The sequence below is a fragment of the Saccopteryx leptura genome, chromosome 1, assembly GCF_036850995.1.
Source record: "Saccopteryx leptura isolate mSacLep1 chromosome 1, mSacLep1_pri_phased_curated, whole genome shotgun sequence".
In the NCBI taxonomy this organism is placed as follows: Eukaryota; Metazoa; Chordata; class Mammalia; order Chiroptera; family Emballonuridae; genus Saccopteryx; species Saccopteryx leptura.
Window position 1 is genome coordinate 246,068,640 of NC_089503.1, and position 126,232 is coordinate 246,194,871.

Genomic DNA, 126,232 nt, shown 5'->3' on the forward strand with positions numbered 1-126,232 from the left:
GGAATAATAAATGATAATCATTATTATTATAACAAAAAACAACACTCATGGACTGTTTACTGTGTACTATGCCTTGTTTTCAGTATTTTGCATAAGTTAAACCCTCTGAGAGAGGAAACTGTTACACAATCGCTCTGTTTTACAAAAGACGAAATGAAGACACATTGAATTACTGCCTCAAATTTACAGCTCAACGTCATGGAGTTGGGATTTGAACCCAGAAATTAGCCCCATAGTTGGGACTATTACTGACAGCCCACTTCTCACCATTCACACTCCCTCCACCCTCGTCCAGCACTGTCTGGACCAGCACAGTCCCCTCCGCCCTGGTCCTCCATCCAGCTCCCACCCTCGCCCCATCAAAACAGCATGTCCTTCCAGAGGTGGCCATCAGAGGGTGCCAGCGAGCACCTGATTCACAGGTCCTTGCTCTGTCCACTGCCCTACAGGGCTCCTATCTCCCTCAGGGTAAAAGTCCCAGGCCTCCCTGCTCCCTTCAAGGCCCTGCACCACTTGCCTGTTGTGGATCATAAATGACAGAAAACCACTGTAGATTCGAGGCTTAGCAAAAGGCTAAGTTCTCCCCCCTCCACCTCCATATTGGCTATGATGCTGAGTATTTGCACCCACTTCACTTGCTTCCTTAAGTTGCTGGAAGCAATTTACATGCCCTTCCTCTGACTCTATGTTTGTTTTTAGATGTTGGTAGATTTAACTAATGCATCTTGTTTATGCCTTGGATGTGTAACTTTTTATCAAGGACTTCCTTGATTTGCATATGGCTATATAATAAAGCAAACTGGGTCTATGGGGCACTCGGATACTGCCATCAGCATTTGAAGAGTCCTCCCAATCCCATTTTTTCTTGATGAGTATGTTTCCTTAATTCCGCACCGTTATTTGGAGCCGTGCTGGTCCGCAGCAAGCGGCGCCCACCCGAACAGAAGACTTGAGTATGAGTACGAGGAAACTAAAACTGAAGGAAGGTGACGGAATTCCCCAAAGTGAAGTGCGCACAGTGAGTAAAGAAAGTTTTTGGGGAAAGTGTAGTCGAGAGTAAAAGATTATAGGGTAAAAAATAAGGGACCTTTTTGTAGAGATGTTTTCGTATGAAGACAAATTGTTGTCTGAAGAGTATCAGGGTGAGCTGGAAACAGAGGGATGTGAATATGAGGATACCTTTTATCCCCCCTGAGGATGACAGGGGGGATAAAAAAATCCGCGCCTATGGCTGCCTTAGCCACGGGGCCTCCGCTGCCCTCGGCTCCTTCCTGCATTCAACCGTCTGCTTCTCCGTTCCCTTATCAGGCTGATTGCGGAGTCTATAGCTCAAAACCTGGGAAATCCTCTCTCCAACAATCTATCCTCTCTCCAACAATCTATAGACCAGGCTTGAAATGTAGGGGAAACAATAAATAGCTTTACCCATTTTCCTATTGTAGAAAGACAGGATGATACAAGGAGACTAGTGCGAGAACATGAACCTGTACCTTTTAGAACTCTGAAAAAGCTTAAACTTGTTTGTGTTCAGTATGGGCCTACTGCCCCTTTTTCACTTGGTTTATTAATACTATTAGTGCAAAGGCTTTTCTCCCAAATGACTGGAAGGCGATTGCTTGTACTTGTCCCTCCGGGGGTGATTATTTGCTGTGGAAGTTGGACTTTCTTGAGAATGGATAGGAGACTCAGGTATTAGGAAAATTACAGCTTTTCCTGTTATGGTCTGGTTTTCTTTAATGTTTTAACTACAATCTTCTGAACTATCATTTTGTTTCTTTCTTATTCTTTGCCTGGAAATTGAGGCAGGGGACCTGTGTTGGATCTGACTATAGAAAATATCCCAGCAGCTGCCGAGAGCAAATTTTCTTGGGGAGATTTTGTTTAGTCACATCCTTCAGTTACTCTGTCTGAAAATGCTCTGACTAGTATCAGGCAGGCATCTTTCTAATCTAATTGTGCTCTGAAATCCCAGGTTTCTCTCTAGTTTGTCTGGTTCATCTAATTCTTGTTTCTGTTTAGTCTTCGTTTAATGTTGTCTAAAATGTGTGTTTTTAAGGCCTGAATTAAGTTTTCTTTTTGCATGCAAAAATTGAAAATGCTGGCTCTAATATTTAGAAAAAATAAAATGTTTTTAGAATTTATAAGGAGCGCTCATTTAAATTTAAATAGAATAGAATGTATATCCTTAAGACTTACTGATTTGGTTAGTGCATTGTGAAGTGTGTTCAGAGTTAGGAGCCAAATAGCAATTTAAGTATTAGGATTAATCAAAGTTATATGTTATACTTGTGTTTTTTGTGCATAAATTGTCTTGTTTATGTGTAAGGTTATACTCAGGCAAAACAAAGGAATTAAGGAAAATTAAGCAGGGCCCTAATAAATCATTTCAAGAATTTGTCTCACAGCTAATTCAGGCAGTTAGAAGAATAGTATAAGGATGCTAATTCTGCTTCTCAGGCCACATCCTGCAAAAGGGGCCCCAAGGAAATTGGTGATTTGGCTCCACTGATGCTGCCTATTGGATTCAAAAAATAGGTCAGGAACGCCCTGAAATGGAACTAACAATACAAGGGTGTAAATTTAAAGGACTTTTAGATACTGGAGCTGCTGTTTCTGTTATTGCTAAGCCACATTGCCCTCTTCCTGGCCCACTCATGCAGCAGCCACAGAATTACAAGGTATAGGGCAGAGTAAATCCCCTCAACAAAGCTCTAGTTTTTTACAATGGGAAGATAAAGAAGGTCATTCTGGATTTTTTCAGCCTTATGTGCTCCCTGGATTGCCAGTTAATTTGTGGGGTAGAGATGTTTTGGAAAATATGGGAGCATTACTTGTCAGTCCTAATAATTTAGTCAGCACTCAAATGCTTGATCAGGAATTTTTGCCCACTAAGGGACTAGGGAAAAAACAGCGGGGGAATTCTCACCCCCATAAAAGTGGCACCCAATACCAGAAGGTGTGGATTAGGATATCAAAATTTAGCATAGGGGCCTTGGTAGTTCCTGCTACCCCCATAATGCATTGTGCAGACCCAGTTACTTGGAAATCAGATAATCCTGAATGGGTAGACCAATGGCCCCTTTTTCAGGAGAAACTTGAGGTGGCTGCTCAATTGGTGCAGGAGCAGTTACATCTTGGGCACACTGAACCTGTGGAATATGCCCATATTTGTCATTAAAAAGAAATCGGGAAACTGGAGGCTATTACAAGATTTGAGAGCAATAAATAAGACTATGGAAATTATGGGTCCTCTCCAGCTAGGACTCCCTTCTTCTACTGCCATTCCATGGAATTTTCACCTTATAATTATTGACTTGAAGGATTGCTTTTTTATTATTCCTTTAAGCCCTCAGGATTGCAAGCATTTTGCATTCAGTGTTCCTTCACTTAATTTCCAGGCTCCAATGGAGCGATACCAGTGGAGAGTTTTGCCTCAAGGTATGGCTAACAGTCCTACCTTGTGCCAAAAATATGTTGCTCAAGCTATCTCTCTAGTATGAAGGCAGCACCCTAAGGCATACATAATTCACTATATGGATGATATTCTTATTGCTTATCCAGATAAAGACACTGTGTTGACAATTTTGCAACAACTAGAATACTCTTTGAAAGAATCAAGACTTTATATAGCTCTTGAAAAAGTATAGCAATCTTTACCTTTTTCTTATTTAGGACAAATTATTGAGGGACAACAAATTTGTCCACAGAAATTAGACATACAGATCATTTGCAAACTTTAAACAATTTCCAGAAATTATTAGGAGATATTAATTGGCTTAGACCTTCTTTGAAATTAACTACTGGGGAACTGAAGCCACTTTTTGATATTCTTAGAGGCTTTGCTGAACCAGCTTCTCCTCAGCTACTTACAGCTTCAGGACAACAAGCTTTAAAGCTTGTAGAAAAAGCCTTGCAACAAGCACAACTAAAATGCATAAATCCTGGGCCCTGGCCGGTTTGCTCAGTGGTAGAGCATTGGCCTGACGTGCAGGAGTCCTGGGTTCGATTCCCGGCCAGGGCACACAGGAGAAGCGCCCATCTGCTTCTCCACCCCTCCCCCTCTCCTTCCTCTCTGTCTCTCTCTCCCCCTCCCGCAGCCAAGGCTCCATTGGAGCAGGGTTGGCCTGGGCGCTGGGGATGGCTCTATGGCCTCTGCCTCAGGTGCTAGAATGGCTCTGGATGCAACAGAGCAACGCCTCAGATGGGCGGAGCATCACCCCCTGGTGGGCATGCTGGGTGAATCCCGGTCGGGCACATGCGGGAGTCTGTCCAACTGCCTCCCCGTTTCCAGCTTCAGAAAAATACAAAAAATAAAATAAAATAAAATAAAATAAAATGCATAAATCCTGAAGAATCAATTGCCTTACTAATTTGCCCCTCGAGTTACACTCCAACGGGACTATTGTGGCAAGCTTCAGGTCCTATTGAATGGATTCATTTAGCTATTACTCCTAAAAAAGTTTTATCTCCGTATTTTGATCTTGTCGCCTCCTTGATTATCAAGGGGTGTAGGCGACTCTTACAGCTTATAGGTTTTGAGCCTCAAATTATTGTTGTTTCTTTTTTCAAAGGATCAACAACAATGGCTCTGGGAAACTTTCACTAAATGGCAAATTGCTTTTGCAAATTTTACAGGCAAAATTGAATCTCACTACCCAGTTGATAAAACAGTTCAATTTTCATTAATTACTACATTTGTATTTCCTAAAACAATTGTTAATGAGCCCATTTCTGAAGCACCTACAGTCTTTACTACTGGGTCCAGCTCAGGAATAGCAGGCTTAATAATCAATGGACAGCTTTATACTGAAACAGTCACCTTAAAATCAGCCCAAAGAGTAGAATTACGTGCCATTATCATGGCTTTTCAGCATTTGCCGTGTTCCTTCTTTAATCTGTATACAGACAGCAGATACTTACTTATGGTTGTTTCCACTATAGAGACTGCTGTCTTAGGGACAACTGCTGATGAACTATTTCAGCAGTTTCTCCTTCTTCAAAAGACTTGTACGTCAACATAGAGCTCCATGTTTTATAGGACATATTCGAGCTCACTCCATGCTCCCTGGAGCTTTAGCACAAGGGAATGCCCTTGTTGATCAAGCCACCCAAAAGAAAATCATTGGAGCAACCATGACAGATCGAGCAATTCAGTCTCATACTATTCATCACCAGAATGCTGCAGCCCTGCGTAAACAGTTTCAACTTTCTCAGAAAGCAGCACGGCAGATTGGGAAATCCTGTCCAAGGTGTCCTATACTACAATCTGTCCCTTCATTTGGAGTTAACCCTCGAGGACTCCTACCAGGACAACTTTGGCAAATGGATGTTTACTCATACACCTTCATTTGGCAAACAGTCCTTTGTCCACGTTACAGTGGATATTTATTCTGGATTTATAGTAGCTTCTGCCAGAACAGGAGAGGCTGCTAAGCATGTTATAGCTCATTGTCTGTATGCATTTTCTATTATTGGATTTCTTTTTTTTTTTTTTTTTTGTATTTTTCTGAAGCTGGAAACGGGGAGAGACAGTCAGACAGACTCCCGCATGCGCCCGATCGGGATCCACCCAGCACGCCCACCAGGGGCGACGTTCTGCCCACCAGGGGGCGATGCTCTGCCCCTCTGGGGCGTCGCTCTGCCACGACCAGAGCCACTCCAGCGCCTGGGGCAGAGGCCAAGGAGCCATCCCCAGCGCCTGGGCCATCTTTGCTCCAATGGAGCCTTGGCTGTGGGAGGGGAAGAGAGAGACAGAGAGGAAGGAGGGGGGGGGGTGGAGAAGCAAATGGGCGCTTCTCCTATGTGCCCTGGCCGGGAATCGAACCCGGGTCCCCTGCACGCCAGGCCGACGCTCTACCGCTGAGCCAACCGGCCAGGGCCTATTGGACTTCTTGATGTGATTAAAACTTACAATGCTCCTGTATATGTAGCAAAAGCATTTACTGTATTTTGTCAAACCTTTCAAATTATGGGTATTTCTTAAAATCTTTAAAGTCAAGGTATTATTAAAGTGTACCCAGCAAATATTTAAGGTCAATTTAAAAAATATAAAAGGGGGAGTCATATCTTGGAACTCCTGCAAATCTACCTTATCTTTAAAATTTTTCTGTTGAATGCTGATGAACAGGAGACGCCAAATCCTTTTCTCCTGCAAACTTCTACCCTCTTTTATGTGATCCAGCTAATAACTGTTGTGTCTTTTTCCAAATAGCTCCAGATATATGGAAAAGGTTTATATAGGCGGGTGGGGATCCTCAAACCCCTCAGCAAGATCTTCTGAGCATGGCTTTTAAGGTACCAAGATTCCTTTCCCACCACTGACCAGGCGATGGCGCAGTGGATAGAGCGTCAGACTGGGATGCAGAGGACCCAGGTTCGAGACCCCGAGGTCGCCAGCTTGAGCGTGGGCTCATCTGGTTTGAACAAAAAAGCCCACCAACTTGAATCCAAGGTCGCTGGCTCCAGCAAGGTGTTACTCGGTCTGCTGAAGACCCGCGGTCAAGGCACATATGAAAAAGTAATCAATGAACAACTAGGGTGTTGCAACGCGCAATGAAAAACTAATGATTGATGCTTCTCATCTCTCTCCGTTCCTGTCTGTCTGTCTGTCCCTATCTATCCCTCTCTCTGACTTACTCTCTGTCTCTGTAAAAAATAAATAAAATTAAACAATTCAACCTTTTAAAGTACCAAGAGGCAGAAAAAGCCCAATAGAGATCAGGTGAAATATCAGCTCTTGGGATACGCCCTTATAGGCTCCGGCACCCCAAAGGGGTCTCATAGGACTCCATCTGGGTCCTGCTTCAATAGTGGAAAGGAAGGTTATTGAGCCAAAGCCTGCCAGGCTTGCATGCCTTTGCTGTGAGGAAAAAGGGACACTGGAAGGTAGGCTTCCCCCTCGCTACTCTAAGGGAGGGTTCAGTCTCTTCCAGCCCTGCTCCAGCTATCTGTGACCTAACCTTGCCCAGCGTGCTGGGATTTGCCACTGAAGGCTAAAGGTGCCCAGGGCCGTTGGCCCCATCTACGTCACCGTGGACAAGGCTAGGGTATTTCTTCCAAGTAGCAGGTAAACTGATCTCATTTACACAAGGGCCACTTACTATGTCTTGCCTGAATATTCGGGTTTTTACTCGTCCCTTGAAGATCTCTGTTGTTGGTGTTGATAATCTTATTTTCTGCTGCTTTGTTTAATATATAGTGTTTCCTTTATTCCTCCTGTCTCAATGCCCCATTCATATTTTAGGCTGGGACCTACTCCTAATTTAGAGCTCCTTTTTTCCCCTTTTTTGCCAACTTACAAATTTACCTCTGCCACCCAGCTTAGTGTATCCCAAGGTTCTCCTCACCACCCCATGGCTGTAAAGCTCCAGTATAGGACCCCTGGGTTCATCTTTCCAGTTTAAAGAAAACAGAAGCTCCGTCTTCATGCATGCTGCGGATGGCTTTTCCAGTCTACCTGGGTCATTGCCAGCTGGGAGCAGCGGTCATTGGGACTTTGACGCTAGCTGCAGAGTGTGGAAGTGTGACAGCAATTCTAGTGCCATGTGGACTTTTCCTGGATGTGTTTCCTGGACTCCTGCTCCTGTGACAGCTTTTGATGGACTGAACTGGGGTTGGGTTGCATTTGCAGAGATTTGGAATGGTGTTGGTGCCAACTTGGACTTAGTGAACATGTTAAGGACACTACTCTTTTATAGATTCTTGTTATATTGGCTAAGAATTTGCTTAAAGGCTTTAATCACTGTAATGTATTAGAATGTTTGTTTGGGTATCTGTTTAGCATTGGTTATACTAATTTTGTGTTTGTTCTGTATTTTTTTAGTCTGCCTCCAAATTAGAATCTGGGAAACTAGGAAATCAGATGAGTGCAAATCTCAGCACACAAATTAAAAATAAAAAAGAAAAGGGGATATGTTGTGGACCATAAATGACAGAAAGCCATTGTAGATTCAAAGCTTAGCAAAAGGCTAAGTTCTCCCCCCTCCACCTCCATATTGGCTATGATGCTGAGTATTTGCACCCACTTCACTTGCTTCCTTAAGTTGCTGGAAGCAATTTACATGCCCTTCCTCTGACTCTTTGTTTGTTTTCAGATGTTGGTAGATTTCACAAATGCATCTTGTTTATGCCTTGGATGTGTAACTTTTTATCAAGGACTTTCTTGATTTGCATATGGCTGTATAATAAAGCACACTTGGGTCTATGGGGCACTCGGATATTGCCATCAGCATTTGAAGAGTCCTCCTGATCCCATTTTTTCTTGATGAGTATGTTTCTTTAATTCCGCACCGTTATTAGGAGCTGCGCTGGTCCGCAGCACTTGTCCCCACCCTTGTCCACTCCTGCCTTCACCTCCTCTCTCTCTTCCCTTCATTCAGTCTGCTCCAGCCTTACACATGTCCCTTCAATATACCAGACCCTGTCCTGCCCCAGTACCTTTGCGTGAGCTATGTGCTCTGGATTGTTCTTCTTGTAGATATACAGATGCCTCACTCACTTTCTAATGGAGTCCCTTCCTAATCCCTATTTCTAAAATTTCACCCCCTTTCCAAACCTCCTACTCTGCTATTTTCTTCTCTTTAGCTTATCGGGTATATCTAATACCCTGTGTATTTTAATTATTTATATTTATTTGTTATCTGTCTGCCCCCACTTAGAATGTTAGCTCCATGAATGCAGGAATTTTTTACTAATTTCTCATTGCTGTGTCCCCAGTGCCTAGAACCATGCCGGACACACAGAGGTGCTCAATAAGTGTTTGTTGAATAAAAAGCTGGCTCTATTATATCCATTCAGCTCATTATGATGATAATCCTGAGCATTTATTGAGTGCCTTATATATGCCAAGCTATATGGGATTTTTAAAAATCATTTGCTTATTTTTTGAGGTATATGCATTCCAGCATATTCCATCAACCCTAAAAAGAAACCCTGCCCTTGTTAGCAGCAAAATACTATCCCCTCCCCAAGTCCCTGGAAACCACTAACGCACTTTCTGTCTCTGTGGATTTACCTGTTCTGGACATTTTGCATAAATGAAATCACACATTGTATAGAATTTTGTATCTGGCTTCTCTCACTGAGCATCACATGTTCAAGGTTCATCCACAATGAATATGTGTCAGTGTTTTCCTACTTTTCATGGCTGTCTAATATTCCAGTGAATTCTGAGTTCATTGAGAATGCACACATTGTATTTATTTTATTAATCCATCAATAGACACTTGGGTTGTTCCCACTTTTTGGCTGTTATGAATAATGTTGCTGGGAACATTCATGTGCAAGCTTTTTGTTTGAATACCCGTGTTTCTTCATGTCCTTGCTTGTTATAGTCTGTCTTTTTTATTCTAGCCATTTTAGTGAATATTTAGTGGTATCTCATTGTGGTTCTGATTTGTATTTTCCTGATGACTAATAATGTTGGTCATCTTTTTTATTCACACAAACCAACATTTACTGGGTGTCTACTATGTTTAGAACATATTTTCACGTGCTTATTGGTACATGGAAATTTTTATCATCACCTCCATTTTAATGGATGAAGAAACAGGGGCTAAGAGAGGGGACAGCCACTTCCTGAAAGTCACACAGTGGGGGGAGGGCAAGTGTGTGTAGGATGAGAACCAGATAGTTTACTAGCTGTTCAAAATGAGACTGCCCTGAGTATCTGTGCAAATCTTGTGTGGACAAACATTTTCATTTTTTTGGATAAATGCTTAGGAATGAAATAGCTATATCTAATGGCAGGTAGGTGTTTAATCTTTTTTTTTTTTTTTTTTTCCTTTTTCTGAAGCTGGAAACGGGGAGAGACAGTCAGACAGACTCCCGCATGCGCCCGACCGGGATCCACCCGGCACGCCCACCAGGGGCGACGCTCTGCCCACCAGGGGGCGATGCTCTGCCCATCCTGGGCGTCGCCATATTGCGACCAGAGCCACTCTAGCGCCTGAGGCAGAGGCCACAGAGCCATCCCCAGCGCCCGGGCCATCTTTGCTCCAATGGAGCCTTGGCTGCGGGAGGGGAAGAGAGAGACAGAGAGGAAAGCGCGGCAGAGGGGTGGAGAAGCAAATGGGCGCTTCTCCTGTGTGCCCTGGCCGGGAATCGAACCCGGGTCCTCCGCACGCTAGGCCGACGCTCTACCGCTGAGCCAACCGGCCAGGGCAGGTAGGTGTTTAATCTTTTGAAAACCTGCCACACCATTTTCCAACGTGGTTGCACCATTTTCCATTCATACAGCTAGGGATAAGGATTCCAGTTGCCCCATTTTCATCAACACTTAGTATGATCAGACTTTTTCATGTTAGTCATTCTGGTCTAACCATATCTCACTGCATTTTTTTCTTTTTTCTTTTTTTTTTTTTTTTGCATTTTTCTGAAGCTGGAAACAGGGAGAGACAGTCAGACAGACTCCCTCATGCGCCCGACCGGGATCCACCCGGCACGCCCACCAGGGGCGACGCTCTGCCCACCAGGGGGCGATGCTCTGCCCATCCTGGGCGTCGCCATGTTGCGACCAGAGCCACTCTAGCGCCTGAGGCAGAGGCCACAGAGCCATCCCCAGCGCCCGGGCCATCTTTGCTCCAGTGGAGCCTTGGCTGCGAGAGGGAAAGAGAGAGACAGAGAGGAAGGCGCAGCGGAGGGGTGGAGAAGCAAATGGGCGCTTCTCCTGTGTGCCCTGGCCGGGAATCGAACCTGGGTCCTCCGCACGCTAGGCCGACGCTCTACCGCTGAGCCAACCGGCCAGGGCGCATTTTTTTCTTAGAGAGGCAGGGAGAGAGAGAGAGACGAGCTGGCAACCTCTGCGATCAGAACGATGCTCTAACCAACTGAGCTATCTGGCCAGAGCTCACTGTGCTTTTAATTCATTTATTCCTCAGTGCTTCTTGGCCATCTGCATGTGTTTTTTGGAAAGAGTAATAGCTCATATTTATGGAGCTGTGTGACAAACCTTCATGAGTGCCTACTCTAGTTCAAGCCCAGGGCTGGATGCTGAGAACACAACCATGACCCAGACAGACCCAGACCCTCTCAGTCTTCTTGGATCATAACTTCTTTGAGATACTAAAAATAAAAGGAAACAGATGAATATTCTCTCTGATTGCAGGTTGGGGACAGGGCTGAGGGCAAAGCAGGATCAGGGTATGAGCTCCCTTTCCAGTTTCCCTGATACTGTGTCCACTAGGTATCATCTTTTTTTCTTTACAGGGGAAGGCCCTGAGCTTTCCGTTTTCAGCCATGAGGCCTGAACTTGAGTGCTGTGCAATCTGCCACCTGACTCCAGGGCTGGCACTTTGACCCAGGTGCCCCTCTGCCCTGCCTGCCTCCAGGCCTAGGCCCCACTCACCTTTGCTCTCAGTTCTGTGCCAGAAAATGGCATTGTTCCCTGGCTCCTGGACCCTCTCATAAAATCAAACTCCTCAAGGCATGGAGGCCAGTGTCCTTGGGAGAAGGCAAGGAGATCCAGGGAGCTAGGAGGTAAGGCTTTCCAGAAATCAAGGTGTGGCCGGTGGGTGAACTTTGTCTCTCTGGGCCTTTGGGTGGGGAAGGCAGAGTCAGCATTTAGCAACTGGGCCCTGGGGCCAGTTCACCGTCTCTCTGTGGGCCTCAGTTTCCCTGTATTACTCACTAGGGAACTTCCCTGTGCCCACTCAGCTCTTGGCTCATAGTAGGCACTTAGTGAATGGTTGAGAATGACAAGACACCCCTGCTGCTCCCCTCACTTCCTTTCCCCAATGCCCAGTGCAGAGCTGCTGCTGAGAGGGGGTGTTACAAATGACATTTAATAAATAAATAAATACTTAGGGAAATAAGTGAACCCACCAACTCTTCTCCCATCTGATGTTTCCCTGCCCTTAAGTATAGTCCCTGTTTCAGTGTCCTTTTAAAGGCTTAAGTATATATGAAGGTATATATGTATGTATGTATTTATTTTTATTTCCCTAACTGGGGATCAAACCTGCCACCTTATCATTTCAGGACAATGCTCTTAACCGACTGAGCTAACTGGCCAGGGCCACCAAAGATATTTCATAACTGAATCTCTAAAGTCATAACTGCCATATCCTAATTGTTAGAAGTATAACACTAAATTCAACATATATTCTATACAGGAGGCAAATTACATAAGGGCATGAATGCCAGGCAGAGGACCTTACTGTGAGCCATCCTAGAGGTCATCTAATACTGTCCCCTAGTATTTAAATACATATTTAAGCAAACATTAAGCTTCTACTGCATACTTCACAAGAACTGTCTCCTGGGCTATTTACAACAGCTCTCTGCAAAAAAATAAAAAGAAGAAGAAGAAAAAGAAGAAAACCAAAAACAAAGACTAATATTATGTCTACTTTACAGATGGGAAAACAGTCTCAGGGAAGTTAAGTCACAGACTACTATTCACACCAGAATCAGCAGTCAAAACAAGATTCAATCCTGAGCTTTAAGTCCTGTGTGAGGTGAAGGCTGACCACAGCAAAGAGCAGGAGTAGAGAAGGGAAGAAGGGAATAAAGCACAATTATTATTATTTTTTACTCCAGAGAAAGAGAATAAGCACCCAGGAGAGCTGGTTCCTTCATTGATTTCATAAACTTTTATCAAGCACCTATTGTATGCCAGGTGCTGATTCAAGCCCAGGGGACTCCACAGAGAACAAGATAGACAAAGTTCCCTGGACACATGGAACTCACACACTTGGGTGACTGAGTCCATTCATCACTATCCAGTATAGCACCTGGCACACAGAAATGTTATTGGAGGAGGGAAAGGTCCCAAGGTTCTATACTGGATATAGTGGGCCTCATGGTGACCAAGGCACATGTGGTGACTGCCCACCTAGAGCTCACAGTCTGGTGGTGGATATGGGTAGCAAACCATGTTTGCAAACAATAAACAACTCATTCATTCTTTCCTTTAATATTTATTGGGCACCTATTGTGTACCCAGTGGGGCTCTAAATATAGCAGTGATCAAGATCAAGACAGACACAGATACTACATTATATTATGGGGGTTGGGATAAAGGAGTAAAGAGATAAATAAAAAGGATCTTTTAGGCCATGAAAGGGCTGGGGGGCAGATCCAACAGGGATAGGGTAGTATTAGGAAGACCTGCTTGACCCCCACCCATGGACATTTCTCTTGTTTCCCTGTTGTAGATTCCTTGTTCAAGTGCAGCTCTCATCTATTTGTGGGAGGAACCTGGCTGAGGTGGGGATGGAAGCCCCCAAGATAAGAATTTCAAGGAGCTAATCTTCCCACCCTCCCAATCAACTAATAAATGGAGACTTTGACCCTCCTCTCACCTCTTATCTCAAGACAGTAGAGTACAGTGTGTCAAGGTGCAGCTGGGAAGGAGTGTGATGGGATCCAGGCAGAGCCAGGTGGGGAGAGGAGATGAGAGGAGATGGGTGGGTCCAGCCAGGTCAGAGCTGGTAGAGAGGTACTGTAGCCAGGGAACTCAGCATAACGGCACCTTGGCTTTCTCATCTGTAAAATGGGTTTCCAGTACTAGGGACACTTCAGACTTATTTTTTCTATCATTCAGAAGGCATTGATTGAACACCTCCTGTGTGTTTGGGCCTTCTTCTAGGTCTCGTTCTGTGAGAGGCCAAATAGTAAATATTTTAGGACTGTTGCTGCTACTCAAGTCTGCTGGTGCAGGGTGAAACCAGCTGAGCTCCATATGCAAATGAAGGGGCTTCCCAAGAATATCAACGGGGTAGTAGTGTTGGTTTAAGGGGTTTAAAGCAACGTTTGGTATACAGTAGGCACTTCATTAAGTTTTGTTTGCTGCCTGTAATATAGCAGGCACTGCACTAATGTCTGGTTTACAGTGGTCTGTAATGCTTTTGCTCTTTCTGGTATATAGCAGGCATCACATTAATGCTTGGTTCATTCCTGGTTGGACATATCTGGCCCATACCTGGTATATGGAAAGTGCTACATTAATGCCTAGTGTGGCCTGACCTGTGGTGGTGCAGTGGATAAAGCGTCAACCTGGAAACATTGAGGTTGCCGGTTCAAAACCCTGGCTTGCCTGGTCAAGGCACATATGGGAGTTGATGCTTCCTGCTCCTCCCCCTTCTCTCTCTCTCTCTCTCTCTCTCTCTCTCTCTCTCTCTCCCTCCTCCTCACTAAAAAAAAAAAAAAGAATAAATGCCTAGTGTGTGCCTGGTAGGTAACAGGCAATGCATTAATGGCCTCCAACCCCCAGGCCCAGTATACAAGAGGCGTTCCATTAATGCCTCTTGATGAGTGGAAGGTTCTTCTCGGTTAGGCGATGCCAGGGCGCTTCACGAGAGACCGTGAAGGCTAGGACCCCTATGGCCTGCGTGATAGCATTGGCGGACTCCGTCCCTCCAGCTCTCCAACAGAGCGGGGCCGAGGCAGGCCGAGTTGAGCCGAGGGCAACCGAACCCGCCAGCGGAGTCCGCCACATTCCCATAATCCCGGGCGGCCCCGCCTGGCTCCCGCTAAGCGTCCCCCTTCCCATGTTGGCGCAACCAAACTCGAGGGCGCGCCCGCCTCGCCCCGCCCCACCGGCCCACCCCGGCCTGTATCCCTGAGCCCGCTGCAGGCGCGCGGGCCGTAACCCCTTCCATTGGCCGTGCCTCCCGCCAGTCGGCTCTCCGCGGGGGCTAGGTTGTGCGGCGCTGTTGCTCGGTCGCGGCAGCTGCAGTTGGCGGCGGCAGTAGCGGCAGCGGCGCGGGGGCAGGGCCTCCGGGCTGGAGTGCGCGGCCGAGGGGGACCGTCGTTCGCAGGCAGCGGAGCGGACCGGCCGGCCCGGGGTCCAGCGCCGAGGGCCAGGCGGGCGCGGCCAGGGCGGTTCCAGGCGAAGGCCGGGCCGGGCCGGGGGGCGGCGGCGGCGGCGGCGGGGGCGGCCGGCGGGCGGCCCGGGCCGGGACGATGACTCTGGAGTCCATGATGGCGTGTTGCCTCAGCGATGAGGTGAAGGAGTCCAAGCGGATCAACGCCGAGATCGAGAAGCAGCTGCGGCGGGATAAGCGCGACGCCCGCCGCGAGCTCAAGCTGCTGCTGCTCGGTGAGTGGGGCCGGGCCTGCCGGGGTCCGCAGCAGACCGTCGCGTTCTGTCGGGCGAGGCTGACGCTGCCGGTGCTGTCCACCGCGGGAGCCTGGGACCTCGGCGTCGGCCCCTGCCAGTGCCGTCCACGCGGGGGTTTGGGGCCTTGAGCTTAGCCCCTGCCGGTACAGCCCACGGTTAAAGCTTGGGCCTCGGAGTCAGTACCCGTGTTGTCCACAGCCGGATCCGTGGCTTTGGGGTCAACCTCTGCCTGTGTTGTGCATGGCGGAGATCCCGGTTTTCGAAGTCTGTCCCTATCTATCCTGTTCACTGTGGGGTCAGCCCCTGCCTGTGCTGTCCACATGAGATTCCAGGTTTCTTCAGAGCCAGCCTCTGTCTCTGCTGTCCATGTTGAATTTTTGAAACCCTAGGGGTCAGCCCCAGCCTTTGCTGTTTACATCCGTATCCTGGAGCCTCAGGGTCAGCCTGTGTTATCTACTAGAGGTCCCTGATTCCTGCTGGGTCAGCCCTACCTCTGTTGTTTAGGTGGAGGGTCTGCCCTCTGTCCTTTCTCACGAAATGAGCTCCTCCCCTGCATAGGGCTGGCTCTCTGTTTCTACCCCACTGAGTGTCCTCCATCGCCGCCCCCAGCAACTCTGTTCAGGCCCAGACCTTTGGGCTGTAATCCACAGAGGCGCCCCTCATCTCCCAGGATCCCGTCTCCACTCTTCCCACCAGGTGGAGCCCTGTTCCCTGCACTCAGGGCCTGTCCCCCACCCACCCTCCATTCCCTCAATCCGTTGGGTGTCTCTCTCCATCTCTGCGTGAAAACGGTTTCCCTCCCAAAAGGAGTTCACATAGGGGTACACACCATGGGGGAAAAACAGCCTTTCTTCTCTTCTGGGTGTTTCTGTTTTTGGCTGGAGGCTGGGAGCAATGGAGCCCTGAAGGAGCCTTTGCAGGTTTTCAGAATTGGCCAACTCATCAATGTTTCCCAAGTCTTTTCCTTTTGTTTTGGTGGGAGCTGGTTCTTCTGGGTCCTGCTCTTCCTCTGGGGAAGATTCCTGTTCTAGGCCCTATCTCTCCAGAGCACACCTGTTGCAGGGAGTGAGTTGGCCCAGCTGTCAGCAAAGTGTTGTTATCCCAAATAAGGGCTGTTGAAGGACTTACCTCTGCCATCAAAGGCAAGAAGGTCATTTACAAAACAGAAACCAGGGCCCTGCCCTTTATGAGCCCTGCTTCATTTTCATTTCTGGACTTTGGGGAAAGTTGGAAATGCTTGTAAGCTATGCAGAGGTAGCTTTGATGGGCCTGAGGCAGGAGGAGAGGGAAGGGTTTAGAAGTGGTGTGGAGCTCCTGATGGTGAATAATGGCGTTGGTGGCCCTTGAGAAGTAGTGGATCTTGGTTGGAATGAATTTCTTCTGCCTGCAGGGTCCTCCCTTTGATGAAATATCTTCCCTTTTCCCCCCAAGTATACCGGTTTATTTAAAGACTATAAAATGGGCCATCTTTACAGAAAACACAGGCAGAGAGTAACCTTAAAGTCTGGAGGAAACTTGTAGTGGTATTTGTTGAGCGACACTTGGGAGGACATTGTGGTAGGTGGCTTTTGAAGTAGTCAGAAGTTTATTATGAGAGGAGGGGTTAGAAATTAGAGATGTCTTAACATTACTATCAGCTGGCATTGATTGGGGGCTGTGTGAGCCTTCAGGCACTTTGCAGCCTGTCCTGAGCATGTCCAGGATTCAGATTGATGTGGGGGTCAAGGCCACAAGTCAGCAGCCTGTGCTCCTGCAGCCTTGGTGTGCCTCTGCATTCTCTCTGGGCCTGGAGGCCCCACAGGAGCCCTGCTGTGGATCTAGAGAGTCAGCTACAGGGGCACCTGTGTCTGCAGTCCCACCTCTCCCTTCCTGTGCGACCCTGGAGGGGCACTGAGCCTGTCACTGCCAGCCTGCATGATGGGGGATAGGGTACCTGTCTCTTAAGGTCCTAGGAATGGGGGGCAGATAAGATAGTGAGGGTGATGTGAGCTCACAGGTCCAAGGTGAAGTATTCTGCCATGAGGAGGATAGTCATCAGTGCCAGGCCGGGGGTCCAGGGGATGTGCAGGGTTGGGGGCTGATCCTGAGGTGCTCCTTGCTCAGTGATCCTGGCAAGCTTTGGGCTTGGGACATGTGGGGAACCCTGGGAACAGTTACCACAAGGCAGCCTGTTTTCCTAGATTGAGGACATCCTTACTTTGATGACCAGAGGACCGGGTGGGGTGTGAGGACGCTGGGAGGGCATCCTTACTGAGTCCCCTGTGCCTGCTGACCAATCTTATAGGACCCATTTTACCCCCACCCCCTAATTCCCAGTAAGCCAGCCACTAGTTGGGGACTATCCCCATTTTGCACGGAGAAAATGGAGGGGCAGACTGAGCTTCCCAGCTGCAGTCCGGGCTGAGGGCCTTCCACCCCTTAGTAGCTCAGAGTGGGGTGCCAGCTTTCACACCTTTGTGGCATCTCTTGTTTCTGTGAGGCTCTGGTGGTTCTTACCCTGGCACCTGGGTCTGGAACCAGGTGGAGCAAATTACGGTCACTGGAGAAGCCCTTGCCCACTTTACCATGTTGGTCCACTGTCTCCCTGGACCTGTATGCACATGACCTGTGGGGTCTCTCAGCCCGGCGGGAGTTTTAATGTTTCATTCTGGTGGTGAGAGTGACCGACCTTTGGAGCTCCTGGAGCTGGATTCTGGCCCTCAGACTTGGGGAACCTCATGTCCTCTGTTCTTGTTTACCTCCAAGGCTCCTTTTGAAAAACTTTTTAAATTTTATTTATTTATTTAAAAAATGTGTGGGTTTTTTTTTAATTGATTAATTTTAGTGAGAGAGAAAGAGAGAGGCAGGAACATCAATTTGCTCCTGTATGTGCCCTGACCGGGGACCGAACCAGCAACCTCTGTGCTACGGGATGATGCTCCAACCAACTGAGCCATTGGGCTAGGGCGAATTTTTTTATTTTTAAAATTGATTGATTTTAGACAGAGAGAGGAAGGGAGGGAGTGGGGGACATTCATTTGTTGTTCCACTTAGTAATATATTCATTGGTTGCTTCCTACATGTGTCCTGGCTGGGAATCAAATCTGCAACTTTTGTATTTCAGGACAACACTCTGGGTTAACTGGCTAGAACCTCATGGCTCCTTTTTTTTTTTTTTTTTTTTTAAGATTTTATTTATTGATTTTACAGAGAGAGGAGGGTGCATGGGGTTTGGAAGGGAATGAGAAGTATCAATTCATAGCTGCTTTACTTTAGTTGTTCATTGATTGCTTGTTGTATGTGTATGTACCTTGACCCGGCAAGCCCAAGGTTTTGAACCAGCGACCTCAGTGTTCCAGGTTGTTGCTCTGTCCACTGTACCACTACAGACCAGGACTCACGGCTCCTTTTTAAAATTGACTTTTAACTTCTCAAAGAGACATCTCTTTTCCATACATCAAGGTCTCTCCCTCAGCACTGGGGACATTGGGGCCAGGTCAGTCTCTGTGAGGGGGGCCATCCTAAGCATTGTGGGGAGTTGAGCAGCATCTGGCCCCACCCACTTGATGCCAGGAGTACCCCCAGTCTGAGAAGCATAACTATCCCCAGACATGGCCTAGTGTGTCCTGGAGGTGGGACCACTGCTGTTTGAGAGCCCTTGCTTCATAGTAGTACACATTATAAAATGCATATCTCAGAGCTGGTGTATTATCAGAGTAAATTCTTTTGTCAGATAGTTCTTGAGTGCTCAAATGGCATATTTTTGTTTATACGGTCCAAAGCTATGTGTGTATATGAGGGTGTACACTCAGCATGCAGTGTACATGTGAATATATGGATACAGGTCTTTGGTGCCATTGCTTTGGTGTTCCAGGCTGTGTCCTTGATGTTCGTTCTGTCAGTCTGTGGTTGGGAGCAGGTTGGCGAGTATATCTACGCTGCAAGTCCCAACTCTCCTGTCCTGTGGACCAGAACCCTGAGGCTTAGAGCTCTGGGGCAGGGGTCCCAGGTAGGTCCACTGGCTTCTAGCATAGTCCATTGCCTTGGTGTTTCTGTCATTCGGGGTTCCCTTATCTGTTCCTTCAGGCAGTTTTCCCATTTGAAACTTGAGGCCTTCTGTGAAAGCCCCGTACTGGAGGCTCAGAGGCCCAGAGTCCTGGCCAGGCTGAGCCTAGTGGCTCCAGGGATTTCTAAATAAAGCAGGGCGGTCAGTTCCGCAGGCTTCCTGTCGGCCAGCTTTGGGCCTCACAGGGCGGTGAAAAGGCTCGGAATCTGGTGTGGGGTGTGGTAGGTCCGGCGGGAAGGGCGCGCCTCCCAGTGCTTTGAGGTACAGAGTGGAGTGTGGCCACTGGCTCCTGGCAGAGAGGCCTGACATGTCCTTGCAGACCGAGAGAGCGGGAAGCACCATTGAGTGTCCTCTTGTTTGCCCCTTGATTCCCCTGGGGCTGTGGAAGGACCTCAACCCACCCTGGGAGTCTTAATGTACTTTAAATTAAAATTAAATGTATTTGGCTAAAAGGGTCTGTTTCCCTTGGTGCAGTCTCTGGAAGTGCCTCAGGAGTCCAGACTGCCCTGGAATGACTCCCTGCAAGGGACAGTTGGTGTTGCGGGCACTTGGAGCATGGCCTTACCAGGTGTGTCACCAGGCTCTGGGGCCAGATTGGCACAGAACTCCATCCATTTTCACAGACGCCCGTGCTTCCGGATGCGGCTGTGTGTGTGCCGGGCTGTGCTGGTCGCTGCGGTGAGACAGAGGAAGTGCTCAGCCTAGGCGTGTAACCACGGGTTTCACTCTCTGCTTCCTGTGGCAGAACCCCCCCCCCCCCCAGGTGCAGCTCCACAGCACCCTGCAGTCGTGGCTGCATGTGGCCCTGGCGTTCGGAGTGGTGTGCAGAAAACCAGACAGAGCTCAGATGAGGACACCTGGCAGAGGGTGTGCTTGTCTCTGTTAAGGCCCTGGGATGGGTGCATCTGGTATGGGACTCTGAGCCACGTGGGCTGGACAGACCTGGACAGCAGTGGGGAGGAGTGGTCCCATCTCTGGTACCAAAAGGGTGCTCCTTTTCCAGCTCACAGCTGCTACCCATTCAGTGGGGATAGTTAGTCTTGATGGCCTGCCCCCAGGTGTGTGTGCAGTGGGTGTGATTCAGGGCATCTTCATAGGCTTTGGGGGTGCCCAGGTGCAGGATTATTTTTTGGTGGAACTCAGGCTACTCACAGAATTAGGACCCCAGACCTCAGAAGGTTGGCTCATGACAGAGGGTGTTAATAATTTCTGTGCCCCTAGCCTGGTGGACTCCCTGTGCCTCTCGGCCTTAGGGTACTGGGCCGGTCATGGGCACAATCACCATGCTAGTGTGTGACTCCTCCTCATTCCCTTCATTGCCCTCCATATCCAGGTCCTCACTACCCCAAGGCCGTATAGCACAGAGCCCTGTAGGTCTCAGAAACATGTTCTGAGTGACTGATTTGTGATTGAATTCAGTGCCCCCGGGGGAGTGGAATGGGAGTCATCTGGTACCCCCTGATGCCCAAACTTTCCTTGACACGAGACTCCCTGTTCAGGAAGCCAAAGTGCTACCTGCCTGTGGACACACAGGAACTCCAGGTCAAAGGTCACAGCTGTCTGACTGAGGGCCCCCTTGAGCAGGCTGGGCTCATTCATCCCCCCCAACCCCCCCCCCCATGCCAGCCAGGCCAGGAAAGCAGGGTAGTGCTTGCTTTGGTGTGAGACCATAGTAACTCAGTCATATTTTCCAGGCTTGGTTTCCTCATCTGTTGGATGGGAATGGTGCCCCTGCAGCACTGTGATAGGATGAAATTGCACACAGTAGGTGCTCAGCAAACAGAAACAGCTTTGTCCTGTTGTCGCTATTGTTTCCACTTGATACTTTGTATAAGTTCCCTTTAAAAGCTTGGGGCCCTGTCCGGGTTGCTCAGTTGTTAGAGCATTGTCCCAACATGCTGAGGTTGCAGGTTTGGTCCCTGGTCACGGCACATACAAAATTGACCACTGATGTATGAATAAATGAAACAACAAATCAATGTTAAATGTTTCTCTCTTTCTGTCTCTATCTCTTCTTTTTTCTCTCTCTCTAAAAAAAAAAGAGATTAAAAAAAAAAGCTGTGGGAATAACTTTGAGAGGTGGTCTGTACTAGGACCATGCTGGGAAAGTGCTGGAGTGGGGTTTCTGGCCCTGTGTGACCTGAGTCTCAGTTTCCTCTTCTGTGAAATGGCAAAAATGTAGGATTATTGCAAGGATAAAGTGGGGTGATGGCTATTAAGCTAGGGAATGTCATTGATGTTATTTTTATTTGCGGTGTCCACACTGGTCAGCTGGTCTCCCTGCCACTGAGCAGGGCTTTCCTGTCTTAGAGCAGGGTCCCCGGCGCTTGGCTATCAGGAATTCGGCCATCTCAGTACCTTTTCTGATCCCCAGCACCTGGATGGTGCTGCACAAGGTGGTGCCCTGGAAGCACCTTCGAAGGAGCGGCTCCAGCTGAGACTGGTGGAAGCTGCCTTTCCTGTTGTCATGTCTGTTTGCTCATGGGCCTTGATTGGGGTGCAGAGTTAGAAGGGATAAGAGTTGACAGGTTGCCCTCGCCAGTTAGCTCAGCCAGTTAGCGCGTCATCTCAGAATACCAAATTTGTGGGTTCGATCCCTGGTCAGGGCACACATGGGAAGTGACCAATGAATGTACGACTAAGTGGAACAACAAATGAATGTTTCCCTCCCTCCCTCCCTCCCTTTCTCTGTCTCTCTAAAATCAATCAATAAATTTAAAAAAATGTTAATAGGTCAGACTCCTCAGGGAGACCCTAGGGGGTAGGAGGATGAACGGGAGGCAGGTTGTCCATCTCTACCCCATTGTTCCTCTCATCTAATCAATGGGGATGTCAGTGAACTCTAGGCTGGGTGGGTTGGTTCCATCCCGTCCCTGTCCCCCTGGCCCTGAGCCCTGCCTATGCACCCACATTTGGGCTAGACAGTGGGAATGAGGGACAGGTGTCCCAACTTTCAGGAGCTTCAGAAAGGGCTGCAATAAAACCCAGTATGTGGGGATAAAGTGGGGGCTCAGAAGACACCAACCGAAATGGTGGGGAGGACCAGTGCCACCCTTGGGCTACTCCACAGTGACCTCAGTTACAGCAGGCAGCGTGTCCTGACCAAAGGGTGTCTCACATTGGAGGCCCCCTGGGCAGGGGAAGTCAGCCCCACCATGTTTGCCTTGGTATAGAGATAAGATGTGATGAGTCCAGGGGTTCACTCTTTCTGTCCTACTTCCTGTCTTTTATCAGTACAGGTGCCCACTGGTGTGTTCTCTCTCTGGTGGCCCTGTGGCTGGCCACAGAGCACTTCCCCCAGTGTGCTTACGTTTTCTCACTTCCCTGTGGCAGCAGTGGTAGAACAGGAAAGATGGAAGTCCTGGGATGGGGGACATGCTGTGGTTGTGAAACGAGAAGACTTGATTTTTTTTTTAAGTGAGCGAGAGGAAGGGGGGGTGGTGGAGAGAGACAGGAACATCGATTTGTTCCTGTATGTACCACAACTGGGGATTGAACTGACAACCTCTGCACCTCGGGTTGATGCTCTAACCAACCAAGCCATCCGGCCAGGCCAGAAGACCTGAATTATTATTTTCTTAATTTTAGAAATTAAAATTAATGAGATGACATTGGTCCATAGAAACACATGGGTTTCAGGTAGATATCTCCATAGCATGTGGACTATTCATTGTGTTGTGCGCTTATAAGCCAAAGTCAAAACACTTTCTGTCACTGTATATTTGGCCCTTTACTACTCCCATCCCTCTCTACCCCCACTCCCTGGTAACCACTTCATTGTTTTTTAAGACTTTATTGATTTTTTTTTTTAAGAAAGAGGAGGGGGGGAACGAGAAGTATCAACTCATATTTGCTTCACTTAGTTGTTCATTGATTGCTTGTTGTATGTGCCTTGACTGGGCAAGGGCAGCGTTTCAAACCAGCGACTTCAGTGTTCCAGGTTGAGGCACTATCCACTGTGCCACCGTAGGCCAGGTACCACTTCACTTTTATCTATGTCCATGAGTCTCAGTTTTATATGCCACCTATGTGTGAAATCATACAGTTCTTAGCTTTTTCTGATTTACTTATTTCTCTTAGTGTGTTATTCTCAAGGTCCATCCATGTTGTTGCAAATGGCAGTATTTTATCATTTGTTATGGTTGAGTAGTATTCCATTGTTTATGTGTACCACATTTTCTTTATTCAGTTCTCTACTGAGGGACACTTTGGTTGTTTCCATGTCTTGGCCACCATGAATAATGCTGTGATGAACATCAGGGTGCACATGCAGAAGACCCGAGTCTTTTGAGGTCCCATAGTTATCAGCTCTGTGACCTCACTCAGCAAAGCTGCTTAACCTCTCTGTGCCTCAGTTCCTTTACCTGTCCAGTGGGAGGTGGAATGGTAGTTGCAAATGAATGAATGAACGAACATGTGAGTAGGGGTGCGAGGAGCGTGTAATAGCAATCTTCAGCTGCAAGAGGACTTTACAGTTTTCTGTGTTTCCCTGCATACAGTCGGCACCCTTTGATCTTGGACTTGTTGACACAGCTCGAGGTCCATGTTGCATTTCCAGGCTGCTTCCAGGAGCCCAGGTCCCCAGCAGTGCTATTGCCTGGGCCTCCCTGTGGCTCTGGGGGTTCCTGGCTTCACTACCCATGTCCCAGAGTGGTGGACAGCCAAGTGGCAGCCCTGAACCCCAGCTTCTGACTCCCAGCACTCAGGTTCTGCTGCCAGATTGTGGTTGCTTGCCCCTGGGGTTGTGGGTATATTTGCCTGTGTACCTGAGTCAATGATATCAAATAAGTACTCTTCTTCCTGCTGTGTAGGCTGTAGCCAGCAGGGGAGTTTAACCCCTTGTCTCTCCCACATTTGGGGGTGTTTGCCAGGTGTTGGGGCTCAGACTCACTTCCATCAACCCAATATGCCACCCTAGATGTCCACCAATTAGTGAAGGTGGGTTGGCAGCCTCCTCCCCTCACAGAGGTGCTTTTTTTCCTTTCCTCTTCAGTTAGTCTCAGCTGAGGCAGCACTCAGACTGTGCGCCTGGAGGTGGAAGGACTGAGTGTGCCTAGGGGGTGTCCTGCAGGTCTATGCTACAGGCTGGGGGCAGGAGGCCACAGGCAGACTCTCGCTCTTAGGGAGCTAGTCCCCAGAACACTGTAAATGGGGACCTGTAGAACTCACAGATACAGAGTAAACAGCAGGGATGGCCTCTGGAAAGAACAGCTGGGGTGTTGGGGTGCTGGACATTTCTTAGAAACCATGAATTTGGGTTTCTGTGCCAGGAGCTCAGTATGATTGGAGGGGAAAGGCCCTCGGGGGCAGTTTGTATTTAACAGGGGTGGGAACTCTGGCACACAACTGCAGGCGCACCCACAGATGTCCTTTCAAAACACTGGGCTTGTTGTGTTACCGAGAAACCGTGGGAAGGTGGGGTAAAAGGGACCCACAGACATGAAATTGAAGTCTAACCCAGTGGTTTTCAACTGTTGAGTCCATAACCTTAATACAATATTAGGGTGGCTAACTCTTTTGTGGACCGGTGTGAAATTGGACTGGCAGTTGGAAACCACTGCAGCGAGGACGTGGAGCTGCTTGTCTTCCTTATGGGGAGATGGTTCACGTGCATTACTTCCCCACAGTGTCATCACCTGTGCAAGTGCCTGAATCCACCACCACCACAGAGACCCTCGTGTTACCTTTTCCTCCCTCCCTCCCTCCCTCCCTCCTGCCCTCCTGCCCTCCTTCCCTTCCTCCATCCTTCCTTCTCCCCTTTAGGGGAGATAGTGAGGCAGACTCCTGCATGTGTCCCAACTGGGATCCACTTGGCAACCCCATCTGGGACCAATGCTTGAGTACCGAGCTATCCTCAGTGCCTGAGGCCACGCTCAAACCAATTGGAGCCATTGGTTGCAGCAGGAGAAGTGGGAGAGAAGGGAAAAAGGGAGGGGGAGAGAAGCAGATGGTTGCTTCTCCTGACCGCTTCTCCCGTTGCTTACCCTGACCAAGAATCAAACCTGGGATGTGCATATGCCGCCCCAACGCTCTATCCACTGAGCTACTGGCCAGGGCCTCATGTTACTTTTTTCTACCACCCCACCCCCATTCCTGAAAACCACCCATCCATCCTTCAGTTGTGTCATCTCAGAAATGTTCCATTAATAGAATCAGAAGACATAGCCTCCTGGGGTTGAGTTTTTCCCCACTTGGCATAATTCTGTGGAGCCCATCAGTCATTGGGTCTGTCCATGAGGCTTCCTTTTCTTTTCTTCCTCCTTCTTCTTTTCCTTCTTCTCCTCCTCTTCCTTCTTTTTTTGAAAGACAGAGACAGAAACAGTATGTGCCTTGACTGGGGATCGAACCAGCAACCTCTGTGCTTCTGGACGACAGTCCAATCAACTGAGCTATCCAACCAGGGCTTAAATATTATTTTTTTAATTGGTTTTTAGAGACAGGAGAAGGGAGAGAGAAGGGAGGGGAAAGGGAAGCATTCATTTGTTGTTCCACTCAATCGTGCATTCATTGGTTGCTTCCCATGTGTGCCCTGACCGAGATCAAACCTGCAACCTTGTCATTTCGGGATGATGCTCTTAATCGACTGAACTAACTGGCCAGGGTCAGGGCTTCCTTTTCAATGCTGAGTAGTGTCCATGGTATGGTAGACCACTGTTTGTGACCACCCGCCTGGTGAAGGATGTCAGGTCAATGCCACTTTTGGGCCATTATGAATAAAGCTGCCTGGAACGCTAGTGTGGGTTCAGAGCAGCCACTCTCTGCATGGTTGGGGGTGCAGTGGGTACTGTGGACCAGTCCACGTAGACAGAATGAGTCCTGATGATGGGTGACTTGCACAGTTTTGCCTGAGGAGGAGGCTTGCTTTTTTCCAAGGTGGGCAGCCGTTGAAGGTTTTTAAACTGGAAGGGTGTGTGTGACAAGATCTCCTAGAAGGAACATGACTGAGGGCTGGGCAGGATGATTGGAGGCCAGGAGAGTGGAGCTGGCCAGGACCTGGGGAGTCTGCAGTAGACTGGGTGAGCGACCATGAGGTCTAGGCGGGCTTCACACCCAGAGACTTCTCTGGGCAGGTAGACATTGGGTAAAGTGTGTGGGGGATCCTGGGGCCAGAGATTCTTTCACAGGTGACATGTGCTGACAAGATGTGGCAGTGGCTGAGTTGGCCAGGATACAGGGCAGCTCAAAACAAAGGTTGCAGCCAGAGCATCTGAAACAGGTTACTTTCCCAACATTCTGTGGCCCAGAGCCTACCCCTCCCTCCCCTCTGGGCATAGTGGTGGCTAAGCACCTCTCAGGCCAGCTGGGCCTGGCCCACGTTCCAGGGCTGAGTGCCCTGCTGGCGCCTGCTTCCCATGCTACTGCTCCTGGCTTGGAGGCACATGCTCAGAGCTGGTGCTGACGTCTCCTTACAGTTTCTGAACACAGGTGACATATGACATGTGGTACTCTCTTTAGTGGACTTCCCTCTTTACAGCTGCCACCTCCACGTACACCATTTTCTGTCCTTCCTTGAAAAGTGATGGCCAACCTGGCCAAGGTCACTGAAGGCCACATTTCAAGCCACATTGTCCTTGGGGTATCCCTTTTTCTCCCCCCCCCAGCTTTATCGAGACACAGTTGACATGTAACATGTAAGTTTAAGGTGTACACGGTTTGATGCAGGTATGAATGGCAAAATGTCACATCATTTTGAGTTAACACTTCTACCACCTCACATACTTGAGCTCTTTTTTTTTTTTTTTTTGTATTTTTCTGAAGCTAGAAACTGGGAGAGACAGTCAGACAGACTCCTGCATGCGCCCGACCGGGATCCACCCGGCACGCCCACCAGGGGGTGATGCTCTGCCCCTCCCGGGGGGTCGCTGTGCCGGGACCAGAGCCACTCTAGCGCCTGGGGCAGAGGCCAAGGAGCCATCCCCAGCGCCCGGGCCATCTTTGCTCCAATGGAGCCTGGGCTGCAGGAGGGGAAGAGAGAGACAGAGAGGAAGGAGAGGGGGGAGGGGTGGAGAAGCAAATGGGCGCTTCTCCTGTGTGCCCTGGCCGGGAATCGAACCCGGGACTTCTACACGCCAGGCCAACGCTCTGCCACTGAGCCAAGCAGCCAGGGCTATACTTGAGCTCTTTTTGTGCCTTTTGCCTGGAGGTCATTCATGACTGCTGTTTTTGCAGTATGAGGGGACTTACAGACTGGGTCTGGATGATAACAGGGTTTGGAGGGACCTACCTGACATCAGCCATGCCTCATCCAGGACCCCTGATGTCTCCAGGGTTTGGCCACCATTTGCCAATCGTAAAGTGGCATTCAGAGCCTCTCCACAGACATGCCCCCCCCAGTGGTCCCCAACCTTTTTTGGGGCACGGACCGGTTTAATGTCAGAAAATATTTTCATGGACCAGCCTTTAGGGTGGGACGGATAAATGTATCACGTGACCGAGACAACCGTCAAGAGTGAGTCTTAGACGGATGTAACAGAGGGAATCTGGTCATTTTTTAAAAATAAAACATCGTTCAGACTTAAATATAAATAAAATGGAAATAATGTAAGTTATTTATTCTTTCTCTGCGGACCGGTACCAAATGGCCCACGGACCGGTACCTGTTCGCGGCCCGGGGGTTGGGGACCACTGGCCCCCTGCACTTCCCATTCTCTCCTGGGGCCCGAGCAGCATTGCATGCTGATTGATGTGGGCTGCAGGCGTGTGTGCTTGCATGGGGGTGTGACACCCCTCCACCTGCAGTGTGCCTCCCCTGCCACTGCCTCTGCCTCTCAAGAGCTCCAGAGGTGGGGGTTCTCATTGTCATTTTTACCTCAATTTTAAAAAAGCCAGTGAGGCCAAATCCTGTCTCATCTGGGCAGTGATCTGGTTTTCAGATTCTTTTGTTGTTATTGAGACGGAGAGAGGGAGAGATAGAGAGAGAAGCACTAGCTCATTGTTTCACTTAGTTATTGCACTCATTGATTGCTTCTCATATGTGCCCTGCCCGGGGCTTGAACCAGCGACCTCAGAGCCAAGCTGTTGTCCTCGGGATCAAGCCAGCACCCCAGGATCAAGTCAGCGATCCTGGGATCGAACTGGTGACCTCCACACTCTGGGATGATGTTCTGTCCATTGCACCACTGTCCAGGGCTGGTTTTCAGACTTTTTTTTTTTTTAATTTTATTTATTCATTTTAGAGAGGAGAGAGAAAGGGAGAGAGAGAAACAGAGAGAGAAGGTGGGGAGGAGCTGGAAGCATCAACTCCCATATGTGCCTTGACCAGACAAGCCCAGGGTTTTGAACCGGCAACCTCAGCATTTCCAGGTCGACACTTTACTGCGCCACCACAGGTCAGGCCTGTTTTCAGACTCTTTTTTTTTTTTTTTTTTTTTTCATTTTTCTGAAGCTGGAAACAGGGAGAGACAGTCAGACAGACTCCCGCATGCGCCCGACCGGGATCCACCCGGCACGCCCACCATGGGGCGGCGCTCTGCCCACTAGGGGGCGATGCTCCGCCCATCCTGGGCGTCGCCATATTGCGACCAGAGCCACTCTAGCGCCTGGGGCAGAGGCCAAGGAGCCATCCCCAGCGCCCGGGCCATCCCTGCTCCAATGGAGCCTTGGCTGCGGGAGGGGAAGAGAGAGACAGAGAGGAAAGCGCGGCGGAGGGGTGGAGAAGCAAATGGGCGCTTCTCCTGTGTGCCCTGGCTGGGAATCGAACCCGGGTCCTCCGCACGCTAGGCCGACGCTCTACCGCTGAGCCAACCGGCCAGGGCTGTTTTCAGACTCTTGACTTATCCTCCCAGCATCCTCACGTGAAAGCCAAGGCTGCTTTTCCTTCTGTATTTGAGGCATTGGCAGTCCGAGGGACCTTGTGGACTGATCATGGGCTCCACCTAGCTCAGCTTCAGATTGACCTTTGTGGCTGCATCTGGGTGTTTGGCTTTGATTCTTGGACCTGTTTGTTTCCTGTAATAGACCCTTCCAGATAGACCAGCAGGGAAGTTACCTTTGTATAATAGCATTTTGTCAAAAATGGGGCTGATTCTGTTCCCACAGGACACTGGATGGTATCTGGGGTCATTTGTGGTTGTCACGACTTGGGGTGCTCCTGGCATTGAGTGGGTGGGAGCCAAGGATGCTGCTTAACACCCTACAATGCCCAGGATGCCCCCCCAAAGAGAATGACTTGTCAGCAGTTCCGAGGGGGGTCCCTGGTCAAAGAAAATGCATTAGAAATCACATTCCTAGCATACCACCCCTCCCCTCCTTGCAGTGTGTGGTGAGGGAGGGACAGCGTAGATCCCTCTGGGGAGATATGGCATCACCTACATGGAACCCTCTCCACCCCTTCCTGCCCCTGGAACTCAAGTGGGTTTGTGGCAGGTGGGTATTTGGTCTCTTATACATTTTGTGGCTGAGGTGATTGTCTGACGTAGAATGGGTACAGGATGGTGTGAGGGTAATTATGACTTGATGACAGAGCCAAAGTCATTTATTTATTCCAGAAAGTTTCTGAGGTGGTTGATAAAAGTACCAGGGAGAGGCAACTACAGCCAAGGTCCCTGCTTTGTGATGTGCCTCATTTATGACTTGGGTCTCACCGAGTGAGCTCAGGCACCTGTGGTCAGTTACTTGGATGCTGGTTGAGGGCCTCCTGGCTGCAGGGCAGTGTGGTCACTGTGTGACCCATAGGATCTGTCACTTCTCCACGAGCTCCTGGTCACAGAGGCTGGTGATAGACCCTGCAGAGACTCCCCACTGCAGTGGTGGTAATTGAGGGGGGAGCTGCCTGCCTGGGGCACAGGTGAGCAGATGGCACCATGGACAGAGGCACAGCTCTTGCAAATGCAAGGAGGTGGGCAAATGCAAGGCAGATTCCAGAGAGTGCTGAAGATGAGCCTAGAAATGTGGATTCAGACAGTTTTGGGATATTTAGAGTCCACAGAAGGGGCTATGGGGGTTTAGTCCTTGAGAGGGGACCTGTGTTACTAAAGTAGGGGTCTGAGAAGGTGCATTCTTAGAATTTAGAAGTTCTCTTTTGCTATGTAATAAAATCACCCCAAAACTTAGTAATTGAAAACCACAAACATTTATTATCTCTGAAGATTCTGAGGGTCAGGAATCTGAGTGGTTCTGGCTAAGAGTCTCTCATGAAGCTGCAGTCAAGCCATTGGTGGGGCTGCCTCATCTGACCAGGGCTAGAGAAGTCCCTTCCGGGATGGCTTCCTCACCTTAGCTCCTCGGAGATTTGTGGACACGCTGAAACCACTGCAGTTGCTGTCCCTGTGTGTGTTGGGGGTACACCAAAGTGAGGTGACCAGGGCGGTAAGAGGCTGAAGCAGGAGAGGGACCCAGAGTTGCGTTGGTGCTGGGGTGGAGCTGGAGGGATTGGAGGCATGGAGGACTCCTGGTTGAATGGCATGTAGTGAGACTGGGGCCTCATCTTGAGGCTGGAGTGAAGACACAGCTGGCTTAGGAGCCCCCTTTCAGATGGTTTTCCTGACTTTTTGATCCTCGTAGGCAGCAGAGCCTCAGTGTGCCCTTCTCTGAGATAGAAGCATGGGGTCAGAAGGCTCAACCTGGAAGAGCCCGGTAAGGTGGCCATATCCCCTCATACTTACTGAGAAGAAATGAGACACAAAGGGGCTTGGTGACACGCTGATGAACGCGATGGAACAGAGATAAGAGAGTGGATGTGGTGGTAGGAGGGCAGAGGGGTGACACCCAGCCCTCGGGTGGACATGAGACACAGTGCTGTGGTCACACGGGGTAGAGCAGGGTAGCACTCTGAAATGGCTTGATGTTGGCTTGAGTTACATATTTGGGGCTAATGAAAAAGGAGTTTCTGGCCTGGCCTGTGGTGGCGCAGTGGATAAAGCATCAACCTCGAATGCTGAGGTCACCGGTTCAAAACCCCACTTGCCTGGTCAAGGCACATATGGGAGTTAATGCTTACTGCTCCTCCCCCCTTCTCTCTCCCTTCTCTCTCCCTCCTCTCTTTCCCCCCTCCCTCTCTAAAATGAATAAATAAATTTTTTAAAAATAAAAATGGAGTTTCTGGGGACCTTGGGGTGATGATCCTATACCCTGTGACTTGATTTGGCCGTCACTGCTGTGGCTTTGGATGCAGATACCAAACTTCTGCCCAAAAGAGGACTGTTCTGGGGGTGCTCATGGAAGAGGAGTGGGAGGAGGTGGACAGATACTGTCAGGTTAGAATGGGGTCCAAGGTGGGGCTTGGGAAAGGGCTTAGTGAACTCCAAGGGAGAGAGAGGGCCCTAGGTCAGCCTGACTAGGAAAGGAGGTGGCGGCACCTAGTGAAGAGACATGGAACTTCCATGGCCTCTGTGTCCTTGTCTGCAACCATGTTAAATTCGGATGCTGCCCTGACTCATACCGTCTGGTGATCACTCACTGCTGGTCACTGTGATTGGACAGGGCGCCTGGGGGGACCGACTTGCCTGTTGTATACCTGGGTGCTAAACACCCTGCAGACGTCCTTTTTCTGAGCCTCAGTTTCCTCTCATGTAGGATGGGTGCAGCTGGGAGGATGACCAAGGTAAGTCTTAGGGATGTGCATCAAGGAGTGGTCACCTGTTGGTCAGGTGTGTCCCCTGTGCCCTCTGAGGGCCGACGAGCCACCTGGGGCCAGAAGTATGTGTCCCAGAGGCTCAGTTCCTGGTGTGCCAGGCCGGGGGGGACACACGATGGGATCGTTGTGAGCGTACAGACTTTTAGCGTGTGGGTCTTGGTCTTGGTCCTGTGCTGTCTCACTGGGCTGTGTTGCACATGGCAGGCACGGGTGAGAGCGGGAAGAGCACGTTCATCAAGCAGATGCGCATCATCCACGGGGCTGGCTACTCGGAGGAGGACAAGCGGGGCTTCACCAAGCTGGTCTACCAGAACATCTTCACTGCCATGCAGGCCATGATTCGGGCCATGGAGACTCTGAAGATCCTGTACAAGTATGAGCAGAACAAGGTGAGGCCATAGGCTGTGGGAGGTGCCACTGGGCAGCACATGGGCTGCAGGGTATGGTGGGGGCCACTGCTCAGCTGATACATCCTGGTGGAGCCCCAGGTTCTCCTAGCAGGTAGCTGTTAGCACACCCGTTCTTTGGACTGGGAAGCCAGCTGGCAGGTATGCTGCCCTGGGATGGGCTATGTGAATTGTTTCCTGGCTCCTCAGAGGGCCTCTTTTTTTTTCTTTTTTCTTTTAGTTTATTCATTTTTAGAGAGAAGAGAGAGGGAGAGAGGGAGAGAGAGGAGAGAGAGACAGGGGGGAGGAGCTGGAAGCATCAACTCCCATATGTGCCTTGACCAGGCAAGCCCAGGGTTTCGAACTGGCAACCTCAGCATTTCCAGGTCGACGCTTTATCCACTGCGCCACCACAGGTCAGGCCTCAGAGGGCCTCTTGTCCTACCAAGTGCATCATGCACCATGTGATGTAGCTGTTTTGGTGACCCCCTGGGGATAGCATTTCTGTCTTGCTTTCTTTAGTAACAGCTCTGTTGAGATGGACTTCACGTACTATACATTTAAAGTATGCAATTTGTTTTCGTTTTTTTAAAGATTTTATTTATTGCTTTTAGAGAAAGGATAGAGAGAAAAGTGAGGGAGAAGTGGGAAGCATCAATTGCTTCTCGTATGTGCCTTGACCCAGCAAGCCCAGGGTTTTGAACAATGACCTCAGTACTCCAGGTCAGTGCTTTATCCACCGTGCCACCACAGGTCAGGCATCAACTCATTTTTAACATATTCAGAGAGCCAGGCACCATTACCTTTATTTAATTCCAGAACATTTCTATCCCCCCAAAAAGATACCCTGTCCTCATTAGCACTCACTTCCCATCTCACTACCCTGCCTCTGGCAACCATGAACCTACTCCTAACTCTGTGGATGTGCCTGTTCTGGACATGTCACATAAATGGAATCACACACTATGTGGCCTTTGTGTCTGGCTTCTCTCAATGAACATGTGTTAACAAGGTTCATACATGTTGTAGCGAGTGTCAGTGCTTCATCCTTTTCATGGCTGAGTAATATTCCAGTGTGTGGATTGGACCGCATTTACCCATCAATGGGCATTTGGTTGTCCCCACTTTTTAATTTTATTTATTTTTTATAGGTTTTTTTTTCCTTTAGAGAAAGAGAGAGGGGCAGGAAGGGAGAGAGATGAGTTGCATCACCTTAGTTATTCACTAATTGCTTCTGATATGTGCCTTGACTGAGGGGCTCAAGCCGAGCCAGTAACCCCTTACTCAAGCCAGTGACCTTTGGGCTCAAGCCACTGACCCCGGGATCATTTTGATGATCCCGCACTTTAGCTGGAGACCTCAGGGTTTCGAACATGGGTCCTTAGTGTCCCAGGTTGATGCTGTATGCACTGCACCACCACCAGTCAGGCTGTCCCCACTTTTTGGCCTTTGTGAATTTTGGTGCTATGATATTCATGAGCAGATTTTTATTTGCACACCTTCTTTCATTTCTCCTGAGTGTGTATCTACTGACCGGCTGCTCTCCTCAGTGGTGGTTCCACCAGCTGCACACCATGGCTCTCACTGGTGACCTCCCTTGGCTTTGCTTTCATAGATTTGTTTTCAGGGGCTTCTCACATATCCAGAAGTTTACCCTGGGTAAACTGGTATGGAGTCCACATCTGTCCAAATGTGGCTTAAATTAATCCACTTACTTTTAGGCTTAAGAAGGTCAGGTAACCAAATTTTTGATATGTCTGTGATGGATGTGTTCTTACTTTTACCCCAATTCACAGGTTGTCAGGGACTCCTACCAGCCCCGCCATCCTGGCTGTGGGACCACATGTGTCCTGGCCTGCCTGCTGGGTCTTGGTTTGTAGAATCTCTTCCAGCTGAGGCCCAGTTCAGAGTCCAGGTCACACTTGGATCATAAATAACCATCAACGTCTGGACAGATAGGGGCAAACTGTTGCCTGTTCCTGTAAATACAGCTTCATTGGCACATGCCTCCCCCACCTGCCAAAGCCCCTTCCAACAAAAGGAGACAGGGTGGCCAGGCAGTCCCTGCTTCAAGGTCCCTCAGTCTGGGTTTGCTTTGGGGTCTGGCACTGAGGAACAGTTGCAGCCCATCATCCTTGCTTCTTTCCCTCTCGTGTTCACATGAAACTGGAGTTGATGGGTCCAACTCTGGTTGACTGGGTGCTGATTGTCTGGCATATCCCGAGATGAGGGGTGTGCCCCATGTGTCCAGGCCCCTAACAAGCCCATGGCATTTCCTATCCTGCCCTCTCAGGCCAATGCGCTCCTGATCCGGGAAGTGGATGTGGAAAAGGTAACAACATTTGAGCACCGGTACGTCAATGCCATCAAGACCCTGTGGAATGACCCCGGCATCCAGGAGTGCTATGACCGGAGGCGGGAGTACCAGCTCTCTGACTCTGCCAAATAGTGAGTAGGCCACGGCCGGAGAATGGGCTAAGGGTCACATGGGTCCTGGTTGGGGTCCTGGGAAAGAGAAAGGACATTAGGGGAAACTGAGGCAACCTGGAACATGGGTGGACTCAGTTAATGACAATGAATATTGGCTGGTTAGTTGTGACAGATGCACTGACTAATGGAAGAGGTTTGCAGTGGGGAAACTGGGTGTTTGCTGGAGGTTTGTTGTGTCTCTACAACTTTCCTGTGGATCTAAAATGATCCTAAAATAGTAAGTTTATTTCTGAAAAGTCACCCTTCCAGCGTTCAGCTTCTCTTGGAAACCCTGGTGCTGGTCCCCTTGCTCCTTCTAGAGTGGCCATTCTCGGGCAGCTCTATTGGAGAGTCCCTCCTGAGTCTTTCCCTGGTTAGCATTTCTGTCCTTTGAGATCCAGCAAATGACCTGCTCCTTTCTGTCCAAGTCAGGGGTAGGGAGGCCTTGTCTTATCTTGTCCCAAGTATTCCTGGCTGCTTCAGCTCCTGCAGGTGAGGCTTCTGTAAGCCCCTCCCAGCTGCTTGGGGGACTTCCCTCACAGCCTGGCCTGAGCAGCTCCGTCCCTTCTCTGTTGCAGCTACCTGACCGATGTAGACCGCATTGCCACCTCGGGCTACCTGCCCACCCAACAGGACGTGTTGCGGGTCCGTGTGCCCACCACCGGCATCATCGAGTATCCTTTCGATCTGGAGAACATCATCTTCAGGTGCCTGTGTCCCGACTTCCTGAGAGTGGTGGCATTCTGGGAGGCCTGGGGCTCTATAGGCTGCTGTGAGGGCTGCTCCTTCCCAGACCTGGAGCCTCCACTGTGGGGACAGCAAAGATGCATTGGATCCTGGTCTTTGCCCTCGGGGAGAATCTGATCCAGGACAAGAGATGAGATTTATGAATAAGTTACTGTCCTCAAGTTTCAGAGTGAGTGAGCCAGGCCCCAGTGACTGTTGGGGGCTGGCCAGGCACAGCCTGGGGGAGATGGTCTTCTGGTGGGGCCTTTGCGATGGGGCTGTGGGTAAGAGAGGATGCTGACTTGTAGGGGTGGTGGGTGAGCTGCAGCTCCTGCCAGAACAGTGGTGGTGTGGACAACTGGGGGATCCTGACAGCCTCTTGTGCAGCTGCCCCCTCCATTCAGTTTTGCCCCTTGTCCAGCTGTGCCCTGTCCAGCTATGCACTTGTTTGATTACAGAATGCAGACCAGAGACCCTGGTACTAAGCTCGTGGCCTGGCCCCAGTCGGATCGCAGACATCAATGAATGATGGCCTGATTGCCCTGATGTGTGGGATGAGCCTGGTCCCAAAGCCGGGACCTCGTGTAGAGACCTGATCCCTGGGGACCCAAGTTTTAGCCCAACTGTACTGGAGAGGCTCATGGTTCAGAAAGGCTGTGGCCCAAACACCGTTGTCCCTGATGGTGTTCCCCAGACTGGCTGCAGCTGCCAGTGTGTGCCTGGCATCCAAGCACAGGGCTCTTGGCCTGTCACCACCCTCCTGTTTCTTCACAGTCACCCTGGCATGTCTGCTGTCCACCTGTGCTTGCTGGAGTCTCCTCTGTGAAAGCCCTGCCAGGTGGATTTGCCTCTGCTAGCTGTGGGGACACAGCCTGTATCTCAGCCCGGCCTGGAGCCATTTCTGTCTGAGTCCTGCTGTCCACACAGCAGTGTGTGTGTGTGTGTGGGGGGGTGGTGGCAGCTGTGGGGACCCACTGTTCAGGTTGGGGGTCTTGAGGGCTGCTCTACCTTACAGCCTGTCATCCTTTTTAAAAGTAGAATGTCTTTCCTCATTATTGAAAACCTAGGGAGTTCACAGGCAGAAGAAGGAAGCCCCTGTAACTCACCCTGTCTCTCAGATACCATCCCCAGTCCCCACCACCCTTTTGTTTCTGGGCCTGTTGTTTCTTACCTGCTTCTTACACTACATGGTGAACTTCACAGCCCACTATGTTCACCCAGTAACAGGACATGCAGCTTCACTCTCTGCAACTGTCCTCTTTTGTTCCCTTGCAGTGGCTGACACATGTCTTAGCAGCTGAACGCCTCTCAGTCTATCTGGGTCTTCCAGTGGGGAGGCCGAGGCTGGTGTTTTACAGACAATGCTGCACGATAACCGATGAGTGGAGGGGTTTCCAGACACAGAGCCTGGGGTCTGAGGGTGGGCCTATTGTAGGTCCTACTGGGTTCACACCCCACACCTACTACATGTGCCTGTCACTGGGCCGTTTACACCAAGGGCTTCCGTTAGGGCAGGAATCAGTAACTCTTAGAGGCCAGATGTGAGGCCTATGCAGTGCTCTCCTGGCTCCCACAGATCTGGCGATCCTCATGGCTCTAACATGTATTGAGCTCTAATGGGCATTAGGGGGCTATTGGGGATCCAATAGGTATTGAGGGGCCCTTGTGGCTCTAATGGATATTGGGGGCTCTTGTATCTCTGATAGGAATTGGGAGACGTTTGGGTCTCTAATGAGTATTAGGAGCCCCTTTGGCTCTTGCAGATATTGGCATCCCTTAAGGCTTTAGCAGATACAGCCATGCTAGTGGGGAGTGGCTTGCTGGGGGAAGTAGTGCTGTCTGTATAGTCCAGCCCTGACCCTGTGGCACTCCCGTCCCCTGCAGGATGGTAGATGTAGGAGGACAGAGGTCTGAGCGAAGGAAGTGGATCCACTGTTTTGAGAATGTGACGTCCATCATGTTCCTCGTGGCCCTTAGTGAATATGACCAAGTCCTGGTGGAGTCGGACAACGAGGTGAGGCACCCCTCCCAGCTCTCAGCCCCCCAGGTGGAGGGAAGCCCTGGGCAGAGGTGAGGGTTTCCCCGTTCCCATCTACCGCCCCCGCCTTTGTGAGGGCTCCAGCCAAGGGTGAACCCCAGGGCCTTGTTGATCCTGGAGCTTTTTCCCTCTGCAGAACCGCATGGAGGAGAGCAAAGCCCTGTTCCGGACCATCATCACCTACCCCTGGTTCCAGAATTCATCAGTCATCCTCTTCCTCAACAAGAAGGACCTGCTGGAGGACAAGATCCTATACTCCCACCTAGTGGACTACTTCCCTGAGTTTGATGGTGAGCTCTGGGAGGGTCATCGCCCCTGTGCCTCATGCTCCCTGCATGGTGTGTGGCTCCTGCACAACTGGGAGACATTCTGGAGCCCACGAGCCTTACTGGGTCTGTCAGGAAAGGCAAGATGAATGTCTCCAGTGCATCCGTTCTCTTCTCTGAGCTGTGGTGTCCTCACCTGACAGCCAGGGCTGGTTACCTGGGGCTTGTGCATGGTTAGTGGGGCCCCAGTGCTCTAGTCTCATTGCTTTCTCCAGGATCCTCCCAAGTGTTTGATGGCCAGAAATGCCTTGTGTCTCCAGAGGTAGCATTGTCTGCAGGAAGGGGACCCTGCAGTCAGTACAAGACAGTGGGAGGGACGTGTTAGAATGCTTGGCTCCTAATCCCCCATTCAGTGGCCTGTCCCTAATTGCCCATGCTGAGTGAGGAGTTTATGTGGACTCAGTGGCCCCACCATAAAGAGGAGCATGGTGCTGGGAATAAAGGGTGACTCAGGCCTGACCAGGCAGTGGTGCAGTGGACAGAACATTGGACTGGGACATGCAGGACCCAGGTTTGAAACCCTGAGGTTGCTGGGCTCCTGAGTATGGGCTCATCCAGCTTGAGCACAGGCTCACCAGCTTGAGCCAAAGGTCACTGGCTTGAGCAAGGGATCATTCCTCTGCTGTAGCTCCCCCCCAACCCCCGGTCAAAGCATATACGAGAAAGCAGTCAATAAACAACTCGGGTGCCACAACTAAGAATAGATGCTTTTCATCTCTCATCTTTCCTGTCTGTCTGTCCCTCTCTCTGTCTCTGTTACAAAAAAAAAAAAAAAGTGACTGACCCCTCCCTGGATCAGCTGAGCTCCTAATGGAAGGCAGATAGCTTATGTGTGGACCATCCTACCCACCTTTTGGCACCCCCACTCTGTCATGCATGAGCTATAGCTGTGCACCCCAGGGCTACTTGGTCCCTCCCTCCCTCTTAGGCAGGTGGTGGCACCTGTGCTGGGTGCTCATGCTGGCCAGGCTTGTTAGGAGAGTAGGGATTATAGATGGGAGATCTTTGTGGGGGCTGCTGCTTGTGAAACAGTGCCCAGCCTGTGAGTTGGGGGTGACAGGCTCGTCTCTACTAGTCATGAGAGGGGCCTTGTAATCTGAGTTGTTGGCTCCTGCTCTAAAGACCTGAGTGAGGCCTGGCAGGGGTTAGGGTGCTGGGCTCTGAGCTCAGCCCTCGGAGTCCTTTAGGAGGGGGTGATACTGGGTGGGGCAAACAGAGACTCCTGGTGAGGGGAGAGCAAAAGGTTTACTGAGAGGGAACAGTGAGGAGCTAATGGGGACCAAGACTTGAGGGTGAGTGCCGACCATGGATGGGGAAGGACACAGTGCAGGCAGGAGCCTCTGGCAGGAGTGTAGACAGTTCGATGGATAGCCGGCACTGCCCTGTTGGGTAGTGGCTGGAGAGGCAGCTGATCGAGTGTGTGGGTGTGCACAGGGCTTGTGCATGTAGGGTTGGGCATGTGTGTATGTGTGTAGATGCATGCCCATGTTTGGATGTAGGTATTTGTGGTATAGTGTGAATGGAATGGGTAAAGTGAGGCTGGGAAGGAAGGTAGGCCCCAGTTTGGAGGTAAGGGGAGCATTTGGTGTGTGCAGCAGTAGTGGTCCTGGCTGGCAGGGCCAAGGGCCGAGGGGGTCTAGATGGGCTAGGGGCTGTGCAGACCCCATGCATGCCCACACACAGAAAGCTGCCTCTTTGCAGGCACATCTCAGTCCGGGAACCTGTTGTGTAAGCTGCCCTGCTTGGCTGGCACCCTAGTCCTTGTCCCTTGCATGGGTCTCAGCAGTCCTGACGCACCCACCTCCCCTCCCCCAGGGCCGCAGCGGGACGCGCAGGCTGCTCGGGAGTTCATCCTGAAGATGTTTGTGGACCTGAACCCTGACAGCGACAAGATCATCTACTCACACTTCACTTGCGCCACCGACACGGAGAATATCCGCTTTGTCTTCGCAGCTGTCAAGGACACCATCCTGCAGCTCAACCTGAAGGAGTACAACCTAGTGTGACCCAGCAGAGAGCCCACGGGACAGACCCTTCTGTGTGATGATATGACAGTGGCTCTGCCCACGGAGGAGCTGATTTTTTTTTCATATTTTTAACAAATGGTTTTTATTTCACAGTTATCAGGGGATGTACATCTTTCTTTCTATATTCTTCGTGCACCTTCTCACCTTTTGTCAGCAGCACCGGCTGCCTTTTTCTGGCCTTGACTGTGGCTCGCCTTTTTCTAGAAAAAAAAAAAATGGAAAAAGAAAAAAAAAAGGAAAAGTGAGACAAGTGGAGATGAGAAACAAGAGCCCTGCCCCCAGTGCCTCCAGGCTCCCTCAGCTGTCCCCTCTCCCCTCCGAGCTGCACCTTCAGGCCACTGTGGGACACAGCTGCCCAGCCGGCCCTGGTCTCTTGACGTGGAGATGTGGAGACTGTGACTGTTCTTTCTTCCTTTTTTTTAAGTTATTGCCATCCTCACAACTTCGCTGTGTTTTTGCTCACTGGACTCCAAGAAGTGGGGGTGGGTGGCTCCCCCTGTTGCCCACCCTGGGAAGTGCCTAACCATTTTCTTTCTCTTTCTTTTTTTTTTTTTTTTTTTAAGGAAAAAAAGTATATGAGTTCCTCTGCAGTGAAGGATCTCCAGACCCTGTCTCTCAGCTGGATGGTTCTCCGGTCCCCACCACCCTCTGAGAGCCCTGGGGTCTGTGGAGTGCTCTGGGCTGTCTTCAGGGCCATCTGGCTGGCCTGCTCGGACCTCTCCCCAACCCAGTCCATGTGCATCCGAGGGTCCCGCGCTCACCACCCAGGCTGGAGGGCGCTGGCGGGAGTTCACACGGCCTGGGAGCCAGGGAGGGCTCACTTGGATGGGAGTCACTTTTGCTTTTACTCCATTTTGTAACCAATTTGGAAACAGTGATGACAGTGGGCTGGGGACTTTTTCAGAATATTCTCAGGTCTGTCCCCACTAGGCAGAGAGATTGAGGAAGGTCCTGCAATGGTTCCTAGGTGTGGTGGCCTCCATTGCATGCACTTGCTGACCCTATTCCCTGAGCCACTGGGAAGCAAGCGGGCAGCGGGGGGGCACTTTGCCCAGAGCTGTCGAGGGTTGCGTGGGAGCCAGCAGCTGGCACCTCAACCCTGGGCAGCCTCCAGGCCATGGCCACACACCGAGCCAGAGTCATGGGCTGCCTGGCCTGGTTCCCTCTCCCAGAGGGACTTGAGGGAGGGCACAAGCAGGGGGTTGGTCTTTTGGGGGAAGGGAGGTGGCTTTCATCTGATGTAGACTGAACACTACAGTGTTTATTTTGTTTTGCACAAATGGAAGGGGAATGGACTGCCAACCATGTTCTGGCCCTGCCCACACTACACCTGGACTCTAGAGTAGTCTGTGTGGCAGCTTCTTTTGGAGGCCATTAACAAATACAAAAGAAACACAAAAATGAGCACTAGACAGCCAGTCCGGGGTGGCTGACCCCCACTTCCGCCTCTCCCATCCACCAGCAGGACAATGAAGGGCCTCAGGGTAATGGGAAGCAGAAGATAGGCAGAGGTTGGGGGTGGCTACATTCCTGGTGATCAGCTCCATCTGGGGGCAGAACAAGCTGGGGATCCCCACCTTCTCGGCCAGTTTTCCCAAATGGGTCCTTTTTGTGCCATGTGTCTATTTGAGAGGTTTGAACATTAATTCCTCATTCCTGCCCTCGGCGGGTGGGGGAGCAGGTGGTGCTGCTGGTCATGAGCCCATGCGAGGACTCGGGTCCTTGCGGGGTAGGCACTTTGATGTCCTAGCACCTCTCAAGGGTCCAGATTTCAAAAAGGGAACTGGATTGGACTGGAGGGGTGGCCTGAATTTGAGAGAGCACCCGAAGAATGAACTTTTAGAGGGGGCAGTGTGCCAAGCATCCCACCACCCAGGGCTGGCTGGAACGCCAAACCACCCCTGCTCCAGGTTTCTGGAACCCCACGGGCCTGGCCCCACCCCAGGAGCTGAGGGCAGGGCCACCCAGTGTCCTGGGGGGATCTGAGACTAGTTCTGTGCCAGCGGGAGCGGGAGGTCTCCTTTCTGGTCCCATGCGAGGTTGGTCAGTGTCTTTGATTTTTATCCTGATGAACTCCTAATGCTTTTTCTCATGTGCCAACCTCCCAGCTCCTCCCACTGTGCCATCCCCCTGCAGTACACCCCACCCCCTGCACCCCACGCCCTGAGAGACGTCCTAGTGCCAATGACCCCTAGCGGTGGTGTGGGGACTGTCCTGGCTGGTGGGGTGAACACTTCGTTATACTTGTATATTACACAGTTCTGATTTCAGACGATTTAAACCTTAACCTATTTAAAAAAGAATATTATATAAAAATGCTGTTTTTAAACCTTTTGTCATTTGAAATGCATGTATTGTTGCGCGTGCTGGGGGTTGGGCATGATTAGCTCGATACCAACTTGTGACAGAGGCTGTCCCGCCCAGGCAAGTGGGATGGCAGGCTCTGTTCAGTGTGTCGGGGCCCTGACCCCTTAATCCAGAGATACCTGATGGAAACTGACTTTTCATATCTTTCTTCTGAAATGAATTGTTTTAAATTGGAATAAACCTCGTTCCTAAACGCTGTGGCCCCTCTGCCTTATTTCCTCTTGCTGACTACAGGGATGGGTGAGGATAGCAGAGGGGCCCAGAAAGCCCCCAGGGTGTTGCCTGGTCCCCCCGTGGCTAGCCTGGATCCTGGCACCTTCAGGCTGGGGTCTGAGCTCACAGGAATCATGGCCATAGGTTCCTTGGGGAGGTCTGCCCTAGACTGGTACCAGGGTCCCTGGGTTTCTGCTCTGAGGCCCTATCTGACCCTGACTTCAGGTTCATTTGTCTTGAGGCCTGGAGCATCCTGCAAGAGAAGCATCTCCTTTTTGGGGCAGGGACCAGCATGCCACTCAAAGTCAGATGTTGAGAAGACAAACAAAGCCTCACCTTTCTGTAAACTGAAGATGTTGGACAGCAGGCTCTCTGCAGTCTTGTTATTTTTTTCTTTTCTAAGAATATTATAGTAAGTAAATACAGCATAAAATTGACCATCTTAACCATTTGTAAGTGCACAATTCAGTGGCATTAAGTATATTCAAATTGTGGTGTTACCATCCCCACCATCCATCTCCAGAACTTCCTCATTTTCCCAAACTGAAACTCTGTCCTATTAAATACTAGTCTCCTGGCACCCACCATCTACTTTCTGTGAATCTGATTCCTCCAGGGACCTCGTGTGATTGAAATTACACTGTCCTCTGTCTGACTTATTCAGCATAATGTCCTCAAGATTCATCCATGTTGTAGCAGGTGACAGCATGTCATTTTTTAAAATAGATTTTATTTATTGCTTTGAGAGAGAAAGAGAAAGGGGGCAGGAGCAGGAAGCATGAACTCAGTCTCGTACATGCCTTGACTGGGCCAGCCTGGGGCTTCAAACTGACAACCTCTGTGTTCCAGGTCGACACCATCCACTGCGCCACACAGGTCAGGCTGTCCTTCTTTTTTAAGGCTAAACAGTAGTCCCTTGTCTGGATGGACCACACTGTCCATAGTCCATAGAAACTTGGGTTGTTTCCATCTTTTGGCCGTTGTGGATAATGCTGCTGTGAACATGGGCGTGCACACTTCGGAGTTCCTGCTTTCAGTTCTATTGGATAAATACTCAAGGGAAGTTTCTGGGTCATATGGAAACCCTTATGTTTAACTTTTTGAGGGACTGCTCTGTTTTCACAGCAGCTGCCCCATTTCCCATCCCCACAGCCGTGTACAAGGATCCCAACTTCTCCCCATCCTCCTCCAGTTTTATTTACTTGTTCACCAGCGGAATGTGCCTTGAAGTCCCCCCGTGTGCCAGACACTGTCCTAGGCCTACAGATATAGCAGGATGGGGGGGGGGGGAACAGTCCTTGTCTCCATGACTTACTCTGAAGAAAAAGATCAGGGAAGTGGGATGAGCAATAGTGGCTAGTCAGGCTTTCCAGGAAAGACCTTTCTGAGAAGGTGGCATACTAGTAGGATCCTGGAAGACATGAAGGGAAGGAACCCATGCTGTGACCTGAAGGAAGAGCTTTTCCAGGCAGAGGAAATAGCCCATGCAGAAGCCGTGGAGCAGGACTGTGTCTAGCATGTTGAAAAAATAGCCATGCGGCTGGCACAGAGTGAGCAAAGGGGAGAGAGGGAGGTGGTGAGGGCAAGGAGGGGATGGGGCAGGTCGTGCAGGACCTTGTGAGTCATGGAGAGGACTTAGGGTTTTAGTCTGAGGGAGATAGGTGGGCTGGAGGGCTGTGCGCAGAACAGGACAGTACCTGGCTTCGGTGTTCACAGGTGCCCTCTGGTGGTTGAAGTGGGGAGAACAGTGTTGGGGGCGAAGATGGGAACTCAGAAAGAGGTTGAAGGATACTCATCTGTTCCAGGTGGGAAATGATGGGGGCTGGAGTTAGTGAAGCCTCAGTAGGAAAAAGCTGGATTTGGGCAATCGGTTTGGGAAGGGAAACTGGCTGAGACTGCCTGTGCACCAGGATGTCAGCTAGACTTCATACCCTTTATGTCTAGCTAGGGCTGGACATGTGTCCCACCCACCTGCTTGCTCTACCAGACATCTGCAAGGGTGGAGGGAGGTCCTGTCATCGCCTCAGTTTCATATCGGAAACTGAGGCAGGGAGAAGTCAGCCTCTTGCCCTAATGGGAGGCCAGAGCTTCCTGGGAATTGGCATTAGCTGTGACCTGTCCAGCCAGGTGGGGTCTGGGCAAAAAGAAAACACAGGTCCTTATTTCAAATTAGGAGAATTTCAAGACAAAAAATCTTTTGAGCCAGGGACTTATATTTAGGAATCTGGCCCTGCTGGCCAGTGATGGACACTTAGTCTCTTCCGTCTTTTGGCTACTGTGGATCATGCTGCTGTGAGCATGGTGTACAATCAAATACTTGTCTGAGTCCCTGCTTTCTATTCATTTGGATATATACACAGAGGTGGAATTACTGGATGGAGACTTTTTTGCCTTATCCAAATAAATAACTCATCAATTAATAAGAGGAAGAGGGTGGGCCTTTGTACTCCAGCCTTGGGCCACCCCTGGAGTGGCCAAGGGCAGGGTCCAGGGGGAGACACAGCTGTGGCCGTCAGTGGAAAGCAATCCCATCAGCTGAAGAGTGGGAGGTACTTTGAAAAAAATGTAAATATCCTATTCTTCATTAAACAGAAGGGACATATTTAATAACAGAGAAGCTGCAAGGAGTGCATCTCTTCTGAATAAAAGAGTGTCTTCAGGTTGGAAAAAATCTAGTTTTATAAGAACTCCCCAGAGCTAATTGGGTTGTAAATTAGTGTATGCATTTTGGCAAAAGATAGCTAATATCTGGGAAATACCTTATAACCCAGCAGTTTCACAATTGACTAATTATCCACAGAAGGTCACATATGGTCACCAAAAAGCATGGACCAAAAGTTCATAGCTGTCCTGCTCATTTCTGCCTTAAAGTGATATTTAACCAAGTGCCCCCTCAACAGCTGAGTGGACAACTAGTACAGCACGGTGACAGTAGGTAATAATACTGTAACTTTTGAAGGTTGCAAGAAAGTTCATCACAAGAAAAAAGATTGTAACTGTGTGGTCTGTGGTGATCATTTCACAGTGTATACAAATATTGAATCATTGTGTTGTACACCTAAAACTAATATGTTATATGTCAATTATATGTAATTAAAAAATAAACAAAAGTACTAATAAGAAAAAAGAATGGGTGAATAGATAAATATGTGAATTACATCTAATTTTAGAAAATAGTGATAACGCAATGAGAATAAATGAACTACAACCATGTACACCAGTGTGGATTTATTGTACAATTGCAATAAGTGATAGGCAGAAACCAAACACACCAGAATTCATCTTGCGCAGTTCCATTTATATCAAGTTTAAAAATGATAGAAATTACGCCTGACCAGGTGGTTGTGCAGTGGATAGAGCGTCAGACTGGGATGCAGAAGGACTCAGGTTCGAGACCCCGAGGTTGCCAGCTTGAGCTCGGGATCATCTGGCTTGAGCAAAAAGCTCGCCAGCTTGGACCCAAGGTTGCTGGCTCGAGCAAGGGGTTACTCAGTCTGCTGAAGGCCTGTGATCAAGGCACATATGAGAAAGCAATCAATGAACAACTAAGGTGTCACAACAAAAATGTGATGATTGATGCTTCTCATCTGTCTCCATTCCTGTCTGTCTGTCCCTATCTATCCCTCTCTGTGACTCTTTCTTTGTCCCTGTAAAAATAAATAAATAATTTAAATTTTTTTTAAAATGGCAGAAATTAAATACTATGTTTAGGTTTACTTAGTTTGGTTGTAAATTTATAAAGAAAAGCAAAAAAGTAAAGAGGGACAGTAAATAAGAGAATCAATTAGGCCCTGGCCGGTTGACTCAGTAGTAGAGGGTCGGCCCAGTGTGTGGAAGTCCTGGGTTCGATTCCCAGCCAGGGCATACAGAAATGCCCATCTGCTTCTCCACCCTTCCCCCTCTCCTTTCTCTCTACCACTCTCTTCCCCTCCAGCAGCCAAGGCTCCACTGGAGCAATGTTGGCCCGGGCACTGAGGATGGCTCCATGGCCTCCGCCTCAGGCACTAGAAAGGCTATCGTTGCAACAGAGCAACACTCCAGATGGGTGGAACATTGCCCCCTAGTGGGCTTGCCAGGTGGATCCTGGTCGGTGCACACAGGAGTCTGTCTCTTTGCCTCCCTGCTTCTCACTTCAGAAAAATACAAAACACAAAACAAAACAAGAGAATCAATTCACCAAGACCTAAATGTGTATCCACAAAATGTATGAAGCAAAATATAGTAAAACTGAAAAGAGAAATAGACAAATCTACAATTATTCTTCAGCACTCCCCACAGCACTCAATGGGATGAGCAGACAGAATATTAGCAAGAATATAGAACATCTGCCCTGGCCAGTTGGTTCAGTGGTAGAATGTCAGCCTGGTATATGGATATCCTGGGTTTGATTCTCGGTCAGGGTACACAGGAGAAGCAACCATTTGCTTCTCTCCACTTCATATCCTTCTCTTCCCCTTCTGCAGCCATGGAGCAAGTTGGCCTGGGCACTGCGGATGGCTCCATGGCCTCACCTCAGGTGCTAAAATAGGTTGGTTGCCCAGTAACAGAACAGTGGCTCCAGATGGGCAGAGCATCGCTCAGTAGTGGGCTTGCTGGGTGGATCCTAGTAAGGGCACATGAGGGAGTCTGTCTCTCTACCTCCTCACTTCTCACTTAAGAAAAAAAAAAGTATATAGAAACATCTGACAAGGCAGTACTACAGTGGTTAGAGTGTTGGCCTGGGGTGCTGAGGACCCAGGTTCAAAGCCCTGAGGTTGCCAGCTTGAGTGTGGGCTCACCAACATGAATGCTGGGTCACTGGCTTGAGCGTGGGATCATAGACATGATCTCATGGTCGCTGGCTTGAGCCCAAGGTCGCTGGCTTGAGCCCAAGGTTGTTGGCTTGAGCAAGGGGTCACTGGCTTGGCTGGAACCCCCCCCCCCCAGTCAAAGCAAGTATGAGAAAGCAGTCAATGAACAACTAAGGTGCCACAACTATGAGATGATGCTTCTCATCTCTCTCCCTTCTTATCTGTCTATCCCTGTCTGTCCCTCTTTCCCTCTCTCTTCCTCTCTCTCTTCTCTTCTCCTCTTTCTTTTTCTTTCAAATCAATGGAAAAAAATTTTTTTTCATTGATTTTAGCAAGAGAGGAAGCTAAAAAAATAGGAACATCGATCTGTTCCTATATGTGCCCTGAGCAGGGATTGAACAAGCAACATCTGCACTTTGGGACAATGCTCTAACTGACCAAGCTATCAGGCCAGAGCAATGGAAAAAAAAATTTTTTTTTAATTAAAAATCTTTTGTTTCACAAAAGACACAGTTGAGAGGATGAAAAGCCAAATTATAGGCCGGGAGAGAATATTTTCAAACAACATACCCAGTTAAACGACTTGTATTCAGAATATACTGTATAAAGAATTCTCACAATACAATAATGGGGAAACAATGTACAAAAGAAATGGTAAAAGTTAAGTGGTGAAGTAGACACTTCACTAAAGAAAATATGGATAGCACGTGAACATCATTAATTGGGAGATGCTGACTAAATCCACAATAAGACACCACTGGCTAAAGTAGAAAATATGGACAACACCAAGTGCTGGTGAGGATGCAGCAGGCCAGAACTCTCAAACATCACTGGTGGGATGCAAAATGATAGAGCCAATTTAAGAAGCTGTTCAGCAGTTTCTTACCAAGTTAAACATACAGTTATCCAAGGACCCAACAATCCCATTTGTAGGAATTTAACCAAGAGAAATGGTTGTTTGTACAAGACTTGAACATGTGTGTTTACAGCAGCACTAGTCACAATAGCTTCTGGAGACAACCCAGACGTCCTTTTGTGGTTGAATGGTGATGCACACACACAACAAAAAACTATTCAGCAGGGATAGGCACCTCATGCACCCAGCTGCATAGACAAGTTCCAAATGCTAAGTAAAAGAAGCCAGTCTTAAAGGCCACATCATGTATGATTCCATTTGCATGACATTCTCAAAAAGAGTTAAAAAATTATAGCAACAAAGAGCAGATCAATGAGCTCCAGGGCTAGGGGTGGGGTGAGTGAGGGTCTGACACTACAAAGAAGGGAGTTTTTTCAGAGGGAGGGATTATATTCTGGCCACTCTTTTGCTGATAATTTACATGACTCTGTACATGTGTTAAAACTCACAGAACCGGCCCTGGCCGGTTGGCTCAGTGGTAGAGCGTCGGCCTGGCGTGCGGGGGACCCGGGTTCGATTCCCGGCCAGGGCACATAGGAGAAGCGCCCATTTGCTTCTCCACCCCCCCCCTTCCTCTCTGTCTCTCTCTTCCCCTCCTGCAGCCAAGGCTCCATTGGAGCAAAGATGACCCGGGCGCTGGGGATGGCTCCTTGGCCTCTGCCCCAGGCACTAGAGTGGCTCTGGTCGCAGCAGAGCAACGCCCCGGAGGGGCAGAGCATCGCCCCCTGGTGGGCAGAGCGTTGCCCCTGGTGGGCGTGCCGGGTGGATCCCGGTTGGGCGCATGCGGGAGTCTGACTGTCTCTCCCCGTTTCCAGCTTCAGAAAGTACAAAACAAACAAACAAACAAACAAACAAAAAACAAAATAAGGCCCTGGCAGGTTGGCTCAGAGGTAGAGCATCAGCCCAGCGTATGGAAGTCCCAGGTTCGATTCCTGGCCAGGGCACACAAGAGAAGCGCCCACCTGCTTCTCCACCCTTCTTCCTCTCCTTCCTCTCTGTCTCTCTCTTCCCCTCCTGCAGCCAAGGCTCCATGGGAGCAAAGTTGGCCTGGACGCTGAGGATGGCTCTATGGCCTCTGCCTCAGGCACTAGAATGGCTCTGGTTGCAGAGGAGCAATGCCTCAGAGGGGCTAAGCATTGCTCCCTGATGGGCGTGCCGGGTGGATCCTGGTTGGGTACATGCGGGAGTCTTATCAGTCTGCCTCCCACCCCTTCTCACTTTGGAAAAATACAAATAAAATAAAATAAAATAAAAAATAAAAAAGAGTCTTACTCCAGAAAAATAACCCCCAAATATTAAAACACTAGAAGTCAGAGCAGTTGTGAGCCGGGTGGAAGGAGACAGTTTCTGTTGGAAAGGGTATCTGGGAACCCTCATGCATTTGATGCCCTTGGTCTTGTCCTGGCTGGGGTTCACATAGCTATTGGATTCACAAGAACTGATTAGGTTATATACTCATGTTTCATGCATTTTCTGTGTGTGTGTATGTGTGTGTGTGTGTGTGTGTGTGTGTGTGTTTCAAACATGCATGCAAGCTCACCCTGCTACTCTCTAATGAACTAATAATATGTGACAAATGTCCCCACTGGCACCTGGTACTGTATGTGGAGAGGAACCAGTTCCCCTTTTCAGGGAACTGGAAGGGAGATTTGTTTTGAAACTGGAGAAATTCACAGAGATTCAGCCCTAGCAAGGGTCTAACTTCTTCTCTTTCTCTTTCTTCTTCATTTTAGCAAGAGGAGAGAGAGAGAGAGAGAACGGTGAGGAGGAGTGGGAAGCATCAGCTCGTAGTAGTTGCTTGACATAAGTGCCTTGACCAAGTGAGTGAGCTCAGGGTTTCAAACCGATGATCTCAGCATTCTAGGTCGATGCTTTATGCACTGTGCCACCACAGGTCAGGCCGGGTCGTTTCTCTGAGACCAGTGAGAACCACGGAAGGTGTCAGACCAGGGCCTCACACCTGATCCTGTTGTGATGTGCTGGGACTGGTGCCTCTTTGGGAGATGCCCAGAGAGGGTGGCCTTCATGTTCTTGGGCCTCTCTGCATTTCTGTCCGCTCTCTGGCTCTGACTCAGCCTGGTCTCCTGGTTTTGCCGAGCTGGTTATTTCTGTTCCTGTTCCGTGCTATCCTCCTGGGCGCTGTGCAGCTCAGACTGATCTCTGCTTTCTTTCACCTGCCTGGCAGGGAAGTCACCTTGACCTCTCAGGGCCATTGGGCTGGGGGTGAGCAGCTGGATTGGAATGATAGTTCCTGCCTGCCCCAGTGACCTGACTGAGGTGGGGTGGTGGGGGCCTTATCAAACTTCCCATCTGCCATTCATTATAATTCAATGGCAAAGAAAACTTCACCTTTGTGATGACTGGGGCTTAGGGGAGGGTGACAGTTGCTACTATGTGACCTCAGGCACTCACCTCCTCATCCTTTCTGAGCCTTGCTAATACCATCTGTGAGGGCTCCAGAGGCCCTTGAATTATGTATCTTTAGCGGAGCGGTGTTCCAGAACTTTCAAGAACCTCTCAAAGAGGATTCTGCATCCAGAAACAGTCAAGATCTGCTGGACTGAAGATAAATTGTAATCCTCCCTTTGCTGTGCGAGTCAGGAAGCAGACATATGTTTACCCCTGCGTCCTTGTCCTATTTTGTATATCCCAAGGGCAGGAGCCTTGACCAGCGGTTCAACTCACAAGGTCCTCCTATGCTTAGGCTGCCCACTCAGTGTCTCCTCCTGGTTCCCGAGGCCATCTGGTCAGTGTGACCTTCCTTGACTCCCCCTGTAAAGCCGGAGCTCGAGCCCACCATCTCTTCTCCAGACCCCCTTAATTTTTTTTTGTTCAGAATGCATTGCTATCCAACAGGCTCGAATATATATATATATATATATATATATATATATATATATTATTATTATTATTTTTTTTTTGTATTTTTCTGAAGCTGGAAACGGGGAGAGACAGTCAGACAGATTCCCGCATGCGCCCGACCGGGATCCACCTGGCACGCCCACCAGGGGCAACGCTCTGCCCACCAGGGGGCGATGCTCTGCCCCTCCAGGGCATCGCTCTGCCGCAACCAGAGCCACTCTAGCGCCTGGGGCAGAGGCCAAGGAGCCATCCCCAGCGCCCGGGCCATCTTTGCTCCAATGGAGCCTTGGCTGCGGGAGGGGAAGAGAGAGACAGAGAGGAAGGAGGGGGGGTGTGGAGAAGCAAATGGGCTCTTCTCCTATGTGCCCTGGCCGGGAATCGAACCCGGGTTCCCCGCACGCCAGGCCGACACTCTACCGCTGAGCCAACAGGCCAGGGCCTATATATATATTTAATGACTTTCCTTACTTGTTTCTCTAACTAGAATGCTAGGCAAAAGGCTCAGGGGTTTTGTAATTTTGTTTCCTGTAGCGCCTAGAATGCCTGGCACACAGTAGGTAGGTGCTCAGTGTTTGCCAGAAGAATAAATGGCTCTCCCCAAAGCTGCCTGGTTAGTGTTTAGACCCGGGGACCCATGGGTGAGAGCCAGCTCTGGGCCCTGTCTGGTCCCATCATAGTCTGTGCCTTAGTTTACTCATCTGTACATGGGGGAGATAGCAGTAACTCTGGGGTGAAGTGCTTGTGAAACAAGATGACACAGGCAAACAGTTCTAACAGTAGGTGCCGCCCTGCCTTCATTGTTGGCACTCAGGATGGCTCCTAATTGGCTCAGAGCAGGCTTGCTGGGGGATGGGCCTGGGGACAGTCTGGGGCGGGGTCAGGGGCCCAGGGAGGATGGCGTCCACTCCTTCTCCAGAATGAGGAAGAAGGCCCAGCCAGCTTCGAGACCCAGACTGCATAGGGCCCTTCCTCAAGCTGCCCCGCCCTCCCCAGGGGCACTTACCTATCCTCCTTTCTGCCACAGTTAACCTGTTAGGCCGGGCCGGGCAGGTCTGAAGATGGGCGGGGTGCCCTGAGCTTCTGCACCCCTTCTTCTGCTCCTCTCTCTCCTCCCTCACTGCCTGTGTCTGGCACTCAGGCCTCTCTGAGCTGGGCTGCCTGGGTGCCTGAGGCCAGGAAGTAGAGGGTTCCGGGGCAGGGAGGGGACCCCCGAGAAGAGAAGAGGGCAATCTCCTAGCACTTGGCTGCCCGGAGCTGGCCAGGTGGGGGTGCCCTCCCAGGGGGCTGGGACCATGCTGCCTTGTGCCTTCTGAGGCCCCGCATCATGGCCCGGTCGCTGACCTGGCACTGCTGCCCCTGGTGCCTGACAGAGGATGAGAAGACGGCTGCTCGAATTGACCAGGAGATCAACAAGATCCTCCTGGAACAGAAGAAGCGGGACCGAGGGGAGCTGAAGCTGCTGCTTCTGGGTGAGTCAAGGACCTGGCAGGTGGGCAGAGGAAAGAGGGCTGCAGGAGAGGGTCCTTGCCCCCATGGAGGTGGGAGAACCTGGGAACCCACTTGCCGGATGAGAAGACTGAGGCACAAAGAGGTCCTCTTTAGTCCAAACATGGGCCCAGCCACCTTGCAGAGCATCTACAAGAACAGAGGTAGCCTGGCAGAGCAGCCTGGCTGGGCTAGCTCCAGCTTGGCAGCCCACCCCGCCCTACCGGCTCTGTGTCATGGGAAGGGAACCATAAGCTCAGGTCTGCCGCCAGCCCAAGCCAGTGAGCCCTGGCCTCTCCTTTCATCTCCAGATGGCCCTCCAGTTCCTCTCTCCCTGCCACACCAGCCAGCAGGAGGGCTTGACCCAGGTTCTGGAGGTTTATTAGTATGAGTTTTGTGGGCAGAGCATTGTTAACTGGTTCTGATTGATTGATTGATTGATTGATTCATTCATTCATTCATACATTCAAGATATATTGAATAACTCCTGGGGACACAGTGGCAAAGGAGATGGAAATTGTCCCTACTTCCATGGACCTCATCTTCTGGTGAAGGAGATAGACATTAAGCCTATAAACTAATAAGCAGATAAAATAATTTCTGGCAGCTAGAAGATCAAAGAGAAAAATTAAACCAGATAAAGTAGGGGTGACTTGAAGGACAGCAGATTGTGACCTCTGAAACCTCAAGTCTTGTCGTTCACATGTGTCCACTCCTCCAACCATTTTGCCCTGTGTATGGCCCCAGGAATGCCAGTCTTCAAGGGTCTTCCAGGGCTCCCCAAGCCACGGGTTGGGGGCTGGGAAAGGTCTCAGGTATCCTGAAGTCACATCTGCCTGGCTCAGGTCAGAGAGGCTGGTTGTCTATATAGTCACCTGTTTCTTCCCTTGCTCAGTGTGAAGCCCCAAGGTGTGGAGAGAGGAAAAGAAAGTGGGAACCTTAAACCCCCAGGAATTGCACCTTAATAGAGGGGCCTTCTAACTTCTAACATTGCTCCCTCTTGCTGAACTAGGTAAAAAAATTCCCCCCCATTTATTTTTCCAAGAAGAGATAGCATCACATAAAATTCAAATTCTGGCCACCCTTGACCTCTCAGACCCCAGCTTTGTCTACTGGCCATAATATACTGCTCACAAAAATTAGGGGATATTTCAAAATGAATATGAAGTGATAAAAAGAAAGGAGCATTTGGTTTTTTAAATTAAACAAGAACATCAGAAAAGCAAACAACAAGTCAAAGAAAGTTATTCAATTATGCAAATGAGATGCAAAACCAACTTTTATTTCATTGGTGAAAATGCACTATACAAAAGGCTGAAAGTACTAGAATCTGCATGTTTCCTGATCCCCTAATTTTTGTGAGCAATGTATTTCAGCTGCAGCCACCTGGCTTCTCTGCTCTTCATTGAATATTTTCATGTTTTCCTTAAACATGTGGTAAAATCATCAGCGAGCCTGGAAAGTTTTTAATAAGAATTTAATTGTTTTGTCCTGGCCAAGTAGCTCAGTTGGTTAGAGCATCATCCTGATACACCAAGATTGCAGGTTCGATCCCCGGTCAGGGCACATACAGAATCAACCAAAAGAATGCATAAATAAGTGGAACATCAAATCAATGTTTCTCTCTCTCTCCCTTCCTCTCTCTCTAAAACCAATCGATAAATAATATTAAAAAGAATTTAATAGCTATCGCTATTTTATTTCTTTAACAAATAGGTTATTATATATTAATAATACATATGTAATATATTAACGTTATTTAATTTTTTTTAAGTTAAATTTAATGGGGTGACACTGATCAATAAGAGTATATAGGTTTCAGGTGAACATCTCTGTAGCATTTGAACTGTTGATTGTGTTGTGTGTCTGTCACCCAAAGTCAAATCATTTTCTATCATGGTATATTTGTCCCTCTTCACTTCCCTCCCCCTCCCCCCTATTATTTTTTAATAAATAGGGCTATTTAAGCTATCTATTTATTCTTAAGTGAGCTTTGGTTATTGATACCTTTCAAAGAATTTGTCCATTTCTTCTAAAAAGTTACATTTATGGGCATAACATTGTTTATAACATTCCTTTGACATCTTTTTTGTATGTGCAGGGTCTGTAGTGATATCCCCTCTTTAATTCTTTATCTTCAGTTTTTTTTTCTTCATTCATCAGACTCAGGGTTTATCAATGTTAGTAATTCATTGCTTGCATTCCTTGCACATTTCAAGTTCATTTATCTGAACCTCAGGGCCTTTGCACTTGCTGTTCTCCCTGCCAAGAGCTCTCATTGTCTCCCAAGCCTTTGCGTGAATGGCACACTCACTCAAGGCAGGTCTAAGCTCAACTATTACCTCCTCAGAGAAGTTTTTTCTGAATTCCTTTGCTACACAGACAATCCCATCTTTCTCTATCCTCTGCTTGACTTTTCTTCATAGTACTCACTCACTGACACTCTTAGGTGTTTACTTGTTTATTGTCTGCCTCTATAGTTATACAGCTAACAAGACAAGGGTGGAGACACTCCTGTGCCCCCAGCATCTAGCTGAGAAGGACAATGAATCTGACATATGGAAGATGCCTCAGTGAGTGAATGAATCAATCAATCCTGATTCAGGGGTGATTTCTCTTTCTGGAGCTGAGAAGGTCCCTTGCCCCACACCACTCTGACCACTGCACAGCTAGCCCCTTCTGCTGGTATAGGGAAAGGAGTAGGGAGAGAAGGTTGTCTGTGTACCCAAGTACTGATGGTCATCCTGTGGAAAGCCCTGTGGACTGGTTTCGACCACCCCCATCCCTGCTCTGAGAACACATCTTCCTCCACACCTTTCTCCCTTCTTGAAAACAGGAATTAAATCCAAAAGTTTTGTTTTCTTGGAGGTTTGCTGAGCCTTTTGAGGATGAATGCCAAGGGGCTGGAGGGTGGGGTGGTGGTACCTGTCCCTGACAGGAAGTGATCACCATGTTGGGGAGGGAGAAATGTCAGAATGACACCAACTCTGTCTATAACCCTAGAGAAACAAAGGCCTAGAGAGGTGAAGAGACTTGCCCAAGTTCACACAGCCAGGATCAGAACCTAGAGTTCTAATGCCAAGTCTGTGTGTTTGACTACCCTGTGAACATGCCTCAGGAGAGAAAAGCCACAGAATCCCAATGACAGATGGGGAAACTTAGGCCCAGGGAGGTGGCAGCATTGGTCTGGGTCGGGGCCAGCCTGAGCCAGAGCTGAGTATAAAAACTAAGCCACCTGCCCTCGCCCCCTGCTGCCCAGACTGGCTCCTATACCCCAGGAACCCTGTTTCCAAGGGCGGTCAGGGACTGAGGCTGCCATCCCAATGGCAGGAGCCACATGCTGTCTTGTGATGCCCGGGGTTTGGCCCAGCTCCTCCGGGTGTCTGCTGGGTTCCGCTTCCTCATCCATCCAAGCAGAAGTATCACTTCCTGTCTGGGCTGGGAGGCCTCCCTAGATGGATGCAGCTGTCCCACAGCCCACAGCCCCCAGCCCCATGTTGGGGGTTTTTTGATGCAGACCAGGAGCCATGGGCTGGAGAGGTCCCAGGTCCCTTAATGGCTTCAGGACATGCATGGGTTGCAAACACAGGTTTTCACCCGTTGAGTTATTCAGAATTCAAGTTGTGACCCATTCATGAGTCACCAAATTCATAGTGTGGGTGGAGACCAGAATTTTTTTTTTCTTTAATGAAACAGAAGAGAAGAGAAAAAAAATCAGTGCATCGCAACATAGTTAACTGTTGCCTTCTGAGACTTCTGTTCTCTATACTTTTGGTTGAGACCTGAGGTCTGAGAGTAGGAATGCAACTGAGAGAGGGGTCAAAGTATACAGTCCCCTACCACATGGGTCTCAGTACCGTCTCCAGCAGCACCCAGTGGTGTAATTCAGCTTCTGAGCATCTGTAGAATTGTCATGTTAACTGATATTTTGATGATGTCTGACCTACCAGACTCACCATGTCCCATTCTGTGGGTGAAGGACTCATAAGGTCTTGACTTTAATCTTCTGCTTCTCCACTAGCTGTGTTACCCTGGGAAAGGCACTTCACCTCTCTGAGCCCATGTCTCCTCTGTACATGGGAAAACAGCAGGAATTTTACGTGGATTGACTGAGGACATGCACAGAGCACCTTGGCCTCCATCCTGGAAAATGCCAAGAGTTAAATTATGGTTGCTGTGATGATGATGATGCCATTGTTATTATTATTATCATCATTATTATTTAGGCAGCACCTGGGAAACTTTCAATATGGTAATTAAAAAGCCCATGAGCTCTGGACTCAGACAGAACTGGGTCTGAGTCTCAGCTTGGCCACTCACCAGCTGCATGACCCAAGGCAGTCCCCTCAACAGATCTGGAACTCAATTTTCCTACCTGAAAAGTGGGGCCAAAGGTCATCCTTCTCTTGCGTGAGGATCAGGTGAGCTGGTGCTTCATGCTGTCAGCTCTCAAGGGCATGTGGTCTCAGCCACTTCTGCCATCCCCTAATTGCCAAACTTTTGAAGATGGGATGTCTCCCCAGGTTTCTAAGTGGGAAGCAAGGCTGTGGGTTTATATTGCTGACTCTGACATTCAGATGTTTCACTTCCGGAATATTTAGTGAGCTTGACACGTTCTCTTCCTGAAATCTAAGAAATTCCTGAATCTGAGACACATATGACCCCAATTTGGAAAGCTTTAGATTATGGACCTGGGAGACTTGTAGGGTTCCCCCCCCCATTTATTTGAGAAAGAGAGAGAGAGAGATGGAGAGGAAGGGAAAGATAGAGAGAGAGAAAAAGGAAAGGGAGAGAGATGCATCAACTCATTCCACTTAATTGTTCCATTTAGTTGTTTACTTACTGATTGCTTCTCCTATGTGCCCTGACCGGGGATTGAACCTGTGACCTTGGTACACTAGGACAATGCTTTCTTTATCCACTGAGCCACCTGGTCACGGTCTTTGTTGTTTTGTTTTTTTTTAAGAAAACTTTTCATTTGGAAATAATTTTATTTTATTAAAACTTTTTTATTGATGATAGAGTGGAAGGGAGAGAGAAAAACATCAATTTGTTGTTCCACTTATCTATACACTCACTGGTTGAGTCTTGTATGTGCCCTAAGTGGGGATCAAACTTGCAACCTCGGTGTATTGGGACGACGCTCTAATTAACTGAGCCATCCGGCCAGGGTTTATTTGGGAACAATTTTAGATGTACAGAAAAGTTGTAAAGATAGTACACAGAGTTACCCTACTGCTAAGCAGCTTACCCTCACGTTCATGTCTCATAGAACCATGCAGCATCATTGTCATGGGATGCTTCCTGTCACATCACTGTTGACTAAACTCCAGACAGTGGATTGGATGATTTGACTGTCTTTTCCATGAAGGCCCTTTTTTTGGTTCCAGAATCCAATCCAGCACTTCACATTGCATTTAGAGTTGTTTTTTGTCTTTCTTTTTTTCCCTTCTTTTCCAAGTGAGAGGAAGGAAGATAGAGAGACAGATTCCCACATGCACCCCAACCAGGATCCACCTGGCAATCCCTGTCTGGGGCCGATTATCTACCCATCTGGGGCCATGCTTGCAACCAAGCTATTTTTAGCACCTGAGGTGGAGGTTTCTTGGAGCTATCCTCAGCACCTGGGGCTGATGCACTGAAACCAATGGAGCCATGGCTGTGGGAGGGTAGAGGGGGGGGGAAAGGGGGAGGTGGGAGAAGCAGATGGTTGCTTCTCCTGTGTGCCCTGACAGAGAATCGAACCCAGGACATCCACACACCAGGCCAACACTCTGCTGAGCCAATTGGTCAGGGCCTCTTAACTTATTTTGAAATGTGTTCAGACTTACAGAAAAATTGTGCCTGGATTCTTCTGCAATGATTAACATTTTACCACATTTCCTTTATTCTTCTCCCCCCAAATGTGTACACACTTGTATATGCTACATGTAAGTATTTGTGTACCTACTTATAATTTATTTATGCATGATTATAGCTATAATTTATTTACTATACATTTATATATTGAATACATACATATTCATTTTTTCTGAACCATTTTGTTGCAGACTGGATGCCTTTTTAAAAAATTATCATTATTAAGTGAGAGGCAGGGAGGCAGAGACAGACTCCCACATACCCCTGACCAGGATCCACCTGGCAAGCCCCTTAAGGGCAATGCTCTGCCCATCTGGGGCAGCTGCTCTGTTGCTTGGCAACTAGCAATTTTAGTGCCTGAGGTGAGGCCACGGAGCCATCCTCACTGCCCAGAGCCAACTTGCTCAAACTGAGCCATCACTGTGGGAAGAGAAGAGAGAGTGAGAGAAGGGGGAGGTGTGGACAAACAGATGGTCGCTTCTTCTGTGTACCCTGGCCAGGAATCAAACCCAAGACTTCCACACACTGGGCCGATGCTCTACTGCTGAGCCAACCAGCCAGAACCACCAGATGCTTTTTTATCTCTAAATACTTGAGTGGGGTCCTGGCCGGTTGGCTCAGTGATAGAGCATCAGCCTGGCGTGCGGAAGTCCCAGGTTCGATTCCCGGCCAGGGCACACAGGAGAGGCGCCCATCTGCTTCTCCATCCCTCCCCCTCTCCTTCCTCTCTGTCTGTCTCTTCCCCTCCCGCAGCCAGGGCTCCATTGGAGCAAAGTTGGCCCGGGCGCTGGGGATGGCTCTGTGGCCTCTGCCTCAGGCGCTAGAGTGGCTCTGGTCACAAAGAAGCGATGCCCCGGATGGGCAGAGCATCGCGCCCTGGTGGGCGTACCGGGTGGATCCCGGTCGGGCACATGCGGGAGTCTGTCTGACTGCCTCCCCGTTTCCAGCTTCAGAAAAATACAAAAAAAAAAAAATACTTGAGTGGGTTTGAGTCTCACTACAAAGCAGGACCCCCAGGACCACGACCAAAAGCTGGCAATGAGCACACATGATGCTGTCAGCACAGCATACCTGCCTCACACCTTCTTGCCTTCCCAGTTTACCCACTAATGTCCTTTACTGCAACACAAAAGCATCTCTTTCTTTCTTTCTTTCTTTCTTTCTTTCTTTCTTTCTTTCTTTCTTTCTTTCTTTCTTTCTTTCTTTCTTTCTTTCCTTCTCTCTTTCTTTTTTGTTTCTGAAGTTAGAAACGGGGAGGCAGTCAGACAGACTCCCGCATGCGCCCGGCCGGGATCCACCCGGCATACCCACCAGGGGGCGATGCTCTGCCCATCTGGGGCGTTGCTCTATTGCAACCAGAGCCATTCTAGCGCCTGAGGCAGAAGCCATGGAGCCATCCTCAGCGCCCGGGCCAAATTTGCTCCAATGGAGTCTTAGCTGCGGGAGGAGAAGAGAGAGACAGAGAGGAAGGAGAGGGGGAGGGGTGGAGAAGCAAATGGGCACTTCTCCTGTGTGCCCTGGCCGGGAATCAAACCCAGGACTCGCACGCCAGGCCAACGCTCTACCACTGAGCCAACTGGCCAGCGCCAAAAGCATCTCCTTCTTAGACCTCAATTCCAGTGGACTTGGTGCCACTTCAGATCTGCCCTACTTACCCTCAGATGTGCTGGGAGTGGGCAGGGGACAGGATTCTCTGAGGGGTGATGCAAGGTAGCGCCCTCCTCTCTTTGCCTCTCACACTCCACACTCCTCCCTGCTCCCCTTCCTCTGTTCCCATTTCCTTTTTCTGGGCTCCAACCAGGCCACCCCTTCCCTTTTTGCTGCTTTCCCAGTTCCTCCTGCAATGATCCTCACTCCTGTCACTAAAAAAGCCCCACACCTGTGTCCCTCAGGAGCCAGGCAGGGTGACCAAATGTTGGAGAATGCTACTACAAGCCTTGTACCTCCTGTCTGGCTATCACACCCATTTTACAGACAGAAAACAGAAGCAAAAAGAGGGAGGGAGGCTCTGGAGCTCAGACAGCAGGAAGCTGAGCTTTGAGCTTCTGATCCTGGGCTCTTGAAGATTCCAGAATTGATATCACAAACCCAGGGCTGGCTTTGTGTGCACACAACCTGAGCAGTCTGAGCCCAGCACCCTCTCCCAGAAGGGCCCTGTGGTTTCATCTTGCACTCAGCCCTGTTAATTCTGCAGCTGGCCCTGCAAGGGCCCCTGTCTGCACTTTGTTTCCCTAGCAGGGCCCTGTTGATTCTGTCTCCCAAATATCTCACAAATATGTCCCCTTCTTGCCAGCTCTTGGGTCCCCCCCATCATCTCCTACCTTGACCAGTACAGCGCCTCTGCCCTGGTACCCCAACAGATGGTCCTCCCCTGCAGTAGCCGCACGAGGGTGCATGTGAGTACCTGAGTTGGGTTCTGTCCTTCTGTTCATAGCCCTCCAGAGCTCCCACCTCCTTGGGGTGAAAGCCCGAGTCCTCCCACAAGGCCCTGCACAACCTGCCCCTCCCCTCCCTACCAGCACCTCCTCCCTCTTTTCACCTCCAGCCCCACAGGCCTCCTCAGGGTTCTTCTAACATGCCAGGCACAGTCCTGCTCCAGGACTTTTGCACAGGCCATGCCCTCTGCATGGTATGTCCTTCCTCCAAATCTTGGTACAAAGCATCCTCCCCAACCTTCAGCTCTCAACCCCACAAGTCACCTCCTTTGAGAGACTTCCTTAACATTCAGCTCTAGTAGTCACCTAACCACTCTTTGTTCCATTTTATTTACTTCATAAAAGTTTCTCTAACTGAGATTAACATAGCAAATGATATTAATTATAATTATAATAAACACTGATATTACTAATAATAGTGAACACTAATGTAGCTCTTACTATATCTAAGCATGCTTTAAGACATAATCCACAAACTTTTTCTGCATAGAGATTGCTAGTAAATATGTATATTTTCAGCTTTGTGGGTCAGAGAGTTTCTGTCTGACTACTCAACTCTGCCATTGTTGGGAGAAAATAGCCACAGACAAATAGGTGTGGTCGTGTACCAGTAAAATTTTAATGATAGACATTGAAACCTGAATTCATATAATTTTCACGTGATATGAAACAACTTTCTTTTGATTCTTTTCAACCATTTAAAATCTAAAAACCAGAACCATGAAAAGTATCAGAAATGAAAAAACACACAGACTATAAAAATTCCGTGGCTGTGCAAAAGCAGGTAGCAGCTAGATTTGGCAAACCCCTCCTAGGAGCCCCTCACAGTGAACTATTTCGCCTCGACATTGAACAGGCAGGGCATATCTCCAGCCATGGTTTATAGGTAAGGAGACTGAGGCAAAGGGCAGTGAAGACACTGCCAAGGTCCCACAGTGCAGCCTTGGCCCAGGGGGCTTTGAACCCAGGAGGTCGGATCTGAGCTGAGCCATGGCATGTCCCCGCAGGCCCAGGTGAGAGCGGGAAGAGCACGTTCATCAAGCAGATGCGCATTATCCATGGGACTGGCTACTCTGAGGAGGACCGCAAGGGCTTCCGGCCACTTGTCTACCAGAATATCTTCGCGTCCATGCGGGCCATGATCGAGGCCATGGACCAGCTGCAGATTCCGTTCAGTAGGCCAGAGAGCAAGGTGAGCATCCTGGGGCTGTCATGTGAGTGCCACACTGTGGGGTGGATCCCTTAGGACCTCAGGTTCTTATTAAGAACAGCTTCTTGGAGCCTGACCTGTGGTGGTGCAGTGGATCAAGCGTCGACCTGGAATGCTGAGGTCACCGGTTCAAAACCCTGGGCTTGCCTGGTCAAGGCATGTGTGGGAATTGATACTTCCTGCTTCTTGCCCCTCTTCTCTCTGTCTCTCTTCTCTAAACTGAATAAAGAAATAAATAAATTAAAAAAAATAAAAAAGAGCAGCCTCTTGGAGATTCCTCAAAAAATTAAAAATGGAACTGCCTTTTGACCCAGCCATCCCACTTTTAGGAATATATCCCAAGAACACCACATCAATGATTCAAAAGAAGAAATGCACCCACATGTTTATGGCAGCGTTGTTTACAATAGCCATGATCTGGAAACAGCCCAAGTGCCCATCAGTGGACGAGTGGATTAAAAAGCTGTGGTACATATACACAATGGAATACTATGGGGCCATGAAAAAGAAGGAAATCTTACCTTTTGCGACAACATGGATGGACCTGGAAACTATTATGTTAAGTGAAATAAGCCAGGCAGAGAAAGAAAAATATCATATGACTTCACTCATTTGAGGAATCCGACGAACAATATGAACTGAGGAACAGAATAGAGACAGAGGCAGGATCAATGGGTCCAGAGGGAAAGCAGACAGAGGGAAAGGGGGATGATAGGAAGGGATCAGAAAAGGGAAAGAGATTGGTGAAATCATACACACATAACATAACGTTATAGAGAGCAGAAAAGCAAATCCTGGAGGGAAAGGGGGAGGGCATTGTGGGGAGGAGGGGAAGGGGGATGTTGATGGGAACATGGGGGAGGGTGGATGCATTGGGGGGACACTAGAATCTATGTAAACACAATAAATTAGAATTTTTAAAAAAACCCAAAAAACCAACCAAACAAACAAAAAAAGAACAGACTCTCCAGGGGTTTCTTGGGGTCCTGATGTGCGTTCCAGGCAGCATGCTCCCCCGTCACTTGTCCCCGTGCACCCTAGGGCTCCACTTTGGACCCCATGATGTTGGGTGTGGGGTTCCTCAGTCAGCAGCCTGTTCCCTGGTGGAAATACCTGTACTAATACAATGGACTGATTATTGCAAGAGAGTATGCTTGCAGTTCATGCTTTACATATTTTAATTTTTTAAAAGTATTTTGTTGTGGTAAGAGCACTTATCATGAGATCTACCCTCTCAAATTTTAAGTGCACAGTGCTGTATTAACTGGAGAGAACATGTGCAGCAAAGCTCCAGATCTATCCATCTTACCTAACCGAAACTCCCCGCCCATGGAATAGCCACTCCGCGTGTCCCCTTCCGCGGCCCATTCTGCTCTGTTCCCTTCAGTCTGCCTGTTCTGGGTCCCTCATGTAGGTGAGGTCATGCAGTATTTGTCTTTCTGTGACTGGCTTATCTCACTTCACGTGATGTTCTCAAGATTAGTCCTCATTGTCACCTATTGTAGAATTTCCTTTTTATTTATATTTTATTTTTAAATTTTATTTTTCAATTACAGTTAACATTCAGAAAGTTTTAGGTATACAGCATAGTGCTTGACAACCATATACATTACAAGAATTCATTCTTTTTTTTTTCTTTTTTATTTCTTCTTATTTGAGAGGAGGGGAGGCAGACAGACTCCCTCATGTACCCTGACTAGGATCCATCCAGTAAGCCCACTAAAGAGGATGCTCTGCCCATCTAGGGCATTGCTCTGTTGCTCAGCAACTGAGCTCTTCTTAGTGCCTGAGGCAGAGGCCATGGAGCCATCCTCAGTATCTGGGGCCAACTTGCTCCAATTGAGCCATGGCTGTGAGAGGAAAAGAGAGAGAGAGAAGCAACAGGAGGAGGGGTGAAGAAGCAGATATGCACTTCTCCTGTGTGCCCTGACCCAGAATCAAACCTGGGACATTGTTATGCCAGGCTGATGCTCTACCACTGAGCCAACTGGCTAGGACCAAGAGGATTTCTTCTATTTAAAGGCTGAATACTGGCCCTGGCCGGTTGGCTCAGTGGTAGAGCGTCGGCCTGGTGTGCAGAAGTCCCGGGTTCGATTCCCGGCCAGGGCACACAGGAGAAGCGCCCATCTGCTTCTCCACCCCTCCCCCTCTCCTTCCTCTCTGTCTCTCTCTTCCCCTCCCGCAGCCAAGGCTCCATTGGAGCAAAGATGGCCCGGGCGCTGGGGATGGCTCTGTGGCCTCTGCCTCAGGCGCTAGAGTGGCTCTGGTCACAACATAGCGATGCCCAGGATGGGCAGAGCATTGCCCCCCTGGTGGGCAGAGCGTTGCCCCCTGGTGGGCGTGCCGGGTGGATCCTGGTCGGGCGCATGCGGGAGTCTGTCTGACTGTCTCTCCCCGTTTCCAGCTTCAGAAAAATGCAAAAAAAAAAAGAAAGAAAAAAGGGCTGAATACTGTTCTACTGTATGGATAGGTGCATTTTCTTTATCTAGTCATCTGTCGATGGACATTCGGGTTTTTTGAGAATAGTGTTGGCTATTGAGAATAGTGCTACAATGAACATGGGAGTGCTCATATCATTTTTGAGATATGGTTTTGATTTTTTTTTTTATAAATTCCCAGAAGTGGGATCGCTGGATCATATGGTGATTCTTTTTTTTTAAAGTTATTTATTTATTTATTTATTTATTTATTCATTTTAGATAGGAGAGAGAGAGAGAGAGAGAGAGAGACAGAGAGACAGAGAGAGAGAAGGGGGGAAGAACAGGAAGCATCAACTCCCATATGTGCCTTGACCAGACAAGTGCAGGGTTTCGAACTGGCAACTTCAGTGTTCCAGGTCAATGCTTTATCCACTGTGCCACTCTAGGTCAGGCTATGGTGATTCTTTTTAATTTTTTGAGGAACCTCCATACTGTTTTCCATAGCGGCTGCACTATTTTGCATTCCAACCAACAGTGCACAGGGTTCCAGTTTCTCCACATCCTAACCATCACTTGCTGTTTTTTGTTTGTTTGTTTACAATGTCTGTCCTAACAGATATAAGGTCACATTACCTTTCTAAATTCTGAAAGCATCTTATTTGTGAATCTGAGATGGTCCAAAGACTTTGGAAGAGTAATTGGGGATTGGTGGTTCCTCCTCACAGGGCTGATGTAAGGATGTGATGAATTAAAAGTGCCTGAAACTCTTAAAATAGTGTCTGAAATGTAGTATGGGCTCAGCATGGGTGATAGGATTTTTAAAATCCTCATAATAACCTCTTTCAGCTATTATTCCATTTTGTAGATGAAACAGAGGCTCCCCCTAAGGATAACTGCTATCCCATTTCCATTTCCATACATGGGTTGCCTTTTTTTTAATTCCTTGATCGATTTGGGAGAGAGAGAGAGAAGGAGAGAGAGGGAGAGAGAGAGAAGCATCAACTCCTTGTTCCACTTAGCTGTTCCATTTAGTTGTGCACTCGTTGGTTGCTTCTTGTATATGCCCTGACCAGGGATCAAACCTGCAACCTCAGAGCTCTGAGATGATGCTCTATCTACTGAGCAACCTGGCCGGGCTAGTTGCCTATTTTTTAAATTCTCTAATTTTCTGGAATGATCTTTTGTGTCTGGCTTCTTGTGCAGTACAGTATGTGTGTGATTCAGCAATCTTTGGGGGGTATAATTGTGTTTATTTCCACCATAAGAGTATGCCATGGTTTATTTACTTGTCCATTCTAATGTTGTTGACATTTGGGTCATCTGCATATTTCTGTCAGTTATCTACTAGAAGGGACTTGTAAGAGACATCAAACTGTTTTCCAAGTAATTGTAGCAATTCACACTCCCACCAGTAGTACATGCAGAGTTCTGGTTGCTCCTTCACCTAGTCAACACTTGATGTTGTCTGTCACTTCATCTGAGCCATTCTGGTGGGTACTTGGTGACATTTCACTGTGGTTTTGGTTCTCATTGCTCAGATTAATAATCACTAATAATGGCCTTGTGTACCTTTTCATATGTTTTACGGACATTTAAATATTCTTTTTTGTGAAGTAGCTGTTCAAATCTTTTGCCCATTTTTTTGTTTTTTTCCTAAAGAAGTATGGTTCCTTAGTTTTTTCTTTACTGATTTGTAGCAAATTCTTTGTATATTCTTTGTTAGTTTCACATCTATTATTAGACTTATTTCTAAGTATTTGCTCTCTTTTGATGCTACTATAAGTGGGATTTGAAAATTTTTAAATTTCCACTAGTTAGTAGTTAGTATGTAGATGCACCTTTGATTTTTGTTTATTGATTTCTTGCATTCAGGGACCTTGTTAAGTTCCCTTGTTTATTCTCATAGTTTAATCTATAGACTATTTTGGATTTTCTACATATAGTCATGCCATCTGTGAATAATCACAGTATAATTTATTCATTTCCAAACTCAACCCTTCATTTCTTTTCCCTGGCTGGGACCTCAGAACAGTGTTAATTGGAAATGGTGTGAGGGGCCCTGGCTGGAATAGAGTATCAGCATGGCGTGTGGATGTCCCAGGTTCAATTCCCGGTCAGGGCACACAGGAGAAGTGACCATCTGCTTCTCCATCCCTCTACCTCTTGCTTCCCTCTCTCTCTCTTCCCCTCCTGCAGCTATGGCTCAATTGGAGCAAATTGGCCCTGGGCGCTGAGGATGGCTCCAAAGCCTCCACCTCAGGCACTAAAAAGAGCTCGATTGCTGGGCAATGGAGCAACACCCCAGATAGACAAATCAGTGCCCCCTAGTGGGCTTGCAAGGTGGATCCCAGTCTGGGCGCATGAGAGAGTCTATCTCTCTGCCTCCCCTCCTCTCATTGAATAAAAAAAAAGAAAAAAAGAGAAATGGTGTGAGGGAACATCATCGCCTCATTTCCAGTTTCCTGTCTTTTAAGAGCAAAGGACCCATATTCACTTCATTCAAAGCACAGTAGAGCACATTCAGGGCCTTCGCTGAATATAATATTACTTGAATTTTTAGAAGGATGTTTCTCTTAATTATTGCTTTTAAAATGATTATTCATTTTATGTTTTTGAAAACTTTGGAGTCAATATATTTTCAGGCTGTGTATTAGCTTGCTCAGGCTGCCATAACAAAGTGCCACTGTCTGGGGAGCTTATACAACAGAAATGTATTTTTTCACAATTCTCGAGGCTGGAAGTCTGAAATACAGGTGTCAGCAGGCCTGATGTCTCTTAAGTCTTCTCTCCTTGGGTTGCAGATGTCTGTCTTCTCCCTGTGTCCTCACATGGTCATCCTCTTCTTTTCATAAAAGGACACCAGTCATATATTAGATCAGGGCCCAACCTAATGGCCTCATTTTAACTTAATCACCTCTGTAAAGTTCCCCATCCCCAAATACGGTCACGTCCCAAGGTCCTTGGGCTTAAGACTTAAACATATGAATTTGTAGAGAACAGGGGTGGTGGACAAAATTCAAGCCATAGCAGTCTGTTTAATTGATCCTACACAAGGGTTATTCACAAACACACAGGCCTACCCATTACCCACCTGTGAGTCTGTCACGTGCCCTATCTCAGTGTGAGACTTAGGCAAGTTACTTCTTATGCTTCAGTAGCCTAATCTGTAAAGTGGGGGCACCTGTAAGGACTTGTCTCCTATGAGTCAAGGGACCAGTGCTGGTAAAGAACAGGAAGGGTGCCTGCCCTGCACTTAGGAGGCCATCAGTGCACACAGGCCATGGTCTGTATCCCCCATTGTCCTTCGGAATGCGTTTCTCTGCTGCCCCTGGTATTGGGGCGGGCACTTTCCCGCCGTGCACCCTCCATGGGTAAATGCATGAATAAAGGAAGGAACACATCAGAAGAGACAGAGGAGGTAAGAATGTGCAGGGGTGTGCTTGGAACTGCAGTGGCGGCCGAGAAAGGAGGGGACGGAGGCTTGCTGGGATGTCTGGAGGCCACTCTGACCTGCCTCGTCTATCCCACTAGCACCACGCCAGCCTAGTCATGAGCCGGGACCCCTACAAAGTGACCACTTTTGAGAAACACTATGCAGTGGCCATTCAGTGTCTGTGGAGGGACGCCGGCATCCGGTCCTGCTATGAGCGACGGCGCGAGTTCCACCTGCTCGACTCGGCAGTGTAGTGAGTCTGGGGTCGCGGCGGTGGGTGCAGGGGGCCGGGCTGGGGGCCGAGATGCTACAGGCTGAGATGCAGCCAGTTGAGACCCAGTCCTAGGATTGCACCTGGACAGAGGAGATCTCAGGTGGCCATCTCCCACCCTGGGGACGTGCCGCTGGGGACATGCTGTTGGGCATGAACTGGCTGTGGGATGGTCATGCCCTAGGGTTGCGTTGTCCTTGGGGTGACATTGTTCCTGGGGTGAGGTTGTTTTGGAGTGACGTTGTTCTTGCAGTGAGGATGTTCCTGGGGTAACACTGCCCCTGGGGTGACATTGTCCCTAGAGTGACCCTGATTTGGGGGTGACATAGCTCCTGGGGTGATACTGCCTCAGGTGACATTATTTCTAGGGTGATGCTGCTCACCACATGGTGATGTTATCCTGAGCACGATACTGGGCCATGCTTAGGTTGACTTGCTCCCAAACCATCACAATTATGGGGGCATTGCCACTCTGGGTGACAGTCCCTCAAAGTGACATCCCTCTGCAGTGTTGCTCTTCTTGAGCTCACTTGTCCTTGAGGTCGCCCTGTTCTAAGGGTGAAGCTGCTCCTCCCAATGCTCCCACAGCCTCATGGTGGTGCTACTGGGCCCCTCCCAGAGGGCTCTCTCATCCAGCAGGGTCCTCACTGGGCCCTGGGTGGTAGGTCTGAGAAGCCAAGGGAGGCTGCAGGGCAGGGTTCAGGGCTTCTTGTTCCTCAGCTACCTGTCACACCTGGAGCGCATCACTGAGGAAGGCTATGTCCCGACGGCCCAGGACGTGCTTCGCAGCCGTATGCCCACCACTGGCATCAACGAGTATTGCTTCTCTGTGCAGAAAACCAACCTGCGGTGAGCGCACTGCCTGCATGGTGGAGAGAGTTTCCTGGAGGAGGGGCAAAGCAGGTGGGGCCTTGAGGGATGAGTAGGAGTTTCCTAGGCCCAGCTGTCAAGGACCTTCCAGGCTGAAGGAAGTAGAGCTGGACATAGACACCTTCATTTCCCATGCCGTCAGGACTTGAACCTGGAAAAGCCCAGAGTGAGGCACCAGAACTCAGGGAAGGGAGGTCTTCCTGGAGGAAGTGCCATTGGTATTAGGGCATTGAAGGATGAGAGTTTACTAGTGCCAATCCTTGAGGGGCTTTGTGCAGGAAAAGACAGAGAATGTGCAGTCAGAGTTATGCCAGAGGGATGGATTTGGGGATGGGGAAGCTCAGAGGGTGATCCCTCTAGTGGTCAATAAGGGGGTGAGACTAGAGATCTGGAGAGTCAGGAGGAGGCAAGAGCCATGGTCCAGGCTGGAAGGGTTGGTAAGAGCCAGGGCAGTGGCCATGGTGGTGGAAATGAGGGGATGGTACAAGAAATGTTTCTGATGCAGAATGGGAAGGACTAGGTGAGTATGGAACTTAGAGTAGGGAATTGACACTGACTCCCAGTTTTCCCATCAAGGTGACAGGGTAAAATGTGGCGTCACCATGGTGGCAGCCGGATGGGAGGTGTTAGATAAGACCATGAAGTCTTGGGGCACATTGAGTATGAAGCATCTAGGCATCTTGGGAGGTGGCTGGACACAAACAGGCCTGAGCTGGAAGACAGAATTGCGGGTGGCCAATGCAGCCAGGCGGCATCCAGGTAGGGGGATGGCCAATGTCAAAAGCCATGGAATGGTTAGGAAGAATACAGTGGGAGAAAGCAACTTCTGGAATTGGCACTTAGAAGGCCATCAGTGACCTTAACAAGCTCAGTAGCTCCGTGTCTGGGGTCTGACGGTGTGCAGGGTGAAGCTTAGAGACAGGGGCTGTAATCAACCCACCCCTGTTGAGCCTCTCATTTTCCTGGCCAACCCTTCTCCATCCCAAACATGCTATTCTGGCCTCTGCAATAGTCCTTTCTAGGAAGGTTTATAATTTGGCTGTTTGCCATGGCTCTCCTCTATTAGATGGAGGGTCCCACAAGGTGAGGGGTTGAGTTTGAGCTGCCTGCTTCATGAGGATGATCAGATCAAGGTCTGGGTGAAAGCTGGTAAATGTGAGAGAATGGCTGGAAAGATGGGAGAATGAATGTGTGGATGGATGGATGGCTGCATGCATGGGTAGGTGGATGAATGGATAGGTGGGTAGGTGGGTAGATAAATAGATCAGTGAATGGATGGGTATGTGGGTGGATAGATATATAGATGGGTGGATGGATGGGTAAAAGTTTAGGAGTGAAGGTAGAGGTTAGGGACATTCACAGGGAAGGCTTGGCTGGGGAGGGGATAAATTTTTAGGTGGGATATTTGAGTATGGTGTTAGGCTAGGGAGGGAGGTTAATCAGTGGAGTGAGGGTGCAGAGGAACCTGAGACTCTGAGATGGGAGGCTGGTGAGTAGTGTACCCCAGCTTTGTCTCAGTCTCCAAAGCCCTGTTCTCAACCGCTGAGCCCACATCCCATTCTGGATGTGAGGGTTTGAAGGAGTCTGATGCATGAGACCAGTTGGTCTCTGGGATCAGGAGCCACAGGCACTACTAGCCTCTTTTCCCTCCTGTATAGGGGGCAAGTCCCTTCTTGCTCTGAGGTTTCTGGCATTTCCTGTTGGCTGTCTGAGTAACGGCTGTGTCCCCGGGGAAATGACGCAGGGCTTGTTATCAGTGACCCACATTTCTTAGAAGACAGCACAGGAAGGCAAGAGGGCTCAGGCTTCTGTTGTGGTGTGTTGGGGCGGAGGCCCAGCCCTGGCCTTGGGCCACACACTAAAGCAGGGGTAGTCAACCTTTTTATATCTACTGCCCGCTTTTGTATCTCTGTTAGTAGTAAAATTTTCTAACTGCCCACCGGTTCCACAGTAATGGTGATTTATAAAGTAGGGAAGTAACTTTACTTTATAAAATTTATAAAGCAGAGTTACAGCAAGTTAAAGCATATAATAATAATTACCTACCAAGTACTTTATGTCAGATTTTCACTAAGTATGGCAGAATAAATCTTTTTTTTTTTTTTTTTTTTGTATTTTTCTGAAGTTGGAAACGGGGAGGCAGTCAGACAGACTCCCGCATGCACCCAACCGGGATCCACCCGGCATGCTCACCAGAGGGCGATGCTCTGCCCATCTGGGGCGTTGCTCTATTGCAACCAGAACCATTCTAGAGGCCACAGAGCCGTCCCCAGCGCCCGGGCCAACTTTGCTCCAGTGGAGCCTCGGCTGCGGCTGCAGGAGGAGAAGAGAGAGACAGAGAGGAAGGAGAGGGGGAGGGGTGGAAAAGCAGATGGGCGCTTCTCCTGTGTGCCCTGGCCGGGAATCGAACCCGGGACTCCCACACGCCAGGCCGACGCTCTACCATTGAGCCAACTGGTCAGGGCCCAGAATAAATTTTTATAAAACAACTTACTATAGTTAAATCTATTTTTTTATTTATACTTTGGTTGCTCCGCTACCGCCCACCATGAAAGCTGGAACGCCCACTTGTGGGCAGTAGGGACCAGGTTGACTACCACTGCACTAAGGGAATGGTGTTTGCTATTGAATGGTCCCAGTCCCCTGGCCAGCCAAACCCACTTCACTGATGGGAAAACTGAGTTGTGGAGACAGTTTGCAGTTTTCCCTGGATCAACTAACCAGAACCAGAGCAGACTCCAGATGTGTCTGACCTGCTGGCCTCTTCGATGAGGGTAGAACTCAGCCCAGTGAAGTAGAAGCTTGGAAAGGTCCCCTCTCCTCTCTGCACCTCAGTTTCTTTATCTGTATAATGGGCATAATAGTGATGTTGTTGGGGTGGAATGCGGTAACACACAAGAGGCGTGGACCTAGTGGCTGGCCCCTATTCTTGCTTTCTGGTCATCTTGATCTTGGCATGTCTCAGATGTGACTGGGGTCTAGGATGCCACGGTTCGGGTCCTGATTAAGCCTGAGCTCTGAAAGAGGGCAATTCTGGTAGGATCGTCGATGTTGGGGGCCAGAGGTCAGAACGTAAGAAGTGGATCCACTGCTTTGAAAATGTGATCGCCCTCATCTACCTGGCCTCGCTGAGTGAATATGACCAGTGCCTGGAGGAGAACAACCAAGAGGTGAGGGGTCCACTGTGGATGCAGGAGCGCTATCTTCCCTGCTCTTCTCTCATTGGTCCAGGAACCTAGAGCTGGGCAGGAAGCCCCAGTGTCTGGTGTGGCTTTGAGCCTCACCTTCCACTCTTTTGTGATCAGACCATTGAGTCCCAAGACTCAGATCCACAAGCGTTTGTGTTGCCAGCTACACTCATATGTGGCATGTGTGTGCACGCATACACACACACACACACACACACACACACACACACGAACACTCACATCCTGAGACTTGGCCTCCCAAACTGTCCTGGAAATACTGTCACATTTTTATTCAGAAATACTAGAGAATCAAACTTCTTTTGTGAACTCTTCTCCTAATTAACACCCAGCATGAAGGTCAGGCACACTGTTATCTCTGACATGTGCACTTCTAGTGGGTAAAGTATCACATAGACAGTTTGGACATATGAGAGGGAGATGCTATAATTTTTTACTTTCAGACTGAATCAGACAGAACGAGTTTGAGGTCATTCTGACATAGCTTGTGCTCGAATCCAGCAACGTGAAATGGCCTAGTTTGCTTGGGTGGCTGTAAAAATGACCACAAACTGGAGGGCCGAGACAACAGAAAAGTATTCTCTCTTGGTTCTGGAGGCTGAAGTCTAAGATCAAAGTGCTTCAGGGCTGGTTCCTTTCAAGGCCATAAGGGAGAATCTGTTCTGTGCTCTCCCATCTCCTGGTGTCTCTGGTAATCCTTGGCATCCCTTGGCTTGTGGGTGCACCAGACCATGTCTGCTTCCATCGGCACATAGCATCCTCCTCATTTGCATATCTGTGTCCTAATTTCCCCTTTTTGTAAGGACACCAGTCATTGGACTTAGGGCCACCCAGTTCCAATATGACCTCTTCTTAACGAATTACATATTTCAAGACCTTATTTCCAAATGAGGTTACATTCTGAAGTCCAGGTGGACATGAATTTGAGGGGACACTAGTCAAACCAGTTGAAGCACAGAACCATGCTGGGCACACAGAGGCAGCTGGCCACACCCCCCTCACACCCATCTCCACATGGGGGCAGGGCTCCTGCTTGGGAGAAGCTGGCTGACTTGAACAATGAACTGCCTGCCTGTGTTCCCCACCCCAGAACCGAATGAAGGAGAGTCTGGCCCTGTTTGGCACTATCCTGGAGTTGCCCTGGTTCAAAAGCACATCCGTCATCCTTTTCCTCAACAAAACCGACATACTGGAGGAGAAGATCCCCACCTCCCACCTGGCTACCTACTTCCCCAGTTTCAAGGGTGAGTGTTCTAGAACTTTCTATACTCTACCTCCTAATAGCAGCTCCCAAGAGAGAAGCTCATCTAGGCCCTACTCCAGCCTGGAGTCATGGATTTTCAAATACCATGGGACAAACCCGAGTCCCAGACCCAGATTTCTACCGCCCAACCTCTTTCTGTTCTCAGATTTCCCATCTGGAGAATGGTGCTAAAATAACAGTTGCCTTCATACTTGATGTAATTGCTTAAAGTGAAGGATTCTCTTAAGACATGTATTATAGATCTTGTGAGGGTGGGTCTGCTGGCTAGAGTACATTGTTATAAAGCATATCTGAAAGACATTGACCGCTATTTCCAGAATCTGCTTAGATTTTTGAAACTTTTCTTTTTCTAACTTTTGTAGTTGCCTCATCTATACTTAATTGAATAGCAATTTTATTTTTAAATCTGTGAATTACCTCTGAATAAGTCTTTCCAAAGCACACGGCTCAGTTTTCATAGATGGAACAACCCTATTTTATGCTGCGCTTGTAACTAATAGATTTGTGTAGTGTCTCATTAAGTGCATATTAACCAGGAGGAATACAGCAGGTTTGGCAATAAGCCTATGGTGCCACCCGAGGCGTACAGGGCCCCGGCCAACTAGGGCAAAGTATAGTAAGTGTTGGGCACCATGTAGTGTATTTTCTAGAGGGGACCTAGGGTGTGGTGAGTGCAGGGAAGGGAAGTATTAGTTAGCACTTTTGCCAGAGTGCCACTGGGAGGATAAAGGGAGCTGCTAGAAGTATGCTAACTGAGTAACAAATGCCTCCCCCCCAAAGTTAGGGGCTTAAACCAGCATTTCACTTTGCTCACAACTGTGGGGGTTAGGAATTTGGAAAGGTTGAAGTGGGTAAGTTCACCTGTGATCCAAGTGGCATCAACTGGGGTGGCTGGGATTGAAATGCATTTATTTCCAAGATAGCTTTTTGCATGTGTATGGTGACTGTATGCTCCTCCTTCTCCCTTCCTCCTCCTCCTCCTCCGTTTACTCTCTCTCTTTCTCTCTCTCTCTCCCTCTCTCCTTCCCTCCCTCTCCCTCTTTATCTCTCCTTCTCTTTATCTCCCCCAACCCCCCCCCCCAATCTGGTGTCTCCTAATCCAGGGCTAGCTCACAACATCGCTGTCTCAGGATGGTCAGACTTCAGCCCATGTGGAAGCCTCTGCTCATAACCTAGACTCAGAAGTCCCAGATGGTTACATCTGCCTCATTCTATTGGTCAAGAAAATCACTCTGAGGCCAGCCCATACTCAAATGGAGGCAAACAGAGTCTACCTCATGATGGCCAAAGGGCATGTGCCTACAGAGAGGGAAGGAAGCAATGGTAGCCATCTTGGAGACAAGCCATTTTTGTTTCCTTGGGCTGCTGTGACAAATGGCCACAGACTGGAGGGCTGAAAACAACAGACATTTATTCCTTCACAGTCCAGGGGGCTAGAAGTCTGAAACCAAGGTGTTAGCCAGTTAGTGACAGAGCAGGGTCAGTTCCTTCGGGAGACTCTGAGGGAGGTCAATTCCAGGCGTCTCCCTGGTGTCTGGTGGTTGCCTGCAATCCTTAGCATTCCTTTATTTACAGATGCATCACTCTTATCTCTTTCTGCATTATCACATAGCTTTCTCTCTGTCTCTCCTCTTTTTATAAGGACACGAGTCATTGAATCTAGGGTCCAACCCCCACAACTCATCCTTTTCACCCAGCCAAAGAGGCTGGAGCACCCCATATACTAAATTCTCACTCTTGGCCCTTCCCTCCTGTATACTAAATGTCTACTCATGACAGTAATAAACCAATAACAACTACAGTAACATCTAACACTGATGGAAGCACTCTTAGGTATTGATTTGTTTAATCCTCATTAAGAAACCCTGTGTAGTAGGACTCATTCTTCTCACCACTCTAGAGAGGAAAACTGTGGCACAGAGAGGTATAGTCACTACCAGAAGTCATACAGCCATTGAGTGACAGAGGCAGGATTCCAACCCAGATTCAGAGCTGGCAGGTCCTACCCACTATGTTAATCTGCCTTTCTGAAAGATGATGATAGCATACACTTATGAAGCCTTCTGATCACTAAGCACGGAGCTCTGGACATGATTATATTGTATCCTCACAACTCTGGGAAGCCTGGACTCTTCAGACCCCGAGTTTACAAATGAGGAAACTGAGGGCTCACAGAGGTTACATAGACTAACATGTAACCAAATGAGTAAGTAGCGAATCAGGCATTGGACCTTAACTCAGTTGTGCTTTCAACACAGCTGCTCATGTGCCTCACCAGAGTGGCCATCCCTCCCCTTCTTCTGGTCTTGATTTCCCTATCTGCACTAACTTCTGTCTCTGCAGCTCCAGTTCTCATCCCTTCTCCAAACCCAGCCAAGAGAGAGGGTATCCCTTCAACATAAACTCTGACCAGAGTCTCAGAACTGAGGCTCACTGGTCCATCCCAGATCATGTGACCCATCCAGCCTCATGCTCCCAATGGTTGGGCAGGAGTCAAAAGCTGGTGTCCACCTGCTGGAACGGTAGTGGGTGGTCACTGGGGTCCCTGTAGCCCTAAGTTGGCCATATCGGGAAGAGTGTCTCCAGAGTTCCTCCTTGGTCCCAGGAGAGAGAGGTCCCCGCCTGCCTCAGGAGCCTTGTGCCCTGACTGCCCTCACCCCTGCCCCCTAGGCCCGAAGCAGGACACGGAGGCGGCCAAGAAGTTCATCCTGGACATGTACACCAGCATGTACGTCGGCTGCGTGGACAGCGCTGATGGCGGCAGGAAGGGCTCGCGCTCCCGGCACCTCTTCAGCCACTACACGTGCGCTACGGACACGCAGAACATCCGCAAAGTCTTCAAGGACGTGCGGGACTCAGTCCTGGCTCGCTACCTCGACGAGATCAACCTGCTGTGACCCAGGCCCCACCTCCCCCGGGCTTGGACCACGTGTGTCAGGCAGGACCCGCGGGCGGGCCTGCGCTCAGAGAGTCCAGATATCCGCCTTGTCATTCCAAGCCCAGATGGCAAGAGGGCCACAAGTGAGTTGGGGATGGAAGACCAGTCGCTGCCTCTCCTCTGCCCCTCGTCAGAACAGCCCTTGGGATCCCCTCTCTAGACTCACTTTACCTTCTCGGAAAGGGAGCACAATGGCCATTGGGGGTGCCAGGGTGGAAGAAAAGGTGAAGAGAGCAGGGGATGGAGGAGTTGGGTAAGTGGGGCTCTTTCAGGATCCTCACCTACAGGTGTGTTCCCTCCTGGGCAGGAATCTGGAACCCCCTGGGGGCGATGCACACCCCCAGGCATGGGGCACTGGTCCTTCAGGTCCAGGAACCGGACTCTCGCGCCCCCTAGTGGAAAGAAGGCGGTATCTCCCAGCCTGAGGTCTGGGTGGCTCACCAAATCTTGTCTGGGGATGGGGGGAAGAGAACCCTGGCAAACAGTGTCCCTCTAAGAGCCTCGTGGCTCAAAATGTGTCCTGTACCTGTTTTCAGACGACGGAAACTGAGGTCCTTCCTTCTCAGGCTGGGAGCCGGGTGCACTGCATAAAACCTACTGTATTTATTCCCTCACCTGCAGGGCCCCTTGCAAATTGATATTAAAGCAATGATATTCTGGAAAACTGTGATTTCTTAGGGGTGTCCTGTTTATCCCCCCACAGTTTCTTCTCAGGTTTCCTGTCCTAGGTGGGGTAGAAACATGGAAAAGGAAGGAAAAAAGTTCTACTTCTTCACCCACCTATGCTGGGCACAGTACCCAAGGCTTTCCGGCATGGTGTGTGTACAATGAGCCAGGAGTAGGAGTCCAACACCTTTCTCTGGAGAAAAAGGTCACATGCCTGGGAGGTCATAGAGCCAAGAATCTATTCATTTAGCACTTTGTTTTTTAACTTAAAAAATTTGTTTTAGAATAGATTTACAGAAAAATTGTGAGGGTAGTACAGAGTGTTGCCTATAAAACTGTACCAAATTTCCCCTATTATTAACATCTTACATTAATACAGTACATTTTTTTTTATAATTAGTGAACCAATGTTGACACACTAGTAACTGAAATTTATACTCTATTCATATTTCCTCAGTTTTTTCCCAATGTTTTTTTTTTTTTTTTGGTTCCAGTACCCCTTCAGATGCCACATGACGTATAGTCATCACATTTTCTTAAGCTCCTCTTGGCTGTGATGGTTTCTCTGACTTCTCCTGTTTTTGATGACATTGACAGTTTGAGGAGTGCTGGTCAGGGATTTTTCCTCGGATTGCTGTAACAAAGTACCACAGCCTGGGTAGCTTAAAACAACAGAAATGTAGTCTCTCAATTCTGAAGGCCAAGAGTTTGAGATCAAGGCATCAGCAAGGCCACAGTCCCTCTGAGGGCTCTTTTGGCTTCTGATAGCTTCAGGTGTTCCTTGGCTTGTGGCCTCTTTGAGTGGGCTCCTAATTCCCATTGATATGACTTCGATGGTCTTAAGAGTTCACAGTTCTGGTACAGTGAGATGCTTTTGGCTTGTCTGATACTTTTCCAGTCTCAGCCCTGCATTGGGCCATTTCTCTCCAAGGAGCCCTGATTCATTTTAATTGGACATATTTAGAGATCACACCCTGACCATGAAGTTAGAAAATCCATATTTTCATTCATTCATTCATTCATTCATTTTTATTCCGTGAGAGGAGGGGAGGCAGAAAGACAGACTCCCCCATGCACCCTGACCAGGATCCACCCACAAGCCCACTAGGGGGTGATGCTCTGCCCATCTGGGTCATTGCTTAGTTGTTCAGCAACTGAGCTCTTCTTAATGGAGGGGGGGCTACAGCAGAGTGAGTGACTCCTTGCTCAAGCCAGCAACCTTTGGGCTCTAGCCAGCAACCATGGGGTCATGTCTATGGTCCCATGCTCAAGCCAGTGACCCCATGCTCAAGCTGGTGAGCCCGCACTCAAGCTGGATGAGCCTGTGCTTAAACTTGCGACCTTGCGATTTCAAACCTGGATCCTCTGCATCCCAGTCTAACACTCTGTCCATTGCGCCACTGCCTGGTCAGGTTATTATTTTTTAAAATTGATTTTAGTGAGAAAGGAAGGGAGAAAGAGAGAAACAGAAACATCCAACTGTTCTTGTATGTGCCTTGACTGGGAATTGAAAGAGCAGCCTCTGCTTTTGGATGATGCTGTAACCAAATGAGCTAACAGGCCAGGGCTCAATATTGTTTGTTTGTTTGTTTGTTTGTTTAAATCAAGTGAGACACAGGGAGGTGGGGAGAGAGACTCCTGCATATGCCCCAACTGAGATCCACCTGACAACCCCCGTCTGGGGCTAATGTTCTGCCCATCTGGGGCCGCTGCTCCGTTGCTCAGCAACTGAGCTATTCTGGTGCCAGAAGTGAAGCCATGGAACCATCCTCAGTGCCTGGGGTCAACTTGCTCATTCGAGCTATGGCTGTGAGAGAAGAAGAGTTAGAGAAAGAGGAGGGAGGGAGAAGGGTAGAGAAGCAGATGTTCACTTCTCCTGTGTGCCCTGACTCGGAATTGAACCTGGGACTTTTACACGCCAGGCTGATGCTCTACCGCTGAGCCAACTGGCCAGGGCCCAATATTGTCTTTACCTACAACTTTTCCCCCATTCTAGTATCCAATCAGGGACCACTCATTGCATTTAGTTTCATGTGTCTTGGGTCTCCTTTCATTCAAGACAGCCTTTGTTTTCCATAACCTTTCATGACCTTGACTCTTTCAAAGAGTATGTGCCAATTATTCTGTGGAATGTCCTCAGTGTGGATTTGTCCAGTGCATCCACATGATCTGATGCAGGTTGTATACTTTGGTGGGAATATCACAGAAGTGATGTGTCCTCCTCAGGGTGTCCTATCAGGAGGCCAGCCATATTTATTTATTGTATATATTTCCGGTGATGTTAACTTGGGTCTCTTGTTAAGGTGACATTCACCAGGTTTCCAGAGTAAGGTATTTTTCTCTTGTAATTAATATGTACTCTGTAGAAAGCTACAATACTTTGAGACTATGTAAGTATCTTGCTCCCTAACAAAATTCCATCCAATAATTTCAGCATTTATTGTTGATTCTTGCCTGGATCAATTAATGCTATGGTGGTTATAAAGAGTGATTTTTCTAATTGGTTTTTTTTTTTTTTTTGTATTTTTCTGAAGTTGAAAACGGGGAGGCAGTCAGACAGACTCCCATGTGCGCCCGACTAGGATCCATCTGGCATGCCCACCAGGGGGCGATGCTCTGCCCATCTGGGGCATTGCTCTATTGCAACCAGGGCCATTCTAGTGCCTGAGGCAGAGGCCATGGAGCCATCCTCAGCGCCCGGGAAAACTTTGCTCCAATGGGGCCTTGGCTGCGGGAGGGAAGAGAGAGACAGAAAGGAAGGAGAGGGGGAGGGGTGGAGAAGCAGATAGACGCTTCTCCTGTGTGCCCTGGCCAGGAATCAAACCCGGGACTCCTGCACGCCAGGCCGATGCTCTACCACTGAGCCAACCGGCCAGGGCCTGATTTTTCTAATTGTTATTGGGTGGATGCCTATGAGTGGAATTGCTGGATCATTTGGAAGGATTCTTTTTTTCTAATTTTTTTGATTGTGGTAAAATACACACAACATAACATCGATCATTTTAACCATTTTAAGTGTACATTTCAGGGGTATTAAGCACATTCAGGTTGTTGTGCAACCATCCATCTTCAGAACTTTTCATCTTGTAAAACTGAAACTGTCCCCATTAAACACTAACTGCCCACCCTCTGCCCCCCACCATCTACTTCCTCTCTCTCTGATTTTAAGGTCATTCATTGCTGGTGCTCACACAGTTTCAATTTGGCCAGCAGCAGCCCCTCCGGCTCCGGCATCTCTGTGACAGGTCCCGTCCGCCTTGCAGCACTTTCTCACTTTCTGACACACCGACATGTTCCAGGCTCATCTTGCACTCTCCCTGCTTCACTCTTTCTTTTTTCTTTTTGAAGGGGATGATATTCAGAAGCCAAGATCTGCATGTTTGATGCTCTCATTGCTATTGGGAAGTTTCAGTGGATAGGATCAGGAAACAGATTTTTGTTTATATTTCTTTTCGTTGTTCTTTTCGTCATATCCTGACCGAGGATCAAACCCACAACTCTGGTGCACTGGGACAATGTTCCAACCAATTGAGCTACCTGACAGCCAGATTTTTGTTTATTTTACTTTAATTTTTTATTTTTAGTGAGAGGAGGGGCAGAGAGACATAGACTCCTGCATGCACCCAGAGGGTTCCACCCACAAGCCCACTAGGGGGCGATGATCTGCATATCTGGGGCCCTTGCTCAGTTGCTCAGCAACCGAGCCATTTTTATTTTTAGTACCTGAGGTGGAGGCCACCGAACCATCCTCAGCGGTGGAGGCCAACTTGTTTGAACCAATTGAGCCATGGCTATGGGAGGTGGGGGAGGGAGGGAGAGAGACAGAAGGGGGAGGGGGGAGGGGTGGAGAAGCAGATAGTTGCTTCTTTTGAATGCCCTGACTGGGAATCAAACCCAGGACATCCACATGCCGGGCTGACGCTCTACCAACTAACCAGGGCCCAGAATTTTGTTTAAATCACAAGTCCACACTGACACTTTCACTCCTATTCTGTTCCTATGGGATTTGCTCTGCATTCTCCTATTCCATATTTACAGTGAAAATCTGACTCTTAATATCAATACATTTGCTACTGTGCTCAGTCTCAAAATGCACATGATAGTTTCAGAATTACTCTCCCCATGCCACTCCTGCAAACAAATCTCCTCAACAAAGTTCAAAATCTCATTGCAGTTCCTCTTGTCTTTAGAGTAAGTACTGCATCCAAAGTCACATGGGCTGGTTCTTTTCTATTTTTGTGTGGTTATATTTTCATTTGAAATTCAATTACATTAATTTCTTTTCTATTTCATCTGAAAGCTCTTTTTCTCCATCCTTGTTGATTTAATTTCATTAATCTTTGACGATAGGAAGCATTAACTAAGTTCAAAAACTATGTAAAGAGCCTGACCAGGCGGTGGCGCAGTGGATAGAGCATCGAACTGGGATGCCGAGGACCCAGGTTCGAGACCCCGAGGTCGCCAGTTTGAGCACAGGCTCATCTGCTTTGAGCAAAAACCTCACCAGCTTGGACCTGAGGTCCCTGGCTTGAAAGGGGTTGGTCTGCTGAAGGCCCATGGTTAAGGCACATATGAGAAAGCAATCAATGAACAACTAAGGTGTCACAATGAAAAATTGATGCTTCTCATCTCTCTCCGTTCCTGTCTGTCCCTATCTATCTGACTCTCTCTCTGTCTCTGTAAAAAAAAAAAAAAAAAAAGAGTTAAAAAAAAACTATGCAAAGAGGGACATTCAGAGGATGTCAATCCTTCTTTTCAATTTTTTTTTAAGATTTTTATTTATTGATTTTAGAGAGGGGAAAGAGAGAGAAGGGGGGAGGAAAAGGAAGCATAAACTTGTAGTAGTTGTTTCTCATATGTGCTTTGACTGGGTAAGCCTGGGGTTTCAAACCCAAAGTCTCAGCATCTCAGGTCGACACTTTACCCACTGCGCCACCACAGGTCAGGCTTATTTTAAATTTCAATCCCACCCACCACCACCACCACCACCACACCACACCACACCACCACCCCTGCCTCTGTAGGTAACCTCCTTTTGGTTCCTGGTTTATCTTTCCTGTGTTTGTTTTGCAAAAACAAGCAGATATGTGCATATTTTATCCCCTTTCTTTACTCCACCAAAGTTACTATATGACCTAAGCTCTTTTGTACTTTTTTCCCCCTTAACATGACCTGGAAATCACTCCACTCTAGAGGAGGCAGCATAATTTATCAGCCTCTCTCCTGTGTGCAGACATTGAAGGTGCTAATATTTTTCATTTACAAACAACAATAATAACCTTTTGTGTGTGAACTTGTATATTGTTAGAGCTATGTCTTCAGGGAAGATTCTAAAGGGGGCTTGTTTTTCAGAAGCACAGAGGTAATTGTGAGATTAAGTAAATTATGATGCGTGTATGGCCTTTCTCCCAGTCAGCAAGTAATTCGCGGGAGAGATCACTGTTGGACAGCTCTGCCTCATCAGTCACACTGCTCCCCTCTAGCGTTGTCCTTTAGTCCTGAATTTGCTCTCCGGGGCAGGGGTCAGGACGTCAGCTGGGGTTGAGGTTTAGTTGAGGTTAGGGCTCAACTAGAGCTGGGACTCAGCTTGGGATAAGGGCTCAGTCCAGGGCTAGGTCTCCCCCAGGGCCATGTGTCAGGGTCATGATCAGTTTATGATCACAGTCTCAGCCCGGGATCTGGGCTCAGCCTGGGATTAGAGCTCTGTATAAGGTCCACATTTAGCCTGGAACCAGAACTCAATCCAGGATACAGGTGTAGCCTCAGAACATGCAATGTGTCTCTCTGTTAATGTGCCCAGGTCAGGTGGGCCCTTGTGAGCCCAGCACGGAGAACCTACTGTCTCGCTGCACAGGGTAGCACCTGGGAAAGACTTGACTGCGTTCCCACCCCCACCCCCCAGCCCCCAGCCTCAAACCCCAGCCGTCCGCACAGCTGCCTGCATGGCCCCTCCTCCCAAACCGCCCCTTCAGATCCGTTTTTGCTTGGTCACCTCCAGTGACAAGATGCTACCACCTCCTCAAGCAGCGCCTTAATCTGAGCTTCCTTATAACGGTCCTGCTCCCACAGCTGCGTAGTGAACAAAGGGGAGGAGTGCTGGTCAGAGGCCACAGTTGCTTGGGCTGCCCTCCCCTGTCTCCTGCCCACTCTGCCTCTCATGGGCACACCTGTGCCTCTTGTGGTGTTTTGCAGAGGGAAGATGGCACAGTTGGAGTAGTTGGGAAGACAGTGATGGAATAGCTGGGTTCTGGAGGGAGTCACCTAGCCAAGAGGGGTGGCAAGTGTTTTTGGAGGGACACATTTTCCCTCCCTTTGGGGCCCCCACCCCCTGGACTTTCAAGGAATAGAAAGAGACAGAGGTGGAGGGTGTCTCACAGCAGAGGCCTCTGCAGCGCCCTCCTGGGGCCCTGGCTGGGAGCGGACCGTTGGGATGCCCCTCCCTGCCTGGGCCTCACCCCTACCCAGGGGTACCTCAAACATAACAGGAAATTTCAAATAACAGGAAACCAAGACCAAGCAAGGCAGCGGCTCCACCCTGCCTGGGCCCAGCCAGCCTGGTCCTCAGTCTGCCCTGGGGGACTGCCATGAATACCACAGGGTCCTCAGTGGAAGCCCTTGATGCCTGTCAGCAGCTGGTGGACAGTGGGAGCAGCCGGCTCATTATTCTGCACTACAACCATTCAGGCCGGCTGGTGGGGCGGGCCGAGCCTGAGGACAGGAGCCTCGGGGTCCTGCAAGGGCTCTTCGTGGCTGTGAGCTGCCTGGTGGTGCTGGAGAACTTTCTGGTGCTGGTGGCCATCGTGACTCGCATGCGGTCCCGGCGCTGGGTCTACTACTGCCTGGTCAACATCACACTGAGTGATCTGCTCACTGGCTTGGCCTACCTGGTCAACGTCCTGCTGTCCGGGGCCCGCACCTTCTCCCTGGCACCAGCCTCCTGGTTCTTGAGGGAGGGCATACTCTTCATGGCCCTGGCTGCATCCACCTTCAGCCTGCTTTTTACTGCTGCTGAGCGCTTTGCTACCATGGTGCGGCCCGTGGCTGAGAGTGGGGACACGAAGAAGGGCCGCGTCCTGGGCTTTATTGGGCTGTGCTGGCTGCTGGCCGCCCTGTTGGGCCTGCTGCCCCTGCTGGGCTGGAACTGCATGTGCTCTTTCCAGAGATGCTCCAGCCTGCTCCCGCTCTACTCCAAAGCCTACATCCTCTTCTGCGTGGTCATCTTTGCCCTTATCCTGGCCACCATCACAGTGCTCTATGGGGCCATCTTCCGGGTGGTGCGGGCCAACGGGCAGATGGCCTCGCGCCCCCCATTCCGCCGCAAGGCCCGCCGACTGCTCAACACCGTGCTCATGATCCTGGTGGCTTTCGTGGTCTGCTGGGGTCCACTCTTCGGTCTGCTGCTGGCTGACATCTTTGGCTCCAACATCTGGGCACAGGAGTACCTGAGGGGTATGGACTGGATCCTGGCACTGGCCGTGCTGAACTCAGCTCTCAACCCGCTCATCTACTCCTTCCGCAGCCGGGAAGTGTGCCGGGCTGTGCTGGGCTTCCTCTGCTGCGGATGTCTCAAGCTGGGCCTGCGAGGGCCTGGAGACTGCCTGGCACGGGCCGCAGAGGCCCACTCAGGAGCCTCCACCACTGACAGCTCTCTGAGGCCCAGGGACAGCTTTCGGGGATCTCGGTCGTTCAGCTTTCGGATGCGGGAGCCCTTGACTAGCATCTCCAGCGTGAGAAGTGTTTGAGCCACTGTGTGTCAACTGCTGGGTACATGCCCATGCAAACCCTCCTTTCGGCCCAGAGGAGGCCCAGGAAGGGTGGGCCAGGGGCCTGGGAACATGCAGGGAGGCAGAAGTCAGGCCCAGATGGAGAGTACGGAACAGGGCAATTAGCTACCAGGTGTCTCAAGGTGCTGTGGTCCTCCCTGCAGCTCCCAAGTCTGCTGATGCCACGTGGATGCTTCATGGTCTCCTCAGAGAAGGAGGGGTTCGCTCATTGGAACAGAGAGTACCTTGGAATGGGGATAAATGGAGTTACTATGTATGCCCCAGTTCCTGTCTGTGTGATTCTGGGGAAGTCCCGGCTCCTCTCTGGGCTTCAGTGGGGCTCCCAGGCAACGAGGAGCAGGCTGTAGGGTTGATGCCCTGGCAACATGGAAGCTCAATGATGGTATGAGATGTCTCAGCCTCCCTCTTATTTACAGTTTTGCATAGGGATGATGGCACAGGGGCTGTGCGTCTCCTGGGATTCTAAAGGAGGCATGTCTGTGACCAGGGAAGGTCTTTGGGTCTGTGTGCTTGATCAGGGGTGTGGTTGTGAGGGCAGGTGGTGTGTGGATGTCTGTGTGTGTGTGTGTGTGTGTGTGTGAGGAAGAGAGAGGAGAGAGAGAGAGAGAGAGAGAGAGAGAGAGAGAGAGAGAGAGAGAGGTGGGGGCAGAATGAGTTGTGCCGGTGAGCACATGATGTGCCTCTGCATGTGCATAGACATTTCTGTGTGTGACAGGCCTTTTGTCTGAGGTGTGTGTGTGTGTGTGCGCATGCACATGCATACCTGTGTGTGACCGGGCCACTCTGCTGAAAGTATTTGAGCATTATGAGGCTATCAGGGTGGGGAGCAGGGACAGTTGACATCGCCCCTACTTGCTCACTTCCCCTTTCCTGCCCCATCTCTCATCTTAGTCCCCTAGCAGCCTCCTTCCTCCACCTCCGGGCTCGAGTCTAGGGTCCAGCAGAGGGGCAGCTGTCTGGTTCTCCTGGCCTCGAGAAACTTGCCTACTCTCTAGAGTTACCTTTAGTACTAACAGCATACATAGCCCTTCTCCATCTGTAAAATGGGCTGATAACACACAGAGCCCACAGAATAAAATTGTAGTTACATGCTCAGTGCTTGCCACAGTGAGTGGCATTCATGTGTCCCACAAAACGTTTGGCAATGGTTAAAGGTTCTACGCCAGTGCCTACCAGTACAGGAGCCCCATGTGGCTATTGAGCACTCAATAAATTTAAATAGCCCATGGTCCTGACCAGGCGGTGGCGCAGTGGATAGAGCATTAAACTGGGACACAGAAGACCCAGGTTCAAGACCCCGAGGTTGCCAGTTTGAGCGCGGACTCATCTGGTTTGAGCAAGGATCACCAGCTTGAGCCCAAGGTCGCTGGCTCAAGCAAGGGGTTACTCACTCTGCTTTCGCCCCCGGGTCAAGGCACATATGAGAAAGCAATCAATGAACAACTAAAGTGCCACAACAAAGAATTGATGCTTCTCATCTCTCCCTTCCTGTCTGTCTCTCCCTATCTGTCCCTCTCTCAGACTCTCTCTGTCTCTGTCGCAAAAAAAATGTTATTAATAAATAAATTAGATAACCATGTAAATTGCCTAGCACAGTATCTGGCAAAATAGTTTAAAAAAGAAAAAAAAATAGCCCATGGGACTTGTGGCAGCCATATTGGAGAGCACAGGTGCACACCCTCAATACGTGGCCACCTTTGGGTGGTAGAATGTTCTCTTTCTCCGACCTCCCAGCACCAAGCAATGCCTATGGTACTTCCTGTCTCTGTCTTGCCAAGTTCTTGGGACAGCCCCCTAATTATGTTTTCCCTCTGCACAATGAGGGTGTGTATGTGGTGACTTGAAACCATTTATTGAACTGTTCAGTATAGCAGCCATTAGCCACGTGTGGCTATTTATCATGAACTAAAATGAAATGAAAATTAAAAATTCAGTTTCTTGGGTTATTGGTTGGCTGGAGCTGCTCTATCAAAGTACCATAGATGAGAGGGCTTAAACAGCAGACATGTATTTATTCTCTCCCAGTTCTGGAGGCTGAAAGTCTGAGATCAAGATGTCAGCCAGGGCCCTGGCCAGGTGACCCAATGGATAAAGCATCATCCTGGAGCGCTGTGGTCGTGGGTCAGGGCACATACAAGAAGCAACCAATGAGTGCATAACTAAATGGAACAACTAAGTGGAACAATGAGTTGATGCTTCTCTCTCTGTGTCTCCTCCTCCCTCCCTCTCTCTCTCCTTCTCTCCCTCTCTCTCTCTCTCTTTCTCAAATCAATGGAAAAATTTAATATGCCAGCAGGGTTGTTTCTTTCTGAGGCCATGAAGAAGAAAGAATCTGCTCCTAGATTGTGCTGTTTGCTAGCAATCTTTGGTGTCCATAGATACATCACCCTCATCTCTGCCTTCATGTTCACAAGGCATTCTCCCAGTGTGTGTGTGTGTCTGTGTCCTAATTTTCCCATTCCTCCCATCTTTTTTTTTTTATAAAGACACTAATAATATTGGATTAGGACCAGCCTACTTGTGTATGATCTCACATTAGTTGATTATATTTATGATGATCTTATTTTTGAAATAAAGCCACATAAGAAGGTCCTGGGAGTTAGGAATCCAACATATAAATTCAACCCAGAGCCTGACCAGGCGGTGGCGCAGTGCATAGAGCATCGGACTGGGATGCGGAGGTACCCAGGTTCGAGACCCCGAGGTCGCGCGCGGGCTCATCTGGCTTGAGCAAAGAGCTCGCCAGCTTGGACCCAAGGTCGCTGGCTCCAGCAGGGGGTTACTCGGTCTGCTGAAGGCCCGCGGTCAAGGCACATATGAGAAAGCAATCAATGAACAACTAAGAAGTCGCAATGCGCAACGAGAAACTGATAATTGATGCTTCTCATCTCTCTCTGTTCCTGTCTGTCTGTTCCTGTCTATCTCTGCCTCTAAAAACAAACAAACAAACAAACAAAAAAACTAACATTTAAAAAAAAATTCAACCCAGAGCAGCCAAGCTACCACATTTACGTTACTCAATAGAGATGTGGCTCATGGCAACTGTTTTGGACACTGTAGAAGCAGAATGTTTTCATCATCATGAGAAATTCTATTGGACATGGCTGGAAAGAGTTCCTGGAATGTATTTGGGTGCACAATTAGCTGGAATAATTCTTATATTTTCCTGATGCCTGTTCTGGATGTGTTTATCTGGGATGAGAGTAGGCAGGGTGGGGACTTGGTAGACTTTGGGGTGAGTGGAGCTTGGGCCGCCATCAAAGCTCTCAGCCTGCATTCTAAGCCTATGTTGAGCTGGCTTAGTTGCACTGTCTACCTTGCCCACCCTTTGGGTTTCAGCTTTAGCATCATCTCCCCCAGGAAGTCTACCCTGCTTTCTCCCTCCCACCTTGGCCTCTTCTCAACTCCCACAGCTGCTTGTGAGTGCCTTTATAGCTCAGATCACCTGGTCATAGATCCATCTCCTCCCCTCAACTGCGAGTTCTGTGTTGATGGAGATTGTGGTAGTGACTGGGTCACCACTGTGTCCCCAGCACCTGGAACAGGGTCCAGCATATGAAAGGTACTCAGTGACCCAGAGCTTTGGAAGCACTGGACTCAGCAGCATACCTTCTGCTGACTCTCAGGAATCTCTTCCCCTCCTCCTTCCCTTCCTCACCCTCCTCCTTGACAGTGGCAGAATTGTCTCCAAGAATCCTTGTCTTCTGCCTGTTAGATGTCTCAGGTATCTATAACCCATTACCATTCCCCAGATCTGCCGAACACCATGAGCCTCAGCTTCTTCATCTGTCAAATAAGGATACCGATAGCCATTGCCCTCCTGGGATGTTGACAGCACAAGCCATAAAAAGGCCCTCAAACTATTATGTGTATGCTTTAAAATGAATAATAATAACAACAATGCCTTATAAGTCACTTGGTGCCTGGTGTTCTGTAATCATCTTTGTATTAACTTATCTAATCCTCACAAAACTTCTCTATTAGCTTGATTTTACAGATGGAGAAACTGAGGCCCAGAGAGGTTGGGTAACTTATTCAAGGTCATACCGCTGGGAAGCAGCAGAGCTGAGATTCAAACCCAGGCAGGTGCCTTCTTGATCCCTGCATGTTACTACCTCTTGAATGAATGAATGGATGGATGAATGATTGAATAAATAACAATTCCTTTCCTCCTTGCAAAACTCAGAACAAATGTTCCATTTCATTCTTTGGGATGCCCATGGTTTCATTTCCACAGAGCAGGATTAGTTGACCCTCCACATTTTAGACAGAAAATCCAAGGCTCAGGAGAGTAGGCAGCATGGGCAACTCTAGGGTCCAAGTCTCGTTGTCTGAGCCATGTTCAGGCCCCTGTCTTGGCTCATCTCTGGGTGAGTGTGTGTATGTATCTTGTGTGTTCACAGCCTGGCCTGGGGGAATGGGGGGTGAATGGAAGAAGCAAGTAATAAATGTTTGGTGAAGAAGAGCATGTGGGCTAGAATGACTTCTTGTCTCTTTTCCTCCCTGCCAGGGCACTCCTGACTCCTTGGGCCTAGGACCTCCCTGAAGAGGCCTGGGGAATGACTGGAGGCAGGGGAAGAAGAAGAATGGCTAGGAAGGGTGGGCTGGTGTGTTGGAGCTTTCACTACTCATTCGTCCATTCACTCACTCATTCATTCACTTAACACTGTTTGTTAGGCTCTATTCTGGGCACTGAGGTTCCAACAAGTAACAATCTTGTTTCTGCCCTCATAAAGGTCCCACTCTGGTGGGGGTGACAAACATGGAGCTAAGAAATGCTCAACAGCATTTTAGTAAGGAGCTAACCATAAAAGTGGGGGAGAGTTTCCTGCAAGCAGAGCAGATGCAACAGTCCTGGGGCTGCGCAAGTGGGTGCATTCTCATAATACCAACACTATGAGAACTTAATATGTGCCTTCCTCTTTCTGAGTCAGTTTGTGTGGATTATCTTTTTTTTTTTTTTTTTTAATTTTTTACAGAGACAGAAAGAGAGTCAGAGAAAGGGACAGATATGGACATACAGACAGGAAGGGAAGATGAAAAGCATCAATTCTTCGTTGTGGCACCTTAGATGTTCACTGATTGCTTTCTCATATGTGCTTTGACCTGGGGGCTACAGCATAGCCAGTAACCCCTTGCTCAAGCCAGCAACCTTAGGCTCAAGCCAGTGACGTTTGGGCTTAAGCTAGCGACCATGGGATCACGTCTATGATCCCACACTCAAGCCAGCGACCCCGTGCTCAGCTGGTGAGCCCATGTTCAAGCCAGATGAGCCTGTGCTCAAGCCAGTGACCTCAGGGTTTCAAACCTGGGTCCTACACGTCCCAGTCCAATGTTCTATCCACTGCACTACCACCTGGTCAGGCTCTTGTGGATTTAAAAAAAAAAATTTTTTTTACAGAGACAGAGAAAGAGAGTCAGAGTGAGGGATAGACAGGGACAGACAGACAGGAACAGAGAGATGAGAAGCATCAATCATTAGTTTTTCATTGCACATTGCGACACCTTAGTTGTTCATCTATTGCTTTCTCATATGTGCCCTGACCACGGGCCTTCAGCAGACCAAGTAACCCCTTGCTTGAACCAGCGACCTTGGGTCCAAGCTGGTGAGCTTTTGCTCAAACCAGATGAGCCCGCGCTCAAGTTGGCGACCTCGGGATCTTGAACCTGGGTCCACAGCATCCGCATCCCAGTCTGACGCTCTATCCACTGCGCCACCGCCTGGTCAGGCTCTTGTGGATTATCTGATTGATTCTTACATACCTCTGGGGAACAGGAGAGTGTTTTATTAATTGATTGGCAGCTGAGGAAACTGAAGGTCAGAGAGGTGAAGTGACTTGACCAAGGTTACACTGTTGGGAAGTGGAAGAGCTGGGACTTGAAACCAGTGCTGTTAATCAGCACAGATGCCACCATATTGGAGCCTGGGATATTAACTCATTGTGGCCCAGGGCTGTTGTACATTCACCTTGTGACCTCAGTCTTCCCATCTGTACAAGGGGGTGTGAGTTACTCATGCTTCTCAAGATTCCTGGCCCTGAGACAGGGGGGTGTGAGTTATGCTTCTCAAGATTCCTGGCCCTGAGACAGGGGGTTCTTAGGGTGGCCAGATTAGGAAATAAAAATTTGGGATACCCAGTTAAATTTCAATTTCTGATGAATAACGAATAATTTTTTCTACTATGGATATGACCCCCAAATGAATAAGCATAAATAAGTACTGTATATATGCCACCAACGCCTGAACGAACTCCAGGCTCCAGACTACAAGTCCCATAATCTATTGCGTCATTACCTTTAGGAACCCTCTATAATGATTTCTTCATTCATTCATCTCAAAATTGTATGTCCCATCCACTGTGTGTCAAGTTTTGTATTAGGTCCCAGGGATACAACAATTCACAAGGCAGACCAAAGTCTCTGCCCTTAAGGAGTTTAATATCTACATTCCTCGTAAGTTTTAAACGACTTTCTCAGTTTTCTATCAGGAAGACTACAGCTCCCATTATGCCCTGTGTTTGCTTAATAGGACTACAATTCCCGGGAAAACAAGCGCACCAAGCGGGCCCCTCCCTTCATTCCCAACTTTTTGCCCGGTTGCAAGGTAAAGTCCTATATCCGCAGTCGCTTCCCCCTCCTCCTTAACAATATAGGGTTTTAGTAAGTTACACTGCAAATAGTTCTATTTTAAGTCTCCATACTTTCTAACTTGGCGTTTAAGTGAAACTCTAGCAGCTTAAGCCAAACAGCCCATTACGCGGGTTGCAGTGGGGAATAAACGAGTGGGCCTACAACTCCCAGATGGTTCCGCGTGCGGCGCGAGAACTACATTTCCCAGGAGGCAGTGCAGTCTATGGGCGGTCCGCAGCAGTGCCCGTAGGACCCCGGGGCAGGAGCAAGCTGTCCGGCGCAGCGTCCGCAGGACCCCAGCGGCTACCCATGCTGAGGTGAGTTTGCGGGAGCTGCCGCCGCCGCCGCCGCCGTCCCGTTCCTGCTGCCGCCCTGCGCGGCTCCCCTGCCGGCCAGGATGCTGGAGGAAGCGGGCGAGGTGCTGGAGAACATGCTGAAGGCATCGTGCCTGCCGCTCGGCTTTATCGTCTTCCTGCCCGCCGTGTTGCTGCTGGTGGCGCCGCCGCTGCCCGCCGCCGATGCGGCTCACGAGTTCACTGTCTACCGCATGCAGCAGTACGACCTGCAGGGGCAGCCCTATGGTGCGTGGCCTCCCTTCTGGGCTTTCCCCGGGTCCCCGCTTCCCTCTGCATTTGCGCCCCCCACCCCCCATCCCTCTCACCCCCCCCCCCCAACTCGACCCCTGGCCCAGTCGGCCTACTCCCAGCCTCCCCCGGGCCCTGCCTCCCCGAGCCGAGATGCCTCCTTCCCTTAGCCTGGGCTCTGCTCCCCTTACCCTAGTGACCCTGAAACCCACCACTTCAGCCTGTCTACCTGGAGTCCAGGCGCCAGATCCTTACCCAGTCCCAGGCAAGTCAGATCCCTGGTGTCTGGACCTCTTCTAGGCCCACCGCTCTCCGCCCAGTGCCCCAGGAACTCCCGCACTGATTCCCACATCCCCCTCTCCCTAACAAGGACTACATGCCCCAGAACCTGTCGCTCCGACTCTCAGGCCACTCTCCCCCTGCTCCTGGGCCCCTGGGTTCCCTCTCCAATTCCCAGCTGGGCCAGAGTCTCATTGCCCAGGTCCTTTTCCCCGGGACAACACCTGGTGCCCGTCCTCACTTGGTCATGCTTTGTGCCCAGAGCTTCAGCCTCTGGCCTGGCCTGGTTGACTGGAGGTGAGCCTCCCTGATGAGGGTCTGCCAGGCCAGTTACCCAACTTGGCGTCCCACTGAAGCCCCACTCTCCACAGCCACTGGGTAGTGGCCACAGTCTGCTCCTCTTGGGCTCCCAAGCCCACATCACAAACAAAAGCCTGGCCCTACACTGGACCCATCTCTCTCCAGGTTCTCAGCTCTCCCTGATCCAGCTTATGAGGCAGATCCCTCAGAATTCCCTAGGCAGACTTTTCCGCATCTCCACTCCCCAGCATAACCCCCCCCCCATCTTTAGATTCCTGAGGGTCCCTTGGACTCCATGCCTTGTTCTCTCCTTTGGTGCTTTCCCGCTCAGCTCACCTTCCTTACCCCCAGCTTCCTGGAACCCCACTTTGCTCCCCCTCCTCAGGATTTCTCTATTTCTTTTGAGCCCTGGGCCTGGATCCGGCGCAGCTCCTTGCTCCCCACTCGTGCTTCTACCTGCCTGTGGTGGTTCTGACTTCAGTGCCTCAGTCATCCTAAATTCCCTTGTGTCCTCCCAGCTATATAGCTGTATCTGTTCCAGAACCTTCTGGCCTCTGGTTTCTCTTCTAGCCTGGTACCTTAAGTCCCCTCAAGTCAAAGCGTAATTTCCTCATAAAGGATCCTCCGTCTCCAGTTCTCCTTGTCCCCTCATCTCTGATGGCTCTGCCTCAGTTCTCTTAGACTTTCTTTCTTGTCCTTTTAGACCACCTCGTGCCCAACCTGAGACCACTGACCCCCCCCCCCCCGCGCCAGTCCTTTGGAGAGCCTTAGGCTCGGCACGTGTCCAGACTTCTTCCTCTCAGCTCTTTTCTCTGCACAAAGTTAATGTCGTTTCTGTTCAGAGCAGTGGTTGTCAACCTAGGGGTCGTTGGATGATAACTTTAGGATTATCATTCTGGGGGTGCTCTGGCTTTGAGTGGGTGGTAGCCAGGGATACTGCTCATCACCTCACAGAGCCTAGGTCAGCGCCACACAGAAAACAGTCCAGCTCCAGTGCCGAGGGGAGAAACTTGGGGTACAGTGGTGATTCTGAACCCTCAGGCTCTGGAGGGATTGGCGTGGGAAGCCAGAACCCTAATGTATGGGCACATTTCTGTGTGTTGACATTTTCCTGGAGGAAGGGTCTTGACCACTTGGAACATGCTGTGACTATTGATAGGGTCTGTACTTTTGCTGATATGGGAGCCACCAGCCATAGATGGACACTAGGTGCTTGAGATGTGACTCATGCAACAGAAGGGGGGAACTTGTAGCATTATTCAACTGTAATAAAATCAGATAGTCACATGTGATGGTGGCTGCCATGCTGGTCTAGAGTTTTTGTTGGTTTCCTAGAGGAATCTATAGTCCAGAAGGCCTAGATCCTGAAACTCTATATAACCAATTTCTCCACATCCTGAGTCTCAGTTCCATCCCCTCACCTCTGTCATTCTGTCCCAACTCACGGACTCACATTCAGGATCCTTCCTAAGAGCCTCCTGTTCTTCCCCTCCCAACACACCCAGCTTCTCTCTCTGGCCCTGTGGACAGCTGTAATCTAGCAGCTTGGGTGCCCTGGGTCCCCTTTAACCCCCTCAAAACTGTCCTGCTAGCATATAATGTGGCCTCCTCTCTTCCCTCCAAACCCACTTAGGAAATGCTGGCTGAATTTGTGGAGCACACAGGTGTCACCGTCTTTCTGAATGCAGAGCCATACTCTCCATCTCTCTCCATTGCAGATCCTTGGGAACCTTCTCTCCCTGGCCTCTTCTCTCCTTTCCCTCAGCTTTCTTTTCCTTTTCCTTTTCCTTTCTTTTCCTTCTCTGCGACCTTTGCTTCTGATCCTGGGATTCCTTTCCATTCTTTTTTCTGACTTGGCATCTCTCCTTAAATGCTCTCCTTCCTGGCCTCCTGTCTTCGTTGCTCCTAGTGAGAAACCCAGACACTGCCTGCCCTACATGGAACATTTATAGACTGTAGGTTCCAGGGATGATTGGAGGGAGCCTAGTGGGGCTTCCACTTTCTTAGCCAACTATTTCTTGTCTGCAGAGCAAGGAGACAGAGGCCTGGCTTGAGGAACTAGATGAGGCCCCGTGAGCGGGGCTTGCATGTCCACACCCCAATGCTGGTCACACCAAGTGATGTCCCTGGTGCAGATGTCGGGCGGACCATTGCTGCCTGGAGAGAAGCTTGCGGGATGGATAGTTGGTGCTGTGTAGGGGAGTTGGTTGTTGGAGGGGAGGTCCCGCAGAGGTCTGAGGTTATTTGTTCTCTAGCATTAGAAAAACCCGGTGTGGCCAGAAGTCCCAGGTCTCACCCTGCTGGCAGTGCCTCTGAGAGCCGGTCTGCTAGGTCACTGCCGATTGTAGTCTCCTCAGTGTCTTTCACACCCTCTCCTAGAGCGCACACTCCAGGCTCCCCACCTCTGGTGCAATCCCAGCTCTGGGTCTCTCGTTTCCCAACTTCCTGTTCTCTCCTGTTGAGAAACGGGGCTGGGCAGCTGCCCAGGAAGGAAAGGCGTGTGCTCTTCATGCTGCACTGTGAATGGTGCCAGGGAGATGCCAGGTACACAGCCATAGGTGTGGTCTCACCCCACTACCAGGTGGACTCTGGCCTTCCTGAGGTAACTGCTGCGTTAACAGTGCTTGCCACCGCGTACTTATGCACTGTGGTTGGCAGCTCATTCATGCTCATCTCAGTCAACATCCTAGGCTAAACAAGGTCCTAGAAAGTGGTGGGGGGTGGTTTAGCGTCCAAGCTGGGCACACTTGTCAGGGCTTCTTCATCTGGGATTGGCCCTTCAGCCATTGTTGTAAGTAAAGTTTTATGGGCGGGCGCACAACAACACCCACTGGTTGACGTGTCTGACAGCAGAGCTGAGTAGTCATGACAGAGCCAGTGGTGCCCAGTCAGGCAAGAAGACTGACTCTTTGGCCCTCAATAGAAAAGTGTGCAAGCTCTGCTCAGATCTGGGCCCATTGCGGGAACCGGTGACTTCTGTCCAGGTGTCCAGTGCCATCCATCAAGCATGACCTCTGCTGGTCTAGAGCAGGGGTGTGAGAGGCTGTGCCGACTTCACATGGGGCTCCCAGAGTCTGGAGCCCAGTCCCTGGCTTTGGTCTTATCCCCCTCCTTCCTTCTCTGGCTTGGCTTCTTCCTGGAAATCAGGGTCCTGACTCCTGCCCTGCAGGAGCACCAGGCCCAATGAGAAGATGAACACAGTAGGCTACACAGGCTGCCCTCCACATCCCCACCTCTGAGGTGACATTTGAGCCACCCCTGGGAGGCTGTGGGCCCTTGGGAAACTGAGGGCCTGGAACAGGTGGGACATGGAGGAAGGGCCTTCCAGCATTCCAAGACCTTCAAGGACATTCTGAAGGTCTTTGCTCCTTTCCCCTGCCTAAGGCAAAGAAAGGTTTCCTGGAGAATTGGGGGTGAAGGCAGGGTGTACCCAGCCCAGAGATGACCCTATTTCTACCGGGGACGCTTTCCCTTCTGTGTCCTGCAGGCCTCCTCTTCCCACCATCTCCTCAGGGCACTCCATTGGAAGCAGGCCTTCTGCTGTCTGCTCGCTTCCCCGGAGAGCTCGTTCCTGGAAAGCAGAGGCAGGGACCTAGGCCCTGGCCCTGAGCCTGAGGCTTGGTGGAGCCTACCATAGGTCTGTGTCTATGAGTACATGTGTGGCACCTTCCTGAGCTTCCACCTCTAGGATGGCTTAAGGACTGGCTCCCATGGGGAAGCCAGATCTCTCTCCTCTGTGTGCTCTGTGCTCACTGCCTGGCTCTCAAATTGGAGTTCCTGAGGACTCCATCCAGCCCTCATGTGGTTAGAGTTTGCTTGCTTGCTTCAGCCTGTGTCAGCCTGCAGCAGGTGAAATGTGCTGGACTTCTGGCTTGCCTTTGCAGTTGGGGTGATTTGACACAAGAATCGGAATTTCTAGAAGCTTGCCAGCAGTATGGCAAGTGGCCCTGAGAGTGGGGGGCTGCTGCCTGAGCCCCCTTACCCATCAGTCCATTGAAACATTTGGCCTCCAAGGGCCCATCACTGTGTTCCATGTACCTGTGGGAGACACGTAGACATTATTGCCCACTTCACAGTCCTGTGTATAACATCAACAGGGCTCCTTTGGGATGCCTTTCTCAAGAAGAACTCACAGGTGGCGGTGGTTGCGTGCTGTATACCCGAGGAGACCCTGCTGGGCCTTAGAAAAGCTCTGTGACATCCTGGTCCTGACCCACCACTTTGGTCAGGTGTGGGGGGGGACTCAGTTGCCTGGAGGAAGTTTGTGAGGGGTTGGGCTTCAGGCTGGGACTCAACCTCTCTTTCCCTCCCTCTGTCCATCCCTCCATCTCTGGGTCTTTCTCATGTTCTTAGGAGAGGATGGAGGATGGCACTTGGGTATAGAGCAGCAATAAGTTTCTACCTGGGGTGACTCTGCCATCAGGGGATACTTGGTGATGTCTATGGACATCTGTGGTTGTCACAATTGGGGGTACTCCTGGCATTGAGAAAGTGGGGACCAGGGATGCTACTCAGCCTCCCCACAGTGCCCAAGATAGTTCCCCACAGAGAATGACCCAACCCTAATGGCCACTTTGCAGTGTGGAGCTTTCTGAGGGTCCCTGGGGCAAGTTAGGGTTAGTTCATATGCTCTGGCAGGTGTTCATCAAGAACTGGGTGGGCCAGGAGCGGCTGTCAGTACTAGTTTTACCCTGCAGTGAACGAGGTTTCTGACAGCAAAGCCCCAGTTTAATTAGAGGGATAAGTAGCCATAGACATTCTAGGTGGTACTGAGGCCCCAAGGAAGTGATGAAGGCAACATTAAAGCCCTGGCATGGAGGATGCCAGAGAGGGCAGGACAAGGCCACTGGGCTCAGGGCCTGGGATTTGGGTTTGCCCCAGCATTCTGGGAGCTTTGGAATGTGGGCCTGTGGATTTGTGTAGGGGGAGGGTCTCAGCTTTCATTTGGTTCTCAAAAGGCCCCGCAACTTTCCAGGGTTCAGGTGGGCTCTGCATTCGTGGTCAATGGGATGCTGGCCATGGTGGACACATGTTGGGGGTGTGAGCAGGAGGGCTGGTGGGGCTCTAGGGATTCCTGAACCTGTGTTCTGTGGGCAAAGGTCTTGGACCCTACTGAGGAAGTGTCCCTTCTCATCTCCCTCCTACAGGCACACGAAATGCAGTGCTCAACACGGAGGCGCGCACCATTGATGCTGATGTGCTTAGCCGCCGCTGTGTGCTTATGCGGCTGCTAGACTTCTCCTATGAGCAGTACCAGAAGGCTCTGCGGCAGTCAGCTGGTGCTGTGGTCATCATCCTGCCACGGGCCATGGCCGCTGTGCCCCAGGATGTCATCCGGGTAAGCCCGCAGCCCTCCACCTTTTGTACAGGCCAGCATTCAAGCTTCTGTGGAAAAAGGAACACTGGGTTTGGATTCAGCTCCATGGCGAGTCATTTCACTTCCTGGAGTCTTTGCACTTAAGGAAGTGAATGGTGCCTGTTCCCCTTCATAATTGGCCCCTGTACCCCAAAGTGACTCTTCAGGGAACACTGGGTGGTGTCTGGGGACATCTGTGGTCATCACAACTGGGGGTACTCTTGACATTAAGTGGGTGGGGCTTGGGATGCTGCTTAGCACCCCACAGTGCCCAGGACAGCCCCACAGAATGTGATCTAGCCCCTATATCAGCAATGCAGAGATCAGCTTTGAATGAATAGGGTCTGATAGGATCCCCCAAGATTTAGTGGTAAAGATGCTTGTGCAGATGAGAAGGGGAGTGGGGCAGTGGGGGTGCCCATACTTCCTGACAGCCAGCTGAGTGCTGAGCAGGCAGTTCATGCCCACTGTCCCTGTGGGTCCCTACCATCAGCTTGGGGAGCCAGCACCCATTTCCCACTTACAGCTGAGGATGTGAGGGTCAGTGAGGGCAGAACTGGCCCACAGTAACACTAGACCTAACCCCAGTCTGGCTGGCTCCAATGCCTGTTTGCTCAGCCTACTTCCTGCTGGGTACCATCCAGGGGCCCCAGGGCATCACCACACCTCACCCATTCCTCTTTGTCACACTCCCCCGTCATCCTCCTGCCCCTTCCTCTTCTCTAGAGCAATTCTAGCCTCAGAGGAGGAGGCATTCTTTTAGGACATGGCCTGCCTGCTCTCCTGGGACAGACATTGGTCCCCCACCAGGCCACAAGTCACCTAAATGTGTGTCTTTTCCCCAGCAATTCATGGAGATTGAGCCTGAGATGTTGGCCATGGAGACCATTGTTCCCGTGTACTTTGCTGTGGAAGATGAAGCCCTGCTCTCCATCTACGAGCAGACTCAGGCCGCGTCCGCCTCCCAGGGCTCTGCCTCTGCCGCCGAAGGTGTGTTGGGAGCTGTAGGAGCAGAGCTGGTTCATGGGGAGCCTTCCTGGTTGACGGCCGGGGTCACGCTTTGCCACTTCTGAGACCCTTCACACATCACACATATTTAACAGTGCAGGTGACCAGACCTGCCACGTCAGTCTCAGGGCTACGAGCCAGGACTCTGCATTTTATCGCCGCCCCTCACCCCACCGCTGATATTTACAAACAGAAGTTTGAGAGTCACTAATCTGGAGGTTGGAGGGAGGTGTTTTCTGTCTTCTATATGTTTATGAAAAACGTGGCATCTATTTGGTCTAATCTATCTGTCTACGTGCTGAATGCATCAGGGTGGGGCTGCAGCATGATCGGGGAGAGAAGAAAACCTGCTTCCTCCTACTGCATGGATTGGGAATGCTTGGTGAACTGGGAACATGCATGGGTTACTGCTGGGGGTGAGGCAGTAAACTAAGAGAACTGCTGCTGAAAGGGACCCCCCTGGCGCTCTGTTCCCACCTATTGAGATGGCAAGTGTAACAAGAAAGTATTCAGAGCTGACAGGAGTGGACAAGGCAGGTGGGCTTGTCCACACTGGGAGACTTAGCGCAGTTCCTTGGGAAAACAGTTTGGCAATATGTGTTTAAGCTGTGGACAAAAGGTTCAGTCCTCCTGGCCAGATGGTTAGCTAAATATGTAGCTAGATCTGGGGTTGGTAAACTACAGCCCCAACTGCCTGTTTGTGTAAGTCAAGTTTTATTGTCACTCGGCTGTGTCCAATCATTTATGTATTGTCTGTGGTGGCTTTCCCGCTACAGCAGTACAGCTGAATGACTGGCAGAACCTAGCAGAAAATATTGCATCTAGCTCTTTTTAGAAAAAATTTGTCAACCCCTGGTCTAGGTTAAAGTCTTAACAATGTCCATCTGCATTGTGGTGGCAGAAGAGGGAATTTTCTGTAAGACCTGAATTTCCAGTTAGAGCAAAAGAGAGGAGGAATCAGTTATTTAGTGGAATATTATGCAGCCACTGAAAATGACATCAAGGTAGAATTTTAGCATAATGGGAAAATACTTATTTTATATTGTTAAGTAGAAAAAAACAATATACCATCAAATATTGGTTACAACTATCTTTCTTAGAAATAACTTATTTGTTTGGGGATATGTTAAGACTTAAAAGAAGAAATATTACAGTTCCTGGTGGCACTTTTCTCCCAGTTTCCTCCAGTGATAATATCTTACATACTCATTAAAATTATATTTTTAAATGTGTAAAGAGGCCCTGGCCGGTTGACTCAGTGGTAGAATGTCAGTGTGTGGATGTCCCAGGTTCAATTCCCAGTCAGGGCACACAGGAGAAGCGCCCACCTGCTTCCTGCTTCTCCCCCCCCCCCCCCCCCCGTCACCTTTCTCTCATTTTCTCCTCTCCTGCTACTCACGATTAGAGTGAGTTGGCCCTGGGTGCTGAGGATAGCTCCATGGCCTCTGCCTCAGGTGCTTAGAAGACCTCAGTTGCTGAACAACGGAGCATTGCCCCAGATGGACAGAACATTGCCCCCTAGTGGGCTTGCTGGTGGATCCTGGTTGGGGTGCATGTGGTAGTCTGTCTCTCTGCCTCCCCTCTCACTAGAAATAAAAAAAAGAAAAGTGTAAAGAACAGAAGCAGACTTAAGACTTGGCATACTCATGGGTGTTTTTAACCTGAAGTGAAAAAGTAGTGTCCACAGTGGTTCATTTGTTCACACTGAGCAAGGTGGGTGAGCACTGCCTCATGTCTGGTCACAAGCAGGTTACAAACTATTGGGAACTCAGGCTATTTTGGCCTTTGGGGCTGGGTTAGTGGATTGTGGGCCACCCAATGGGAGACTCCTGTTTCTGGGTCACCTCTAAAGTGACTGTCTTTTGGATGCTGAGCTGGTCCTTGGGAGGCTGGGTCAGAGTGCATGAACCTCTGAAACTTTGGAATGGATGCCTAAGGCTCCTGCAGAGTGAGAACCCTCCTGCTTGCCTGGAGTCAGGGTGACTGTTTCACCATCTTTTTTTTTTTTTTTTTTGCAAGAGAGAGAAGAAGGGAGAGAGATGAGAAGCATCAACTCATAGTTGCATCAGCAGTTAAGTTATTCATTGATTGCTTCTCATACATGCCTTGATTGGGGGTAGGGGGCTCTAGCCAAGCCAGTGACCCCTTGCTTAAACCAGCGACCTTGTGCTTCAAGCCAGCGACTATGGGATCATGTTGATCCCATGCTCAACTGGCGGCTTTGGGGTTTCAAATCTGGGACCTCAGCATCCCAGGTCAATGCTTTATCCACTGCACCACCACTGGTCAGGCTCACCAGCTCTTATCTTGGACACCCAGGCTCTTTCCCATGTCCGGTCATCACCTTGCATTCTAGTTCGTGTGGTCAGTTCTGCATTAGGGTCCAGGGTGTTGGGATGAGGATGCTGGCAGCACTGGTTGGGGAACCCTCAGCTGATCCCTCCCTGCTCTGTCCCTAGTTCTGCTCCACACTGCCACTGCCAATGGCTTCCAGATGGTCACCAGTGGGGTCCAGAGCAAGGCTGTGAGTGACTGGCTCATCACGAGTGTGGAGGTGAGTGCCAGCCCTGTTGCTGTGCTGAGACCATTGTCACGTTCTCAGAGCCTACCCTTGTGCCCAGTGCCCAGTAGGCCATAGTACTCACTTGTACCTGAGCATGCTAGTCTTCTCAGCCCTCTTCTTGGGCCAGACACTGCCCTCAGTATTAATGGGGCTGCTACTGCTGCTTTTTTTTTTTTTCTGACTGCTTGTTGTTTATTTTCCACTTAGTACAAAGCACACAGTTATGGGGTGTCAGAAAGGCTCACATAGAGGAAAGAACAGGGCTCTCTCAACCTCCTTTTTAGTATTTTGCTGTTTTGATAGAAAAAACCCCAACTCCTTCTACTGGCTGCAGTCTGCCTAGTCAGTGGGGTGGGGTAAGGAGGGGGAAGGTGGTAAAGCAGGAAGGGTGAGGGAAGGGGCTCAAATGAGTCTAGTGCCTCTGGAAGTCTGGTGGCTGGTGGTGGCCACTCGGGATGGGGCTCACTGCTGGCTTTGCCATGCTGACTGTCAGGCTGCTTCCTTGTGGCTTCCTGAGCCAGGTCACAGGTAATCATGCTGCTGGAGACCTGGGGAGATGCCGAGTGCTCTGGGGATTCGGATACTGTGGTCATGAACAGGAGAGTAGACTTCCCGAAAAAGAAACTCGCCCACCAGTGACCTGGGTTCACCTTGGAGAGACCAGGGTCGTGGGGGGTGGCGTCCCCAGGGTACTCGCCCCTCCACAGGAGCTATTGCTGGAAGTAGAATCCAGGTGGCACCAGCAGTAGTTGTGGGTGGTCACAAGTGAGCTGCTGGAGGGGATGGCTGCTATTCTGTTGCTTGTGGACTCGTCGGAACCTTGGCAATGACCCCTTGTGGGCCTTGGTGGATGATCACAGGTGGCTGGAACTGGGGCGCTAGACCACAGAGCCCATTTGAAGAGGAGACCACAGGAGGCTGCTCCAAAACTGAGACATGGGGTTCACGGGGCTTCTCTGGGCCCAGATCCCCAGGCACTTAACCCAGATGGTGGGAGTCTGCTTAGCCCGCCCCCCCCATGTCACTGTGTGGACTCTGGTAGAAGTTGGGGTACAGCCACATTGTCAGCCACCGTTATTCCTCCAGGACTAAGTGAGTCTGCCCTCAGGGCTGTTAAACACACAAAGCCAACTGAGAATCCCATGCTTTTCTATGAGTAATTTTTGAGTAAAATTTTTATGCAGGAGGCAACGGTGAACATGGTATCTTCCCTCCCTTGAATTTCTCCTCCATTTTCAGAGGGGCACTCAAGGATGTCTGGGCTCAGAGGCTTGGAGCTGAGCAAAGTGGCAGTGAGGAGAGGACTGGGATTCTGGGTGGAGGAGTCAGGGCACCCACAGGGTTGGACAGGCTGATTCAGGGTGAGGGGAGGCCACTGTGGCCTCTGAGCAGTGGATACAATAATCAAATGAATGTCTGGTTTTTTTAATTGCATAAGAGATGATAGTGATTTGGGCAGGAAAACCTACACTGGCCAGAGTCCTTGTTATCAGACTTTCAGGGGTTAGGTTCACCTGCACTTGGTCTGGTTTCCCAAGGGAGTCACAGTACATAGAGCCACTGAGCATCTGGTAGACCCTTCTTACCATGGGGACCTCTGTTCCAACCTGCCTGTCTGGCTGCCTTGACCTTTGGTTCTGGAAATAACTGCTGCCGTGAGTCTGCTGCCATCTTTGTTATTCACATAGTAAACAGGAGGCAGGGAGGAAGTGGGGGTGCTCGGCCTCCCTCCCACTGTCCCCACCCAGTGCTGGGACCCGGACCTCACGGAGCTCTTAAGGCTCCATTCCCGATGACACCGTTTCTCCTTGTCAGCAGAGCTGTGCCCTCCAGATCAGTGGCTTGGAGTTCAGCCTTTGGAGGGTGAGCTCACTGTAAGAAGAGCGAGCAGATTCCTATAGCTAGAGCTGTGATCAGCAAACTGCGGCCCTCAGCCAAGTCCAGCCCTCAGCCTATTACTATAAATAAAATTTTATTGGCACCTGGCCACGCCCATTTGTTCACATATCACCCACGACTGACTAGTCATGACAGACCATAGAGCCAACAAAGCTAAAAATATTCCCTCCACCCCACTCCTGCCGGATGGGGGCAGCCTGGGTGGGGTCAGGACCCCAGCCGGCTTTCCCTTCAAAGACTGTCTCTCCACAGGGGCGGCTGACGGGGCTGGGTGGAGAGGACCTTCCCACCATCGTCATTGTGGCTCACTATGATGCCTTTGGAGTGGCCCCTGTACGTATCTGCTTGCCTTGGAGGAGGGGAGGTGGGCGTCTCCTCCCACACTGCTCCGGCCCGCTCAGGCAGAAGCAGCTGTCTGTGGACAGCAGCTGCGCTCAGAAGAGCAGCACCCATTCCGAGGGCCCTTTAGCTATCACCTCAGCTCCCCATGAGGACCGTGCAGGGTGGGTGTCGTTGTGAAGCTGAGACAGAGGCTAAGCCAGGGCAGGTCTCCTGGCCAGGCTCCCATTACAGATAGGGTGCCAGGCCAGGGAGAGAGCCCAGGATGTGGGGGTCTCCAAGACCCTTGGTTGACGATTCAACAGAAGGGTCCCAGGACTCAGCAGATGATCGTCCTCATGGCTGTGGTTTGTGCAGAGACAGAACAGAGCAGGATACGCTGAGGAAAAAGGTGCATAGGGCATATCAGGGTGGGGACCAGAGTCCTCTGTTGGTGGAGTCCACAGGACTCACTTAATTCTCCCAAAATAAGATATAACAATGTATGTGAGGTCCCGTTCCCAGGGGACTTAGAGACCCAGTGCCCAGAGTTCTCACTAGGGGCTCATCATGCAGGCCTTCTGCCTGGCACATCTGAGATCCTAGACTCCAGGGGAATAGCAATTTGGGGCCAGGGAACCCCCTGTCAGTGAGGGTGGCATGAGCCCCCAGGGTCCAGTTGCAGAAACCACTGAGGGCCTGCCTTGCAGGCCGGCCCCTCCGAGAACAGAAGTCTGAGGTGCACTTAGCCTGCCCCCAGGTTGCAGGTATCCCTGGGGCCGTGCTCTCCCAGCCTCCAGCACAGCAAGCACGGGCTTATGACAGAGTGTGAACCTGCTTCCTTTGTCAAGAAAGCCTTACTTTGAAAGAACAACCAGCTGAACCAAACAGGTGCTGATTGTGGTGGCCCTGCAGCCTGGTGTGAGCTCCTGGCTATGCCACAAACCAACGGCAGTTCCAGGGGCCACACTGCCTGGAAAGCCAGCGCTATCTTTGAGAGCACCTAGACCAGCTGGGGCCAGGGACAGGCACTGAACAGTCAGCTGAGAACAACGCTTCTCAACTTGTTCATTATTCCTTTTTAGACATTTTTGTTCTAATTTCTCACTGTCTTTGAACAGATGTAATTCCCATAATTTAAAATTCACCCTTTTAAAGCATAAAATTTAGTGGTTTTAATTTTTTTTTTAGGTGAGAAAGAGATAGCAGACAGAAAGGGAAAGAGATGAGAAACATCAGCTCATCATTGTGACAACTTAGTTGTTCATTGATTGCTTCTCATATGTGCCTTGACCAGGGGGCTCCAGCTGAGCTTGTGACCCATTGCTTGAGCCAGCAACTTTAGGCTCAAACCAGTGACCTTGGGCTTCAAGCCAGCGACCTCTGGGCTCAATCAGTGACCATGGGGTCATGTCTGTGATCCCATGCTCAAGCTGGCAACCTCAGGGTTTCAAACCTGGGTCCTTAGCGTCCCAGGCTGATTCCCTGTCCACTGCGCTACTACCTGGTCAGGCTAATTTTTTTATTTTTGAGAGAGTGAGACAGGAAGGGGGCAAGAGAGTGAGAAACATCAACTTATAGTTGCTTTCACTAGTTGTACATTGATTATTTCTCATATGTGCCTTCACCAGGGCCAAGCCAGTGTCCCCTTGCTCAAGCCAGCAACCCTGGGCTTTTCATGCCAGTGACCTTTGAACTCATGCTGGCAAGCTTTGGGATTGTGTGGCAGGTTCGTTGCTCAAGCTAGTGACCCTGTGCCGAAACACCCGTGGTCAGAGCCAGTGACCTTGGGGCCCAGCGACCTCAGCATTCCAGATTGACATTTTATTCACTGTGCCACCACCAGTCAGGCTAAGTGGGTTTTTTTTTTTTTTTTTTTTTACATTTTTCTAAAGCTGGAAACAGGGAGAGACAGTCAGACAGACTCCCGCATGCGCCCGACCGGGATCCACCCGGCACGCCCACCAGGGGGCGATGCTCTGCCCATCCTGGACGTCGCCATGTTGCGACCAGAGCCACTCTAGCGCCTGGGGCAGAGGCCACAGAGCCATCCCCAGCGCCCGGGGCCATCTTTGCTCCAATGGAGCCTTGGCTGCGGGAGGGGAAGAGAGAGACAGAGAGGAAGGCGCGGCGGAGGGGTGGAGAAGCAAATGGACGCTTCTCCTATGTGCCCTGGCCGGGAATCGAACCCGGGTCCTCCGCACGCTAGGCCGACGCTCTACCGCTGAGCCAACCGGCCAGGGCCTAAGTGGTTTTTAATATGGTCACACAATTGTATGACCATCAACACTGTCTAATTCCAGAACGTTCCCATCATCCCCAAAAGAAGCCCCATTTTCATTAACAATCTGGATATGTCACATAAATGAAATCACACATTGTGGCCTTTGGTGTCTGGCTTCTCTTACTGAGTGTCATGTTGCCCCTTCCCCATGAATTTTTATGCTATCAATACACTATATGTCGGTGTATGGATTGTGACCTTGGGAGGGTCCCAAGCAATTATGGAATCCAAGATTTTTTCTTTCCCTAGAAATCATCATTGCCCCATTGGGAGCACTGTTCTCGGTGTAGAATCCAGATGGGCTGGGGGGGCAGCCTTGAAGGCTCGGAAGGCTGAAGGGAACCCGTGCTGACTCCGCCAACAGTGAAGGGTGGGTCCAGGTGTAAAACTGGTGCTGGGTGAAGGCTGCCTTGGTGGCAGAGCTACCTGCCCGGCACAGCTCAGAGCAAGGAAACTCAGAAGAGCCTTTGGCTCATCCCTGTCCAGAGGCTCATCCCTGTGGACATCAAGGTGCTGTCAGACTAGGATTCTAAGCAGAGGAGGACAGCTATCCCAGGTGTGCTCTAAGTGTGGACTGAGGACAAGATTGGAGGCGGGCAGAGTAGGCCCAGATGCTGTGAGAGGGCAGTAACGAGGTGTTGTGTGTGGCCTGTGGTTGAGGGGTGACTCCTGGACCTGTCTTCTCTACCCACAGTGGCTGTCACATGGCGCGAACTCCAACGGGAGTGGCATCTCTGTGCTGCTGGAGCTTGCTCGCCTCTTCTCCAGGCTGTACACCTACAAGCGCACCCACGCCGCGTAAGTGATGGCCAGGCAGAAGGGGCCGAGGGCCAGGTGGGGCCACAGGCTGACAGGGTCACACTGATTACATGTGAGCCTTGTGGTCCAGATGCAGTTCCAACCCCAGGAATAACAGTGTCTGTGTATTGAGGGCTATCATGGGCCAGGCCCCTCCCACATTTACCCCCTGGAATCCTGCCCAGAAGGCCCGGCTGCTGTTAGTCCTGGCAAGCGTTGGGGATGCTTTCAGCTGTAAGTAATAGAAACACTTAAAAAATAGTCACTTAAACTAGTTTCCTTGTCGGCACTGTGGGCACTGGGCCGGGTCATCCTTGGTTTGTTCACACACCATGCTGCCCTGGGACAGAAAGGGGCTCAGTGAGAGTATCAGTCTCCTAGACCTGTTGTCACCAAGCGCCACATGCAGGGTAGCTGAAACAGACATTTATATTCCTAGTTTTGGAGGCCAGAAGGCCAAGATCAGTGTCATAGGGCCATGTTCCTCACCATGGCTCTGGGGCAGGGTCCTTCTCCTGTATGTAACTCCTTCTAGGAGTTACATAGAGCCCTCAGAATTCCTTGCCTGTGGCTGTGTAACTGCCATCTCTGCCTCCGTCCTCGCGTGGTCTGTCTGTGTCTTTTCTCCTGTAAGGACTGCTGGGCCCTGGTAGGCCGGGTGAGGTAGAAGACGGGGGGCCCAGGGGCGTCCTGTGTGAGAGCCCCAGCTTCAGTCCCACTTCAGGGAAAAGCAGCACTGAATTCCTTTCACTGTTGATCTTTCTGGGGCTGTTTCCTGGTTGTTTGAAACCAGGTTGATTCCTGGTTTTGAGAGCTCAGTGAAGCCTCTGGAACTCAGTTCTCACCCAGGGGTGACTGCACTAGGGGACACTGGACCATGTCTGGGGACCTCTGTGGTTGTCACAACTGGGCATCAAGTGGGTGAGATCCAGGGATGTGGTTTATTTCACCACAGTGACAAGGATGGCCCCCACACAGGGACGACCCAGGCCTGTTAGCAGTGGGCAATGGGGAGACCCTACCCTAAGGGCTGGTGAGGATTTTGTACTTGGGGGAGACTACCTCCTCTTTGTGGACACTCACCTGTCAAAACTGACACCTCCACTCTCCCCATCAGGTATAATCTCTTGTTCTTTGCCTCTGGAGGGGGCAAGTTTAACTATCAGGGGACCAAGCGCTGGTTAGAAGACAATCTAGACCACACAGGTTAGTGACCCCCAGCTGGCTCAAGACATGGGATCAGGGGTTCCTTGTTCCCCAGCCTTGGTCAGCTCCTACTGTTCCTACAGATTCCAGCCTGCTCCAGGACAATGTGGCTTTCGTCCTCTGCCTGGACACCTTGGGCCGGGGGGACAGCCTCCACTTACATGTGTCCAAGCCACCCAGGGAAGGGACACTGCAGCATGCCTTCCTGCGGGAGTTGGAGATGGTAGGTGCCCCAGGGGCAAGTGAGCCTTCCAGGTACCAGCTACCAGCTTGACCCAGTGCCAGGCACGTGCCCATTTTACAGACAAGCCTTATGAAGCTCTGAGAAGGGTGGCAGCCTGTCACAAGGGACTCGGAGACCAGGCTGGGATATCTGCCCTGTATCCCTCATTAGCTAGTGTTCACCATTGCCCAGGCGTCAACCGCACAGGTTGCAGTGTTCTGCAAACACTGGGGCCTTGTGTGAGCCTCAGTGGGTTTCTGGGAGGCAGGTGGGTTTCTCTTTGTTTCTGAGGGCGGGAGGCTGAGGGAGGGCCATGGGATCCTCTCAGCTCTCAGGGCCCTGTGTAAACATTTGTGCAATGAGATTGGTATGAGGGGGTCCCTTCACAGAATTGGTGGGGTGTGAGTGGACTCCCTGATTGCATCACCCCACACAGGTGGCCGCTCACCAGTTCCCAGAGGTGCGCTTCTCGATGGTGCACAAGAAGATCAACCTGGCGGAGGACATCCTGGCCTGGGAGCACGAGCGCTTTGCCATCCGCAGGCTGCCTGCCTTCACGCTGTCCCACCTAGAGAGCCACCGTGACGGCCAGCGCAGCAGCATTATGGACGTGCGGTGAGTGCGGCCCCAAGGCCTCCCCCTTGACTCATAGCTCTCTCTCTGCCAGCGGGATCCTACAAACAGAAGTGTTTCTTCCAGAGTGGGGATGCTGGCGGTAGATCTGGGTACCTGGAGGGAATAAACACCATGTGGGTGCTAGGGGAGGGACTGGCACTGGTGTGGCAGAAATAGGAGGGTGCTAACTCAGCAAGGGGGTGCTGGGGAGGGAGAGGACAAAGCGTGTGGCCTTCCTCCACCCCCACCTCCTGTGCGTGACCTTTGGACCCTAAGCACCGGAGTTCACCCTGTGGCCTATGTATGGCTGTGCTGTGGCCTTGAGAGCTGTGCCCTGTCTCTCTGGGCCCCCATACCTCCTTGGGAGCCCTCCTCATGCACCCCTTTCTCACTTTCTCTGTGTGTGACACAGTACCTCTGGATTTCATCGTTTAGGGCCTCACATCCCCTTAGTTCCCCTTGCTGGCATGACAGCCCTTATTGGGGCTAGGACTTTATGGTGGTGGTGGCTGCCAGACCCTGAGCCTGGGACAGTCTGCCTGTACTGTCTCATTAGCAACAGCCTAGCTCCTGGACATATGTCAGCTGAGGGGATGAGAAGGTGGTCCTGTAGACTGATGACAAGCAAGACTCAGAGAGAGAGAACAGGCCCAGCGGGAGAATCAGCTGGTGCTGGCGCTAAAGGGCTTCTTGGAAGACGTGGCACTGAAACCAAGAGACATGAGTCAGGAGAAGGGCGTTCACAGGCAGAAAAAGCTGAGAGCAAAGGAGAGTTGGAGGGAAAGAGGAACAGAGCCCAGAGGATGTGCCAGACCTCCTCCCCTTCCCTGACCCCTCTGAAGAAGGTCCCAGCATCTCACCCCCTTGGATCAGTGACATTTTGCCTCCAAAGCTCCTCTTTTCGGGTCCGTGTTGCCAATCCTCAGTGTCCCTTGGCTTGTGTCTGCATCACCCCAGTCTGTCTCTGTTGTCACAGATTTCTCTCCTATAAGGATACCAGGTATTGAATGTAGGGCCACCCTACTTTAGTGTGACTTTTTCCTAACCACATCTGCATAGATTATACTTCCAAATCAGGCTATGTTCCCATGTTTGGGTGGGTGTGAATTTGGGGGCCATTTTACCCTACTACTGGGTGTTAACATTGACTCTACCCTCAACAACCAATTGAAGCAGTTGCCCTGATCACCTCTATCCCGTGTTCCAGTTGAGGAAACTGAGGCTCAGAGGGGTCTAGTCATTTCAGGCAGACACAAGGAGCCAGGCCTGCTTCTCTACACCTGCAAATAGCCCTGAGGATGCTGGGCAGCTTTTCTAGGAGGGCAGAGTCCCTCTTTTTTTAAAATAGTTTTTTGCCTGACCAGTGGCCCAGTGGATAGAGTGTTGACCTGGGACACTGAAGTCCCAGGTTCAAAACCCTGAGGTCAGTGACTGGAGCACAGGCTCATCCAACTTGAGCATGGGATCATTGATGCGATCTCAAGGTCACTGGCTTGAGCCCAAGGTCATTGGCTTGAGCAAGGGATTTCTGGCTCAGCTGGAGCCCCATTCCGGGTCAAGGCACATACAAGAAGCAGTGAACAACTAAATTGCCACAACTATGAGTTGATTCTTTTCACCTCTCTTCCTCTCTCTCTCTCTCTCTCTCACTGGAAAGAAAGAAAAAAAAGGTGTTTTTTTAAAAAAATGTATTGATTCTTAAAGAGAAAGAAAGGGAGAGAGACAGAGAAAGAAACATTGATTTGCCCTGGCCGGTTGGCTCAGCGGTAGAGCGTCGGCCTAGCGTGCGGAGGACCCGGGTTCGATTCCCGGCCAGGGCACACAGGAGAAGCGCCCATTTGCTTCTCCACCCCTCTGCCGCACTTTCCTCTCTGTCTCTCTCTTCCCCTCCCGCAGCCAAGGCTCCATTGGAGCAAAGATGGCCCGGGCGCTGGGGATGGCTCTGTGGCCTCTGCCTCAGGCGCTAGAGTGGCTCTGGTCGCAACATGGCGATGCCCAGGGTGGGCAGAGCATCGCCCCCTGGTGGGCAGAGCTTCGCCCCTGGTGGGCGTGCCAGGTGGATCCCGGTCGGGCGCATGTGGGAGTCTGTCTGACTGTCTCTCCCTGTTTCCAGCTTCAGAAAAATGAAAAAAAAAAGAAAAAAAGAAAAGAAACATTGATTTGATGTTCTAATCTACTCATTCATGCCATCATTGGTTGATTCTTGTCTGTGCCCTGACTGGGGACCAAATCCACAACCTCAGCATGTTGGGACTATGCTCTTATCATCGGAGCTACCCAGCCAGAGCCTTTCATTTTAAAGTGGAATCTGGGCCCTGCCAGTTTAGTCAGTGGATAGAGCATTGGCCTGGCGTGCGGAAGTCCTAGGTTCAGTCCCCGGTCAGGTCACACATGAGAAGTGACCATCTGCTTCTCCTCCCCTCCCTCTCCCCTTTTTTATCCTTTCCCCTCTCACAGCCAGTGACTTGATTGGTTCAAACACTGGCCTCAGGCTCTGAAGATAGCTCAGTTGATTCGAGCATTAGCCCCAGACGGGGGCTGCCAGGTGGATCCCAGTTGGGACGCTTGTGGGGAGTCTGTCTCACTCTCTTCGTTCCTCTTTCTTAAAACAAAAAAATTGGAATCTTAGGTATGGAGAGGTGCCCGCCCTGCCCAAGGAGGCTGCGACTTTTCTTATTTTTATTTTCATTAGATATGTGATTGTTCTTGCTTTTGGTGATTATAAATGGTGCGGATTCCAAATATATATAGATATTTTTCAAATTTGCCCTTGAAGGTCCCGGGTTGATTCTAAAACCCTGACCCGCAACACGAGGCTCATTGCAGAGGCCCTGACTCGAGTCATCTACAACCTGACCGAGAAGGTGAGACATCCCCGCCCTCCCCCCCACTCCCCACCGTGGCCTCAAGCCCTCCACCCCAGAGTACCAGGAGGGTCTGGACTGAGGGCCTGTCCCTTCCTCTCTTTGCAGGGGACCCCCCCAGACATGCCTGTCTTCACAGAGCAGATGGTAACCATTGGGCCAGGTGGGCAGCAGTCCTGGGGCTAGTGGTAGACAGGGGTCCCATGACCATGACCACGTCCCTCACAGCAGATCCAGCAAGAACAGCTGGACTCGGTGATGGACTGGCTCACCAACCAGCCCCGGGCTGCCCAGCTGGTGGACAAAGATGGCACATTCCTCAACACACTGGAGCACTACCTGAGCCGCTACCTGAAGGAGGTGAAGCAGCACCACATCAAGGCTGACAAACGGTGAGGCGCAGACAGCCCCCACCCTGTCACAGGCTCGGGAGAAGTGGAGCTGCCCAGTGAGCATGCTTTTCTAGAATCTTCTACACCTCCCCTCGTGCCAGATTGAGCAAATAAAATATTGGATGAAAAATAAAACGATAAATATGAAGTACAGGGTGCCATTTAAATTTGAGCTTCAGATAAACAAGTTGTTAGTATAAGTATATCCCATGTAATGTTTGGGATATACTTATACTAAAAGCCTATTCCTCATTTATCTGAATCCACAGAGAACTGATGTCCTTTGTTTTATCTGGCAACCCTATACCTCCATCAACCCTCTGGTCCTGTCGTGCTCTGTGCATCAGGTGGCTTGTACCCAGGTCCCTGTCAGCCTCTGGGGTGCTCCTCCCTACTGCAGGCCCCTTAGGTTTTGTCTTTTATCTGCTCAGGACTCCCAACTCCTCAGTTGGGCTGACGGGCCACTCTCGGTGTGTGTCCATGGGCAGGAGATGTTCCCCAGACTGTTCATTACCTTGCTGGCCTCCACTTTCCTCCCGACTCATGGTACTCCTGGGAGACAGAGCGCTTAGACAGGAGAAAGTGAGGCTCAAAGTGGATCCACAGCCATGGAGCCAGGGCCTTTGAATCCCAAGCCCTGGTCACCCACCCTCTGTAGAAATGCTTTCTAGACCAGGAAGGTTTCTGTAGTCATCATATTTCTTTTTTTTTTAAAGATTTTTCTTTTTTATTGATCTTAGAGAGAGGAAAGAGAGAGAGAAACGTGGGGTGGGGTTGGGGGAGGAGTGAGAAGCATCAACTCTGTAGTTGCTTCTCATGTGTGCCTTGACCAGGCAAGCCCAGGGTTTTGAACGAGCGACCTCAGCATTCCAGGTCGACGCTTTATCTATTGCACCACCATAGGTCAGGCATCATATTTCGTTTTTCAAGAGTATATTTTAACTCCAAAAAAGAAATAGTAAAGATGGTACTTTAGAATAAAGGGCAATGGCAGCCTCAAGGAGACACACACATGGGGTGCTCCCTGCCTTGATCCTGGGCTGGTGGGACCTCTGGGTGGTCTGGTGTCTGGGAGCCACAGGACCTGGCCCAGCTGTCGGGGTGAATCCACTGAGAACACACTCTCTCCCAGGGACCCCGAATTTGTCTTCTACGACCAGCTGAAGCAGGTGATGAATGCTTACAGGTGAGCTGCTCTGGACCAGGAGCCCAAGTTCCCCTGGGTTACCATCCAGGGGACTGGTCCACAGGACAGCCAGGGAATGGCAAGTCCTACACCCTCCCCTGACCCCTGACTCCCCGCCCTCCAGGGTCAAACCAGCTATTTTCGACCTGCTCCTGGCAGTTGGCATTGGCGCCTACCTTGGCATGGCCTACACAGCAGTCCAGGTGAGCAGTCCAGGGTTGGCCCGGCCAGGCAAGGTCTTGCCCCTGTCCTGCCTAGAAACGGGTGGCTACATAGGTCCCTGGGCCTTCCTTGATGGGGTTTATCCCTGGCCTCACTCATGACCTTTCTTGTGCCCTCCCACTGCCCCCAGCACTTCGACCTCCTGTACAGAACAGTTCAGAGACTACTCCTGAAGGCCAAGACACAGTGACGTGGCCCAGCCAGCACCACAGGCCCCGCCTGCCACCCTCACCATCTTCGGCCTGCAAGGGCTCACCGAAACCCCTAATTACAGAGCTTTACTGTGTTGCTCTTGAGGGTTTGGGGGATTCTTTCTCTTTTTTGTCCTTCAAACTCCCTTGGAGGAACATTTGGTGGAGTTCTGGGGCCAGGCCACTGACTTGGGAGTAAGCCATGGCTGAGCCCCTGGCCCTGGAGACAGCAGTGTAGTCCACAGGGCGCTATGCCGTGCTACGAAAGGAAACTTACCCGGCACAGCCTTGGGGTCATTTCTGCTTGTGACACTGACCATGGCTGGCACTGGCTCTGCACCTGTCCTCACACTGTCTCCATCCCCCTCAGTGACTCAGATACTCTCTTCCTGTTTGTCTGAAGAGAGCATCAGCCCCTGGGTCCCTAGGTTGTAGCTCTTCCCCAGGCTAGGGCTGAGGGACATGTCTCCCCTGAACCCCTGTTGGACAGTGGGTATCCTGAAGACCTGGCAGTCTCCCCCACTCTGCTACCTCTGTCTAGCCCCTGCATTGTTCCCCCTCACTGGAGCCTCTCTAGCCTCTGCTCCCTCTTGCTGCACCCTGGGGAGCGCCAGCATCTTCCCTAGGCTGTTTTCTCTGTCGGCTCCTGGACTCCCAACTCCTAACTCTCAAGGGGGAGCTGGGTGCCTGTGGAGGGCCCAAGACCAGAGGCAGTCCTAGAGGAGTCCCCAGAGGAGAGGCCCTGGGCTGGAGACCCCCTGGCCCCTCTGCGAACACACTTCTTAGCCCATCTCCCTGGGCCTGTTTTCTCATCTGTGAAGAGGAGGATGTGTCCTGGGAGAGCACTGACCCTTTTAGAGGTGAGGGGTCAGGGGAGAATGTTTGTTGAAGATGCAACTGTGGGATCTAGAGGGGGGAAGGTGTGGGCTCCCTGGGAGCCTTGACTGAGCCCTCACTCCACAAACCAGGTGCCTAATAGGGCTTGAGCTTCTCTCGGGTGGGAAAAACGCGTCCAGTACTGGGTGGGCCTCAGGGAGGTGCAGGTGTACCTATTCATGAGCAATATAATCAACCAAGTATAAGTGCTAAGGGGAGGGTCAGGACAGAGGGGGTTCAGGCACTCCAGGGAGGTCGAAGCAGCTTAAAGGGGCAGGAGGACTGGCCCTCCTTCCCCCACCCAGGCAGTTGCTGCCCCTCCCCAAAGCCCACCAGCAGGAGAGACTGGGCTCCCCTGTGGGCTTTGTCTCTGCCTCCACCTCCAGCCTTCCATTATGGTTCCCTCCTGGGCACATCTGTTTCTGACTTCTAGTCTTCCAGGCTCCAGATGTTGGCCAAGCCAGGCCTAGGGAGAGGTCAGCATGGGGGCCTTGTTCCCCCTTCTCCACCCTTCCTGGTGGATCAACTCTCTCCAGAGACCATTCACCGAATGGCCAGCAACCTCTGGGGGCTAATACCACAGGGCGGGGCTGGGGGGGCTCATCCTTCCCTGCATGTGACAGCAATGGTTGCACCATCTGGGGTTGCCCAGCCAGTGTCCTCCCTCCCCAGAGCGGATGGTCAGGACCACTGACTGTTCAGAGCTCGGGCTGGTTGTAGGATGCAGCTGGACGATCAAAGAATAAAGCCATATTGAACAATCAGCCTTGAGTGTCCTGTTTGGGGGCTTCTGGGGGTGTGGGCAGAACTGATTGCTTCTGAGGCTGTGGAGGGGGTGTGTTCCATGCTCTCCCAGCTTCTGGGGTTCCTTGGTTTGTGGACACATGGCTCCCATCTGCCTTCACCTTCCTATGGAGTCCTCTGTGTTCTCTAATAGGATACTGGTCGTTGGATTCAGTGCTCACCCTACTCCAGCACTGCCTCATCTCAATATCTGCAAAGACCCTCTTCCCAAATAAAGTTTTATTCTGAGGTTCCCAGAGGACAGATTTGAGGGGACACCATGCAACCCAGTGTGGGGTTGGGGACAACAGGCTGTGTGGAGGTCCCTCCCACCAGTCACACCCTAGCCAAGGTTCTGGAGACTTGGGTTGGGCACAGCCTCTGGGATGCATGGTGCAGCTCATTCTGGGCGTACGGGCTGTGGTTGCTTTGGGCATGGAGAAGGAGGATCATGCTGTGTGCCCTGCCCTGCCAGCACGAAGGCTGGAAAGGGGCTTTGCCCTCAGCATGGACCAGGATAATACCCTGCGTTTCACGGAAGGCCTGCCCGTCACCTCCTCACGATAACATGGGCTAATGTTTCCTTTTTCTTTTTTTTACACAAAAAGTTCCACTGCTTGTAACCAAGAAAACAAAAGCCACCAGGAGCCCCAGCTGGTAGAGATGGCTGCCTTTGGTGTGCTTGTGTGCTCTCGTCCTGCTCCCCAGTGTATGTGGATGTACATAAGTACATGCAATCTCATTTTGGAAACAGGATTCCCATATAAATTAAGTATTTTTTAAGCAGTTCTTTGCAGACATAATGGGAATGCAGTGAGAGGTGCACATGTAGGGTGTTGGTGTCACGGATGCACTTGGAAGCTGTCCCCACAGCAAGGTGGTGAACATTTCCTCGCTCCCCTTTGTAGCCTCTTTCTGTGCCCTCCTTTGTGCCCAGGTGATCACTGATCATGTCACTACAGATTAGTCTTTTTTTTTTTTTTAATTTTTATTTATTTATTTATTTCAGAGACAGAGCGAGAGTCAGAGAGAGGGATAGACAGGGACGGAAAGAGATGAGAAGCATTGATCATCAGTTTTTTGTTGCAACACCTTAGTTGTTCATTGATTGCTTTCTCATATGTGCCTTGACCGCCGGCCTTCAGCAGACCAAGTAACCCCTTGCTTGAGTCAGCGACCTTGGGTCCAAGCTGGCGAGCTTTTTGCTCAGACCAGATGAGCCCGCGCTCAAGCTGGCGACCTCGGGGTCTCGAACCTGGTTACTTCCACATCCCAGTCTGACGCTCTATCCACTGCGCGACCACCTGGTCAGTCCAGATTAGTCTTATTCAACTGTGAAGTCGACCAATATTAGCCCCCACCACCACCACCATATGTCAAGAGACCCTGCCCCAGCCGTCCTGGGGCCTGCAGTCTACTGGGGAAGACAGATAACAAAAATAGCTGGGGGTAGGGGTTGTGGGCAGTGATGGCTCCCTTTGGGAGTGGGGTTTTGAGTGAAATAGTAATGACAAAAAGGATTAAGCTGTGGAAATCTGAGTCAGTGGTCCAGGCATAGGGCATAGCCCATGCAAAGGCCTTGGGGCAGGATGGTTCCTGGTGTGTTGGAGGAATAGTGAGGGGGGGCCCATGTGGCTGGAGCAGAGAGGAGAAGGTGGCAGGCTACTTAAAGAGACCTTGATGAGGTGTTTGCATTTTATTCTCAGTGTGATGGAGAACCATCGGAGGGGGTGGCTCGGGAAGAGGAGGATGGGGCTTGACTTGCATTTGGAGAGGTCACTGGCTTCCCAAGGACAGTCATGAAGGTGAAATGAGATCAGGCTGCCTGTGCCAAACACGTGAGGGATCATTCCTTGGGCTCTCTTGGTGCCCATGAACATCACCTTAGGTCCCCCATCCATCAACGCTGGTTGGCAGCAAACAGTTTGAGCAAAGGCATTTTCCAAGGAGGGTGCTGCAGCCTCCACCAGGACACTAAAGGGGTCTTAACCGGTGACTTTGACCTCTTCTAGGGAGAGTTTTTGTTTTAAGGCAATAAAACACAAGCCCATAACCATCACAGCCTTTTCCCCTTCTCCCCAAAGGCATAATCCACTGTCATGTCCTTTTCATTCTTTAAAACAATTTTTACATACATATTTATGAATACACAGATAATACTCAGCATTTTTTAATGGCTTAAACATTTTATATATGAAACATCATACTGTCCTTATCTTGCATTGTCTCTTTTTTAAACCTCTAAAACAGCTTTATTGACCTCTAATCGGATACAATCAAAGTGATGAACAGATTTCTCACACTCAGATTTTCCTGTCATGGTCCCTCTATCCCTTCCTAGGCAACCACTGAGCTGTGGTCACTACGCATCAGTTGGCATTTCCTAGATTTTTATATAAATGGGATCATGCTTGTATCTGTCCTTTCTCTCTGGCTTCTTTCACTCAGTGTAATTATTCTGAGATTTATTCATGTTGTAGCATGTATCAGTAGTTCATTCCTTTTTATTCTGAGTAGTATTCTATTGTGTGGACATATGGCAGATACTCGAGTGATGTCATTTTGTTCAACATTTTCTTGTGACATTGAGATGACATAGGGACTTAACCCTTGTTTATATCAATCAGCCTCTGGTAAACTGGTTTCGTTACTCTTAAAGTCACAGAACTTACAACATTAAGTAAGGATTTAACTGTACTACAATTTGTCATCAATTCACCTGTTGAGAGACATTTAGCTTATTTCCAAGTTTTGGCTATTATCAATCAGCTGCTATAAACATTCATATACAAGTAAATGTATGGACACATGCTTTCATTTCTCTTGGGTAAACACCTAGGAGTGGAATGGTTGGGTCACATCATGGTGTCTAACTCTTTTTTTTTTTTGAAGATGATTGAATCATTTTATGTTCCCACCACCCGTTTCTGTACATCCTTGCCAATGCTTGGTGTGGTTGGTATTTTAAATTTTAGTCATTCTGCCTGACCGGGCAGTGGCGCTGTGGATAGAGCATCGGACTGGGATGCGGAAGACCCAGGTTCGAGACCCTGAGGTCACCAGCTTGAGTACAGGCTCATCTGGTTTGAGCAAAAGCTCACCAGCTTGAGCCCAAGGTCGCTGGCTCCAGCAAGGGGTTACTCAGTCTGCTGAAGGCCCACGGTCAAGGCACGTATGAGAAAGCAATCAATGAACAATTAAGGTGTTGCAATGCGCAATGAAAAACTAATGATTGATGCTCCTGATCTCTCTGTTCCTGTCTGTCTATCCCTCTCTCTGTCTCTGTAAAAAAAAAAAATTTTAGTCATTCTTACAGGTGTGTAGTGATATCTCATTGTAGCTTTACTTTGCATCTTCCTATTGACTAATGTTTTCATGTTTGTATTTGTCATCCACATCTTTGGTGACATGCCTGCTGAAAGCTTTTGCCTATTTTTTTATGGGTTTCCTTTTATTGAGTTTTGAGAGTTCTTTATATATGATGGACACAAGCCCTTTTCCAGCTATATCTATGTAAATATTTTCTCCCAATCTGTGGCTTATCTTTCATTCAGTTACATATCTTTCAAAGAGCAAATGTTCTTAATTTTTATCAAGTATAATGTATCAATTTGTTCTTATATGAATTATGCTTCCAGCATCATACCTAAGAACTGTTTTCCTAACCCAGGGTTACAAAAACTTTCTGTATTCTTCTAAAAGGGATATAGTTTTAGATATACATTTAGACCTATGATCCATTTTGTGGTATTTAAAAATATATGTTGCAGGCCAACTTTGCTCGAGCCATTTGAGCCATGCCTACAGGAGGGGAAAAGAGAGAAAGAGGGGGAAAGAGAGGTGGAGAAGCAGATGATCGCCTCTCCTATATGCCCTGACTGGGAATCAAACCCGGGACTTCCACATTCCAGGCTGATGCTCTACTGTTGAGCCAACCAGCCAGGGCTTCCTTTTAAGTCTTGAAATCAGGTAGTGTGAATCCTTCAACTTTAATCTTTTTCAAAGTTGTTTTGATTATTCTAGTTTCTGCATACTTCCATATGAATTTTGGAATCAGCCTGTCAATTGTTTTATTTTAAAGCCTTGGATTTTAATTGGGATTACAGTGACTCTGTAAGTCAGTTTGAAAAGAACTGGCAAGTTACCAATTGTAATGGTTAATTTTCTGTGTCAACTTGACTAAGCTGCGGTACCCAGTAGTTTGGTCAAACATCAGTCTGGATATTGCTATGAAGGCATTTTTATATGTGATTAAATTTAAAACAGTTGACTTTGAATAAACATCACTCTCAGTAACATGGGTGGGTCTCATTCAATCAGTTGAAGAGAAAAGACTGAGGTTCCATCAGGAGGAAGGACTTCTGCCTCAGATTGCATTCTGACTACAGCATTGACTCTTCCTGGAATTTCCAGTCTGGGGGCTTACCCTGTGGATTTCAGACTTTCCAGTCCCCACAACTGCTCTCTATAAATACACACCCTATTGGTTCTGTTTCCTAGGAGAATCTCGATTAGCACAGCAATATTGAGTCTTCCAGTACATTTTTATGGCTAGGAAGAGAGCCAACCTGAGAGGAGGAGACCCTCACAAGTCATGTGTGCAGCATGCCAGACTTCTACCTGGCAGTGTGGGCTCCACCACCCCAGTCCACACAGCATGTCCTCTGGGTGATCCCAACTCTTGCTTTCATATGTTGCACTTACACATACACACTCCTTTTCACTGCTGTATAGTATTCTACCCTCAGAAGGTACCTTGAGTTATCCACCCGCTACCCTGCTGATGGACACACTGCTTGTACCCAACTTTCCACCACTATAAACTTTAAAGGAGTGTGTTTAACCAGAGGTCAGCAAACTGCCACACATGGCCTAGTCTGGCCCTCTGCCTGTTGTAAATAAAGTTTTATTGGCACATGCCCATGCCTACTTGGTTGTGTATCTTCTATGTCCACTTTCACACTGCAAGGGCAGAGCTTAATACTTGTAGCAGAGACGAGGGTGGGGGGCAAAATTCTTACTATTCGGCTCTTTACAGTAAAATTATCCTCTGGTTTTCCTTCTCTTTCATAGTGGATAAGCTTTTGGCCACTACCAGACAGCAAAATAAATCCATTTTGCAATGAACAAATATTCTTGGCTTCTTTTGACATTTCAGTTTCAGTTCTTTGTTTGTTTGTTCTGTTTTTATTTGTTTGTTTGTTTCAAATAGGAGAGGAGAGAGACAGACTCCTGCATGTGCCCTGATTGGGATCCACCTGGCTACATCTGTCTGGGGCCAATGTTCTGCCCATATAGGGCCATGATTGCAACCCAGCTATTCTTAGTGCCTGAGGCAGAGGCTCTATGGAGCTATTCTCAGCTCCCAGGGCCAATGTGCTTGAACCAATTGAGCCATAGCTGGGAGAGAGGAATAGAGAGAGAGAGAGAGAGAAGGGGAGGGGGAGGGGGGAGAAGCAGATGGCCACTTCTCCTGTGTGCCCTGACTGGGAATTGAACCCAGGGTATCCACACGCTGTGCTGACATTCTACCACTGAACCAACCAGCCAGGGTTTAGTTTCAGTTCTGAGTTACTAATGATTTTTAACCATCCTCCTGACCTACAAAAGGTCCAGAGCAAATTGAACAGGGGCCTAAAAGAAATGTGGTTCTGTGGGGCTGCACACGATTCTCCACTACTGGCCCAAATTGCAAGGGCATCCTTAATCCATGCCTGACACCTGCCAGGAACCAGAGAGTTCCAGGCTCAGGGAAGAGGAAAGTGATGGTGATGCTTGCAGCTGGATCCGAGACAGATGCCAGCCCGTAGCAGGGCAGCAGGGCAACTGGGCCACAGGCCAGTTTACCTGATGGCTTTAAAAGCAGAGAAATTGGGTATGTTGCCCAACACTCCACAAACTTCATTTTATTTCCGTGTTCTAACGTTTTGTTTTGACATAATTCCAGATTTACAGAAATAGTACAAAACCTTCCTAAGCCTTTCATGTAACCTGCAAATATTACCATTTTACCACCTTTGTTTTGTTCTTTTCTCTCTCTTCTTTTTTTTTTTTTTAATTTTTTTATTTTTCCGAAGCTGGAAACGGGGAGGCAGTCAGACAGACTCCCGCATGCGCCCGACCGGGATCCACCAGCCATGCCCACCAGGGGGCGATGTTCTGCCCCTCTGGGGCGTCGCTCTGTTGCATCCAGAGCCATTCTAGTGCCTGAGGCAGAGGCCACAGAGCCATCCCCAGCGCCCGGGCCATCTTTGCTCTAATGGAGCCTCGGCTGCGGGAGGGGAAGAGAGAGACAGAGAGGAAGGAGAGGGGGAGTGGTGGAGAAGCAGATGGGCGCTTTTCCTGTGTGCCCTGGCTGGGAATCGAACCAGAGACTCCTGCACACCAGGCAGACGCTCTACCACTGAGCCAACCGGCCAGGGCCCTTTTCTCTCTCTTCTGTTTGTCTCTGTCTCCTCTCCCTTTGTGTCTCTCTGTCTGTTTCTTCAGCCCTTCACTTCCAAATGTGCCAAAGTCTATTTCCTAAAATCCAAGGTGTTCTTCTCTCTCCTCACAAAACATTTATCCAGATCAGAAAATTGACACCGATACAACAGTGTTAACACATTACAAACTTGCTTACATGTTGACCCTTGTCCCCAACAGCATCCTCACAGAAAATATTCTAGATTACACGCTGCATCCTGAGGTCTTGTCTTTCTAGCCATCATTACCCTGGAATAGTTCTCCATCTTCATGTCTTGCAACCTTGTCTGCTGGCTTTCTCCACTGGAGTCACTATCTTCCCCCAATAAGCAACTTGGGAGGAAGATACTTTCAGGTGTTGCAAATACCCTGTCATTCCTTAAACATCACCCTGTAGTTTTCGGAGCCACTGGTGATTCCTGCAAAATTGTGATCACGCTGGTGGTTGCCATGCAGAGATTTTCCTCATTCTGTCCCATGTTGAAATTATACGTCTGCTTTTATTTCCAACTTACAGAGGATGAAAGGGACATTCAGACAGGTGAACTATCTTGTATTGAGGTCTTGTGGCAAAAAGGAGACATAGCTGACATTCAAACAGTTCTTGCTTTTAAAAAAACCTAGCTTTATTGGGATATATTCACACACTGTAAAATTAACCCTTTTAGGTATATCACTCAGTGGTTTTTAGTACATTCATAGAGTTGCACAACCATCACCTCTATCTAGTTCCAGAAAATTCTATTACTTCAAAAAGAAGCCTCATTCCCATCAGTAGTCAGTCACTCCTCCAACCCCCAACAACCACTGACCCACTTCCTGTCCGTAGATGTGCCTGTTCTGCACATTTCACATAAATGGAGTCCTACAATACATGAACCCATGCAGTTTTTTTTTGTTTGTTTGTTTATTTTGTGTGACAGAGACAGAGACAGAGAAACAGATAGGGACAAACAGGAAGGGAGAGAGATAAGAAGCATTAATTCTTCGTTACGGCACCTTTAGTTGTTCATTTATTGCTTTCTCATAATGTGCCTTGACCAGGGGGGCTACAGCAGACCAAGTGACCCTTTGCTCGAGCCTGTCACCTTGGGCTCAAGCTGGTGAGTTTTGCTCAAACTAGATGAACCCTCACTCAAGCTGGTGACTTCGGGGTTTCGAATCTGGGTCCTCCACATCCCAATCTGACGCTCTATCCACTGCGCCACCGCATGGTCAGGCACCCATGCAGTTTTGATCACAAGTTACAGGAACACACTGGGGCTGGCTCATTCAGAAATGAGTCTCCACTCCTTTTGTTCACAGGGAAAGAATTCATCAGCGCTGCAGTCCGGTGGGATAGATGTCCACTCCCAGTCCCACAGGCTGTGGCCAGAGAGGTGGAGCCACATCAAAAGAGGAAAGGGGCTACAACTCCTGAGGGTGAGATCTTGGACCCTTTCCTTCTCCCTCCCTCCCTTCCTCCCCCGTCCCCCCAGTCTGGCTTAAGGGTGGCCAACTGACCCCACACAACCCCACCCTATCCAGGGAGTGGCGTTGTTGCAAGAGGAAGCAATAAAGGGTTGGCCCAATGAGGAGTCCCTTACCATTCCTGAAGCCAAAGGGTAGGGCCAAGGACCTAGAGGATCCTGGTAAAAATTTGGCTTCCGGCAGGAGGATGAATGGGCAGTTCCTGCCCAGTGGAGGGAAAGTGGTGGAGTTGATGGTTTAGCAACGAAATATCTCTGTCTGCTTTGTGTCTGTAGATGTGTGAAGGCACAAGACATCTGGGGCAGGTGGGGACTGTGGGATAGTTTTCCCAAGGGTCACATCTTGAGTCTCTAGACCTTGGAAGGGCGGGAGTATTTCAACACCTGGGAATGTGCTAAAAGACCTGTGGGCAGCCTGGGCAACAAGGAACTTGGGGGCACAGAGAGGGCAGGGCCAAAGGGCACCAGGGTAGAGGGGTCACAGTGAGGCTGGCCATCACTCAGGAAGACACTCAGGCTGGCTATGCAGGGGTCACCAAAGAGCAGAGGCCCCAACACAGGGCAGCTCCAAACTGGGCCCCACCTGCTGACCCTGTCCCACTGATGATCCTGACCCCCCCTGCTGACTCTGCCACCTATCCCACCAAGCAGAAAGCTAGGATGTTGGCAGAGGGATGCAGGGGTTAGGGGGACCCAGAAAGACCAGAAGTTATTTCTTGTTTCTTCCTGCAGGGCTTAGCCCTTTTCACACCCACAACCTATGAAATAAGGATCATGCTGTGGACGGTCAGAATGGGAACATGGTGGACATCTCCCCAGACTTTGCTGCCTGTCACCTGAAGACTTGTTAGAAAATGTAGTCCCCGGCCCCACTTTTCACCTGCCAGATCAGGCTCTGCACTCTTAGCAGAATGCCAAGGAGGATACATGCACATCTGAGCATTGCGGTGTGGACCCACGGCAACCGACTCACCGCAACCTGTCTGCTGAGGGAAGTGCCTTACCTCTCCACATCAGCAGTCCTCACCTGGAAAGGTTCTTCCCCACAAGAACACTGGGACATGTCTGTGGGTATCTGTGGTTGTCACGACCGACTGGGGGAGCTTCTATCCCCAAGTGGGTGGAGCCAGGGATGCTTCTTAACACCCCCAAGTGTTAAGTTCACCCAGGGGGCCCCCCACAAAGAACAATATGACTCCCAAATGTCCACAGTTTTGCTTTAAGATAAGTTTATTCAAGTTTAAGTGTTTTGAGAAAGCCTATCCTGGGAGATGAACACTAGACAAGTGCAAAGGCTCTGGGGCAGGTTAACGAGGAAATGGGTTCAGAGAACCAACGACTTTCAGAGCCTCCCAGCCCTTGGCTCTCACCACAGGCTCTGCTCCCACCCTCACTGCTTTTTCAGTAACAGCAGCCCAAACTATGAGCTTCCTGCAATGATGCCCATATGATCAGGGTTCCTCTGGCTAATGAGAAGTCAGAAAACCGGCCTTCTGGGCTCCAAATACTTTCAGGCACACAACCCTGAAAGTTTTCTGCTGAGTTGTGGCTAGAAAATAAACTCCAGAGATGAGTATCATTCAGGAGGTAGAATGCTGGATTTACATTCCTGGAGATCACACTGGAGCTAGACTGGGATCCTCTTTGCCCTTCCCCCCAATTTATTTTGGATGTTAAGTAAGAGTCTGAGAAAATTAACCTTTGACTCACAGTAGAGCTGGTGGGTTTTAATTTTTATTCTTCTTACAACTATCCAGCACATCAGAGGCTCACAGGGCACCAGCATCCTGATTGGGTCTCCATGGAGACAGAGCCATCCCCAGCCCAGCTCTACCAGCCTAGCCTGGGGCTGCAAGCTGAGAACCAGGGATGAGGGGTGGCTCTGCTCCTTACCCAACCCTGACACCCTGCTCCTGTCTGGGGGTGGGTAGGTGGCCTATAACAGTCATGATAGTGGTCATTTATTGAGCACTAAGGATGTCCCGGGCGCTATTCTAAGCCTCACCTATCAGTTCACCAAATCCCTGCCAAAGGCTTCATCCTATTCACTCTTTAGTTCACTTGGCAAATAAGGAAACCAAGGCTTGGCTGCCTAGTGTAGGAAAGACAGCGTGGGATTGTGTAAAGTGTGTGGGCTCTGGAGTTGGGTTGGCTGGGCTCCAGTCCTGACACTCTCACTGTGTGACCTTGCAAAAGTGACTTGGTTCTCAGTTTGCTTTTCTGTAATATATGTATAAAACAGTACTCACCTTTTAACAGTGGCTATGAGGAATGAGCAGGGATGAGGGTGAGTTCACCCAGGGAGCAAAGTTTAAGAGGGCACCAAAAAACTTTATCATCAAGATAAAGAATTTTTTTTAAAAGTTAATACCTAAAAAATTCATGAGGAGTAAAATGTCAACATTTTAAATAAATCAGTATTACTGAGTTTTCCACCCTTGGCTCCTCAAGGATCATTGTCACTGATCCTGTCTTTGTTTTAAAATGAAGAAAATAAATTAAAAATTAAATTCAGAATTGGTAGACTGTACTGCAGTGACTCAGTAGGGCACTCTCCCTGCTAGAGTTCAGGACGCTTTCTGCCTCAGGGCCTTTGCACTTGCTGACCCAGTTTTATCTCAGCTCAAAGGTCACTCTGTTATCAGCCTTCCCTGAATTGGCCTCCTAAAGCCTTCCCTCCCCTCATCTAGCTGTGTTTCCTTCATAGCATTTGTCACAGTCTAAAAGTATCTTGTTTGTTTATTTGTAACCACCCTAGGGGGTTGTTGTGTGGATTGAATGAGTTTGTACATGTCAAAAACTTAGCACAGAGCCTAGTGCCTGGAAAAAGCCATGTGATTTATCAGTAAATATACAGCATATTAGAAATAAATTACATCTAAATGGGTACAGTTATTGTGGAGGGAAAGGGAAGCCCGAGGAAGGAAGTACTGGTGGCTGAATGATTTCAGATCGGATAGACAGAGAAAATGTTGGGCAATGGAAGGAGTAAGCAATGCACCACTTGGAGGAAGGGTATTCAAGGCAGAGGGCACAGCTTGTGCAAAGGCTCTGGGGCAGGATGACGCTTGGTATGTTGG

At 49.8% G+C, this 126,232-nt stretch overlaps 4 protein-coding genes across 11 annotated transcripts; all 4 read left to right on the forward strand.

Annotated features, from left to right (window-relative positions):
* Positions 1-14,571: 14,571 nt before the first annotated feature.
* GNA11 (G protein subunit alpha 11) lies at positions 14,572-42,212 on the forward strand. The gene is made up of 7 exons (XM_066343331.1): positions 14,572-15,040; positions 31,885-32,069; positions 34,360-34,514; positions 35,114-35,242; positions 37,146-37,275; positions 37,436-37,589; positions 39,441-42,212. The coding sequence occupies exons 1-7, from the start codon at positions 14,905-14,907 to the stop codon at positions 39,629-39,631; spliced, it is 1,080 nt and encodes a 359-aa protein (XP_066199428.1). The 5' UTR covers positions 14,572-14,904; the 3' UTR covers positions 39,632-42,212.
* A 9,532-nt stretch (positions 42,213-51,744) lies between these two features.
* Positions 51,745-76,692, forward strand: GNA15 (G protein subunit alpha 15). 5 transcript variants are annotated; one of them, XM_066343355.1, is made up of 8 exons: positions 52,133-52,269; positions 60,438-60,540; positions 61,587-61,771; positions 67,741-67,895; positions 68,634-68,762; positions 71,824-71,953; positions 73,080-73,233; positions 75,924-76,692. In XM_066343355.1, exons 3-8 carry the CDS (start codon positions 61,625-61,627, stop codon positions 76,148-76,150), a joined length of 942 nt encoding a protein of 313 aa, XP_066199452.1. In that variant the 5' UTR covers positions 52,133-52,269; positions 60,438-60,540; positions 61,587-61,624; the 3' UTR covers positions 76,151-76,692. The 5 variants fall into 5 exon arrangements, with proteins under 5 accessions (XP_066199442.1, XP_066199452.1, XP_066199461.1 ...); XM_066343364.1 differs by having other exon boundaries at positions 52,154-52,289; XM_066343373.1 differs by lacking the exon at positions 52,133-52,269 and adding an exon at positions 53,194-53,297.
* A 6,685-nt stretch (positions 76,693-83,377) lies between these two features.
* Positions 83,378-91,274, forward strand: S1PR4 (sphingosine-1-phosphate receptor 4). The gene is made up of 2 exons (XM_066360992.1): positions 83,378-85,023; positions 91,171-91,274. Exon 1 carries the CDS (start codon positions 83,442-83,444, stop codon positions 84,597-84,599), a length of 1,158 nt encoding a protein of 385 aa, XP_066217089.1. The 5' UTR covers positions 83,378-83,441; the 3' UTR covers positions 84,600-85,023; positions 91,171-91,274.
* Positions 91,275-91,479: 205 nt separating this feature from the next.
* On the forward strand, positions 91,480-115,199 carry NCLN (nicalin). Of its 4 annotated transcripts, none has more exons than XM_066343422.1 (15): positions 91,480-91,588; positions 97,582-97,772; positions 98,636-98,780; positions 101,258-101,352; positions 103,513-103,593; positions 106,557-106,660; positions 107,778-107,866; positions 107,950-108,089; positions 108,526-108,704; positions 111,481-111,568; positions 111,677-111,715; positions 111,797-111,960; positions 113,093-113,146; positions 113,271-113,349; positions 113,499-115,199. In XM_066343422.1, exons 2-15 carry the CDS (start codon positions 97,656-97,658, stop codon positions 113,556-113,558), a joined length of 1,434 nt encoding a protein of 477 aa, XP_066199519.1. In that variant the 5' UTR covers positions 91,480-91,588; positions 97,582-97,655; the 3' UTR covers positions 113,559-115,199. The 4 variants fall into 4 exon arrangements, with proteins under 4 accessions (XP_066199519.1, XP_066199491.1, XP_066199500.1 ...); XM_066343394.1 differs by having other exon boundaries at positions 91,529-91,852; XM_066343403.1 differs by having other exon boundaries at positions 91,529-91,852; positions 111,800-111,960.
* Positions 115,200-126,232: the final 11,033 nt, after the last annotated feature.

Bases quoted from the DNA above. Each gene is read 5' to 3' on its own strand.
- GNA11 (XM_066343331.1), top strand. From the start codon at position 14,905: ATGACTCTGGAGTCCATGATGGCGTGTTGCCTCAGCGATGAGGTGAAG. The intron at 32,070-34,359 runs GTGAGGCCATAG...CTGCCCTCTCAG, and splicing joins ACAAGTATGAGCAGAACAAG to GCCAATGCGCTCCTGATCCG. The intron at 34,515-35,113 runs GTGAGTAGGCCA...TCTCTGTTGCAG, and splicing joins CTCTCTGACTCTGCCAAATA to CTACCTGACCGATGTAGACC.
- S1PR4 (XM_066360992.1), top strand. From the start codon at position 83,442: ATGAATACCACAGGGTCCTCAGTGGAAGCCCTTGATGCCTGTCAGCAG.
- NCLN (XM_066343394.1), top strand. From the start codon at position 91,669: ATGCTGGAGGAAGCGGGCGAGGTGCTGGAGAACATGCTGAAGGCATCG. The intron at 106,661-107,777 runs GTAAGTGATGGC...TCTCCCCATCAG, and splicing joins TACAAGCGCACCCACGCCGC to GTATAATCTCTTGTTCTTTG. The intron at 107,867-107,949 runs GTTAGTGACCCC...CTGTTCCTACAG, and splicing joins AGACAATCTAGACCACACAG to ATTCCAGCCTGCTCCAGGAC.
- GNA15 (XM_066343345.1), top strand. From the start codon at position 52,125: ATGGCCCGGTCGCTGACCTGGCACTGCTGCCCCTGGTGCCTGACAGAG. The intron at 52,270-61,586 runs GTGAGTCAAGGA...ATGTCCCCGCAG, and splicing joins GCTGAAGCTGCTGCTTCTGG to GCCCAGGTGAGAGCGGGAAG. The intron at 71,954-73,079 runs GTGAGGGGTCCA...TCCCCACCCCAG, and splicing joins TGGAGGAGAACAACCAAGAG to AACCGAATGAAGGAGAGTCT.